The 119,513-nt window shown below is 54.3% G+C and overlaps 1 protein-coding gene and 2 long non-coding RNA genes across 3 annotated transcripts; 2 read left to right on the forward strand and 1 right to left on the reverse strand.

Moving 5' to 3' along the window:
• The first annotated feature begins 434 nt into the window (after positions 1-434).
• Positions 435-100,199, forward strand: DNMT3A (DNA methyltransferase 3 alpha). Its single transcript, XM_023252030.2, has 23 exons — positions 435-569; positions 26,965-27,200; positions 39,410-39,514; positions 55,398-55,668; positions 61,825-61,868; positions 62,323-62,469; positions 85,975-86,190; positions 86,455-86,613; positions 86,984-87,091; positions 87,314-87,470; positions 87,799-87,948; positions 88,056-88,100; positions 88,845-88,924; positions 89,438-89,550; positions 89,701-89,884; positions 90,101-90,185; positions 92,423-92,568; positions 93,312-93,402; positions 93,592-93,740; positions 94,764-94,849; positions 96,658-96,727; positions 97,569-97,687; positions 98,762-100,199. The coding sequence occupies exons 2-23, from the start codon at positions 27,138-27,140 to the stop codon at positions 98,901-98,903; spliced, it is 2,730 nt and encodes a 909-aa protein (XP_023107798.1). The 5' UTR covers positions 435-569; positions 26,965-27,137; the 3' UTR covers positions 98,904-100,199.
• LOC123384584 lies at positions 39,529-43,162 on the forward strand. The gene is made up of 2 exons (XR_006595893.1): positions 39,529-39,971; positions 42,842-43,162. It is a non-coding gene; the product is annotated as an uncharacterized LOC123384584 (long non-coding RNA).
• LOC109498348 lies at positions 68,277-77,142 on the reverse strand. Its single transcript, XR_002155133.3, has 3 exons — positions 75,742-77,142; positions 69,866-69,968; positions 68,277-68,558 (listed from the first exon to the last, which is right to left on the reverse strand). It is a non-coding gene; the product is annotated as an uncharacterized LOC109498348 (long non-coding RNA).
• Positions 100,200-119,513: the final 19,314 nt, after the last annotated feature.

A 119,513-nucleotide genomic window follows, 5' to 3' on the forward strand; every position in this document is an offset into this window, starting at 1 on the left:
CCCCGCGGGGGGAGGGCTGCAGCAAGGCCCCCGGCGGAGTGGCCCGGAGAGCGGCGGAAGCTAGGTGCCCAGGCCCAGCGCAGGGTCGGGGCGCTGCGGGGTCTGGCCCTCCGTCTTGCAGCGTGCGGGGACTCCCGGCGGGGCCGCAGAGGCCGGGAAGTCGGGCCGAGGGCGCTAGGACCGGCCGCGCGCCCAGGCCGCTACCGCCGCGGCGCCCCGGGGCCCCCCAGTCGGCGCTGCCTCCCGGGCCGGCTCCGCAGCGCCGGGGCCGGGGCCAGCGCGGCCGCGGGGGGCGAGCAGCGGGCGGAGGCCTGGGCCCGCGGGCGGCCGGAGGGAGGGAAGGAGGAAGGCGGAGAGAAGGGGTGGGAGGGGGGGGACCCGGCAGAGGAGGCGGAGAGAGGGAGCGCGACAGCGAGAGCGGAGGGAGGGAGCGAGCGAGGCAGGCGGGCCGGGAGGGAGGGAGGGCGCGCGGGCGGCGGCGGCGGCGGCGAGAGCAGAGGACGAGCCGGGACGCGGCGCCGCGGCACCAGGGCGCGCAGCCGGGCCGGCCCGACCCCACCGGCCACACGGTAATGAGCGCCGCTGCTGGCGGCCCGGGAGGCCGGCCCGGAGGCGGGCGGAGAGGAGGGGAGGCCGGGCGGGGGGCACGGCGGCGGGCAGTGCCCGGCTTGGGGCACGCTCCCGGACCCCTGCAACTCGGCGCCGGGCGCTCGCGGGGCCAGGGCTGCGGGCGGGGACGGCGGGCCGGGCTGGCCAGGGCGGCGCGGGGGATTTGAGGGTTTGTTTATGTCCCCGCGGGCTCGGCAGGCGCCCCCTCCCGTCCCGCCCGCTCCCGGCGCGGAGCCCCCTCCCCGCCCCCGCCCGGCTCCGGGCTCAAGTTCAAGTCTATACAATGCCGCGGGGGGCCCCCTCCACCGCCGGCCTCAGCCGCGGTGCCCGGTTCGGCGCTGCCGCAGGGGCCCCGGCCTGGCCGCCCCCGCCTTCCGGGCCCTGCCCCCGCCCCGGGGCCCCGCCTGGGGCCTGCGGCCGGGGCGCTGGAGGGCGCGGACCCCGACCCGGAATGATCGGCTCCCGCCGCGGCCCGCAGGGAGCGGGGGAGGGGGCGGGGGCCGGGCCCCGCGCAGGCTCCGCGGCGGCGGCAGAAAATGGCAGCCTGGCACGACCCGGCCCCCCGCCCCTCCCCCCGGCTCCCGGCCCTCCTCGGCCCGGCGGGGCGGGGGACCCGGGAGGCCCCCGGGGGCGGGCCGAGGGGTGATCCGGGGGCCGGGCCGAGGAGCGCTGCGCTGCGATCCTCCTCCGGCCACCTGTGGCTGGGGGTGCGGGGTGCCAGCGGATCTGGGAGGGGCGGCGGGGGTGGGGAGAGTGCCACTCGGGGGGCACACCTCCCCGCGGAGGGCCAGGCGGCGCGCGGGGGGGACGTCGTGCCTGGCTCCTCCCTGCCCCCGCCGCGGGCCGTGGGAGCCGGGGCGGCGGCGGCGGCGGCGGCGGCGGTGGCGGCGGCGGCGGTGGCGGCGGCGCCGCAGTGTGGGGGCGGGGCGGGGGCGGGCGAAGATCCCGGGCCCGGGCCGCTGGGGCCGGAAAACGCGGGGATGGGAGCTGCGGGCCGAGGCCGGGAGCGGCGCGGGTGGGGGCGCCCAGGGTCGCCCCCTGCAGCAGCACCCCCAGTCGCACACACTCACACGCACGCGGGCACACTCACGCACACGCACCCCCGCTGGGCCGGTGCAGACGTGTCCTTGAAAGCTTCGCATCTGCACAGTGAAGGACGAGGCCTCGCAGAGGCTGCCGAGCGGGGTCTTCGGCCCCGCGCCCCGGGAGACCCCGAGCTTCGGAGCCGCAGGCGGCCGCGGTCCGTGTCCCGCCCTCACCCCGGCTCCCCTCCCCCAGGCCGCCCTGCCCTCCCTCCCCCTCGGCGCGGACCGAGCTGGCGTGGGTCCAGGGCCCGCCCCCGGCCTCCCCCAGCCCCCCATCGCTGGGGCCCGCGGCCCTCGGGCTGCCAAACTGCATTTCGCTTTCCTGGAACCTCCCTTCTTGGGGGCACCCACTTCCCTCACTCCCCCCTCTGTGATTTCCCACTTTTCTCTCCATCCCCAACGTCCTTCCACCTCTCTCTACTGCAAAGCCAGTTGAGTAGGTGTTGCTGCCCTGGAAGGGGGCCGGGGGGGCTCGCTCAGTCTCAGCGGCTTTCTTCCCCCCCGCTCCTGAGGGGAGCCCCCTGTGGCTGCACCTTGACCCAAGATGGCGTCCAGCACCCAGCTGGGCAGCCCCGGCCTGAGGGCGGCGGGGAGGAAGGGCCGGGCCCCAGAGCCACGCCACGCGCCCCCTCCCAAACCAGCAGGGACAGGAGCCTGGGCGAGAAGCGCCCTCTGCCCTGTGACCCAGCTTGCCCCCCTCGCAGCCTTGCCCAGAGACTGCCATCAGCATCCCCGCGGGACTGTTCAGTCTTCATGTTTCACCCTGGGCTTGCCAGCGGCTGAACCGGCCTCCGGCCTCCTGGGCGGGCGGGCGGGCTGCGAAGGGATCCTGGGATCAGGTGCTGCTCTGCTGTGCCTCCTCCCTTCCAGGCAGATGTGACAGCTGCAGCCAGGGAAGCTTTTCTCCTTAGGCGCTGCTGGAGTGTTAGGACTGGCCTGTGGGATTTGGGGAGCCCAGCTGTCAGGCGGAGGGACCCCCTTTGGGCTGTCTTCTCTGCTGGCAGGGGCTATCTTCTGGTGGTTGAGTAAACCCCCGGGGTTTGGAGACTCGGGTTGTCAGGAGGGAGTCCCTGCTAGGTTTCTGGGGTAAGGTGGTCCTGCTCTGCCTCCGCGTCCCGTTGAGCCCCCGGTTGAGCTGTTTGACAGGCAACTGTGTGAAAGTGTGAGTCTGCGTGTGTGTGTGTGTGTGTGTGCATGTGAGTGCATGCGCTGCACCCAGGCAGGGGCCCACAAACTTGTGCGGCGAGTCTGGCACCTGCCCGACTGCCTCCCTTCCCGGGCCCCACTTCTTTGGGCCCTGGCTCCCTCTCTGCACTCTTGACCAGCTGCTTGGTGCTGGTCTTCAGCTACTCCTCAAAGCTCAGGCTGACCGAGGCTCTCCTCGTTTTCCATCCCTGGCGTGGGGTCTGCAATGAGAGGTCGGCCTTAGGAAGGTGAATTCCTAATTCCTTCTAGATTCCCTGAGTGCCGGGTGCACAGTGCAAGGACTGCCCACCCCCACCCCCCCAACCCCAGCACTGGAGAAGACGACCGGACTGTGGCCATCTGTCAGGGTGTCTGCGGACAGGATTCCTCTGTGGGGTGGGGGTTGGACTGGAGCTTGGAGGTCCATTCCAACTTTGAAATTCTATGGCTCTGATTCTAGTGGTGGAATTTCAGACCCAGGAATGGGGGCGGGGTGGTCTGTTTTCACCACATGGCGGTAATCCGGAAAGGCTTCCAAGGAGAGGAGGTCTGAGAGAGCAAGGCCTCCTGGGGGATGGGCCTTTGAAAGGAGAAGGTGGTGTGAGGGGTGGGGGCCCTGCAGGGAGACAGGTTTGTCACAGGTGACTCCACAGAGGCTGTAAAAATGCAGCCTCCAGTTAAACCTTCACACGTGTGTGATTCACGTGTAAATCTGTGTGTGTACATAATTTCTGAGGGTTTTGTTTTGCTCTGAGTCCAATTCACAGTATGCCGACTCCCTTGTGGGTATTTTCCTATCACAGTCACACACATCACTGCTGACGGTCCTCTGAAAAAGGCCACAAGGGAGACAGGACTTACAAAATACTTGCCCAGGGTGACCTGGCCCCTGGGGAACTTACACTGTCCCCCGCTCCAGCTCTCCGGGGCTGCTGCTCTGGGTGACCGTCTCTCCCGTAAGCCTGTGGTCTCCACAGGACAAGGACCTTGACTCGGCTGCCTCTGGGTCCCCCATCAGACATTTAGTGGGGCCTCCATGGGTGTCTGCTGAATGGCGGGGGAGTTTGCTACACATCTGTGTTTTTGGTCCCCGTCCTCTCCCTAGCTGTGGCCAGGCAAGGCTGCGTTTGTTGGAAGCACAGAAGAGCTTCCTCAGATCAGTCTCACTGGCTCCTGAACGAACGGGTCAGTTAAGAAGAGACCACCCACTCCCCATCCTTGGGCCTGAAATGTTACCATTAGAATACGAGCCTTACAATTTCGGGTTGAAAGAGAACTTGAAGCTCTGAGAACACTTAGAGCTGGGTTGGGGGCTGTCTGCGTGCGGGGCCTGGCTGGGCTTGGAAGTGCTACCCGGAGCCTGAGGCCAGAAGAGCCAATGATGGCCTGTCACGTGCTCCTGCTCCTTTGCTTCGTCACTTCCTGCTGCCTGTACGGGCCTGGGGACCCTGACTCGGGTGCCCGGCGCCCTTGGGGATTGTTTCCACTTCCATTTTGGTATCTCACGGTGGAGTCAGTCAGGAGTCTGCCTCCACCTGCCCTTTGGGGCTGGGCATCTCTATGGGCCTGCGCTTGGCCGCTCCTGGGGGCTTTCATGATAAACTAAGGTGCCAGATTCCGTTCCCTGCAAATCTTGAGGGCTTGTTTTTAGTCCTTTCTCTCCTTGACTGTTTTTCCCTAAAACAAAACAAAACAAAATAACAAATCTGAGGCTCACGAAGTGTCACAGATGTGTGTGTGTGTGTGTGTGTGTGTGTGTGTGTGTTCAAGCCTGCCTCCACTTGGCTGAGTGTTCTGGGCAAGACAGGGTGTGGTGCACGTGTGTCTGTGTGTACTTCTGTGTACACGGTGTGCAGCCGCGTGGGGAGGGATATGACTTGCTTAGACATGAGCCTGTTTCGAGGCAGCCGAAGTGAGGCCCCCCGGAGACAGCCGCTTCCCTGCTGTGAGATCTGGGGCAGCTAACTTAATTTCTCTGGGCCTCAGTTTCCTCACCTGTAACGCGGCAATGAGACGAGGCTCTCGTCAGGGTGGTGGTGAGGATTCCAGGAGAGAGTGCACTGCCTTAGCAGAGAGCCAGGGCTCAGTGTTAGGCAGCTGTGACTGTCTTCATCACGTGGGCAGCTTGGGTTGGACCGGCGCTGCAAAGCGCTCTGGGAAGCCTTGTCCACCCTCCTCTTTTGCCTCTTTTGCAAAATCTTGGACAAAGGAGGAACGTGCTGATTCTGATTGGATAATCTTCAGAGGTGGAGGCCCCTCTGTGCCACTTAGCTGTCTGTTCCTGAGTGTAATGGATCCCATTGTCAACAGGTTGTCTTTGTACCCACCTTCGATCCCTCACGCTGCAGTTCCAGGCTTTATTCTCAGCCTGTCTTCAGTGGCCCATGTGTGTTTGCTGAGCGTTTCCCGTGGGCAAGGCCCTGGGCTAGGATTTGAGGAGACACTGAGTTTACGATGAGCCCAACTAATTAATGACCACAGACCGAGGTCACGGGAGAGGGAGAAATAAAGTGCTCAAAGGACGGTGAAGTCACAACCATCTGAGGTCGTCCGGGAAGGCTTCCTGGGGGTGGCGCCTGAGAGGGGCCTCAAAGCACTGAGGTGGGGTTTCCAGGCTGAGGGGAGGAAGCCAGGCTGCTGGGGGCGGGGGGCGGCGGTTGGGGTGGCTGGAGTGTAGAAGAGCCGCTGGGATGTGGGATGGGCCTTGGCTGTGCTGGGAGCCAGGTGGAGACCCCATATCGATTTGAGGAGAGCGGCCCCTGTGCTCTAACGCCTGCGTGGCCTGTGGACAATGGCTTTGAACTACCCTGCTTGTAGTGGCTTTGCAAGGTGGGGTGGGGAGAAGACAGGGACGGAAGGGAGGGCAGGGAAGGGGCCAGCTGATTTCATTTGGTATAGGCTCTTAATGATTTCTTTATATTCCAGAGACTAGCACTTAAGAGCTCAGACTTGGAGGGAAACAGCATATTTAAATCACACTAACCCCAGGGGGGCTGTGGCCATTAAGGGAAACACCAGTTGGGGTAAGGATTACATGCCAGTGACAGCAACCATGGTATGAATGGGGAGGAGGGGGGGGTCCCTTGCTTGGCCTCCCATGGCTTCCCCTAACCCAAGCTGAGGTGCCTTTGCATCCAGAACATTCCTGCAAGGGGCTGTGAGTAGGAAGGGGATGGGGGCAGGAGAGGCTGACTCTGCCCTTCCCTCCAGTCTCCCTCCCCCACACGCAGCAGAACTGAGAGCCCAAAGCCCCCAGCTGGGAATGAGGGTGGGCGTGAGTGGGATATGACCGAGGTGTGGCTGCAGGTGCCTGGCAGCCCCCAGCAAGGACAGCCAGTGCTCAGGGCCCTCCAGGCCACATCTCCCTTGCTGATCACATCAAGCCAGGCCTGTCTGGAGGACAGCGACAGGGGGAGGAGGTGCAGACGTCTGGGGCTTTCCTAACTGAATCCCAGTAGGGAGTGGAATTTTTTTCAACCATAGCTCAGCATTGTCCACTCCCATCCTGCTGTGGTCCCCTCTGACCCCTAAGGCTTCCCAGCCTTATTTACTTTTATAACCAGTTTCCTATTTTCTCTTTCCTGCGGTCATGGCCCTGCTCACTGTCATCCCTATTGATCTTTCCTCTCTGTTTCCGTTTCAAATGTCAAGGTCATTTTTATTCTGAGCCAGTTGTTAGCTGCCCTGTCTGGGTGCACCGAGGGGACGGAGGACCGTCTCTCTCAGCTAGTAAGCGGAAGGTCGGAACTTGGGTGTCCTGACTCCCAGTCTAGTACTCTGCCTGCTGGGCTGTGTGGATGGATCTGGGCTTTGGTGCAGATGTTCCGGACCTAACAGGTCGTCTAGATGCCTGTGTTTCAGTGGTGCTTACTTGAACAGGTGAAAGATGCTCAGAGAGGACATTATGGGACAATGGGGTCAGATCTGTGGTTTACTGAGCCCTGGACTGGACGTGGGCCATGTCACGGTGACTGTTTGGGAATGCTGGGGCTTGGGGCTCTGGAAGTGTGCCCCCGCCTCAGAGGTTCCCCAGAGGACCCTGAGAGGGGCCGGGGAGGGCACCCAGGCCTGTGCCTGGCGAGTGAGATCCTCTAACACTCCAGCAAACGGCACCTGTCGGGCAGGGACTTCTTGAGGGAACGGTCCTGTGTGATTAATTTTAGAAATCCTGGAAAGGTAAATACATTTGTGGATAAAGGGGAATCTAAATAGACCTAAGTCTTTGAAATGAGGTCCTAGCATGTCTACTCTGATGTGTTAAATGTCCATGATACGGTGCTGGGTTACCCGCAAAAGCAGGGTGCAGAGTGTGATCTTGTTTTTGTAAAATCCTTTAAAAGAAATACAAATATACGTGGACAGAAAAAGTTGCTCTGGAAGGACACACAGCAGACCTGTCAACAGAGACTTTGCCTTTTTTACTTTATATGCTTTATACGTTTTTGGTAATCTTTGGAAAAATGTAAACACACGTGTGTTGCTTTCTTAATGACAACAACAAAAATACATAAAAGCACACTTTTGAAAGCTTCTGGAAGAATATGAAAAAAATTGAGTCGTGCCAGGGCTGGAAGAATGGCTTTTTTTTTTTTTTTTTTTTTTTTTTTGGTAATGGATAAGATACGGGCTTGGAGACTGACAGCAAAGGGTAGAGCCACTCAGGTACCTGTCTTTTCCGGAAAGGTTGCAGGAAGAAATATTGCAGACACTCTAGGCAAAGGCCTGGGCTAATAGGGATTGGGTGAGAGTGGAAGATAGGCAGCTGGCTGAACTCTTGGTCCATGCCAGGGCCAGTGGACCGAGTTAGTTTTCTAGGGCGGTGACTAGAACTCTCAGTTCACCCAGGATGGCACACAAGTCATCGAAGATCTTCACAGGAGGCTTCGATCTGGTGGCTGTTGTGGCCCAAATGGTCCTCTGGGAACCGGAGGTATAACCAGGCCCTGGTCCCAGTACGGAGCTCAGGGGATCCAGCCCTGGCATAGCATGGACAGCGTGGGGAGCCGCACACAGGGAGGACAAAATAGGGCTTCAGGAGACCCCCAAGAGGGATGGAGGGGGTTCTGGAGAACTCATCCAGCATGTGCCCAGCTCTGTGATCTGGAGGCCCATGAGTGGGTGGCAGTGACCCCGGTGATGGGGTGGAGAGGTGAGGAACGGCAGGTACAAATTCCTCGGCCTGTTGCTTGGCAACAGCACCCACCTTCCCCTCCCACAGCCTCCTCCTCCGGCCCTACCCCCGCACCCATGGGTGCCCTCTTGGAGTTTGCTTTCCACTCTGAGGCTGCCCCTGTTTAACGTGACTTGGGAAAGGGTATGCGGCCTTGTTTGTCTCTGCCCCACCCCCCGGATTAAGGCAGGAAGATAAATAGGGTAACGTGTGCTGCGAGCAGGCACGGAATGTGTCCCTCTGCCGCACCCCCCGCCCCTCGGCCCCAGGCTGGTAGGGGGACCGATGTGCCGGGCAAAGCAGAGCCCTGGCAGGCAGGGGGCGGGCACACCTTGAGCATCTCAGCCCCGCTACCACTCACTCACCGCGGGCCCTAATGTCTCTGTGCCGCGGGCCCTGCATCTGTGAGACGCAGGGAGAATAGCCTGCCCACCTCCCCGGGGTTGCCCGCGTCGAATGACATACTGTATGAAAACCAGCTGGCGCTGTCCCCGACACGCCGTCGGTGGTGAGGAGGTGTGCGTTCCTTTGTTTTAAGTGGGGTCATGGCAGGGCTGCATGAGGGTGACGGTGGGCACCGGCTGAGATGACCCCCGTGAAGGCCTTGTTGCTCTGTACGACCCTACAGATGTCTGTCGTTCTCGCTGTCGGGGTTTCAGGGCCTCCTGTGGGAAGCCAGGATTCAGCTGGGTGGTCGATCTGTGAGCCCTCTGGCCCTGGCCGCCTGATCTCTGGGCCTTTCATCTGGATGCGCTAACTTCAGTCTTGTCGGAGTCCGTGCCCGCTGGGGACCTCGAAGGGCCCCTAAGCCCCGGGCCTCTCTCTCTCCCTGCCCTCTAGTGTCTTTGGGCCCAGAGCAGGCAGTGACCTCTCTGCCGGGTTCTGGCCCTGCCCCCTGGCCTGGAGGCGTGGGAGGCTCTAGACCACAGCGGGCTGGCAGCTGGGACCCAGCGCTGGTTCCTAATGGTTTCATGTCCAGCAACAATGGTGGTGCCTATTGCCATCCTCTGTCCGGGCCTGGTTCCCCCCCCCCCCACCCCGCCCATCTGCTGGTGGCCTGAGGGCCTGCCTAGTACTGGAGGCTCAGCTGGGAAGCCCAGTGGGGCCGGGCCGTTGCTTCTGTGTTTTTTCTGTCAACACCCTCCACACAGCCTGGACTCCGAGAGAGCCGGGGTTCAGCAGAGTGAGATGCCAGGGCCCCGCCTTGGCAGGTCTGGCAGCTCTCGAGTTTTCTGTCCAGAGGTCCTTTGCTTCAGATCCTCAAGTCACGTTCATCTATTCATTTATTAAAGACCTACTACGTGCCAGATGAGAGAGGCTGAGCCGGTCCCTGTGGGCTGAGCCCACAGTAGGTGAATCTGACCAGGATGATGATTATTATCTGGCAGGGGAGTGGAGGAGTGGAGAGAGCTCCGGATACCACAGGGGCTCAGACGTCTCATTAGAAGGGGAGAGAAAAACAGCAAAGGCTTTTTTTTTTTTTTTTTTAATTTTTTAATTGAAATTTAGTTGACCTATAATATTAGATTAGTTTCAGGTGTACAACATAGCGATTCGACAATTACAGACATTATGAAGTGCTCATCAGGATACTGTTCTAAAGGACGTGATGCTTGAGCTGAGTGTCAAAGGGCAGGGAGCAGTCAGCCAGGGGGTCAAGGGCATTTTCAGACGTCACGGGATGTGAGGAATGGTGGGATGTGGGGTGGAGCTGGACCACGGAAGGCTGGGGTGTTATTCTCTGGCAGATGTCGGGCTTGGAGTAACATGTCCACGTTTATACCCGAGCGGGGGGGTCCAGGGGCCTCGAGGCAGAGAGACTGGACGGAAGGAGGGGGGCAGGGAGCCTAGTCAGAAGGGGAGTGGCAGTGCGGGCATGGAGGTGGGGCTAGAGGCTGGGCAGTGTCACCTGGCCAGCTGTGTGGGGGGAGGCGACAGCCACTGAGAGGGCACCGGTGGGGGGAGCCTGGGGGAGCCCTGCGGAGGCTTCCCATGGGGGACAGGACTGGAGCTGGAGGGAGGGACAGGGCCCAGCATGATGGATTAGAAGGGCCGGCACATTTTCTTCCGTAGCTGGTAGCAACTTCTGTAGACTTTTCGGAGGGAAGTAACCGGGGGCTACTGATGTTTGAGGGCCTGAGCCGGACCTTGCTCTTCTCAGGAGCCCCTTCAGAAGATGAGCCTTAACGCCTAGGCTCTGTCCCCAGGCTCCCTGGCTGCAGGGCCCCGGGGTGAGTCCCTTCACCCTGGAAAATGGTCCGCGAATTGCAGAGTTGGCGTCCACCCTTCCCTTTAAGGCAGGGCTGCCGAGATAGGTGGGGATAAGCCGGGGGCAGCAGTTTGGAGAAGCAAACAAGAAACAAACAAAAACCATTTCTCTAAGATAGAAATGAATCTGCCTGTCGCAGGAAGGGCCATTTCCAAAGACCTTCCAGCAAAATGACGTGAGCTGAGTTAGCACCACTGAGACGAGAGGCAGCGTGGCATCGTGCCAGGGCCAGCAGACCCGGTGCTGGACAGACAGGGGTCTCAGCTTGGCCCTGCCACCTCCTAGCCGCGTGCTTGGGCAGATCACTCCATGCTTCTCAGTCTCAGGTTTGCCATCTGCAAAGTGGAGACAACCTCACAGGCTTGTGTTTGCTTGTTTGAAACGCTGCTTCTTGCGCTAACCCTGGATATTTGATGTCACTCGTCACACATTGTATGTCACTCGTCTTTTAAAAGAATCCTTATGCGGTTGGCCTCACAGGTGTTCGAGAATTAACATTCAGCTGCGCGTGTTCCCTTCTGGTGCTGTGGAGGCACACACGTGTGCACCCCTTCCTTCCCTCTCTCAGCGGCTGGGTTACTTCTTGCGCTTTGCCTCCAGGAGGCCCGTGTCACCTGCCCGCAGTCAGTTTTGAGGAGTTCCCTGTCCTGGGAAGGTCCACGTATCACGTTCCATTGACTCTCCTGTTTCTCGAGCCTGGGTCACCCCACTGTATTTGAAGAGCGTCTAGTGGGCTAAGTGGGAATCAGGGGGGTCGGTTCCTTTTCTCTTTAATAAAGAGGGGGCAGGACTGTCCACGGCCGTGTGGACAAGAGAGGGAGAAGCTCTGCACCGTGCGGGGCCTGGGCAGTGGCTGGCTCAGTGTGCTAGGAGAAGGGGTGTAGGGCCCTGGCGGGGTCTGCAAGGTGAGCTTGGGGTGGCCTTGTCTGGACAGCGAGGCCAGCTGCCTCGTGAGTGGCCACGCCGTGGTGGCCATTGGCTGTATCGTGGCCCCTGTGACATGTAGCCACGGCCACGGGGAGACCTCGGAAGGTCAGCCTTCTGGTGGAGGCTCTGGCGGGAAGATGGCGTCTCGGCCTGGGCTCCCGTGGTGGTGATGTTGGCGGGAAGGCCTGGGCCAGAGTCAGGCTGGCTCTGGCTGGGGCAAGAGGTTGGGGCGGGGACCACGATCGACTTCAGAGTGGAAAGCAATGTTTCTCTGGTTTGTACAGACCTGTGCTTGCACCCTGTCAGAGGGATGGCCCTCTGGAAGCCGGGCGTATATGGACGGAGGGTGTGGTGGTGTAATCAAATGAAACATACAGCATAATTCATCTGGCATGCCCTTAATGGTATGCATAATTGTGCTGCATGGTAATTAGGTGTAAATGGTAAGCAGTTCACATAAATGTTTTTGTAATTGGTATTAATTTTGCAGAGGCAAACTAAGTGTATGCGGTTTCTCTTCTTGCTCGGTTAGTTTTCTAGCACAGGCAATTCCTAGCTCTTGGAGGAATTCTATTGCAAATGTTTGTTTATCGGGCAATGTTTTGTGTTTTCTATCAGAACAATGTTATGAATGGTTATGAGGTTCCCAAGCTGGTTTCCAAATGCCTCTTTGGCCCATACAGTAGGTGAAATGTGTGATGCATGTGCAGGGGGCGCCTGGAGCGTGAGGAGAGAGAGAGAGAGAGAGAGAGAGAGAGAGAGCGAGTGTGTGTGTGTGTGTGTGTGTGTGTACATACGTGTCTGTCTATATATGTGTGTCTCAGCGTGTCAGTGTGTGTCTGTATCCGTCTGTGTGTGTGTGGAGGGGTGAGTGTCTGTGTGTGTCTGTGCACACACGCATCTGTCTGTATCTGTGTGTGCACATGCACGTGTATCTGTGTACCCGTGTCTGTGCACACACGCATGTATATCTGTGTATGTGTGTGCATGCATCTGTCCTTGTATACATGCCCATGTGTGCACACATGCACCTGTCTGTGTGTATCTGTGTGCACACACGTGTGTGTGTGTGTGTGTGTGTGTGTGTGGCCATGATGATGGATTCGGGGCTCTGGTGAAGAGGTTGCCCATACTTGTGGCCAGGGGCCTTGGACTGGGGGATTAGGGGCAGACGAGAGCTTTAAGTGGGAGAGATGACTCTGGGTCAGGCCACCATGAGTGACAGGCACTTGTAGATGTGATCTTAAGCCAGAGTCTAGGTTTTCTAAGGACACTTCACTGGCCTTTTGCCCTGATTAATCACATAATACTTTTTAAAAGACTTAACATTTATTTAGTGCCTACTGTGTCCCAGGCATTGTGCTAAAAGCTTGACTTGGATTCTCTCATATCCTTTTTTGTTTGTTTGTTTATTTTTGAGACAGAGAGTGTGAGCAGGGCAGGGGCAGAGAGAGAAGGAGACACAGAAACTGAAGCAGGCTCCAGGCTCTGAGCTGTCAGCACAGAGCCCGAACCAGGGCTTGAACTCACAAACTGTGAGATCGTGACCTGAGCCAAAGTCAGATGCTTGACCGACTGAGCCACCCAGGCGCCCTGGATTCTCTCATATCTTAAAATAGGGGCTCCTCTTCACTCCACTGCACAGACCAGACACCGAAGCCTGTGTCCCTGACTGGCAGGGCCAGGGTTTGAGGTGGAGTCTGGCTGAGCCTCCCTAGGGCTGAAGTTGGGTGGGTGGGGGGGGGCGGTGAGAGGCCCCAGGGCTGCTGCCAGGGGCTAGTGACTCCGAGAAGCACTGCCCAGAATCTGGAGCTCTACTTCCTCCCCTCGACCCCCTTCACAAAACGTTTGGTTTTGGTTGGGGCAGAGGGTGAGGAGAAAGCAAACCAGGGACAAGTGAGTAGTTCATGTAGCAATGAGTGGAGAGGAGCTGTGCCCCGATAGCAGCTCCCAGGCCCTGAAGACCTTTTCAGGGACATCTTAATTGTGGCCTGGAAGGGGGTCAGCTGGGTGGTCCCTTGATTTCGGAGAAGGGTGAGAAAGCGTGAGTGGGAGAAGCATGTGCGTAGATGGTGGGGAGAGAGTGGCAACAGGCCATGTGGGGACTCAGCCTCCAAGGGCCCGGAGGGGTGTGGGAGGCCATCCCCCCCTTGCTTCCTGTGACTTAGGACCCTCATGACCCCCTTCACCCTGTGCATCTGGGGGCCAGTGGGGCCTGCAGACCCCACAGCAGGTGTATGTTCTGGCCTGGGAAAGGTGGTGCAGGAAGCCAGGAGCTCCCGCAGGGGGCCTTACTGTGGGCAGAGTCCCTTGGGGGGCTCTGCTAAGCGACCCCTGGAATGGGGCTTGTGGGGGGTCACTCGGGGCACCGCAGCACTGTGCTGGGGATGTTGCAGCTGCCTGGGAGTGATTTCACACAGTCCTCTTTGCCTCAAGGGTCACCCGGAACAGGGAGGAGGGGGGAGGCAGCTGTGAGCTGTCTGGGGGGACAGCAAGGTGCAAGACATGAACTCTGACCTCCTCTGTTTGGGAAAGCAGACACACGCATATACACATGAAAAGCTAAATGACCGCGTGACAGACACTGATTAAAGACCACTGGATGGGTGGTCGGGGAGAAGCAGTGGGCGGGCATAGGGGGTGCTGAGGGACGGGGGGGGGGGGGGGAGGGGGGGGGAGGGGACTCCCTCAGAGGAGAGGACGGGGTGAGTGTAATCACAGGTGTGGGAACGGAGGGTGTGAGCTGGGGGACAGTGACCGGCCCTGGAATGATGGGGTCGGCTGGGAAGGTGGGGGGTGAGGCCACGCGGTGGTGAGCCATCCGTGTAGGTCTGGACCAGAGTTCAGATTTTACTGTGCGTGAAAATCATAGGCCCGATGGGGTTTTAAAAAAAATAACGGCTGTATTGAGATATGATTTACGTACCATACAATCCACCCGTTTAACGCGTGCAATGCGATGGTTTTTAGTACATTCACAGAGTTGTGCGACCATCACCACAGGCAATCTCAGAACGTTTTCATCAGGCATCATAGGTTTTGATGGAGGAGGCCACGTGCTGTGGAAAATCTTTGCTGAGAGGCCGGGGCGGGCGGTAGATATATGCAAGAGGCAGGGAGCCCCGTCGTAGAACATCCACCAAGGTCGAGACCTGTGGCACAAAGGGCCCGGAGGGCAGAGGTGGAGGATAGAGGCCCGAGGACAGGATCAGGTGCCGAGTGGACTGAGGAGGAAGGGGGACCTCGGTTCTCTTCAGGGTTTGGGGCTTCGGCGGCCGAGGGGAGGGTGGTGCCACTACCGCGTAGGTAGAGAAGCCAGAGGAAACATGAGGCATCTGGGTCTAGAAGAGTGGGATTTTAGGTGGTTGCAAACCAGCCAGGTGGAGATGTCCAGAAAGTGGGGGTCTGTACTGACCCCGGTGCCTGAGCGTCTCCGCAGAGGGGACCGCGTGCCCCACGGGGGTGCCCGCCGTGCAGTAATAGCTGCCCCCCGAGACAGAGCAAGGGGCCTGAGGGCTGGGAGAGTCAAGGGCGTGGAGCCAGGGGGAGGCATGGGCAGGACTGAGAGCCAGAGAATCGACTGGCTTGGAAGCTTCCAGAAGTAGGGTGTCTTGTGGCTCAGCAGTGGCACTCAGCAAACGGTGGCCGATCGAGTGCTTGAAGCAGGGTAACGGTTAGCTGGCGAGGAGGCTGAATTGAACTCAAGGACCACGAGGATGGAAAATGGTCCTTTGAGGCTGTGGGTGACCGTATCAGAGTCCATTCAGAAGACAGAAAGCACATCGTGATCCGAACAGGAAAAGTTTTACTATCAAGACGTGTTAACTACAACTGGGGTTGGGAGTAGTGAGAGACCGGCCGGTGAGACGTAAACCAAACTACAGAGAATCTAGAAATAGCACGTGTGAGACCAGCCGCTTCCCCGGGGGTCACCATGGAGCGCCCGGGGAAGAGGCCCACGCCGGGGCCGATATCCCGACCTGGATGGAGAGGGCACGGCTGTGGCTCCCTGGATGACAGGGAGCTGACTGTGGAGACACGTTGGAAGACCTTGCTGGAGACTTGCCCCTGGAACTCACCGGAAGCCATCCTTTGGGTCCCAAGGAAAGCTACGCGTGGGTCACACTGCCACCAAACTACCCAAGGGGAATGTCGGGTGGAGCTGTTGGCTGCTGCCGGCTGTTAGGGACTCCCCAGACCAGGCGCTTCAGAAGCCCCCTCGCTGCAGGAGCCCGGGCCTGGGAAGTTGTGTACAGAGCTCCGGGAGAGCACCCCAGGTCTAGGAAAGAAGACTCCCTTTTCTTCAGTGTCCCTCCAGTACCCTCTGGTGGCAGAGTCTAACGCCGTGCCTGCTGGCAGAGGAGAAACACTTCAAGGGCCTGGTTCCATTTTCACCGAGCAGGAAGTGAAGGATGAATAAATCGCTAACTGGCAGTCTATCTACCCCTTTGGCCGCACAACTGCATTTGCACCTTTCGCACCTATTTGGGCTCCCCTACAACTACAATCGAAGCCGTGTTTCTACCTCGCAAGACACGGCAAGCAATTCTTCTCGGCCTTTTCCCCGAAGAGTCCCACTAAGCACTGGATCAGCCACTCACTGTCTACGTGAATAGCTTCTCAAGTTCAGTCACAGTGCCACTGACTATTCTGTTACAAAGACTAAAGTATAGGGGAGGCTGGCTGGCTCAGTCGGTGGAGCATGTGACTCTTGATCACAGGGTTGTGAGTTCGAGCCCCACGTTGGGTGTAGCGATGACTTAAAAATAAAATCTTTTTTTTTTTTCAAAAGACTAAAGTATAAATTTAACTTCCAACAGCTTGTATATGAAATAATGGGAAGAAGGAGGAAAAAGAAGAAAAACGGTTACCATGTACAAATAAACACGTATATGTATCAAGTAAATAGAAAGTACACAAAACTACTACTGTTTTCATTTCTGTGTTTGTTCCCAAGGCCACGTTTGATGTCTGGCTCCTTTCTCCCGTTATCCACCCTAGATTTCCTCTGTGCTCTACTGGAATGTCAGCAGGCCAGGCTTCTTTTACCTGGTGCAGTGGCCCGAACCTTGATTCTCGAAGGATCCGAATCCCTCGTTGGTCTGTCTTTTATGTTGTTGTTATTGTTAGTCTGGTTTTTCCATTAACCCTAACTTTGGGGCTTGGAAGTTCTAAGAGGTGACTGAGAGAATCCTCTGGATTCCGGATGCGGTCTTCCTTGTCTCTGTTACGAACCAGCAACTCGGTGGTGTGGTGACTAGGATCGATCACCCAAGCCAGTGGAGTAACTCCTTTTTTGGGGCTCTTGGTTCAGTGGCGCAGGGGTCCAAAAAAAGCCAAGCTGTGGACTTACTTTCCAGTGGAACCATGGTGGGGTCCCCTTCGGGGATTATGACGTTTCGCACTCCTAGACGGTTGCAGAGACAGGAGGTAGGGGCCGCAGGCAGGGGTCAACAGGGAGTGAGTGAAGAGGTCCCGGAGCTGGCAGGTGTGGACCATGGGCTACCTCCAGGGGAGGACAGGACCGGACCCACGCTCACGGCTGCTCAGACAGCAGGCCCTGCCAGGGCCCACGTGGCTGATTCTCATGTGGACCCTCAGCCTGGCCACCCTGGCTCTCTGATCCAAGGCCCGGGACGCCCATCTGACTGCTCCAGCACCCATGGCTCCCCACAAGTCAGGCATCTCCTGACCTGTCACACTCAGAATTGCATGCTCCTTAACGTACTGGTTCTTTTTAATGCCCAAGGACAACTTCGGCTCCTTACCAGCATCTATTTTGGGTATAAATCTTTTTTTTCCCTCCTTGCTTTCGGGTCTGTGTCATGGTAACCATTAGTATGAGCACAGGAGTCTGATTCAACTCCTCTCTGCCGGTGTTGCCACCATCGTGGCAGCAGGTTTGGTGTGATCATAAATGCTCACACTGGCGGTGCCCTGGCCTCGAGGGTAGTGTGACAACCACAGGTCATCTTGTTGTGACTCCAGAGCCAGACAGATGGGCTTTGAAGTGGCAACAGGGTGGCAGGACTGTTGGCCTGTTGCCAATGGCTTTTGGTATTCTCTGTGCAGCTGGTGGTTTGGATGGGAGGGATGTTTCTGGAAGCCAGAGGAATGGTATGATGATGTGCATCTCACTCACGCTGAGAGGGAATGAGCAGTCCAAAGGAGACCCCCCTCCCGCCCCCCATCCAGCTCAGTCTTGTGACCGAGAGAGGCTGTGGTAGGGGGAAAGTCTTGGCAGATGGACATCTCTGTCTCGGAGGCCCTGATCGCTCCCCTCGGCCTCCTGCCGGCCCCCAGTTTACTAGGCCCGGAGCTTATCGCCACCCTGGCAGATGATTAGGTGGCGAGGGGCACACGATTACTCTCCTGCCTTCGGTCATCCACAAGGTGCATTTGTAGCTCCGCCCAAGCTCCAGTAGGAAATTCAGCTATGACGCTGTTATCTCTGGGCTGGTGCCACACCAGGGGCGTAGACGGATGATGTGCGATGTAGGCTCAGCGTGTTCATCCGTGACCAAGTGCTGCCATGTTTGTAGGGACTCTGGAGTTAGACGGACCTGGCTTCATAATCCTGCCCTGGAACTTTCTACCTGTGCTCCCTTGGAGAGGTACTAAACCTCTCAGCCTCAGGTGTTCCTTCTGTAAGACGGGAATAACAAGAGAACCATTTCATACATTTCACAGGATCGTTGCAAGGATGAAATGGGACCATACGAGTCTCTTAGCAAGTGCCGAGCACATGGTAGGTACCCAGTAAATAGCTGAATGAATGATTGACGCGTTGGGCAGAGCCCGGGCTACTATGATTAGAAAGTTGTTTACCACCACGCCGACTCCTGCCCTCCCCGCAGACAGGCCTCACCAGGAAAGGGAGGCTAACTGGAAACTTTGCTTTCAGACCAATCTGTGCCCAAAGTTAATACGTCTGCAACAGCCACATGTTAATTGTAAGAGGACATGATGAAGTGGAAAACTCTGGACTTCAGGGTGGGACAGACGTGGATGTGAATCCAGCTCCACCACTTAATAATGACCTTGGGCAGCTCTCTTAACCTTTCGATACCGCACGTTTCTCGTCTGGAAAACGGGGAGGGGGGAGGGGAGAGTCCCCACTTCAAAAGGTCGGAGTGAGGCGTGACGATGAACAAGATGTTGCGGTTGTAAAGCTCTATTCACAGGGGCTGGCACGTCGTGGGAGCTTCGTGAGTACAAGCTCCTGTTTGAGTGACGTCCGCTCACGGGCACTCGGGGGATTTCAAGAAAGGAGAGAAAACCGTGGGCTGGATTAGTCAGGGACTAACAGTTGTTTAAATGTACTGAGGATTTTCTTTGTGCCAGGCACCCTTGTAAGCATGTTCAATGAATTTCGTTTGAGTTCTCACAACAACCCTGTGAAGTGGCTCCTATTATTACCCCATTTTACAGCTGAGAAAACTGAGGCCCGCGGGCCATGGTTTTGCCCCAGGTCACACAGCTGATAGAGTAAGCAGGTCAGGATTTGAACCCACGCAGGAAGAAGCCCTTTAGGAGGCTGAGATTAGCATATGAGTCAGGACTGTCAGCCGCACGGCACAGACTCACTCACACCCAAGCAGGGAAAGGCTTCCATTACTGCGAGTTTCAGAGATGCCCTGCCTCCAGGTACAGCTAGATTCTCGGGGGCCTAGACAATGACCTCAGTGTGCCATCCCTCTGTCTTCAGCTCTTTGTTCTCGGGCAAGCCCTCCCCCGCAGGCAGCCGCTCCTGACTCACATCCTACCCTGTAGCCTTTCCATTGCACCACCACGGTCCCCGGAGGCGTCTGGTTGGCCCCGCCTGGTCACATGCTCACTCTGCCTGGGGTGAGTTGTGGGGTCAGGACAAATACGCCCCAAGCCCCCTGGTGGGGAGGGGTAGATAGCTGGAAACAAGCAAAGTCCACAAGGGGAAAAGTAGACTTTAGATGGAGGGGGAGGAAGGGCCTGGTCCAGAGATGGTCTATGTTTTTCAGCGATGCAGATCGAGCACTTGAGATGGAGTGGAAGGGGCTCTTACGGTGATGACATCAAGACTGTGTTGTTTTTTTAATTAAAAAAATTTTTTTTGTTTATCTTTGAGAGAGAGAGCGTGAGCAGGGGAGGGGCAGAGAGAGAAGGAGACACAGAATCCAGAGCAGCTCCAGGCTCTGAGCTGTCAGCACAGAGCCCGACAGGGGGCTTGAACCCACCAACCGTGAGATCGTGACCTGAGCCGAAGTCAGAAGTTCACCCGACTGAGCCACCCAGGCGCCCCGGGATTGTTTTTGATGGAGAAAGGATTTAGGTTTGGGGCAATTCTGGTTTTGTTCCTGGAAGAGAATCGTTCTGCGCAGGCTCTTGTTGAGGTGACATAGCGGGGTGACGGTCTCAGTGCCGGTGGGCGCAAACCTGGAGGGGAGACTTGGGGTGATGAGCTGGGGAGGTGCTGATGGGGTTGGGGTTGGTGAGGAAGGTGGGGACGGTGCCGGGGGCGGTGTGGTGGCAGGCTGGAGGCGGGGGGGGGGCAGGTGACGTGGCAGGGATGGCTCAACTGTGGGTGTTCGGCTGAGGTGGGCTGTTGAATGAGCCGGTGTTGCGGTTAGGGACGTGGGCAGCCATGGCGAGCACAGATGCACTTTGGGAGGAATGGAAGGGACGTGCAGCACCCTGGGCAGGGGCTGTGCTTGGTGGAAGTGATGTATGGGGAGGGATTAGACACGTTCGGTGAGGGGTGGGGTGGGGGAGCAGGGAGGGAGGCACCCCTTTTATAGCTGGTGATGGAACTGTGTGTGGGCGTGAGGCACTGGTCATGGTCATGCTGTGGGAAGTGATGGTTTCACAGAGCAGCAAGGTAGAAGGGCTTAGACGCACTCGTAGAGGAGGATAGAAGCCAACGCCAACCAGTGGTTGAAGTTGGGAGGTAAGCCCTCTTGCCCTTCCCTATTCCCTCTTTAAAATAATTGTGTTAATGTTTATGTATTTTTGAGAGAGACAGAGAGACAGAGACAGACAGAATGCAAGCGGGGGAGGAGCAGAGAGAGAGGGAGACACAGAACCCGAAGCAGGCTCCAGGCTCCGAGCTGGCAGCGCAGAGCCCGACGCGGGGCTTGAACCCCCAAACCGTGAGATCGTGACCTGAGCTGAAGCTGACGCTTAACCGCTTGGTTAACCCAGGCGCCCCATAACATTCCTGTCTTATTTCCTCACAGCAGTACATACGCATCACGTAAGAAGTCAAGACCAACATCACTTCACCAAAGAGACCCTCCCACCCTCTCCTTCTCAGAGGCGACCACTTTTAGCTGTTTCTTCTAGCAATTTTGCATCTCACGTTTCTGAGGCATGTGCATATTTTTGATTCTTCCATTTGAGACATTTCCCATTGATTTCCTATTTAGTAAGTAGGCATGCAGCTCCCTTACACGGCCAGCCTTTCTGCTCCTAAATAGTTCTCGTGGTAGGGCATACTATTAACAGTGCTCTTTCAAAAATGTTTTATGCACATATGAATGCATGCGTGTGTATACGTGTCATAGGCAGGATATTGCCACGTCCCCACCCCCGCCAAGAGGGACGCATCCTAATCCCCTGAACCTGTGGATATGTTACCTTATGTAACAAAAGGGACTTTGCCGGCAGGTCTGATTAAGTTAAAGATCTTGAGATGGGGAGATCATCCTACATTCTCTGGGTGGGTCTAGGGTAATCGACAGGGTCCCTAGAAATGAAAGACAGAGGTGGGAGGCAGAGGAGATGTGATTCTGGAAGCGGAGTCAGAGTAATGCGATAAGAGAGAGCCTGGCCGTTGCTGGCTCTGACGATGGAAGGGACCATGAGCCAAGGAATGTGAGTAGCCTGTAGGAGTTGAAAAAGTCGAGGGAATGGATTCTCCCTAGAGCCTCCAGAGAGGGGAGTGCAGCCCTACCAACATCTTGATTTTCAGTCCAGTGACAAGAACCATTTTGAACTTTTGTCTCCCAGAACTGCAACATGACACATTTGTGTTGTTTTAAGTCATTAATTTTGTGGTGACTTGTAACAGCAGCAACAGGAATATATATATATATATATATATATATATATATATATATATATACACACACGTATACATGTGTGTATATATATACACATATATATATATACGTGTGTATATATATACACATATATATATATACGTGTGTGTATATATATACACATATATATACATATATATATATACGTGTGTGTATATATATATACACACATATGTATATATACCCACATGCATTACATAGGTGTGTATACACACACACATATTTGTTAAATCAACTAACGCGTCTGTATTCACAGCTAAGCCTTACAGTCTACTGCAATCGTTTCCTTTTTTTTTTTTTTTCCACTGAAGTTAACAATGATCTGGTTTCTGCATCTGCCTTATTTTCTTTGTACCTTTTGCTAGTTGCTGCCTCACCTTCTAATAGCTGTTGGTGTGGCTTTCCATAGGGCAGTCACATCAAATATTACATGCTCCAGACCCAGTTTTCCAGTTCTTGCTGGAAAGTTCTTTCCAGTTCTAGCTGTGTGGCACGTTGTGGCTGCCATTCTGTGGCTTCCTTTTGTGGTCCTCCGTGGCATTCCCTCTGCCTTCTTTCGGGTTGAAGTTCCTATTTCCTGGATCTCGCCTTCTTCCTCTTGTCTGGTTTACTCCCCCTTTTTGGAGCACATCGTCCGGGACAGATACCTGTCAATATCCGAATCCGTTCAGTTCCTGAGTTCAGATGGCAGAGTGGGAACAGGGAGTGACACCCGTAGTCTTGTCGGATTAAAAAGACCGTTCGATGGTCAAGGGCATGGCAATGACAGCAGTCAACAGGCCTGAGGCTTAGGTGACGCTGCTTTGATCCGAACAGTGACCCTCGATGGCTTCACCTGGCCTGTTTCCACCTCAATCCCGGAGATCCCCTTCCCTTGTCTCGTGTGTCTTAGAGGACATCTTCCTGTGTTCCTGAGAAAGGAGCGTCTGGAAAATATATTCTCCTATCACACGTAAATGATGACGAGGCTGCGTAAAGAATTCTAACGGGAGAATTATTTTAAGAATTCCAAAGGTATTGGTCCTTTGTCTTCTTGCTTTCCACATTACCGTTGAGCGATCCGAAGCCATTCTGCTTCCTGGACCTTTATGTGTCACTTTTTCTCCTGGTCTACAAGATCCTCTCTTGATGTCAGTGTTCTGAGATTTCACGGTGACGTGCCTTGTGGTGGGTCTTTTCAACCAGGTCACTCATGTCTCGGCTCTGGGAAATTCCCTTGAATTATTTCATTGGTAATTTTCTCCCGTTTTGGTTTTTTTTTGTTGTTGTTGTTTTTTTTTTTCTGTAATGCCTACTTTTCAGATGAAACTTCCGGACCAGTTCTCAAGCTGTCTTTCCCATCCTCTCCTATTTCCATTTTTCTCTTTGGAGTACCTTTGTGTTGAGTTCTGCATCTTGCTAGCATGACTTGTACCTTCGGCAAATCTGTTTCGTTCTCTGAGTGTTCTCTTCAAATCGTGCCACGTTCTTGTCTCGTGAACGCGGCGTCTGATCTGGGCCTGAAGTCTAGGTTTTCCAAGTTGTGGGTTTCTGCGTTCTCGTCTCTGTCTTCCAAGTCAGAGGCTTCCCTCTGACGTCTACTGGTCCATGATGGTCCTTTACAGGATTAAGCACGGGGGACGAACAAGGGGATTAGAAGACCTGTGCATGATGCTGGGGCTTGTTGTGCGGCAGACCCACCTGGTTGACCTAAACAAGCCATTTGGACACCGTTTGGCTTCTGGGGGCAGCATCTATGTCCGCAGGCCTGTCCCCTCGGACTAATGAGATTCTCCAGAGAAGGCGAGGGTCGGGCTGCCAGGGTTCTGGGAGCCCAGTGGGGAAAAGCTGGAGGCACTCGACGTCAGCGTTTAGAATAATCTTCGTCTCCCGGATTTTGATATATTACCTTTGCTCTCAGCTGCACCAGTCAACTCTCTGTGCAGAGACCCCTCTGTTCTGTGCTCTCCAGAGAGTAAACCTTCGGACTCCACGGGGACAGGACCTAGGGCTTTTACTTCTTTCCTTCAGTCTTCTTCATTTTTCCCTTGTCCGTCCCCCTCACCCCTGGTCTGGGAGATATCTGGTGCTACTGTCTCAAGTGTCTTTTGAGGATTCTTGTCATAAAGCAGGTCTGATCTGATTTGATTTGAGGTTGATTTGAAATCAGTTTTGTCTGAAATTTGGCAATCACGAAGCTGCTTTCCAGACCCCAAAATGTCGCGGGGGGGGGGGGTGGGGGTGTCTCCTCTCTGTTCGGCCCCAGCCCGTGACTGTACGTCTTGAGAAACAAAACAAAAAAAACTTTTTACCAACTTGGATTTAGACGGTGGTGAAATTTGGTGTGTGTATTCAAAATCCCTGTCCTTTTTCCACAGCGGGTTTGGAATTGAAGAGTGATAATGGTGACTGTGTAGGTTGTGATACCCAGACATTTTTCTGATGGGATTCCTTAAGCATTTTTTTTTATTTTTATTTTTTTTTTAACGTTTATTTATTTTTGAGACAGAGAGAGACAGAGCATGAACGGGGGAGGGGAAGAGAGAGAGGGAGACACAGAATCGGAAGCAGGCTCCAGGCTCCGAGCCATCAGCCCAGAGCCCGACGCGGGGCTCGAACTCACGGACCGTGAGATCGTGACCCGAGCTGAAGTCGGACGCTTAACCGACTGAGCCGCCCAGGCGCCCCTCCTTAAGCATTTTTTAAAGATGTTGCTATACACATTATTTACGGCCACTGTGGACATTTAGAAGTGTAAAGAAGGAAATAAAAGCTGCTTGTCCTTGGTGGTAGGGTTCCCGGCATGGATTTTTCTTTGGTGGTGGTTTTTGTGGCACAGCCCTTGGCCCCGGTGAGAAGGAGGCTTCGGCGCCAGGAGCAGCAGAGAGCCGTGCTTGGCAAAGGACCGTCGTCGTGGTGGACACACGCCGCTGGGTTGGGACCGGGGGCCCAGGAGCTGGCCGCTCCTCTCAGCGGGGCTGCTTGAGAGAAGGAAGCTTCCAAGGGCAGGTGGGAAGCGCCGTGTCGAGTCCTGGAGCTTGGCCACCGCCGTGGGCCCCCCGGGCTGTGCGGTGCGTGGCCTGCCTGACCATATGCCGGATGGTTTTAGATGATGCTGGGTGATTCTGAGGAGCACTTTCTGACAGATCTGTTCCATTGAGTAACACAAAGGAACCTACAGACTGACCCAGGTCGGCTGAGTTTGCGGTGAGTTTGTGCGTGCCGCTCAGATACCAGGGGGATATGGCGAGGAAGGGGAGGAGGAAAGAGGTTTCCTTTCCTTTCCGGGGTGTCTGCCCTCAGGGTCAATGCCTTGTGATGTTCCGCTTTTCCCTCCTACTTCCTACTCTTTTCAATGGCAACCAGAGGTTCTCTGAAAGTGTTGTTTTTTTTTTTTTTTTTTTTTTTTTTCTTGCAGAAGCTCCCTGGGTGTTTCTGGGCCTCAGGGCAGTGTTGAGACGAACATCTGGTGGAGGGTTATCTGCCTCTTACTTACTTTGTGCCTGGGTCTTCACCGACTCCATTCTGGGGCTCTGGGGCTCCTGAAGTTGTCCCAGCCTTGTCTGCGTCTCCCCTTTGCCCTTGGAGCCTCCAGTAGCTTGGCCGGGAGGGGCTAGAAGACCCCTTGTAGATAACGGAGTCTACCTCGACCATTTCACGGTTGAGGAAACTAAGGGTGAGAAGCCCGAGTCAGGACTAGAACCCACATCTGCTGACTCTGGGTTCAATATTCTTTCCAACCAGATAACTCCCTTATCCTTTTGAAGGTTTTGATGTGGTTGGGGGGGGGGGTGGTGGGAAGGCCATTGGGCATGTTTGTGCTAACAAATGGGGTGTGGGTTTGAGGGGGAATGACTGGCTGATAATGGAGGGAAGCTTTATGGAGCTCTGGGTTGGACCAGTTCTCGAATGGGCTCTCAAGAGTTGTTTCTGTGGGGTGGTATAAGCTGGGGGACACAGCTTCACAGACAGCCCCCCCCCACCGCCTCCGAGCTTTAGTGAGAGAGATCTGGATTCAAGTTTCCGCTTTGACTCTAGAATATGGACAAATCCTAACCTTTTTGAACATTAGGTTCCACTGTAAACGTGGGATAGTAATAGTACTAGAAGCTCCCCGAAGGAAGGAAGGAAGGAAGGAAGGAAGGAAGGAAGGAAGGAAGGAAGGAAGGAAGGCAGGCCAGCATGTCACGTGCTTAGCACCGTGTCTGACACTTAAAGCAATACTCCTCCTGCTGTCTGTGCACTCGTGCATTTGGGCAGCAAACATTCATGGGGCTCAGTACTGTGCCGAGCTTACGTGTCTGCATAGCACCTGGGGTTTCCTTCGGGTTCACCTGTGGGGGCTTGGAGCACCTACAGCCCACTGGGGTCTGAACTTACAGCCCCTCCTGTGCTGGCCCTAAGGAGGCTCCTCCCAGCCCCAGCCTGTCCCAACACACCCTGGACAGAACCCACCTTCCAGCCGCCGCCGTCCCTGGGGGAGGGGCCGCGCCCGTGGGAGACCCAAGCCTGTGCTTTCTCCAGTGCCTGGTTTTCCAGGGAGCCTTGGCTGGAGGGGGATGGGAGAAGGAGCCCGAGAGGGAGGGGAAGCCCGGGAAGCAGAACGGGAACTGGAAGGGGAAGGGTGTGGGTGGGCCCAGATCCAGCTGCCTCCCACTTTCCTTCTCCTGCCAATCCCCTCCCCGCGGGCGGGTGCACTGGAGGCAGGGGCTTGGCCCGGGTTTCCTCCTGGGGGGTGGGGAGCCCAGAACTCAGTGTCTCCGAGCAAAGGGGGTTGAATCCGCAACACCCCCACCCCGAGCAGAGGCCTGCGGCGGGGGCTTTGTGATTTCACTGGCTTGAGGCCCGCACCTGAAGCAGGGAAGATGAAAAAGCCCCTAAAATCAAGCAGGGTGGGTGCGGAGGGCCCCCTGAAGCCCACCAGGTTCCCCGGGCAAATGGTGCCGATTCGTGGGGCTCGAGTGGGGGTGGGGGGGAAGCAGCCTCCCGTCAGCCATCGCCGTGGCCTTGGCTTCGGCCTCTCCCCACCGGGGCGCCCTCCAGACTGCACTGCAAACCTAGGCCTTCAGCCTGGCCGCAGCCCGAGTTCAACCTCAGCTCTCTCTGGGCCCAGGCGCTGGTCCTAAAGTGAGCTGACATTCATTTCACATCCTGTGACTGCAGCTCACTTCCTCCACGTGGTGGGAGCGGTGTGGGGGCGGGGGCGTGAGGGGAGGACAGATTAGAAGGAAAATGTAGCGGGGCTGGGGACCTCTGGGATTTCCCAGGGGGTGGCTGGGTGGGAGGGAGGGTGCGGGAAGCTTTCAAAGGAGAGAACAGACGTGAATGAAGAAAAGGGAGGAGGCAGGAGGCAGTTAGAAGTCCCAGAAGTGGCGCCCACTGCGCCCCAGCAACGCGGAGGCCCCGGGGAGACTGTTGCCGCCTCGCAGGCAGGAGGTGGCCCTGGGGGAAGCCAGGCAGTACCCTGCCAGCTGAGTCGGCCTCGGTTTCCCCTACTCTCTGGGGTGCTAGTTTGGCCGGAGCTGCTGGTGAGCCTGGGAAGAGGAGTGAGGTCGGAGGAACAGGCCCCACAGGCCCTGGGGCTGAGGTGTGTGTGGGGGGGTCAGGTGGGGCCTGGGTTGGGGGTGTCCTGCCCTGCTGACCCCTCTTGTCTTTCCCCCACAGGTGGAGCCACTGGAAGCCCACACCGCAGGCAGCAGGAGTCTCCCTCAGCACCGGGATCTATGTCTAAGTTCTAACTCTTGCTTACAAAGACCACGATAATTCCTTCCCCAAAGCCCAGCAGCCCCCCAGCCCCGCGCAGCCCCAGCCTGCCTCCCACCGCCCAGCTGCCCGCAATGCCCTCCAGCGGCCCCGGGGACACCAGCAGCTCCGCTCCGGAGCGGGAGGAGGACCGCAAGGTGAGCAGCTGGCCCTGCCCAGGACCCCCTGGGACCCCAAACCCAGGGAAGGGGAGGGCCCGTCCCCGAGCAGTGACAGCTCTGGTGTGCTGAGCGCTGGACCGCGCAGCTCAGCCTTCACGCTGGGCGGTGGAGGGGGGTGGTGTCCCCCTTCGGGTGATGGCTGGTAGAGGTTCAGTCCTGGTGGTACGGTGGGAATTTGAACCACGTGATCAGGCTCCAGGACCCAGGCTTTTCACCTTCTTGGTGTCTGAGCAGAGGCTCAAGCCCTGGGTCTGTACAGTGTTGGCAGTCGGCCTTGCAGCGTGTCCCCAAACCCAGATTCCTTTCTGGATTGGCCTCCTACCAGCCCTGTGTCCTCAGGTTGGTCACTTTACCTGTCTTAGCTGCCTCTGCTTCCCCAGGGTATTCGGTAGCTTCTGGGAGGCCAAAGACAAATTCAGGGAGGTTGGTAGATGTGAGGCCGCGTGAGGGCTCCCCCTCCCACACAGGGTGACACCAGTCATCCTGGAGATGGTGATTTCCTGCCCCTCACCCCCACCCCGGGCTCTGAGTGAGTGTCACTTCTGACCATGGAGCTAATGACCTCCTTGTTTTCAGAGCCCCATGAGAGGTGACCTCATCACCCTCTGCTGAACTCCAGGATGAGCCTAAATCAGAGGAGATCCCAGCAGACCAGTAGGGATCCCTGCTGGGTCCCCACAGGCTGCCTTGGAACCTCACCAAGCCGTGTCCACCTGTAGGCAAAGCCACCCTGAACCCCCAACGTTGGGATTCTGTGTTCCCCCTCTGTCAGTGAAATGGTAAACCCCACCACCACCTTTCTGGGGAAGCTGTGCCAGCCACGGGCCTTTCTGGGGTGTCCCATCTGCCGTGCTCTGGTCCCCACAGTTTCCTCTGCCTGCTCCCCTTTTCCTGAGCAAGGAGCGAGGGGTGGTGATGCTTGGTTGGGGGTTATAGTTTGTCCTTCTGGAACTACAGTGGACACCTGGCACCGGGCATGCCCCCCCCCCCCCGGCACTCTGAGGAGTGTCCCCTCTGCTTGGCCACCGTCAGGGGCGGCCCTAAGACCCGCTCACTGCTTGTCCTCCCCCACGCGTGCTCAGCTCCTTCCTGGGTTTGCTCATTCTTAGAGCCTGTTTCGGTTTTCTGAGTGGTTTCCATCCGTGTGGTTCTTGGAAGCAGCCCTTGAAACAGGTGGGGCAAGGGCAGATGGCCCTAGTTTACAGGTGAGGACGCTGAGCCCAGATACTCAGTGGTGGGTCCAGATGAGAGCCTGGTGGGTCAGAACCTTTCCCGCTGCCCCGCCTGCGTCAGTCCTCGTGCGGACACACACGCACAGGTGTGCGCACAAAGCGCCAGCACCTGCCTTCCCAGCCTGGAATCCGGCAGAATGCCCCGGTTGGGGGCGTATACACAGCAAACTGGGGAGAAAGTGCTTGCTGTGGCCCACTGAGCCAGGCTTTCTAGGCGCTACCGGTCCCCTTCTCTCTGACCCCCACAGAAAATAACAGGTAGTCCAGGTTATCCCGTGGGCCTTCTGGGCCACTCCTATCTCGGGTGGCGGTAGACCTATACCCTGCCACCACGGAGTCAGGGCCACCTGCAGCTGGCCACCTGTGCTCTTGAGTGGAGGCTATGGGTAATTCCCTTCCCTCCACCAGCTCTGCTTTGCTCCTCTGTTGGATTAGGTGACCCTGACCTCCCGACGTGGCCTGATGCCCTGACTGGTGCTGACACAGCTCCAGTCCATACACTGGCAGGTGGGGAAGGGCGGGGGGGGGGGGGGGCAGTCAGGCCGGACTCCTCTTGTTACTGAACTGTGCCACCCTGGATAGCAGAGGCCCTGGCTCCCTCGCATGGAAAGTAGCAGATCAGGCTCCCTGTGATGACAGTTCAAGATCGAGAAAGAGCACTGGACAGAGTCAGAAGTCCCCGGGCCCGGGCCTGAGTACGCCACTTCCTGGAGATGTGACTTCAGGCCATCCGGGCTTGCATTTGCTCAGCTGTGAAGTGGGGATCATGACTCTGGCTGTGCCTGTTTTACAGGGTGGTTGTGGAAGTCAGATGAGGTCACGGGCATGGAAATGCCCTGCAAACAGCAAAGTCTGGTCCAATTATGAGGGATTACGATTGCTATTATTATCTACCCATAGTAACTGTTCTGGCTCACGAGGCAACAAACACACACCCAAGCCCCAGATCCTGGTGCTGATAGAGCGGCCGATAGACGGGGGCTGGGGCATGGCGGGCGCTCCTCCCCAGCCGCCCACGCCCACAGCGCGCATGCCGGCTCACCTGGCACACCTCCCTGGCACCTCTGGGCTGGCTCCCACAGCTCCAGGGAGCCACCGGGGAGGGCGGGTAGAGACACAGCCGCCCACGCTGGCCCGAGAAAGCCAGGCCTGGGGCAGAGGTGCCTTGTCTGCAGAGGGGGAAGATGGGCTTGGGCTGCGGCCCAAGGAGCCTGGCAGAGTTGCCTGGGGCACCTGGCACAAAGGAACTGTTTGGTGAGCCAGAGGGAAGGGGTGTGGCCACGCACTGGCCCCTGCTCCACTGGGCCCCACGCCCCTTCCAGCCTCCTTCCCTGCCACGCCTCCACGCACCTTCCACTTGGGTACTTCCTGGAGCTGCCAGGCCTCTGTTTCTGCGGTTTCCTCTGCCCGGTGTGCCTGCTCCCTAATCTTCACTGCTCCTCTCTGATCAAAGCCCTTGCTTCCTTCTGTCGGCCTTGAATTGCAGTTTGTAGTGGACATGCAGTTCTCAAAACGTGACCCCCTAAACCGGCAGCCCCAGTGGCCCCTGGAAAGGTTAGAAATGCAAATCAGAGACTCTGGGGCAGGGGCCCAGCAATCTGCTTTAACTAGCTCTCTAGGGCATCTAGGAAGTACTGGTGTGGATGATATCCAGGGGGAGGGGAGGGCAGGGCCTGACAAGCCTAGAGTAGATGCTCAGGAAATACATAGCGGATAGCAGAGAAAGGGAAATGAGAGGGGTAAGACCCTCCCACAGAACAGCAGCCTGGGGCCTGGGTCAAGCAGGCTGGGTGCAGTGGTGGCTGAGGCCGAGTGCGTATGGCTGGGAGTGCATAGAGGGGTCTGCCCAGCCCCTCTTCTCCCTGTGGCCTCCCCTGCCTTGCCATCCGTATGTTAAGTGGGGAGGCTGGGACAATGCAGATTTGGGGGGGGTTAGAGCTCTGGGGTTCTCTCCAGGGTGGGTCAGCTGGGTAGATGTAGCCACATGGAGGGAGGGGGAGCTGGCCTTATGGGAGATGTGTGTGGGGCGGGGGGCGCGTCCAACAGCAGGGAGGCCCGGAGCCAGGGTCCTGGCTTGCGGAGGAGCATGGAGGTGGGGTGTCAGGCCCTGCATGGAGGGGAGGGGAGGGGCAGAGGGAGCAGGAAGGGGCTGGAAAGGCCTCCTCAGTTCCCCAAATATGAATCAGCGCCTGGCCACGAGTCCAAGCCCCAGGCTGGGCCCCCGATCACGCCGCTCCCCTCTTTCTTTCCTCTGGCCTCAGAAACACAACAGCCAAGATGCACTGAGTGCTATCTGCCAGGTGCTACTTTAAGCTCTGTGCTTTGCATTATCTTATTTCATTCTGACCATTGCTCCATAAGATAGGCTGTATTCTTTTCACCCTCCATCTTATTAACGACTAAATGGGTGCTTGGAGAGGTGCGGTCACTTGCCTAAGGTTACACAGCTCGTCAGTGGCTAGCAAGTGGGCTTGGAACCCAGGCAGGCTGTGCTCTTGGCTGCTGACCACCAGGCTGCCTCCTGCATGAAGAGGTAGAATGAGTGGTGCCTCCAGGGTCCTGCCCATATTGCTTCTGCTGCAGGGGCCAGGATATTTGTCTAGACTGGAAGTCGGGACGGCCAGGGAATGCCTTACTCCTCGCGACAGATCTCTTGCCCCAGGGTGGGTGTTGGGGGCACTTCATCTCCAGTAAGAATTCACACACAAGTCTAGTGGGCACGATTGTGGGTATGTGCGTGCGCACACACACAGACACTCCAGACACACGCTGGTCAATGAAGACAGGGCTGTGGACACCCTCCTTCTTACCATGCCTCCTTCCCTGCCTGTCTGCCTCCCTTCTGCACCCATTCTCTTTCCTTCTCTTCCTCTCTTTTTTTCCAGGTACCTCTCCAGGCACCTAGCACATAGTAGGGCTCCATAAGTCTGTCAGATGAACTAAATAAACATTCCTGTAAAGGAATGGGGATAGGAAGTTACGAGCCGTGCCTACCGTCCAGGGGGGGAGAAGCTGAGTGGAAGAAGCAACAGCAGTGGATGCATATTTGTGCTGGGGGAGCACAGTGAGTGTGCCCGTGTGCGTGTGTGTCCACCGCTGTGGCCGGGGCTCCCTCCTCCAACCCAAAGGCCTGGCCCAAAGGCCTGGCAAGTGCCGACTTCTCTTGGGCACTGACTACTTCCTGCATCCTGGTACACAAACTCAAGGGCACCCTGGGTAGGCTTCCCCTAGCTCCCCTCTCCGTTGTTCTTGCTGGTCCACAGGTCTGTTGCCCACTCTGGGCACGCTCTGCCTTTATCACACTCAGATGCCCACACATCAATGCTTAGGGCCGGCTCTTTGCTTTATAATAGTCACGATAGGGGTTGTTTAAATAGCATCCCTCTTAGTTCATGCAGACGGTAACAGAAAAGGTAGCTTTACCCTTACCTCTTCAAGAACACAGCTACGACTAAGGGCACATCCGTTTGTAGTTCAGTGGAGTCGATTAGATGCTTGGTCACGTAGAGTGGACGTGTGACGTAAACAGTCCACCCCTGAGCCGACTGGGACCCATGTTTTAGGTCCTCTAAAATTCTTTACGTTAGATATGACAGGCGTACCTTGGAGATACTGCACGTTCCTTTCCACATCCGCAGGGCAAAGTGAATACTGCAATAAAGCAAGTCAAATGAACTTATTGATTTCCCAGTGCCTAAAAGTTACGCTTGGGCTATACCGTAGTCTATCAAGAGTGCAATAACGTGTCTAAAAAATGTACAGGCCTTAATTTTGAAACATTGCTAAAAATGCTAACCATCATCTGAGCTTTCAGCAAGTCGTAATCACTGATCACCATAACAAATAGAATGAAAATTTTTGAAAAATTGCAAGAGTTACTAAAACGTGGCACGAAGTGAGCAAATGCTGTCAGAAAAAATGGTGCCGGTAGACGTGCTTGCCACAAACCTTCAATTCATAAAACACGTGCTATCTGTGACGCACCGTAAAAGGAGGTAGGCAGGTCAAGTTTAGGTAACCTGCAGTCACTACAGTCTTGAGAAGGTGTCACTCGGACTCTGGAGACAGACCTGTGTTTGCGTCTGGAATGCGCCGTGTGACTCAGCGGCATGGCCTGAGCGGGGAAAAGAGAGGTTTACATGGTGTGTTTTTAACACAGGAACCTGACGTGTTAAGTTAGTCTTATGACTTATTTTGGATAACTAGCTAGCTTGCTCTCTACCTACCTACCTACCCACCCATGTATTTATCTACCTGCCTATCCGCACACTGGTGGGGTAGGTGCAATGTAGCCCCCAGGATCTCAGGAGCTTGGGGTGACAGGGTGGAAAACGCAGGCAGGGTGTGGTGTGGGTTGAAAGTCCACTGAGAACCTGGCATGTGGAAGGAAGGTTATTCCTGGGTCCTCAAAAACAGGCCTGAGGTCCCTCTTCCCTTCATGCATTGAATAGAAGCGACACTGAGGCAAGAGACAGGGAGCCCCAACTCCTGATGGGAAGGGCTGTGGCTCCCTTCAGAAGCTCAGGTGAGGTTCCCCAGGTCCCTCATGGCTTAAATGGTCAGGCTGGGGATGGAGCTCCTCCCTGCCAAGAAGCACGTCCCACAGGGCCTGGGTGGGAACAGCCGAGCTCGGCTTTGCAGAGGAGAAGGGCAGACTGGAGTGGGTATTCCAGGACGTTCGGGAAATGGGGACGATGCCCTTCCTTTCTGGCACCTGGGCCTGGTCGTGCCCTGCGGGGCAATGAGGGATATTGCTTGTGATCATCCCACTTAATGTCTGCACGCTGTGGTAGGGCGTGTAAAGGAGCTTCCTTGGCTTGGCAATTAACTCAATCCCACAACAACTCAGGGGGCATCTCCTCTCTTCACCCCCGTTTTAGAGAGATGGAATGGAGGCATAGGGAGGCTAAGAAACTTGGCAAAGGGTCACACGGCTATGAAGTAGTTTTAGCCGGATTCTCTCCCTCTATAAATCGAGAAAAATCATGCCCCACGTAGCGTTCTAATGCCTCCGGAAAGGGGGTGCCTGGTGGGGTGGGGATGAGATGGAGCGCTATGTAGAGCTTGGGTGGGCTTGGGGTCCATGGAAGGGACACTGTGCTGAGGTGCTTTTTTATTTATGTGTTGTCTCTCTCTCTAAACTGAGTGCTCTATTTGCTTATCTTTGTATCCAGCACACAATAGGTGCCGGATAAATATTTTTTGAGCACGCCCATTAGCCTGGCCTCGCGTTGGCCTTGAGGCCATGGAGGTTAACCTGCTGGGCTGCAGTGTGTTGGGTATGCTTAGTGGAGTCTCCATTCCAGAAGGCAGTGAGGCCCCATCATGGCACACAGCTTGTCGGGGAGGGCTGCACCCTGGCAGGAGGGCCTGAGAAACCCCAGGCACCACCATTTTGAACCATTTGGGGTTTCCAAATGGCATTTATGGGGCACTGGAGCTGTGGGAACCCCTCGGGGGCATGGCCTTTTGGGAGGGATGGGGCCTTCCTCAGTATGTATAATATGAAGCAGACCGAGGGGGCTGTGAATACTTGTTGAATACTGATGAATAATTGGAACAGAGGACTGACAGTTTGGGAGGTGACTGAGATCGTTAAAAGCAAGGGACTTTGGGGGGTATGTGCAACCATTCCTGGTGCCACCGCGTGGCCACTCACGCTGCAGCCTCGTCCTCCCCACGCGTCCTCCGGCAGCGTGCCCTGCCACCCGCCTGTCTGTGGGCCCAGCCTGGGCGTGTGGCACCTGTGAGCACATGTGCGCAGTGTGGTGTGCAGGGTCCTGTGGCTGTCACTCTGCAGAGCTGGGACTCGGGCCGCCCAGAACGGGGCTGGGCCTGGCGGAGAGGCCAATCGGTTCCATTGAATTCCACGATCACAGACGGCCCCTGGAGGCCAGCCGGCCAGCTGGCCAAGGCTGTACGTGCCTCTTGTCCCAAAGGGTCTGGGCAAGTGGCTGGCTAGATCTGTCAAGTTCATCCCCTCAACTCAAACACCAACTTGAGACATCTGCTCAACGGATGCTGGGTCGGTAGCATCCTCTGTACGCTCTGGAGGGAGCACGTACATCTTGCCGGCGGTCCCTGGGTGGGACGTAGATCTCTTTAGGGGAGGGGTCCTGTGTCTAGGTGTGAGCCTCCTGAGACAGCTGTGTGGATACGCACATGTGAATGCCGGGCTGTGCCTTTACCTTGGATCGCCTGCACGCTCACGGTTTCCCTGTGACACACACGGTGACACACGTCAGCAGCACGTGGCGTCATAGGGTGTAATGGCACGTGGCAGTGGAAAGACCCATGAGCTGGGCGTCGAAAGATTGAAATTTTGGTTCTAAAGACCTTTTTTCCTGGCTCCCTGATCTCTGTAAGTTAGATAACCTCTCTGAGCTTCAGATTTCCCGCCTGTGTAATGGAAAAAAAAAATAATAATAATAATGCCAGCTCTGCTTTCTGTAAAGCAGAAGAATAAAATGAAATAATGTATGTGAAAATGCTCTGTTAATTACCACCTACTGTACGACTGCAAGAGATTATTATCGTCATAGCCCAGCTCATCAGAATGAGAAGTTGTATGTGGCTTAAAATAATCCATCCAGTGAGCTGGGTTAAAATCTAGGTCAAATCATAGCCTCAGAAGTTTAGAAAGGCTGATGGTAACTACCTAACCTGACAGGCCACCAAATGTGAAGGTGCTTTGAGAGCTGTAAAGAGTTACATAAATGTAAAGTGACATGACTCTGTGTAAGCCTAGAAAGTACACGTTAGTCATCCTGTTTCCGGATTTGAAATCATAAAGCTCAGGGCAGCACCGGAGCCTCATGCACAGTTATCTTCACGTAACTGTAGGTTTGTAGATTTGCATGGGTGCCTCTCTCGGTGTGTATGGAGTCACCTACTGAGAGTACCTACTATGTGACAGTCACTCATCAAGTGCTTTTGAGTGCCTGCCTCATGTTAGGCGCATCGGTCTAGGCTTTGGGGATGCCAGGGTGGATAAGACATAATCCCTTCCCCCAAGGCCCTCACAGCCCATCCAGGACAATTGCTGGCCATTGCAGTGCTGGGTATTTGGTGCCTTGGGAGAAAGGACCTATGGACTCCGTCAGAGGAAGGGACCAAGAGGAAGGAAATCCAGGAAATTAGGTGGGAAAAGTAAGGATTTGCTGGTCAACCTGAGGGGGAGGTAGTCAGGGCAGAAGGAATGGTCTGTGCCACGGCGCTGGGGAAGGAAGCAGCCCACTTCTGCAGCTGGTGCAGTCTGTTTACGGTGAGTGGGAGGAAGGCGGTGGGGAGGGGAGACCGAGGCGGCTGGCCAGATCCTGGGGGACTTCCTTCACACGGGCTAAGGAGCTTGGTTGGATCCCGCAGGCCCCTGGGAGCCCCCTCAGCAAGGGCTTAAGCTCTGCAGAGTGACATAATCAGCTTTGCATTTTGGAAAGATCAGAGAGCCGGTGTTCCTGAGTATCCCACTGCAGTGGTACCAGCCAGATGCTGGGCTTGGTCTGTAGCAGTGAGTGATGGCTGCAAATGCAGGGCACTGGGTTCTGCCTGGGGGTGGGGAGGGAGGGGGGAAGGGGAAGAGGGAGGGGTGCACTTTTGTGAATAGCTCTGGTCAGGACGTGTAGAGCGGGAGTTAGTAGTTCTTCAGTGACTCTCACGTGTCAGCTCTTGATATATTACCTCATTCAATTGTCACAGCCTCGCTGTAAGGTAGATGTTATCAGCCTCGTTTCATAGGTGAGCAAAGAGAGACTCAGGTTAGATGGCTTGAAGTTACTAGTGACTCAAGAGCAGGACGGAAAGGCCAGCTCATCCCTGCCCTCTCCAAATCCCACCCAACTAGAATTTCTGTCCCCTTCCTGCCAACCCCCACGGTAGGGATTGACTAATTCAGTCCCCTTAGTCGAGTTGACAGATGAGGAAACCAACCTGGGCTCATGTCTGTTCCTGCTAAATTGGTTACTGTTTTCCAGCTGCTCCAAGTCACTGGGGATCAGATTCTTCCCTTTCTGAGTATTAGTGATGCTGCCTAATCAGGGCTGCTTACAGATTTGATAAGCATATTTTACATTCCTTTGCTCAACCCATCAGCAAAGATATTGAATGAAGCCAGCTCCGTGACAGATGCGAGAATGGACCTCTTGATACGCCTCCTTGAGGGGCACAGCCCTGAGCCATCTGTTCTCCTTCTCTGTGTGTCATCCCCCTGACTGTGTGTGTGGACTCAGGCAGGTCCCGAGCCGGAGGCCTTACCGCCCTTCTCCTTGCCCTGTGACATCACTGCGTCACGGAAGAATGATGTGTTGGCCCCAAATAACATGCTTTTTACAAAGCCGTACTTAAGGGTCTGATGGGAAGGGCGTGGGCCAGTTGTTACGCGGACCTGAGTTCGAGTCCCGACCCGGGCTCTTGGGGAGATTGGGTTTCTTCATGCACAACCCAGGGGTGAGGCCTGAATGCCGGACCGGGCGTATCGCACTTTGCCCTGCACCTGGGCCAAGGTACGGGCTCAGCATGTGGCAGCCTGTCCCGGTGATGTCCACACTCTCAACATGTCAGGACCTGGTCAGGTGATATGGCATTCAGGCATCCCACCCCTTCCTCCGGGGGGTGTATTGCACTGAGCTGAATTCAATGGGGGGAAGATACGTGGAACATCTATGCGTCAGGCATAGCCAGTGTCACTAAGGGGCCAACTTACAGCAGTCTTCGGGCAGCACAGCAGTTGCCTCTCAGGGGCCCCTGAAGGCTTCTGCACGGGCTGCACCGGCCTCACGGGTCCTGAAATGTCAAGTGTCATTGTTTTTAGGTCATCGCAGTGTGGTGATTGTGGTTCCTTAGTGCCGTTCAGGGGCTCTGAATGACTTTCACTTCTCAGGTTAGTTCAGAGTAAAAGTTAGAAAACCAGATGAATCCCTCTGTAAGAAATGCAGTTTGTTAAAGAAATCATTCGTAGCCCAGAATTTCTGGGCGGTAGGAGTCTTTCCAGACCCCGTGGCCACCCAGCCTGACCCTGATCCACATCGGTGCCTCGTTCTTGCCTGTTGCCTTGTGCATTCCAGTCCCATGGGCCTGGCCGTGAGGAGTGGTCAGAGGCTTGGCTAGGTCTGGCCCAGTGCTTTCCAGGCAACTGCAGGGGCTGAGTAGGCCTCCTGCTGCCAGGGATTATGTAAGCCCCTCCTGTGGGGGGCATGCGGAACACTCACTAAGCGCCGGGCCTGTTCTAGGCTCTGAGAACTCAGCAGCGGACAAAACAGACAAGGGGACAAAACATTGGTTCGGTCCTCTGAAAAACCTGAGAAGCAGGCAGGATGGACACCTTCAGAGTCCCCTTTTACGGATGAGCAAAGTGAGGCTCAGAGAAGATGGTACTATAGCTAATGGATAAGCCGGGCTCAGCCCCATTTTGGTTCGTTCTAAGTCCTGCGCCTTTGCATGACTTCACGTTGGCTGTGTTTTGTAAACGCCGGGTTACCTGGTCAGAATGATTAAGATGTTGCCCGGTTAGCAGTGGTGGAGTCAGAACAAAAGCACTGCCTCCGCCTGAAATTCACTGCCATTCTGTAGATTCGACCGAAACCTTCACAGAGACTAAGCCGCATTGGTAATATTTCCTCTGGGATCCAAGGGATCATTTCTTATACGGGGTATCTGCGAGGTCTCACCAAGGACAGCTCAGAGCCGGAGGGCTGGCCTCCCATGGGGCACGTGCCCCGGCCCCCGCACTCAGGCCTCCCAGAGCCCTCGTGGAACCCTCCCCACCATCTGGCGGGCCACCTCTGTGGCCTTTCTGCTCTCACAGCTTCTCTGCCGTGTCTTCCTAAAAAGAGCCTGTCAAGGGTCTCTGGTCCTGGTGCAAACTCTCTCTTTCCACCCTGGACCCTCCCCTCCCGCCCACAGACAGGCAAACCACAAGCTATTTTGAAATCACAGAAAATGAAAGTTGAGTGGGATGTTGAGGGACATCTTGATTAAATCCACAGGGAACCTGTGCACCTTCCCTTTCTCTTCTGTGGCACCAGCGCGGCTCTGGGTTGGCACCCTCCCCAGGGTGGACTGGGAAGCCATCTTTGGCTCCTGACATCACGGAAGGTTTGAAGAGCTGCCTGAGATCCCTCTGCGGGGTCAGGGTCCCTTTCTCCTTCCCCATCATTGTTTCTGTTTGTGATTAGTCATGCTGGAGCCGGCTGAGTCAGAAGAAACCCGTGGGTGGTTTGTGGCCAGGCTGGAGCAGTGAGGCAGGAGGACTTTCTAGGTTTGTGTCTCTGTGCTCCATGAGACGACAGTGCAGGGCCCGGCTCTGTCAGGTGCTGGGGGAGGTGGCTCACAAGACCAAACTTCTGGTCTAGAGCTCCATGAACGCAGGGCATCGAGATGAACCAAGACGGTGTCCCTGAGATGCTCCTGTGGGGTGACAGGCATGCATGGCAGATGCTTCAGGGCAGATACATCACAGTGACTGTGAAAGTCCTCCATTGTTTGCCACAGTCCCCATGCCAAGTGCTGCCCGGATTTCCAGTCGCCAAATTTATTATTTCGTGTCATGTGATTTTATGCTTTACAGGACAGGTGATTCATGAAATACATAGCTAATTTAACTTTTGTACTTGTGTAAGGTTGGTTTCATATAAATAAATTCCTATCCAGAAATACACTTTTTGTCAGAGCATGTGTTGTGACCCTGTGCTTGAGAAAAACGTGACCGCCGGGAAGGAGAGCGGCCCAGCGCTTGGGGCAACAGCGTCTGCCCTCAAGTCTCCCCCAAGGTTTTGCTTAAACGGGACTCTGAGGGGCAGCTTGAGCTTTGCCAGGCAAGAAATGGATGAAGATCATCCCCACCGGGGAGGAACAGCCTGGCACGACCCCGGGAATGTGGCTGTCACGGGTGTGGGTGGGACAGGGGAGGAGGCCTCTTGGATCCAGCCCTGGCTTCACAGGCTGTGTCTGTACCCGCAGGAGGGAGAGGAGCCGGAGGAGGCTCGTGGCAAGGAGGAGCGGCAGGAGCCCAGCACAACCGCACGGAAGGTGGGGCGGCCCGGGCGGAAGCGCAAGCACCCCCTGGTGAGTGTCATGGCATCCCCTCCCCCCCAGCGCGCGCACACACGCACGCGCACGCACGCATTAAACAGCAGTGACGTGTGTCCTGCGGGGACCAGGGGGCGTTAAGACTCGGCAATGCGGTGCACCCCTGCGGGTGCAGAGCTCACTGACATTCCCTGTCCTTTGAACCCTACCGCCACCCTCACGCTTTCCTGTTTTCTACACTGAACTGGAAACCCCTAGAGACCAGAGGATTTGCGTTGCGAGTCGTGGCAGAGCTGGGACTTTTCTGGAAGGGCAGTGGCAGTAAGGGAGCCTGAAAGGTTCCCCAGGCCAGGCCTGTGGCTTTGACAGCAGGACTTGCTGTTCCCTGGCCAGCCCGCACAGGCCCCTCCCTCCCCATCCACCCCCCACCCTGGGCTTCAGCCCCACCTGAGGACCCGGAGGAAGGGAATGCAGGTCTGGACGTCTGATCCAAGTGAGTAGGAGAGCTGCAGGCTGATGGGTCCCTTCAGAAGAAATAAGTAGAGGGGCGCCTGGGTGACTCAGTCGGTTAAGTGTCCAACTTCGGCTCAGGTCATGATCTCGCGGTTTGTGGGTTCGAGCCCTGCATCGGGCTCTGTGCTGACAGCTCAGAGCCTGGAGCCTGTTTCAGATTCTGTGTCTCCCTCTCTCTCTGCCCCTCCCCTGCTCATGCTGTCTCTCTCTGTCTCTCAAAAATAAAATAAACATTAAAAAAAAAAAAAAAGGAAGAAGGAGAACCTGACGCTGTTTAAGTGTGGGCTACAGGGCCAGTCCCAAGCCCAGGCTTCTGGGGGCCATAACCTCTGAGTCTAGGGAGAGTCCCGGGGTTGCCCAGGATGAAGAATGCTCCAGAGGGCATGCCCGGGGGGCTCTAAGAGCTGGCCTGCCTATGCCTTAGACTCAGAGGCAGAGCAATAATTATTTGCCAGCACCGAAGACAGCTGGTTCCTTTCTTTCAGTTCCTTCCAGCTGAGAATGGGAGAGTCAGAGCAAGTAGGCAAGGGAGGGCTGGGAGCTCAGATTTGTAACTCAGCCCATCAAGGAAATGTTCTCAGCAGGGCAGGATTTTCTCCCTTGGGGGAGAGAGTCGGGGTGAATGGTGGCCGTGGTGAAAAGGACAGCAGAGGGAGGGAGGCCTGCACCAGGGGGAGGGGAGGGGAGGTTCCTAGAGCCAGGAGGTTTGGGCACCTGTGGGTACCAAAGCGCACACTGCCAATTCTGTTTGGAGATTGGGGGGGGGGGGCAGAAGTTAAGTCGTTTAATTGGTAAGTAATTTTAAGTATTTTAATATTAAAGCAAACATGGATATTTTATGGCCTGTGATGAAAAATTCACATGAAGTTGAAAGATAAAACAGGGGACTTCAAAGGAATTTCCAGCTTGCAGCAGACTCCAGGCTGTACTCCCAGATTCCCAGGGTGCCCCTCTACTCTCCTTCCCCATGGGCATCTGGGAGAAGGTGGAGGGCCCCAGTGCAGGCTGGAGGGAGGGGGCGGGGAGCCAGGCTGAGTCAGAGCCCACCAGTTATTCCTCACCTGCACATGTGGCCATGATCTGTGGCCGAGAACTTGCCCCCCCCCCCATTCAGGCACACCTGGGACAAGAATTACCACCTATAGCAAATAAAGACCTGGCAGCCCTTTGCTCATCCTTGTGAGTCCCCGGGACCAGAGGGAGGGCATATCACTGAGAGGGGAGGTGAGGCCCCGGGAGAGAAAGTGCAAGGCAGTCAGGGGCAGGTTTGTGGAAATGTGTCCAGAGGTGGACAAATGCGAGGGAGGAGGGGCAGGGCCAAGTGGGTGAAGGGTCAGTGGGTCGTATGCCCTCCCCACCCCTGCCTGGAACAGGGGCCAGTGTGGAAGGAAAGGCACTGTCTTTAGACTATAACAGACCTGGGTTTAAATCCTGGCTCCACCACTGACCACCCGTGTGACCTTGAAGAAGCCACCGCCTGAACCTCGGCTTCCCCCTTGGAAAAATAGAGATAAGGATGCACTCCTCCTAGATGCCTGTGGGAGTTAAATTCGTACAAGCACTGGAGAGCCAGGGCTTAGCAAAGGTCGGTCTTCCCTTGCCCGGCCAAACCTTTCCTCTTTAGGAGGCTACAGCAACCTCAGTTTGATAGAAGAAACAGATTTACTGCTTACCAGCTGTGTGACCTTGAGCAAGTTACTGAACTTCTCTGAACTTCTGCTGCTCCATCGGGAAAACTTAACCGCCAGGAACACTTGTCCTGTCCACCTCCAGGGATGCTTTGCAAACAGCCAAGTGGATCCAAAAGGGCAGGGCAGGCAGTGTAATAAACCTGCTCCTGTGTGGGGATCCGTGGGGCCGGGGTCTACCAGATTTTTCGGGTGGGAGCCAAGCGTTGGCCTCTCGGCAGCCCTGGTGAGAGGTGGTGCAATATTGTGCAGGTCACAGTCTGCATGTGGCCCAGCCCATGCCCTAGTGGACATCTGCAGCCCCCGGACTCTCAAGAGAGACCCCAGGATGGGAGAGAGACCATGGGGACGGCAATGCTGACAGGGGGACAGAGGGCTGAGGCAGCTGTTGTGAAAGGGACCCCTTGTATTCTGGGGCAACAGAGAAGAACTGACCCCAGAATAAGAGCTCACAGGCCTTCCCAGGCAGCAGGCCCCTGGCCCCTGGCCCCCGGAGGGAGCCTGTCGGGGGGAAATCGGGGAAGTTTGTGCTGCCACTAGAGGTCAGCTCCCAGGACGGAGCAGGTGCTTGCCCTCCTCGCCTCCCAGCAGAGGAGCAGAGCCGGAGGGCTTCGTGGGGACCCGGTACAGCGGCAGCCCTGGGGACAGACTGACCAGGGAGCTTTGAAGCAGCCGAGCCTGTGTCATCCAGCTAAGCCTGGAAACAGGAGGGAGCCTGGCTCAGATCCCGACAGGTGGCACGGAGGGGGAAGTGCGGGGAAGCTGAGCGTGAGAGCCAGCTGCAGCCGGGGTCTTAATTTGTGCATGTCCCGTGCTGAACAGGGAGGGGTGAGGTACGGCCACTACTGTCCCCGCTCTCGCCTGGCCCCAAGGCTAAGAAATCATTGTCTGCCTTCCCGTGTTGTCCACAAGGCCTGGATCTCTTCCACTCATTCCTGCTCTGGCATCAGCCTCCTGGCTGCACCCTCACCCAGACCAGACCCCAGCTGCCCCCAGTATACTTTGTAACCCCTCAGTGACAGATGCTTTACACCCACTGAGCACCTACCAGGGTGAGGAGGCCACACTGATAAAGAAGACATACCTTTCAGGCTAGTGTGTTAGAGAGAGGGGGCCCTGTGCAGTTACACTAAATACTGTCCATGGTACTTTTGTGTTCAAGAATCTTCATTTCTTATGGGACAAGGTCTGGAATGCTCCATCTGGCCCCTCTCCGGAACCTGCTCTCGTGCTCAGCGTCCACTGCTTTTGTCATAGAAACCGTCTCCCAGCTGCTCCCTGAGCACACCGGCCACATTTCTCTCACTACCTTGGGGGCTTGGTCCACAGCCTTCCCTTCTCTCTCCCGGCCCCACCGTCATAGCCCATCAAAGCCTGTCCTGCAAGGGAAGCCCGCTTCAGCCATCATGACCCTCTCTTCTGAGCTGTTTGTAAAATTAATCCCAACGAACACAAAGGAATAAAAGACAAGATATTAAGCCCACTGGGGCGCCTGGGTGGTTCAGCTGGTTAAGCATCCGACTTCGGCTCAGGTTATGATCTCATGGTTGGAAATTTTGAGCCCCACATCGGGCTCTGTGCTGTCAGTGCAGAGCCTGTTTCCGATCTTCTGTCCCCCCACCCCTGTCCCTCCCCTGCTCTCTCTCTCCCTCTCTCCCTCTCAAAAAAAAAACAAACCACATTTTAAAAAATATTAAAAATGAGGCGCCTGGGTGGCTCAGTCGGTTAAGCGTCCGACTTCGGCTCAGGTCACGATCTCGCAGTCCGTGGGTTCGAGCCCCGCGTCGGGCTCTGTGCTGACTGCTCAGAGCCTGGAGCCTGTTTCAGATTCTGTGTCTCCCTCTCTCTGACCCTCCTCCGTTCATGCTCTGTCTCTCTCTGTCTCAAAAATGAATAAACGTTAAAAAAAAAAGATATTTAAAAAAAAGATAATAAGCCTACTGATCATGTGCTTGGATGGCACTGGTCTTCAAACTATTACACGTCTTTAGGGAACTTGAGAATAAGTATTTTGAATTTTTGCCGATTCGATACTGTCACCACAGCCACACGCATGAGTTTGTATTTTACAAAAGTATTATTTCTTGCTGGATTGGGAACTGAGAAAACCAAACCAAAAACCTGGCCTTTCCACCCCGCGTAGTTGGAAGAGCACACGGAGAGAGCTCGAGCCTTCCACTAGACTTAACGTTGACTGCCACCCCACATCGCACTGAGCTGAGCCACACTGCACTGTCTACCCACCTCACTGAGGACACAGACCAGGAGCAAAGGCGTAGTTAGGGTCGTGTAGCACTTTATTGCCTACAAGGAAAGGCCTTGTGCAACGGCGACTTACTTACCTGTGTGAGATAGGTGGGGCCTCTGTCATTACGATGCCCACGTTCAGATGAGGAGACTGAGGTTCAGAGAGGATGTTTGGGACTTGGACTCCACACCTCCCGCCCACAGCACTCAATCCTCCTTACCACGCCAGCCACATGCTCTGGAAGCCTGGGTGTTCCCAAAGCCGCCTGAAGTTAAAATGTGAATGCAGGGCTGTTTGAAAGAAGTGGAGACCTGGTCTAAAAAGCATACAGAGAAATGCAAGTCAGATATAATAGGAGGAGGGCGACCAACCCAAGTACCAGGGAGCCTGGGGGTAAATGGGCAAGGCTGCAGCGGCCTTCAGAGCGAGAGGGGGGCCCATTAAAACCGGGCAGCGGGGCTGGTCTGCAGCGCTGGCCTCAGAGCCAGGATGCTTGAGCCGAGCAGGCAACAGGAAACAGGAAGCCCGTGCGGGGCTGGGCGTGGCTTAGGAAGGGAGCTGGCACCTGGGCTCAGGGCCTGCGGGCTGGCCGGTGCCCGTGATGGGGAGGAGGGAGAGCAGTGTGCAGGGCTGATTTCTGCCGGCCGGAGAGTGTGAGCCTGTGCGTGGGTGCGAGCCTCAGGGTGGGAGGAAGAGGCATCTTCCTGTTCACCGACTCCTGAGGACATAACAAGTGGAGGTGTCTGAAGCCGGGTCCTGCCCGGTCACAAGCCCCAGCAGCCCTGCAGGCACCTTTGTCGTTCATGCTGGTTACAACTGGGGGACTAGGAGGGACAGTTTCTGCCCTTGCCCACCAGACCCCGGGGAGTGACCAGCCCTTTAGGGCTCCATACCTTGTGTACTAGCTATATGTATTTATTCATTGAAGATTTATACTCACTGACTTCCTCCAGGGTTATTTTTTGCTCAGTGGGAGCATTCTGAGGTCACCTCTTGCTAAGAATAACCCAGAAAGGGAGGGGGAGGGGGAGGGGGAGGGGGTTGGGAGCAGGGGCCCAGCTCAGCCAGGCCAGCCCAAAGCCAACATTACTCACTCCACGTTGGAGGCTGAGCCTCTGACACAACGCCCAAATGAGTTCAAGAGGGCAAAGCTTCCCCTCTTCGCAGCAGAAGACTTGGGGTATAAACTGGGAAGTTAGGGAGCCATTTCACTGCAGCTCAAGCCAGCTGGGGACAGTTTAACTCAGCTGTTGGGCGTTTGCAGTATTGGCTCATTTTCCAACCTAATACGAACTTTTGATTCGTCTCCAAGTTCAGACAGAGCTCAGATCCCCTCTTTGTGTCCAGGTCAGAATGGTTCCTTCACCGATCTTTGGAACCTTGATTCAGTGACTTGGTGCCCCCTGGGTTTTATGCACAAAACTTCCAGAGAGTATCTCCCAGTCCTGGCTGCCAGCCCCTCGGAGGGCTTCGCTGCCTGTGAGGGTGCCTCGATGCAGTGCTAGCACCCGTCTGTCCGTGGTTTGCGAAGTGTGGGGAGAACAGTTCTGTCGCTCATCTTAGGAGGTTAGAGACCTCTCGTAACTATGCCCTGCAGATTCATCTGCCCATTCCTGCACCTGATGGGTCAAAGCGGCACTTGCCAGTGGCATCCAGGACCGAGAGCCTGGCTGGTAGTCTGGTCTTCAAGTGCCAAAGACATGCTGGGGGGGGGGGGGAAGGGGCTGGACTTGGGCCTGGGAAGGGAGGTAATGTTTAGAAGTCCAGGGAAAAGTGGGAGACTTTCCTACCTAGGACCTTCCTGCACAAAGGTGTGGAGGGAGGAAGGCGCACTGAAGGAGGCACTGAGAGCTAACTGGTGTGGCTGAGTGGCTGAGGGTTTCATTTATGAACACATTAGATAGCGGTTGGAGAGGTAGTTGGCAGGCGGCCCGAGGGGTTTACACTTTATCCTCTCAAAAGTGTGTTTATCTAGGAGATTTTTGAGGGGGTGGGGTGCGTGAAGCAATGGGGGTCATGTTTTGGGCAGCCGGCTCTGGCATCCATGAGCATGGGGGGGTTGAGCACGAGAGACTGCAGGGAGATAGAGGGTGAGGTGGGGCGGTGCCAGAAAACACCCCCAGAGCTTGCCAGGGGAGGCAGCGTGGGACAGCATTGGCGGGGCCCACACTGCTGACCGCTGCGGACCGGGGAGAAGGAGGGGAGAGAGGAGATGCTGCAGGCCCCATGGATGGCATCAGTGTTGTTGTCAGAGATGGAGACGTCTGGAAGAGAGCGGATTTGGCAGGGGCCCTCGCAGAGTCACTCTAGATAGCTGGTCTCAGCGAGCATCTGAGTGAAATCCCAGAATCTCTGTTTTGTTTTTCCAAAATTCCCTGTTTCTTTTCATCCCGCCTTGGTCCCTTCCCCAGAGTCACACATTCCAGGGCCACCTCCAGAGAAAGCCCTGCTTCCCTCCAGGGGTGGCCTCCAGGGGGCTTCCTAGGACCCCGTGGGCCTCTCTGGAACCCGCCCTGCACCTGCACCACTCCTGCGCTCCTGTGGGTGCTCGCCAGCACATGCACCCGGACAGAGTTGTTGACACTGGTTTTCTTTCATCATCTTCACCTAGAGAATTGTGTGCGTTTTGGTCCTGCCACCTCAAGGAAGATATAACCGAACTGGAAAAGTTCCAGAGCAGGGCAGCTAGCTTGATCAAGGGGAAGGCAGGGCTGCCAAGTGAGGACAGACGAGACTGTGGCTCCCCAGTCCGGAGAGACAAAAGGCTAGAGGGGATGCGATTGAAGTTGTGAAATCATGTTGAGGGGTGGGGTGGGGGGGGTTGTGGTGCACCCCAGTGGGGCGGGGGTGGGGAGGTACCCCTTTGAAACTTTAGAAAGGTACAGGAAGCACAGAGAAAGAAAGCCCCATTTTCCATGGTGGATTTCCTTCTTACCAAACCCCAGGCCTGGATGGTAGGGGTTGAAAATAGAAATAACTTCAGAAGAGATTTACCTAAATATGTGGATCTTCTGTACCTGGTGGCTTTTTAACGGGAGCCTCCAGCTCATCCTGAAATCCTTTGAGGTTGACTTCAAAGAGCACAGCCAGGCCCTCTTCCAGGTGGACAGGTGTCCCTGCTGGAGGCAGAACCCCGAGTGGCTTGGCCACCACCAGGCGTGTTCGTTCTTGCACGCACTTGCCATGGCCAGCAGGGGCACAAACCGTGTGACCTCTGAGGCTCTGCTGAGCCCTGAATTTGTCTCCTAGAATCAGTGTCTGTCCGTCTGTGTCTCTTTCACACACACACACACACACACGCACACACACGCACACACACACACACACACACACACACGGTAGAGAGATCTGCTTAGAGTCTGCCTCAATTCACCTCAGGAAGGCAGATCAGGGAGGCTTTGGGGACCTCTTTCGGGAGTTGGCAATGCGAGGACCTCTCTGGCTCTCCCTGCCTCAAGGCCACGTCCGGCCAATCAGATCGAAGGCCGCCAGGAGAAGGGGCTGCAGGAAGGCCTGGGGCAGAGGCGAAGGGGGGAAGTGTGGGGCCCAGCGCCAGTGCTGTGGGACAGGCCGCCCTGCAAGCTGAAGTCAACCTGTAGCTGGAGTCAGCCTGGGAGAATGCAGGGCTTGGTGGGGGCTGACGGGCCCGCGGGTACAAGGAGAGGGGGACTGTTTGTGTGTTTTTGTGGACACCGCTCTGCCGCCTCCCCCGCGCATCTCCCGGGCTGTGCCTCCGGAAGGTGGCGCACCCCTTGTGTGTCTGTGCGTGTGACTGTGTGTCTTCAATCAAGAGGCCAAGGCTGGCGGGATGCCAGGGTTCCCGGCTGGCACAGAGCTGAGTGCTGCCAAGGGCCTTAAAGGCACAACGGCGGTAACACGGGGTGGGAGGGGCCGCCCCACATCTGCCGGCCTCTGGGGTTCCCGCCCCAGCGCTGCGCTGGGGTGCAGGAGAGAAGGCCCCTTTTAGCTGCAGCCCTGGCCTCCAGGGCTGCAAGGGAGAGCCAGTTAGGGGCCCAGAGCCAGCCCGGGAACCTGACTCAGGCCTCCAGGGGCTTCCTGTAAGAGGGGCCGGGCCCTGGGCCGGCCCCCTCCACACCTGGGCCCAGGTGAGCCTGCACGCGGGGCTGCCCTGGACAGCTGGTCCCTGTGCCCTGGCACCCTCAGTGAATGGGTTCCTGTGCCCTCAGATGTCTGGGCCTCGCCTCCTTTGTATTGTTTTCCTCATCTCTTATTTGCCAGGTTTTAATTTTTTGTGTGTAAATATTATTATTATAATAAAGGGCCTCTCGAAAGTCATTTCCTTATTTGGGACCTCAGCACACTGCCCCACCTTGGGAGACGAGGCCTCATCTGGGGGGGGGGGTGGTGTTCTGGGGTCTGGTCCAGACTTCCAGCAGAGGAGGAGGCGGACAGGGGCGGGGGCCTGGACAGGTTCACTGCCGAAGGTTGCTTCTTGATTTGCCTCCGGCTTTTCCCTACTGTGGCTGCTGCCAAGGAAACAGCCGGCAGCCTTTCCCTGGCCCTGCTTAGGCACATCAAAGCCTCCTTTTCCTCCTTGGAACCCTTGGGATTTGAGGTTGGGTTTTTCCAGAGACTCAACCCAAAGAGGGAGCTGGCTTTCAAATGCCTCTCTCGTACCTGGGTCATTCTGGAAGCTTTACCACTTAGAAGGTGTGTGACCAGAGGCCTTGGTGCCTTTTTCCTCGGAAAAGTGAGGGTAACGCTACCCACCAGGACGATTGTGATAATTACATTTATTAATTGCATGTGCATATTTATGCCGCGTGCTCAGTGCTAGGGAGCTGTAGGTGGAGTCGTTGGAAGGGAGGGGAATGAAAAGATACGTAAGGCAAAACTCTTGAGTCTACGAGGGAGACACATGGTGAATAATGAAGTGTAGCAGAGGCGTGCTGTAACGAGTTAGGGTGTGGAAGGCTTGGTAAACAAATGTGCCTGCAGTGGGCCGGGGGTTCGGTGACCTCTGGACTGGATTTTACCCCCCCCCCCACACCTTTACTGCCAGGCTGGGGTGGGGGGCTGGAGGGGCTGACTGTGACCTGGGGACAGGGCCTAGCACAAATACCTGCCTGGCTGGGAGTGTGTGTGTGTGTGTGTGTGTGTGTGTGTGTGTGTGTGTGTGTAAGAGACAGGCAGACTTTAAAATGTTCCTTAGAAGACACAAAGTAGAATAGTGGTTACCAGGGACTGGGGGCACGGGGAGTGGGGAGTTAGTATGTAGTGGGTGCAGTTTCCGTTTGGGATGATGACAAAGTTCTGAAGACGGATGGTGGTGATGGCTGTTCAGTATGAATGCGCTTTAACGCCACTAAATTGTACAGTTGAAAATGGTTAAAATGGTAAAATTTTATGTTAGGTATATTTTGCCACAATACACTTTTTAAAAGATGTTTTAAAAAAGGGTTCTTAGAAAAAGGCAGTCTGCTCAGTGCCCCCCATTCAGCCCAGGGGTTTTCAACAGCAGCACTGTTGATATTTGGGGCCGAATAATTCTTTGTTGTGGTCGCTGCCCTGTTCTTCTATGGTGTTCAGCAGCATCCTTGACCCCTACCCACTAGAAGCCAGCAGTAGCCCCAGCCCAGTGTGACAATCAAAAGTGTCTCAGACACGTTACCAAATGTCCTCTGGAGGGCAAAACTGCCCCCGGTTGTGCACCGCTGCATTTGCCAGCTTGAAATAAGCTGCTCACAGGAGAGCCCGAGGTGGGGGTGGTAGGCAGGGGGGTAGCGGTAGTGGAGGAACCATTGTCCCAGAGTGGAGGGGTCTTGCCTGGAAGGAAGGCAAAGGTCAGCAAATTCTGAGGGACCCCAGGAGGCGGTGGGCAGGGTTTGAAGACCCATAATGGGGCATACAGGCAAGAGTAGGTACATCGTGGGCGGTAGGATCAGGCTTTACCCATAACTGTTGCCCCCTGCCCCCAGGGGGGAGATGTGACGGGGCGCTCGCTGCCGCCATTCCCATTCTGCCAACTCTGCCGCCCCTCCCCCCAGCCCCACAGGTGAGAAGCAGAGGAAGCTGAAGTTGTCACCTTCAGCTGCTGCTGGTGGCTTCTGAAAGGACCAGGGGCTTCTGCTGCTACCCCTCCCCCTCACCTCCATGGGAAAAAATAAGTGTCTCAGGGTGTGCCGCTGTGTCTCCTTTCAAGGCAACTGTGAAATAAAAGCAAACAAAAACCGAATTTTAAAGTTAGCATCTGACCTGCAACTAAGTTGAAACTGCCTCTAAGCAGATGAGCAGGGTGTTCTGAGTTGTAACCTAAGCTTGGCATGCCAGAATCGGTTATGAATACTGAGTGCCCAGCAGGTGCCCTGCTCCTGCTGAGTCGAGCTGGATAAAGCAGACTCCTTGCCTCCAGGAGTGGACAAGCCCAAGGGTGACAGGGGACGGGAGAGGAAGGAGCCGGGAGGAAGGTATGGAGGTGGGGGCAGAAGGGTGCAGTTCTGGCTCTCCCGGTGGCTTCCAGGTGTGGATCAGGCTGTGCTCCTCACCCGAGATGCCCCTTTCAGGGTGTACGCAGCCCCTCCAAGAGATTTGGACGGTCACTTCAGCTCATTTGCCTGCGGACCTCCTTCCTTCCTCTCAGAGGTTTCTTATAGGTGGATTCAACCTGCTCAGTTGCCTGGGCCCCAGAGAGGAAGCCAGTGAGGACGTACTGCTGGCTTGGGGAGGGGAGGGTTCTTTTTTTTTTCAAGATTTTATTTTTAAGTACTCTCTATATCCAACATGGGACTTGAACCTGTAACCTGGAGATCAAGAGTCACATGCTCTACCAACAGAGCCAGCCAGGCATCCCAGCGTTGGGGGGCTGGGGGGGGGGGTCTTGAGTTGGCTCAGGGGCTGGCCTGGGCTGGAGTCAGCAGCTCCCCCGATTCCAGAGCTTTGGCTAATGCAGACTCATCTAGAGCCAGACAGAATGGGCAGTGGAGGGTGGTGCGGTTGGGAAGAGAGGAGGTGAGGACTGTGTGGGATCCAGGGGGGATTTCAGCCCACCGAACTAACCCTGGGGCTGGAGCTGTGCAGAGTGCTTCCCTTCGCCTGATTCGCCCACCTCTGGAGAGGGTGTGGGGTCTGCTGCAGACTGGGGTCCTCCCGGAGCGGGCCTGGGAGGGGTGTGTGAGCAGCGTGGGTGTTAGAACAGGTCCTCCTGGCTCTCTCTGCTGGAGCTGGCGATCAACAGGAAGTGAGTCCCAGGGTGAGAGCAGGCCATGTGGTTCCCAGGCAGGAAGTTAGTGACAGCAGGGTTGTCTCGAGCAGCTTTGGGGGGCTGGGAGCCTGCCCCAACTTGAGGTGTCTGTGGGCAGCAAGTGGCCAGAGGGGAAAAGGACGCGGCCACGGTAAGAGCTTGGCTCTGACCTGAATTTCCCAGCCTGAGTTGGCCAGCGGGACCCCCACCCCGTCTTCCTGGGAGTGCCATGTTTAGGGCTCTGTGGTGCCCGACACAGCTGGGCTTTGGGGGCGCCCTGAGGGTCCGGGTATGCCCTACTCTACCTGGGCTGTCTAGAGGTGAGAGGATTTGTACCAGGGAGGGGCGTGCTAGGCCAGGGAACCCTGTTGGCTTGAGCAGGGAGGTGGGAAGGGCCGTCTGAGTCCTGGACAGAGTGTGTAGGTCCCAACACTCAGAGATGGAGGCTAAGGAGAAAGACGGGGCCTCCTTGCTCACTTGCGTTCCTGTGTTTGGCCTCCTGGCTGTGGCTTGGGAGGCCCTCTGTGCCCAAGGCTAGGTTAACAGGAGGACTTCTTGTTCCTGCCAGAGGCCTCCTCTTTTTCTTGCTACAGCCCCCACCCCACCCCGAGCCTCTGAGGACTGCATACACTTGCAGGTTTCCATGGGAGCTTCCCTTCCTGGAAGCAGGCCTGCCCCAAGCTACCCGGTCCCTTTGCCTCAGGCTGCTCTGTAGGCCTGGCCTGGAGCCTTGTCCAGGGAAGACTCTAGTTTTTATTTTGGTGGATTTATTTTTTTTGTCCCCAAGACCCTTGTCCCTATTTGCCACCCTGGAGGTTCCTCAACAGATGGCAGCAGCGGGCTCAGAGTTGAGGATACAGACCCTTAGAGCAGAAGCGGCCTTGGAGATTGCTGGGGAGGGAGACCAGCGCGCTCTCTCGGGGCCGTCAGGGTACACTTGAGTGGTACAGCTCTCTGGAGGGGATTTGGCCTATTTACTCACACTTAGGCGGGCCCTCTACCAGCCAGCCCACTTGTGGGACTCCAAGCTACAGAAATACACAGGTGCACAGAACTGTGAACTGCTCGGGGTTCACTGTAGGTAAAGTAAATCCCCCCAAAGGCTCACTATTAGGGAACTGCTTGAATAAATTATGGAGCCTCCATTCAATAGAATGTTGAGCAGCTGTGAAATAGGAGACAGATCCATATGTACGGGTATGGAGAGATGCCCACTCTGCTTGTTATGTGAAAAAGCAAGTTATAGAACACAGAGTAGTATGATGCCCTATTAGAAAAAAAAAAAAAATCTGGATCTGGATGTGTGTGCGAATACATATGTATAAACATGTAACTCACACGTGATTGTAGATGCATAGAAAAAAAAAAGTCTAGAAAATATACTCACCAAACTGTTGATCAGGGTTTACCTGTGATTTTGGAAGTAGGGAATTGAAAAATGAGATTTAGGGGCGCCTGGGTGGCTGTCGGTTAAGCGTCTGACTTTGGCTCAGATCATGATCTCGAGGTTCATGGGTTCGGGGTCCGTGTCAGGCTCTGTGCTGACAGCCCGCTTCAGATTCTGGGTCTCCCTCTCTCTCTGCCCCTCCCCCTCTCACACTCTGTCTCTCACTCTCAAAAATAAATAAACATTAAAAAAATTATGAAAAAAAAAAAAGAAAAAGAGTAAGGAGCTTTAGCCTTTTAAGAAGACTCATTTTTGTGTGGCTTGAATTTTTATAATATATGTGTCTGACTTTTAGAAACAGAAAGGAAAAAAAAAAAAGACTTAAAAAGATGGGAAAAACCTCAGGGGACTAGCCTAAGCATCTCACCTTCTAGGTGGGGCACCCGAGGCCCCTTCCTGAGCATCGCCTAACTGGCAGGCCAGCAGCCCTGTCTCCCTTCTCATAGGCGTTCCGTGGATGCGGCTGGTGGGTGCCGAGGGTGGCCTTGTGCCCGTGGGCATGGCAGAGCACTGATCACAGGGGAAGCTAGCTTTTTCTGCCCCAAGAGGACACCTCCCTTCCTTCTGAGATGTCCGGGCCTACTTGCCCCTCGGGGGCCAAGCACAAAGTGCTCCTCAGGCTCTCCTCCCCTCACTCTGTCCTTACAAAGTGTGTGGCCTTGAGCAAGTCACAGAATTCTCTGAGAGCCTCCTCAGGGAGGTTGAGTGGCTCTAAAGGGGTAATGGTGACAAGGAGTCTTGCCCACCATGCAGTGACACTTACAAAGGACAGTCACGATTACCCTTGATGGGATTCTTACTACCTGGAACTGTAGCAGGCTCGGGTCTTAGACTCTTGGGATGGAGCGATACATTTCCTTTCAGAGGGGAATATGAGAACACGCACAGGGAGGGCTTACCGCAGAGGCTGCAAACAGCTTCTGTTGGGGTCGGGGGGTGGTTTCTCTGGGGGCCTGGGTGCTGGGAGAACACGTGGGGTCCAGAGCTGAGGGAAAGAACTGTGCCGGGCTTTGGAGCCCAGCAGAATGTATATTTGAGAGGCTCCCCCTTTGACTCTTCTGCTCCAGGGGGCAACTGGTCACTATTTGGGTCTGGGCCTAAGGAGGCCAGAACAAAAGCCAGAGACATCGGGTGGAAGTCAGATCAGCCCACAGCACTGACGGCAAGGAGCCTGCTTGGGATTCTCTCTCTCCCTTTCTCTCTGCCCCTCCCTCCTCCCTCCCTCTCTCTCAAAATAAATAAATAAACATTTAAAAAAAAAAAAAAGTCAGATCAGCCCAAGGTTAACAGAATCGATTTGGTGACACTAGAATCTTCTGAGGAGGGGTCCTAATTTGCAGTAGGGATAGTGCAAGGGATGTTTGTTGTTTGTGTTTTTGTTTTCTAAAAAACCCTTGATGTTTTCTTTTTCTTTTCTTTTATGTATTTATTTATTTATTTATTTTGTTTTATTATTTATTTTTTTAAATTTACATCCAAATTAGTTGGCATCTAGTGCAACAATGATTTCAGGAGTAGATTCCTTAGTGCCCCTACCTATTTAGCCCATCCTCCCCCACAACCCCTCCCATAACCCTCCGTTTGTTCTCCATATTTATGAGTCTCTTCTGCTTTGTCCCCCTCCCTGTTTTTATATTATTTTTGTTTCCCTTCCCTTATGTTCATCTGTTTTGTCTCTTAAAGTCCTCATATGAGTGAAGTCCTATGGTTTTTGTCTTTCTCTGACTAATTTCACTTAGTGTAATACCCTCCAGTTCCATCCACATAGTTGCAAGTGGCAAGATTTCATTCTTTTTGATTGCCGAGTAATAGTCCATTGTATGTATATGTGTGTGTGTGTGTGTGTGTGTGTGTGTGTATATATATATATATATATATATATATATATATACACTACATCTTCTGTATCCATTCACCATTGATGGACATTTGGGCTCTTTCCATACTGTGGCTATTGTTGATAGTGCTGCTATAAACATGGGGGTGCATGTGTCCCTTCAAAACAGCACACCTGTATCCCGTGGATAAATGCTTAGTGCAATTGCTGGGTCGTAGGGTAGTTCTATTTTCAGTTTTTTGAGGAAACTCCATCCTGTTTTCCAGAGTGGCAGCACCAGCTTGCATTCTCACGTTTATGTATTTATTTTAATTTTTTTTTAACGTTTATTTATTTTTGAGACAGAGAGAGACAGAGCATGAACGCGGGAGGGTCAGAGAGAGAGAGGGAGACACAGAATCTGAAACAGACTCCAGGCTCCGAGCTGTCAGCACAGAGCCAGACGTGGGGCCCGAACTCATGGACCGTGAGATCATGACCTGAGCCGAAGTCGGACGCTTAACCGACTGAGGCACCCAGGCACCCTTTAAGTATTTATTTTAATGAGGCTCTAGGTCCAATGCAAAGCTTGAACTCACAACCCTGAGATCAAGAGTCGCGGGCTCTGCTGACTGAGGCAGCCAGGCGCCCCAGAACATTTGTTTCTAACAGCGGGCCTCAGCATCGGCTTGGAAGCCCTATGTCACCTCAGGGAGCGGGGGTGGTGGCCAGGGTGGCTTGGGCAGTGAAACCAGCCTGGCACACCTACCGGGATTCTTCTTCTGAAGCTGGAGTGCACAAACCCCTTGACCTCAGGGAGTCAGGCCCACGAATCCCTTGACACTGAGAGCAAAATCGTGAGTGTCTCTGCTGGTACGGATGCTTACGTGAACACAGTTTTCTGGACAAAGGGGACATCACTCACCAGAATTTCCAGAGGGGTTAGTGATCTAAGAGAGACAAGACCGCTGGTCTAATCCTCTCCTCCTGTTTCTTCATCTTCCAGGTGGAAAGCAGTGACACGCCGAAGGACTCCGCAGTGACCTCCAAGTCCCCGTCCATGGCCCAGGACTCAGGCCCCTCAGAGCTGTTACCCAATGGGGACTTGGAGAAGCGGAGTGATCCCCAGCCTGAGGAGGGGAGCCCCGCTGGAGGGCAGAAGGGCGGAGCCCCAGCAGAGGGAGAGGGTGCGGCTGAGACCCCGCCCGAAGCCTCCAGAGCTGTGGAGAATGGCTGCTGCACCCCCAAGGATGGCCGAGGAGCCCCCGCAGAAGAGAGTGAGTCTTGGGCACAAGGGGCAGCCTCTCTGGGCTCCGCAGGATTCCCCCGAGGGTTAGAGACTTGGGGCCAGCAGGTCCGGCCCGGGGAGGCATGGGAGCTGAAGGTCGGTGGGCTTGCCAAGGCTGTGCCCTGGAGGCGGCTGGCTGCATGCAGCCTGCATACGTGTTTTATTTGGCCCATGTAGTGTTTTAAACATTAAAAAAAAATTAGTTGCCAGTATTTGAAAATCAAGAAATTTCACATAAAAATCTGGAGTTTTGGCTTCTCGTGAAGGAAAAAAAAAAAAAAAAAAAAAAAGCCAGATCTGGAAGCAGTGGGTTTGCAGAATGCTAACAGTTGCGGGACTGGGGTGATGGCTGTCCCCCCACCCCGCCCCCTGCCCCTTCGTAGGCTGGGTGTGCACCTCAGTTTCCCTCAGCCCTCACCTGGCGCGCAGCTCTCAGGGATGGTTGTGTCTGTAGCCTCTGGGCTCTTCAGAGCAGTGGATGCCCTTGTAGGTGTTAAAAGCCCAGTTAGTCTTCCCCAGCACAGATGTCCTGAACCCACCACAGTTCAGCTGACCCCGCTAAAATGTGGTTGTGACTGAGTGGGGTGGGGGAGGGGCGGATGGGGTGGCCAGGGCGCTGCCCGGCCCAGGCCCCTTTCTCCCTGGACTTTTTGGCCTCTCCCTGGAGTCCTGGAAAGTTGCCTACTTTTCTCTTTCAGGTTAAGCCAGTGATTTCAGGGCCAAGCGAGCTGTAAACATGTTGGTAATGAGGACAACTAGCATTTGTACAGGGTTCACAGTTTACAGAGCGCTTTCTCATATATTATCACATTTGATCCTCCCAGGGCCCTGCCAGGTTGGTTTGCATATGTGCATTTTAAATTCAAAACGTCTTCTTTCCAAGTGTGTATGATGGAATGAGTAAATTGATTAATTGGCATCGCTTATTTTGCATGGATCCAAACCCAATATTCATGCAAGATTGAGCGCATTTCCAGAAAAGAGAGTTCCAAATTTATTAAAAAATATCTTTCATTCATTTATTATTCAACTAATACTTTGATGTTCCCATTACGTGCAGAGCGCTTTCTGGGGCACTCTGTATTCGTTGTTTTAGTCCTCCAAACAGTCTTCCGGAGGTATTATTATCCCCATTTTAAAGCAGGAAAAACTTGCCACTTAGTGAGAGGAAGTGACTTGCTCAGGGACCCTGAGCCTGTAAGTGGTAAATCCAGGATTCATTCCGTCTTGGTCTCTGGCTTCAAAGTCGGTGTGCCCTTCCACTGTCCCCTTTTATTCTGCAATGGGGCTCGGGGTGGGCTGGCCCAGAACTGTCCAGAGCTCCTGCCCTCACCCAAGTGCCTCATGGGATATGTCCCGACACTTGGCAGGATTGTTCAAGGGGCCTGAGTGGGGGGGAACTGAGGAGGAAAGGGAGAAGACACCATCCCTCCCGTTAAAGAGACCAGGTGTTCCAGAGCAGAACCTGGGAGCCCATCAGCCCTGCCCACCAAATGTGCCACTTCCCGTGGGTACGTCTTGGCTGACTCCCAGATTCCTGGGATCTCACCACGACTGGCACCAAGCTGCTGTGCAAGGTCAGGGCAGGTCCTTCCTGCCCAGTGGGGTGGAGCTAGAGCTCTAAAGCCACTCTTAACCCTTAAGGGTTTGCTTTCAGTTTGGGATTTCCCTGTCTCCATTTCTGTTTGTTCTCAGGAGTTCCTCCTTGAGTCGGTCAATAGGCGTTTGTTAAACACCTATTTGGTGTGTGTGTGTGTGTGTGTCAGGATCTGGGGAAACCATCACGAACAAAAACCTGGTTCTTGCCTTCAAGGACCTCACAGTCAGCTGGAGAGACAGACATGAAAGAGAAATTCACACTGAAAAGCTTGTGATTAGGGGCGCCTGGCTGGCTCAGTCAGTAGAGCATGCTGGAGTTCAAGCCCCACGTTGGGCATGGAGCCTACTTAAAATAAAAGTTTTTTTTAAGTTTAAAAAAGAGAAAAGCTTGTGATTATACAGGGAGATGTGTTCTCTAAGAGAAAATAAGCATGGTTCTGTAAGGAACGGTGACCAAGGAACCTCAGCCGGTCTGGCCTGTTACACAGAAGCTGAAGGATGAGTGGGGGCTCACCACGTGAGGGGTGGTGCAGGATGAGGGAAAAAAGGTACACAGGCTCCCAGGTAGGAGGGAGCAGGGCACCCAGAGACCTGATAGAAACCAGCAGGGCTGCAGTGGAGAGAGCAAGGGAGAAGGGTGTGAGAGCAGAGCAGACAGGGCCGGGGCAGGTCTTTGAGGACACCTTAGGGGCTGGGGGGGGGGGGGGGGCAGGTGACACGGTCTGCTTTGTGTTTTGAAAAAAAAAAATCACTTTGCGCTCTGGATCCTGGAATGGAACAGAGGGGTTGGGAAGCAGGGTTAGGACGCTGCTGCAGGCGTTGAGGGCGGGGGAAGGTGGCTGTGACGAGTGAGGTGGCAGCAGAGATGGAGAGAAACAGACAAGCCCCAGAACACCAGGGGAAAGGGGAGAGAGGGTGTCGAGGTGACTCCTGGGTTTGGGATCTTCACACATCAGGCGGACCTTCCTCAGGGTCTTAGTGCTGAGTGTGGCAGGCAAACACTCCGGGCCTCCCCGACCGCCCAGCTACGGCCTCAGAGGGCTCCTGTGTGCTGCAGCTATCCAGGAGGGGGAGATACTGGCCGCGCTCAGAGCTGGTAGGACCCCTGAAGGCCACTGTGCATTGCCCGGATGCTGAGACCCGTGAGGTGCTACCTGGAGGCATGGGCAGCGGTCTGCCAGGCCAGCAGTCGGCCACACAGAACACGTACTCAGCTGCTTAGTTCCAAGGAGGAAGGAGACTAAGGCCCCAGGGGAGGAAGTGAGTTAGCCATGGTCTCCCTTCTATTTCCCTCATTCCAGATCTCTTGGGGGGGGGAGGGGCATCCATCCCCTCTGGAACCCCTTCCGTTAGCTCTTATACAGGAAAGACAGAAGACTTTAGGGCAGCGTTCTTGTGCACATAGGTGCCCCAGATCCTGATAGTACAGCCAGGAGAAAGAAGGAAGAACAGGGGAGATGATGAGTAATCAGGACAAGAGCCACCTGGATAGGCAGGTGGTGGCCTTGGGACTGCTCCTGCATTCCTAGCATTAATGCCGCCATGGTTATAATAGAAACGACGGTAATATGGCTTTCTTTTACTGAGTATTGACTATGTGTTGAGTGTCCTATATCCTCACTACTCAAAGTGGCCCATGGACCAGCTCTGTCACCTCGGAAGTTAGAAATGCAGACTCCTAGGCCCCACCCTAGACCTGTGGGAGCAAAATCTGCATGTCAAAGAGATCCTGATTTCGATGCATATTCAAGTTTAAGAAGCCCTGCTTTTTATGTATTCTCTTGTTTCATCTTTGTGATCACATGAGGAAGACTCTTATTGTCCCCATTTTTCAGCTGGGGAGACTGAGAGTTCAGAAAGGTTAAGTTACTTACCCAAGATTGTACAACTAGTACAGGACCAGATCAGGGTCAGCACAAAGCCCCTCTCTGAACACTCACTATTGGGCTAGTGACTGCCCTCTGAGGCAAGCCTGGCCTTAGCCTTGTCATTGAGATTTGGGTTCCTTTTCAAGGGAATTTGGGGTGGCCTCCAGCTGAGTATAGGCTTAGACCGACAGGTAAGTGTTGGAAACATCCCGGCCTCTCCTGCCCCCAGGACCTAAGATACTCTAGGGTCATGTCTGAGTCTGCCAGGGCCACCCCGGGAGGCATGCAGCCACCTGGCCCGCCTGTGACCCTGGGTCTGGGCCAGGAGCAGATGGACCGCAGAGGGAGTGTTGAGAGAGCAGCTGACCCTCCTTGACTCAGGACAAGTGCGGCATTCTGAGACAGCCCAGTTTGTTGTTTTGCTGGGCCAGGCTGGAAAGTGTGTGTGTGATATCACTCAGTGGGCATGTGCAGAATCTGTCAGGGAGAAAATTCCAGAAAGAAGCCAGTTGGAAACTGCACGAGGAAAAGGAATTCTGTTTGGGGGAGCATGGGGGCCAGGGAATGGGGAAGGGGAGAACCTGAAGGTGGTACAGGGTAAAGTGAGCTGGCTTGGGGTTCAGGAGCCCCGATATCTGATTTCGGCCCTGGCAGTAAGTCACTCCACACCCACCCAGCCACCCACCCCCCAGCCTCAGTTTCCTCATTGGCAAAATCTAGGGACTGGACAGGTGCTCCAGCATCTCTACAGTCCCCTTCAGCCCTGATTTTCTTTCATTCTAATAAACGTATGATCCCCCATAATGAGATGCCATAGAGGGACCCCCCCCCCCCATAGGAAAAGCTTGAAAGGTCCAAGGGACCCTGGGTCGTAGCCTGGTCCGAGGGCAGGCTCCCCCTTCTGGCAGCCCAAAGCCTTGCTGGGAGAACGTGCAGGTCTGAGAGGCGGGGGACCCCCGGGGGCGGGAGGGGCACCCTGCTCCAGGGAGAAAAGTCCGGGAGCTGGCCGTGCTGAGCGGAAGCTCAGAGGAAGAGACAGAAAGCCCCGGGTGAGACACACTTAAAAAGCCTGTCGTGTAAAGCGTTAGCTAGCACCCCCGTTCCCACTGCGCACACCCACGACAGACACTCCTGCTTCCTCCCACGCCCCCTCCCCCACCCAGGCAGCCAGCTCAGCACCGTCCCTGTCGCTTGCCGGCACGTGGTGCGGTGCCCGCAGCCAGGGCCCTTGTGGGCGCTGCCCCTGCCTCCCCTCCCCTGGGCTCTGGGGGCGCTGTAACCCCGGACTGCCCCTGCCCCAGGGGCACACACAAAGAGCCCCGGGTCTTCTCTAGCGAGAGAGAGGGAAAGAAACTTCCTCTCCGGGGGCCGAAGGGGCCTTCAATGCTGCGTCTGGTTTCTGCTTCAGAGCCAGGAGATGAAGTAGGGGCTGTTTTTTCCGTTTTGGGCTCCCCCACCCCAACTACCGTGAACCAGCCTTAGTGACCTTCCTGCTTTGGGCCCAAGCTCAGTACTCTTGGCTTCAGAGAACCGAGTTCAGGGGCCCAGGTGAGAAGGGGCTCACTTGCCCACCCCCACCTGCAGGAAGCTCTGGAAGGCATAATTAACCCAACCCCGCCGCCAGACTGCCAGGTGTGTGCGGGGCCCAGGAAGGGCATCTGGGTGAGGACCCCGAGAGGACCGGGATAGGAGCACAGGATATTCTGGAGGAGTGTGGCTGTCCTCCTGCTTGGGGCCCAGAGAGGGACAGGGAGAGGGTGAGACTCCCCTATAGACAGAACTTCTGGGGCTTCTGCTAGGGGGGTGGGGGGCTTACAGGAAATGGCATCTGGGCCCAGTGAAGGAGCCACAGGGTAGAGGAGCAGGGAAATGCCTTGGGGACAGAGATCCAAATGAATGTTCATTGAACACCTACTATATGCCAAGCCCTGCCCCAGGCACTCAATGTTGCCAATCACCTAAAGATATTAGAACAGTTCTCTATCTTAATGCAGTGAGGAAACAGGCTAGGAGAGGTTACAGAGGTCACACAGAAACAGCTGGAATCCAAGTCTACTAGAATAAAGGCTTAGCTCAGGGACCTGAGAAGGGGGGTGGGGGGGAGAATGGAGTACAGAGGCAGATATCGATAACAGAACCACAATATTGAGAATTGCAGAAGGACCTTAGAAATCATCTCCAGCATCATTATTTTCCAGATGAGGAAACCGAGTCTCAGAGACAAAGTTGCTTCACCAGAGTCTTGCTCCAGTGGCTCTGTACCCACTGCCCCCCAGGGTATCTTTGCCTGACTCCATACAGGGAAGAGAACAGCTCCCTTCCAGGGTAGGGGGAGGCTGTCTGGCCCCTCCTCTGGGGGAGAGAGCTGTTTCTAGACAACCCCTTTTGTGTTGCCCGAGACAGTGTCTGTGGGCCAGAAACAGTGGCCCTGGCTTTTCCATTGTTCCTTCGGATTTGGGCCTCCAACCCCGCACCAGTCCCTTCTCTGCTCTAGGCCCTGCTCTGAGTCCTTGGGGCCAACACCGTGCCTAGCATGCGGTGGGCCAGCAGGTTTGACACACGAACAACTGAACGGCTGGAGGACCCCGTCTCTGTGGCAGGGACCCCAGGCACAAGGTGGGGCCTCTGAGCCACTCCTGTAACTCTGCGACAGTCCCTTTGTTCTTCCCTCTCCACAGGCAAAGAACAGAAGGAGACCAACATCGAATCCATGAAAATGGAGGCAAGTGTTTTCCTCAACCCCCAGGGGCTCTGTGGATCCTGGTTCTAGGAGAAGAAAGCCACCTCTCTGAGCAACTGTGGCCAGTGTGTGTGAGGGGAATCCCGAGGTGGCCCTGCCCCCTTCTTTACCTGTCCCCCATGTTAGGAGGAAAGGAAATGGGTGTGGAGGTTAGCAGTCCCCCAACGAGGCAGCCAGCTGGTCCCGCTCTGAGACCAAGCACCTCCCCTCGTGGTTCACGTCCACATGCCCCGTTACCCCACGGCTCACTCCTCCAGCCCAAACAGGGGCTTGCCCAGCACTTGCAGGGTCGGCATCTCTGGCCAGGAGTCAGAGCTCCTGTGTTGTGTTCGAGGTGAGTGCCTCCTCAGTTTCCCCTTAGGAGGAAGAAACCTTGCAGTGGGACTGTCGGTGCCCATCTTAATGCCAGTCTGTCTCTGTCGTCTCTCTGTCCTAGGGCTCCCGGGGCCGGCTGCGGGGTGGCTTGGGCTGGGAGTCCAGCCTCCGCCAGCGGCCCATGCCGCGGCTCACCTTCCAGGCGGGGGACCCCTACTACATCAGCAAGCGCAAGCGGGACGAGTGGCTGGCACGCTGGAAAAGGGAGGTGAGGTGCCTTCTGGCCTGGGCCCCAGCCCGTCCCCCAGCATTGGAAAACCAGAAGGCTTCAGCCGCCTTCTGGAGCTGTTGTCGGCCCCTGGCTGAGCCTCAGTTTCCCCTTCAGGTTCACCTCTTGCACTTACAGGGAACCGCTCAATTAGTAGGCAGTGACTGGTTTCTTTGTCCGTTCAATACATGTTTCTTGATCGCTTACTGTGTACCAGGTAGCATTCTAGGCTCTGTGCCTATATAATTCTTGGCCTCGTGGAGCTGACATTCTGATGGAGGAGATAGAACAAATAAAGACAGAAACGTAAAGAAGGGGCTGAAGTAGAGGATAACAGAGGCCTGCTTTAGGTGGGGGTGGTCACGGGAGGCTTCTTGGAGGAGGTGGCATTTAAGTTGAGACCTAAAGGAAGAGGAGAGCTGGCTCTCATCGGGTCGCTCCTTGGTCTCTCAGTCTCCACTGCCTCAACGCCTCTTGCTGCTAAATCCCTCTACTAGCTAGCTTCCACCCCTCACCCCACGACCCCCGCGGAAGGTGTCTGGTGAGGAGCGGAGTGGGGTAGTGTTCTAAGAAGAGGAAACACACAAGCAAGGCACTTTGTTTGGCAAAGTGAGAGACCAGTATGCCCAGTGTGAAACAAGCAAGGGAGGAAGTGGGGCTGGACGAGGCTGGGAGGTCGGCAGGGGTCCAACCACATAGAGCTTTGCAGCTCCTGGCCAGAAGCTGGTATAGTTCTGAGGACATTGAAGGTTTCTATGCAGAGGAATGATCTGACGTGGATTAAAGGGGCAGCAGTGGACACATCGGGATGTATTTTGGAGATAGAATCAGTAGGGCTTGCTGATGGAGGGGAGATGTGGGGGAGGGGAGGACATGGGGGGACTCCGGGACAACTCCCAGGGGTCTCACCTGAATACCAGTGATGGTTGGGCCGTGTCCTCACGTGGGGATGGCTAGCGGAGGGGCAGGTTTGAGACCGGCGGGAATTCTGACTTCAGTCTGAGATGTGGAGGTGCCTGGAGCCTGGGGGGCAGGGAGGTCTGGGCTCCAGATGCAAAGGTGAGAGGGCGTTAAGAGCAGACGCTAGTGTTTAAGTCCAGGGAAGCTGATGAGCTCACCCAGGGACAGGGAGAGAGAAGAGACAAAGTCCCAGGATCGCAGCCACAAAACCCCACTATTTATGGGCCGTGTAGAGAGCAGGACTGGCAGGCTGCAGGGACTGACGAGGGGCTTGGGGGGTAGCCGAGGGGGGAAGAGCCGTGACTCAGAAAGGAGAAGGCTTTCCCGAGAGTGTTTGCCTGGCCCTGTGGAAGGTGAATTCACTGAGACATGCCCATTGCATCTGACGCCCTGGAGTTGGCCAGCGACTTTTCTAAGAGCAGCTTCCGTGGGGGGTGGAAGCCAGCCCCTGGAAGGCTGCAGCCGAGAGAGGAGGTGAGGAGACTGCAAGACCAGGGAGGCCCCACGAAGGCTGATTTGTGGGGCTGCTCTCCTTCCTGTCTGATTAGTAGAGAGAAGGCGGTTGACCTCTGGCACCAGGATTGGAGCAGAAATGCCTTGAATTGCCACCATCTGGGACATGGCCTACAAAGAAAGGCCTTATCCCGTTTACATTGTGTGAGAGCTTGCTCTAGAAGAGGTTCAGAACAGGTAGGGGTTTGGCTACTTGATTGTTTCCAGTTCCTTCGGGATCCAGGAAGGCAGAAATTTCTCTCCGGGAAGAGCCTGGAAAAGGGGCAGCCTGTCTGAGGTCTGGGAGAGGAGAGAAGCACTTGACCCTGAGCACGCAGTGTGGTCTTTGGACTGGAAATTTCAGGAACTTGGGCTGTTTTTGCCATCTGGTCAGGTGCCCACCAATCAGTTCCCAGGGGCCGGCAGAGGGGGGCTTTGCTTTTTTCTGCTCTCCCTCAGCCCTGGGGCCAGAAGCTTGGACACGATGACTTTTAGGCCTGGTAAATCTATAAACTCTGTGGTCCTCAAACTGTGCTCCCTGAAGAAGCAGTATGGGGGCCTGCCCTCGGTTGCAATAGAAAAGGGGATCTTTTCTCAACTTGCAGGAAACATTAAGATAATAGGTGTATTTTCTCCTAATTTTAAGTGTTCCACTAAAATTTCAAGACTATCATGGACGTCTTGTAGCATATGCAGAAGCAGAGAGAGTGATGTGCCGAACCCCCATGTACCTATCACCCAGCTTCAACCATCATCAAAAGCTTTTCTAGTAAATCTTAAACCTTTGGCCTCTGCTTCCCCACCCCCAGCCAACAAAGGCAATCAATGAGCATTTACAGATACACGTACAAAGTTGAATGGATTTAAAATGTTTGAGGCATGTGCCCCAAAAGTATATCCGTTGGGCTCCTGGCTGGCTCAGTTAATAGTGTACCTGACTCTTGATCTTGGGGTCTTGGGTTCAAGCTCTACATTGGGCATAGAGCTTAGTTTAAAAAAAAAAAAAAAAGTTAAAAAAAATGTATTTCTTCTGCCAGTAGAACTGTTCCTCATTCATATTCTATAACTAAAGATGTCGTAAAGCCTTCCGTGATTTCCAGTACAGGTGTTAGAACTGCTGATCTCCTCATTCTCAAACTAGGGGGCTGGGGCCGCACTTAAGCGCTGGCTACAAGCTCAGGCCCCCTTCGGGCTTCCTACTGCCCGCTGAGGCCTGGCCACAGCACCACCCCTGCCCCCCTTGGGCTCGGCCAGGGAGCTAGGAGAGAGCTAGCCGCGGGTAATAAGAATGTTGGGGAAACACAGGGAGCCCTCAAGAGTGCCAGGTTCCCTTCAGACTAAAGGGTAGTAACTGTCACCAGCAGGCCTGTCTTCCGAGTTGCTTCCCAGGGGTAAAGAAACCCTTCCTCCTTTTGCGGTCTCATCCTCGTTCTCTGGCGTCCGACCCTTTCTTCCGACACTGCCTCGCTAGGCCTTCCTGACCTTGGCCCTGGGATCCTTCCCCGTTTCCTCCAACGGCATCTGCTTGGCATTCTCCTCTGTCCCTTAACTATGGCATCCCCAGATCTCTGCCTGCCCCGCCTCCTGCCAGTTTTGATCCACTTACCCCTTATGTGCTCTCCTAGATCCTACTAGGTGCCCTCCTAAAACCACAGTTCCAGCTGTTTCCCAGGCAGTGTCACTTGAAGGCCCAGCCGGCTCTTCCTAACCTCAGAAGGTGACACCTGGTCTTTAAAACTTCCCGCAGGGCACCATTTTTGAGCTACCAGAACCCTCCATGTCTCAGCACTGTGTGAGATATTGGGGGTACCAGAAGCCTAGAAGATTCCTAGTTACCCCAAGATAGGACAAGGGTTTAGGGCACCTCGGGAAGAGCATCACCCAAAGGGCTTAGAGAGGTTCTGCCTGGATCATCCATGCATCAGCAAGAGGTGGCTTTTGGCTTCTAAAAAATGGACTAGAATTTAGGGAAGGGGAAAAAGGGCATTACAGAAGGAGGGATACAGCATATGCAGAGGTTCTGAGGCACCAGGCAACATGGCCTTTTCAGGATCAGGAATGGAAGTTGGTGAAGAAACACAGGATGTAGGGCTTGAGGACTGTGTGTCTCGTTTTGGGGCTCCCACCAGACCCCAGTCTGCACCTGCCCCTTCGCTGGTCCACATGCCCCAACCTGTGGGGCCTGCTTCCTTCAAAATACTCCTCTGTCAATCCCGTTACTGACTGAGGTTTACTCTTTCCTTTTCCATCTGAGATGACCTACCTCCCCAGGCTTTCCTCTACCTCCAATTTTTTTTTTTTTTTTTTTAAAGAAGGCTTAGAATATCACAAAATGAAAGAAATTTAAAATAAAGCGGGTGAGGAAAATGAGACATGTGCTCCTTCCCTGAGACTGAGGTGGGAATTCTGGCTGAAGGTGGGAAGCTGTCTGTCATTTTCTGTCTGTCCTATCACATAGTCACTTCCTTACTAATCCTTTCAAGGGTTAAGCTCCGCTTGAATCCTGACCGGGCCCTGCTATACAACCTACAATGGCTCCCCATTGTCTCCCTCATCTGTGCTAGAGATGCTCTGGCTGTTTCTCAAGGCATCATCTCTCACTGGGACCTCACAATCACCCCACCCCGTTTCACTGCCACTCTCTAAGAGGAAGGCCCTCTAAGAAGGACCAGTCCCCCTTTAGATTTTGCTGTGCCCCTTCTTTCTTCCCTTTGTCCCCGCTGTGCTTTCCTTTATATGCTCTGCAGGACTGAGTCCACAAGGCTCTCTAGGATTTCTCCGGTTCACACTGACCTCCTCCCTTCTCTGCACCCCATTGCCCTTACTGCTAATGTTTTTGGATGAAGCACTCAGTTATGTTTTGTAGGGTACTTTTCACTATTTCTCGTGTGTTAATCCTGTCTTCCGCCATCATGCCCAGCCTGATATTGGATAAGAATAGGCTCAATATGTACCTGCTGGTTGGCCAAGCAGTTGAGACATTGGTGAATGTGGGACACCTCAGGGAGCTCAGGCCCTTGGATTTCTGCCTTGAGGCCCCAAGCCCTTGGTTTCCATATGGTTTCTCGGAGGTGCTGACAGGTGTACCTGGAGAACAGCATGGGGCAGGAGGACCCGTGTGATTAGGCTCCCACGGGTAAGGTGGTGCCCTGATTCTTCTGCACTCCGTGCTCCCGCTCTTTCTGCCGGGCCTCCGCTGTGCTGGAGCCGATGAGAACCTTCCCTGCCCTGGCGGAGCTGGCCCAGGCCCTGGCAGCAGGGAGGGCAGAGGTGAGGCATTCCTCCTCCCAGAGGAGGACAAGTCCTAGCTCCTCTTTCTAATGATTAACAGAACGCAGGGACCCAGGGGAGTATGGTGGGTTTAGGAAGGTCTTTCCACATGTGTCACTTCATCGGATGTCACCACCGTGAGGCAGAAGAGATGCAGAGGGCTGCTCAAGCAGCGGGGACGGTCGTCTGGCCAGAGGGGCCGAGGACTCCCACGGTTCCAGTTTGTGTGGTTTAAGGGCTCCCTTGTAGCTGCGTGATGAAGAGTAATCTCTTCACCCCGGCCTGATTCTAAATTATGTCAAGGCAAGGACACCATGTCCTGCTGATCTAGGATCTGGTCTCTTTCCTGGCTCCCATCCTGGAGGGAGGGACTCATGCACCTTTACACTTATTAGATGCTTAATACATATTCAATAGTGATGACAACAAATAATCTGTGGTTCACATAGAGACCTCCCCTCTCCCGCCTATATCAGGCAGTTCCCCATCCCCTCCTCCTGGGCCCCCCAACAGGTGGCAAAGCTTTTATGTTCCTGAAGGGAAGGGTGCCTTTGGAGGGGAGTTCGAATGCCACCTGGCCACTTACGGGATGTGGGACCTTAGGCGTCACTTTTAACCTCACCAGGCTGACAGCCCTTGGTTGTAGCTGGCCTTGGATGTGCCCCGAGCTCCCGGGTGTATCTCGTATGCACGAGAGCGGCTCTTGCCTGGCTTGCTTTCCGCCTCTCCCCAACCCGAGCTGGGTAGATGCAGGCACTCTGGGCACCTCTGTCCCCAGGGGTGGCACTCAGGGGAGACTGGGGAAAAGTTTGCTGAATGAGTCAATAATTCTAATCTCAGAACTGGTGTGGGTTAATAAAATAATCCTTAACATTTAAAGCTCCTAGGGCAGGGCTAGCGTATAACAGGAGCTTGATACTTTTCTAAATGATTTTAAATGACATAAGTATTACACAAATGCATTCTTGTCGCGAAAAACTCATCCCTCCCCCGTGATTCTAATTCCTCCAGCAGAGGTGCTTGGTGTTGTGAGTTTGGTGTATATACGACATGATTTTTTCTATCCATCTCTGTGTGTATAAATATATAATTTTACTTCACAGTTGCTTTTGTTTCTCTTCCTTTTTTACATAAATGGAACCACATTGTAGTTTTGTTTTACAGCTTGGTTTTTCACTTACAATAAGTCTCAACAATCTCGCCACGTAATCGCTGTTCTATCCCAGCATATGGATTGCCACGATTTTACTCAACCGTTCTCTGAGTGGCGGGCATTTGTGTTGCTTATAGTATCTTACTACATACGCGTTGCAGCAGCGAACATCCTTGGTCATGCGTCTTTGTGCATCTGTGTTCCTCTAAGACACCTAGAAAGAGGAATGCTAGGTCAAAGGGAATGTGTGTTTTGCATTTTATCGAACCTGCCAAACTGCCTTCCAAAAAGGGCAGTGCCATTTGTGTGCCCATAAACAGGGTATGAGAAGACTTCCACCTTTGCCAACATCAATATTTTGCTAATCTAATGGGTGGGGAAAAAAAACGGTATCTTGTTATGATTTTAATTGGCATTTCCCAGATAATAAGTGAGGCTGGACTTCTTTTCATATGGTTATTGGCCATTTGTGCTGCTGCTTCTGTGAGCTGAGCAAATGTTGCTTCCTCTTGCTTTATAACCCTGCAGTCTCAACAGACTGTGCTTCCTGTCCGTCCTGGGAAGAAACAGCCTGTGAATGTCGAGAGGGTCATCTCCTGCTGTGCTATATTCCATTTAATAAGCAATCACTAAGCGCCTACTAAGTAGGGGGCCATTGTGCTTGGGGCTTTAGGAATAAGGAGATGAATTAGGTGTGATTCCCCTGGGCTCTAGTGCTGGAGACTTGAGAAATGGCTACGCTAGTAGACCATTAAGGACTAAAATCAAATTATTATCCACTACGTGGATAGCAGTTTTAGGGTATTCTGACCGGCAGGCATCCCTCTCTTATCCACCATTCGTAAATTCATGACAACCTGAACTTTTGCAGGATGGCCTCAAAAATAACATCTCCTTCAAGGAGGTGATGCCATTTGGGGCAAGCATGACAAGTATGTACTTTACCAAAAGGCTGAACAGGTTTTTAAAGGTATTCCTGTGACAGCCTATAATCAGAGTGACTTCCAGGGCTGGCTGTGAAATTGTCATCATAGAGGCTCCCACTGTCTCCTGAGGGGATGGGCTGTTTGCACACCGGAGTGTTCACTTTATCAGGGGCCACAGAGAATAGCTCTTAGAACAACCCTCACTTTTTAGTGATGAGAAAACAAATGGCGGCGGGTGGGGGGGTGGGCGTGGTGGTGGTGGTTGTGGGCGGGGTCTAGCGGCTGGCCGCGGCCGCGGAACTAGGCAAGAGGGGTTGGACTTTACTGAGCACCTACTTTGTACCAGGCACTGTGCCAGGAGCATTCACTTTCACCATAGAACTAAGACGTGGTATGTTCCAGTGGCCCAGCTTACGTCACAAATCCAAGCCTAAGTTTAGGCACTTACGGGAACCACAGGTCAAACTTAACATACACCAATCACAATCGTCCAGCTCAGCTTTCGTTGGCTCACCTTACCCTAGAAAATAGGACCTGCTAGCCTTATAAGGAAATTCCCCACTTCCTAGCCAATCATGCCTTGTTCCCGTGTTACCTCTTCTAAGAGTCTGTCAAAGTCGCTTCCTGCCAGAATCCCTCGGGAAGAGTACTCCATTGCTTGTTAGGCACTGTACTCTCCGATCCTTGGATTCTTCTCCCTGCAATAAACGACATCAAACGCATTACTGAATTGTATTGTTTTTGTCATTTGACACATATATTATCTGCAGTTACTATAAGAACTATCTTTATCCCTATCTTACTCCTAGGAAACTAAGATTCCCCTAGATAAGGAGGTGAGAACCACATGGATATGCTTGTAGAGTGTTCCCAGGGGCAAAACCCATCCCATGCTGCTTCTGTTTTGCGCCCAAATGACTCACCTAGAACAGAATCTTCCTGGTTTGCTGATGGCTTCTCCTTAAAGTATGGGGTTAAAAGAGAGGGATAGTGGGGGCGCCTTAGTGGCTCAGTTGGTTAAAAGTCTGACTTCTGCTCAGGCCATGATCTCAAAGTTTGTGAGTTCCAGCCCTGCGTTGGGCTCTGTGCTGACAGGGCGGAGCCTGCTTGGGATACTCTCTCTCTCCCTCTCTCTCTGCCCCTCTCCCACTTGTTCTGTCTCTCTCTCCCTCTCTCAAAACAATAAGCTTTAAAAAAAAGAAAAAAGGAAAAGAATCATACCACATTTTAAAAAAAGAGAGAGATAGGATAGAGTTGGCCCAGCCCTACCCCCCACCCCCTGCCCCAGCTGCCGCCTCCACTCCCCACCTCCTGGGCTGCCTGAGCCAGGTTTGGGTCCTTTAGGCCCTCGGGACTGCCCCCCGCCCCGCCCCCGCTCCACTGAGCCCCTCCTTGAATCGCTGTTTTCTCTTGAAGGTACCTTTGACATTGTGAGATTGGATTAAAACAATGTTGGAATGAGATTCACGAGGCTTGGGATTCAGGAGGCTTGGTTTCCGGGCTCAGCCTCTGCCCCTGATCTATTTGAGAAGATCTTTCTCCTCTCTGCAATTCAGTTTCCTCATTTGTAATGTGACAGAAATAGACTCAGCTGACCCCAGAGATTCTAAAAGTTTATAATTTGTGGGGAGGAGGGCTCGAGTCATGACCTGTAGCACCTTTGTCTCCTGTACTACCTTGTACATGAATTCTAAATTAAATATCTGAGCGCGTTCTCAGACCTTACATACATGCCTCTTCTAGAAACACATATATAAAGTATCCCGACAAGGATTCTTAATAAAGACTTTTGTAATATTTACGTGTTTGGTGCTAGAACCTAGTTTTCCTTTCCTCTTCACTACTCTTGACTTGGTGCTCATCTTCAGACACTAGGCCCAGGCTAGGGAGAGGCTTGAGTTCGTACAAAAAAGGCCATGTTGCAAAGTACACCCCTCCACCCCCGCCAGGTGACACATCTTCCTAGGGCATTTCCTTAGCTTGGGAATTCACATTCCAGCTTCTGGCTTTGGTGGCCCTCTACCTAGATCTGCCCAAGATTGCTAGTTTTCTTTTCATTAATCACTGATTCATTCATTCATTCATTCATTCATTCATTCATTCATTCGAAGAACCGTCGAACCTTAACTGAGCCTTAAGATAACACCACATGTGTCTGCGGAGCTACTGCATTCCGACATTTTCTAGACACTACGGAAACAAATTGCAAGGAAAGTCAGAATCCCGGCCTGGGATGCCTCCTTCCCCTGGGAGACGTAGGCAGGTAGGTGAGTACCTTGTGCAACCCAGTACGGCCATTTTAGGACTAGGAGCAAACAGGCCATGGGAGCACTAACTAGCCTGAGGACCTCGGGGAAGGCTTGCCAAAGAAGGGACAGCACGCAGCCCTCCCCCTGGAACCAGCAGTCTGCCTGACAGGGATGGCGGGGGGAAGGGCGTTGAGTGGGATCTTAAGGTAGGTGCCGAGAAATCCTCCGGGAGTTTGGGGTCTGGAGCACCTCCAGATGGCTTGCGTATTTAGTCCCAACTTTGAGAAGCGTTCTTATAGCACCTTCTATGAGGCAGACAAAGGAGAAGATATAACAGTGATGTTCTCTCCGCTTTGCTTTAAAGACCAGACCATTTGTCCTGGAGGCCCCAGGGATGTTGAAGCACGGGGTGGCCGGCTGGACTGTGTGACCCTATTAAGGAGCCAATAACTCTAGATGAACGAGTTAATGGACTTGAATTCCAGTACACACACAGCACTGTACTGGTGCTGGAGGAGACGCATGGGCACAGCTCCCGTCCCAGGGACATGTGGCTAGTGGAGAAGGCTGGAGCGTTCACTGTGAACCTCGGTGTCGGGTAGAGCGTGGGGCTTGTTCTGTGCTCCCGGTACCAAGAGTCTGGTGAGCACAGTGGAGGGCAAGGGCACTTTTCCAGGGAATTTCCAGGAAGCTTCCTGGTGGAGGCCTCCTTTGGGAATTCTAGTAGGGATAAACGAGGAAAGAACCACTGAGGGGGCAAAGAGAAGGAGCCGTGAAGCTTCTGGGTTGTTCAGGGAACAGCAAGAGATCTGGTAACTGGGGTGTGAGGGTCGGGGAGGAAGCGTTAGGAGAGAGAAGACTACAAAGGAAGATGGTCAGATCCGCAAAGGCCTTCCTGTCGCGGTCAGGAACCGCTTCATTGTGCAGCAGAGAGCAGGAGTGTGAGAGAGGTGGCCGTGGCTTTTAGGAAGGTAACCCTGGCAGCATGGCAAGGGAGTCCAGAGCAGAGGAGTCGAGAAGCAGGACGAGTCAGGAGGGCGTTCGGCTGGGCTTTGACCGAGGGTCCAGGTAACAAGAGGCAGACACGAGAGACTTGATGGAATTGTCTCCAGTCGGAGGACAGGGAGAAACTGGCCTCGTATTTAGGGGCTGGGGGTGGTGGTCATTATCTGAGCTAGAGAATCCTGGAGGAAGAGCGGGTTTGGGACTGGAAGGTGGTCTGGGCTTTTGATTTTCTTAAGGATGTATTGTGATGAGCAGGAGCTTTTAATTTTAATAAGGTCCGATTTATCCTTTTCTTCCCCCCATTTTATTGGTTAGCATGTGTGTGTATCTCTAAGAATTCTCTGCCCACCCCAAGGTCATGAAAATATGTTCCCTTAGGAGAGGGTGAGTTCGGTGTTGGACAAGCTGGTTTTGAGAAGCCGGCAGGGTGGCTGTGCGCTGGGAGAGGTGTAGCAGGCAGCCCTGAAGGTGGGTCCGGAACCAGACTCTGGAATCACTGCCGTGGAGGGCACGTGCTGCAGAGCTGGGAGGGAAGAGCCGGAAGCAGGGAGAGCAGCCTGTTGGAGACCAGGATAAGGAGGGGCGGGGGCTTGGAGCTTCTGGGAACAGCTGGTGCCCAGGACTACTACGAGGGCTTCGGAATCCGAAGGAGTTCTGGAGCCCATTAGAGAACCAAGAAAGCCCCCTCTTTCACCAGGCTGGGGAGCCCTTTCTAATCTCTGTGAAGCATCTGGCCATCCTGGTCCTCCACCTCTCAGTTTATCCTCTCCCTGACAAACATGTCGTGTGTGTGTGTGTGTGTGTGTGTGTGTGTGTGTGTGTGTGTGTGTGTGATTTTACCAGTTTTCAGATCTGCCATTTCTTAATTACAACTCCTTATAGATGCCTTATGACTCTTCCCCTATTCCTCCTTAGTCTGTAAATGGTGGGCAGTATACATATTTAATTTTTCATTTCCAACTCGGAGGAATTAAACACCAACAGGGATGAAAGTGCTCAGTCTCCTGTATATTTGAATCTAGATGCTGTTTCAAGGGCAACTCTATGGGGCAAACAAAAACCAAAAACTGAGTTGGGCTTGCTTTATACATAACAAAGATGCCGTCAGCATTCAGTGTGTCTTAGAGGGCGGGTTGCTGTGATACTACGTCAGAATCATGTGGGCTGTGCATTCAAAAAAGGCATGTTCCCAGGCCCCATTCAGAACCCAAGGAGGCACAATCTCTAGGGCGGTTCCTGAGAAAGCTGGCTTTCTAGCCAGCTCCCCAGACGATTCTGTGGCTTATGAAAGCTTGCGAACCACCAAGCTTTGGACGATTCCAAGTAAAGCAAATCTGGCACAGAAGAGGTCCCCAAAAGGTGCATTTGTCATTTCACCTACCGCCCTACCAACCGCATGGGGTGGGGGGTGCTCTGTGCACGTTAGGATCACCTGGGAGTCTCGTTTTGTTTTAACCACCACCGCCTGGGCCCCTCCTCTGGATTTATTACATTTGGGATTTAGCGATGGGCCCTGGCCCACATTGCTGCTAACGCTCTCCCAGGTGATTCTAATGTACAGCTGTTGCGTGAGGCTCTCTGATCTTGGAATACTGAACTAGGAAAGAAGTTCGGGCTCTAAGGCAGGCAGAGCTAGGGAACCGTTTCCAAACATGGGTGGGGCGGGGGGAGAAGACCGGAAAGGACTTGGTACAGGAATTCAAATTTTCCCTTTGGGATGGAGATGGTAGGCGTTCCTGCTGTTTCCAGCTGTAGTTTACTGCAATGCCTGTCTGCCGGGCTCCTCCTGGGTCTTCTCTTTGGACTCTGAAACTTGAGAGGGTCTGCATGCCTGAATCTGAATGGTGGTCCCTGAGCCCCTCCCTTTGACCCCCAGAGCCTGGAGAAGGGGTGGGGGAGGGGAGGGGAGGGGAGGGGAGGGGAGAGCAGCCCTGGCTGTTAGGGTTTACCAGGTTCCTTTTGACCCGTCTGTCCCAGGTATAAAATTAACACTTCTCTCTAGGGTCGGGTTTCTAAAGCAAAGTGAACATCGACAAGTCCTCAAGCAAACCTGTCATAGGGTTCTTTCCACCTCTCAAAATGTTGCACCCTCATGACTTCCTTTTTTTTTTTTTTTTTTTTTTTAAGTTTATTTTGAGAGAGAGGGTGTGCGCGAGAGCACGAGCGGGGAAGGGGCAGTGAGAGAAAGAGAAAATCCCAGGCAGGCCCTACAGTGTCAGCACAGTGCCAGATGCGGGGCTTGAACTCATGAACCATGAGATCATGACCTGAGCCGAAACCAAGAGCGGACACTTAACCGACTGAGCCATCCAGGCGCCCCCCTCCTGACTTCCTTCGATCTTACCTGTACTAGTCAGCAGATATTTGTGGTCCTGTCAGACTGATTCGGAAATCAGGGTCCAAAGAGGCTAGGCACTTATTAAAGGTCTTGGCATCAGCTATGATCCCCTGCTCAGTCTGAGACCTCACATCCCGCTCCTTGATGTTGCCGTGGTAAGGTATGGGGACCAGCAGCACTGCCACCCGCACCCCTGCTCCCTGCCCGGACCCGCACTCCACTCACTCACAGGTGGAGCCCTGCACACCCAACAGCTCCGGGCTAGGGGCTGGGGAACTGATTCGCAGCGGGGAGCTGGCTTTGTGGGGGAAGCCTTCCCCTTACGGAGCGGAGCAGACCTGGAGCCGTAGGGAAGGAGAAGGCAGATGGGTGCAGTGAGGAAGGAGGTAGCAGCTGAAGCTCCAGAAGCCTCGGGGCTGCTCTGGCGAGTTGGGGCTCCCAGGCACACAGCATTGGGGGGGGGTGTAGCAGTGACTGCAGAGATTGAGGGGGCTGGGGAGGAGGGGAGGCTGCCTGGGAATGTGGCAGGAAGAGATGAGGTGAGGGGTCGGCCAGGAGGTGCCTCAGGCTCAGAAGAATGCATCTGAGTGCATGGATGGCACGCAGGGGAGGTGGGGGGGGGGGGAGCTGGGACTCCTTCTCCCTCATAGATAGGCAGGCGCCATGCCGGTGCCTCACACCCCTGCCCCTCTATCTGCCGGGGAGTCGATACAACTGCAGACACCCCTAAAGATCTGGCCGCTCCTGTCTGAGAAAGCCGGGAGGCTGTGCCCACTCCTGGCATACCCTCTGTCATCCTCCCGTTGCTGCCTTTACTGATTTCCGTCTCCTCTGACTTCCCTCAGCACATGGAGACAGCATCCCTACCACATAATTTACCAGCTAATTGCATGCTGTCTTGCATGAGGGCTGTGGTTCCATGAGCGGTGGGTCTTGGGCACACAATTAGGCTGAGTAACAGAAGGGCGGAGGCCCGTCTCCCCCACCTCCGCAGTGTCCTCCCCCGGCCCAGCTACTGCAGGTGCTCAGAACTCCCGTGCTCCCGGATTCCGGTGTCTGGGTGTGTTCCAGGCGGGCTCCGAGGTCGGCTCCGGAGTACAGCCCGGCCTCCCTGTGGGTTCTGGGACCGGCGAGGGGGATGGGGCGCCCCTGCCCCTCCGGCATTTGCCTGAATACTGCTGCACCTCTCCTGGGCCCAAGTTTGGGAGGATGGCACAGAGCCCAACCAGGCCAGCGCACTGCAGGTTGCCATGGCGACCCTTTTGGTTTCCTTCCGAAGGAGGATAGTTTCTTTCAGCGCAGATCATCTGCCTGGGCCGCCACCCTTCTGTACACTCTGGGAACCAGACGGCCCAACCCCACCACCTCTGCCTTGTGCCACAGGGGATAGCTTGTCGAGAGAGGCTCGGTCCTAAATCACAATCCAGTATCGGACAATTGCATGTTCTGGCTTGAAGGGGAGGAGAGAAAGGCCCAGGACACACGGCCTCCCTGAGGCCTCCCCTCCGACGCTTGCACTGAGGGAGCTTCCCTCCGTATCTCCTCCCACCTACCCCTCCTGCTCCAGACCGCTTCCTCTCCCATTACTAGCTCTGACCCTTCGGGGGGGCTCAGTTCCTGCAGGTTTCGGTTTCCTCGTTTGTAACAAGGACAGCCAGGGCCTTTAGTGGTTTCCACACCTGGCGAGAATCAGAATTACCCAGGGAGGTTTTAGCAGAGTCCTGGGCCCTGCCCCAAGCCTGCTGATCTCCACAAGAGGGCCCAAGAATCTGTATTTTTAAAAACCTTGGGTGATCCTAATACAATTAAACCCAACCGATTTGGGGATTCTCCTAGCAAGATGATCTGTGGGGCTCTTGTGGGAAGAAAAGGAAGGCCTGCCCTGTGCTGAGGACTGACTGGCCTTTCTGGGTTCCCAGGAGCTTCCGAAGAGCCCCTTGCAGGTTACTCTTGTCAGGAAGCCGGTGTTTCCTGGTCATGCTGGCTAAGCCAAGACCAGGCCCCCACCTTTCCCCCACAGGAGAAGCCCGGGGAGAGAGAATGACAGGAAAGGGGGGGGTGTTGCCATAACAACCAGCTCTAGGCAGAGGCCTCCCTTCCAGGGGCTGGTACTTCACCCCAGTAATGGTGGTTTCCATGGAGATGGGTTACTGAGGGACAGGGGGAGCATTTGCCCCACTTAGAGCATTAGTCAGGAGCTGCCAGGAGGCTGAACATCTCTAGGTGGGAGCCTTGGACCCCTGTCAACTTCAAGCCCCCCCCCCCCCACCTCCCGCAACTATGGCCTCTGCTCTCCAGGTGCTGGTCTGACACTCTCCCTGCTTAGTTGCTCTCTCTGTGACTGGTCTCCCTAGCAACAAGTCCTGCTAACTCCTTGCTGTTGGCTCCGTGGCTATTTTTAGCTTCACTGCCAGCAGCCCAGTCCTGGTCATTTGCTTGCAACCTCCATATGGATTGCAGGGGAACAGGCAAACAAAGATTGCCGGCCTCTGGGTGGGTGGGTGGGGGGGGCAGACCTGGACCTCTTAGCACCTATTAGAATTTTGCTATGGACAGAATCTGTCCCTAACTGGGAACTTCGGCAGTGGATTCTGGATGAGGCTCCTGAGACAATGTTGAATTCAGTTCAGCAAACACGATCTAAATCCTCTTCAATGTGCAAGAAGCTCGAGGCCACACTGCTTCCATACGAAGCTGAATAACGTCCAGTCTCTGCCCTCTAGGAATTTTTAATTTGTGGAGGAGAAAGATGAGTGAGTGCACGATCGCCTTAGTACGGGCAAATATTGGCAGGTGCTAAGAGGATTACAAGGTGCTGTGGGAGTACCTCGGAGTGGGGGCAGGGCAGTTTTTCAGTAGGGAAAGGTAAGGGGGAGGGGCCAGAGTACCACTGTCCAACAGAACTTTATGCAATGATAAAAATGTTCTAAGATCTGTGCTGTCCAATATAATAGCCGCAGCCACAGGTGGCTCTTGCACACTTGGAATGTGACCAATGCAACTGAGGAAAAGAACTTTTATTTTTATTTAATTTTTAATTTATTAAAAACATTGTTTTTGTTTATTTTTGAGAGAGAGAGACAGAGACAGAGGGCGAGCAGGGGAGGGGCAGAGAGAGGCGGAGACACAGAATCCAAAGCAGGTTCCAGGCCCTGAGCTGTCAGCATAGAGCCCGACACAGGGCCCGAACCCATGAACTGTGAGATCATGAGCTGAAGTCGGACGCTCAACTGCCTGAGCCACCGAGGCGCCCCTAATTTTAATTAATTTATATAGCACATGCAGTGAGTGGCTACCCTACTGGACAGTTCAGGTCTAGAGAAACTTTGATGGTGGAGATAACTGATGAACTGGAAGGATAGATAGGATTTGGGCTGGTGGGAGTTGAAGGGGAGGAGCAAGGAACAGCATGAGCAAAGGCACAGAGGCAGGAAAGGGCATATTTCGGGAATAGCAAGTGGGTGGGAGTGGGCTGCGTGACATAAGCGCTATACGGCTTGTGGGGGCCTTGAATGCCACGCAGAGGGTTGACTGTAATCAGCAGGTAGTCAGAGTCTAGTGCGTAGCACTGAGGCTTTTGAGCTACAGGTAGGAGAAGGGCAGGATCGGAGCAGACATCCATTTTGACCTCACGGCCTTTTGTGCGGACCAGGTCTCCTTGGGATGGCTGCGAGTGCTTTTGTGGCAGAGTATATAGAGTGCTTCCTCAATATGTGGCTTTGCAGATGGCTTCACAGGGATCATGGCTTCTCTGGCTTTGAGTAAACGGGCTTGTGGTTAAGTGTCCTGTTTGATGGCAGCAACATGACCTCCCCCTGTCCTGCCGGCACCGGATTTCATGTCCCAGCGTACCGCAGAACACTGAACTTTGAGTTAAAACCAGCCCAGCAGGCCCGGCGTCCCCACCTTGACCCGTGGGAATTACTGCTCTTTACTGGTGGATCGTGGCCCTCGTGCCTCATCTCAGGTCTGTGAGCCGGAGAGTCAGGTTAATGGCACGTCTCGTGATCATGTTCTGCAGAAACACGGGAGAGCGACACATAGCAGAATGCTGAGATTTGTAACAGGACGTGTCCTTGCCACACAGATCCTAGCACTTGTCCTGCTCTTTTCTGGCAACTTACTGGCATCAGAGTCGCTGGAAAATATAATTAAAATGAGGAGTTTGCTCGATGAGTGCAGGATCAGGGCGAAGAGTCAGGTGTCCTTAAGAGGTGTTTCATCAGGCCTGTTGAATCACTGCTTTCTGCCTGTCAAACAGGAAACGGCCCTCTTCTTTCAAGTTACGCTCTCTTTTGGGCCATCCTGGATACTTCCTCTCCAACACTTCTTTTAGGCTCTTGACATCCACTAGATCTTTTCATCCAGCAGTTCCCCCTTTCAACATACTTTCTAACGTTTCCAAAAACCTGGCTTGTTTTATGTGACACTCCTATTTCAGGTTTATGATCTTTATTGCGATCAGAAGACCTATCTCAGGGCTCAGTTGGAAGAGCCTGCAACTGTTGATCTCAGGGTCATGAGTTCGAGCCCCACATTGGGTATAGAGATTACTTAAGTAAATAAACTTAAAAAAAAAAAAGACCGATCTCAGTAACCAGCCTGGGAAGGTTCCTTTGGAAGGTCAAGGACATACATGACCTGAGGATCCTTGAAGGCTGCCCTGTTTTTTTCCTGCTAAAGTCACCTCGTGTCCTAGATTTGAGGCCGCTTCTGTTTTGGGGCCCGTCTCTGCCCACTGAGCACCAAGAACACATGAATCTCTGAGTGACTCATACATACAGAAGGGGGGAAACTTTCCTGTCCGCATAGCTACAAGAGGGGGACGGTGCTCTAGGTTGGTGAGGGGACAACTTTGAGTTGGGTCTTTCTTATGCTTAAGTTGGGAGCTGGGTGGAAGAGGTTAAGAGTTGGGCTTAATTTTAAAGGATGAGAACAAGGAAGTTTGGCAGTTGGAGGGAAAGGCTACTTGATTAAGTGGGCCAAGAGAAAGTGAAACTGATGGTCCTTGTCCGAGGTGACACTTTGAATCCTGGCTGCATGCACCAGGGATCGTTACTTACTGTCTGAAGAAGTCCCAAGGCCACAGAGTGTAGAGTCTAAAGTGTTTAACCTCGTATTAGTGGAAAAGGAGATACCATGGATGAGATCTAGAGTTTTTTTATTTATTTTTATTTATTTTATTTTTTATTTTTTATTTTTTTTAAATGTTTACTTATTTTTGAGACAGAGAGAGACAGAGCACGAAAGGGGGAGGAACAGAGAGAGAGAGGGAGACACAGAATCCGAAGCAGGCTCCAGGCTCTGAGCTGTCAGCACAGAGCCTGACGCGGGGCTCGAACTCACGGACCGCGAGATCACGACCTGAACCGAAGTCGGACGCTTAACCGACTGAGCCTCCCAGGCGCCCCAAGATCTAGAGTTTTTTAAAAAAGAGCTGGCCAAACCAGATCAGAAATTTCATTTTGAGAGGAGGCCTGGGAGGGGAGGTCTAAAGTGGCCTGTTTGCAGGCCCTGGATGCCCAGGAGGCATCAGAGAAGAAGCTCATCCAGAAAGGATTCCAGCAGGCAAGAAGCACAAATTCAGGGCTTCTGGTCTCTGCTTGGGGATCGCCTGAAAAACTGTTCCAGATCCCTCGACTGGGTTGAAAGATGGGTTGGAACAGAACAGCCTGACTCCTTCTCCTTGCTGTATGGATGGATTCTGAGTCTCAGACAGGGTTGGGAGAGCGAAGTGTGAACTCCCCAAGTATTATTTGGAGAAAGCTCTCTGATTTGGAGTCCTCCTCCCTCTTCAGGGCTGGCTTGCTCTGATGGCCCTCAGAAGGGTGCCGAGCCCCAGGAGGGATAGTGGGCCGTCCTTCACAGCACCTCTCTTAACCTCCTTATACCAGCACCTGTTCCAGCTGGTATGTTCCCAGCTGACTGTGGCTGGAAGCCAGGCACCTGGGGCAGTATCTCTTTAAGAGATGCTGGTATTCCAGGGCCTGGGAGGGCAGATGTTATCACTTCTATTTTGCAAATGAGAAAACCAGACTTCTTGGGGTTAAGTGGCTTGTTCAAGGTCATGGTGATGGAACCAGAACCCAAGTCCAGATCTTCTGACAAGTGCTGCTGGCTAAACAGCTCTCTGCTGCTGACAGCATTTACCTTCAGTTCCTCTGCTCCTCCTTCTAATTCATCTTGCAAACGGAAACCAGGCTGATCTTTCCAAAATAACCATTCATCTGGTCTTGTCAGAAACACCTGTGTTATTCTTCACTGCTGTGGGATATATCCATTGACATCTTTCTCTGCACCCTTTAGCCTTAGTTGTCTTGGGAGGTGGAGATGGGCAAGGATTTCCCCCCACCTCAGCCCTACATCTCTTATTTCCTTTCTATCTTACTTCATTCCAAATCTGATTCATCTCTGCTCCACACTGACCTCTTAACCTCATTTATCATTCATACTAGCCATTTTTTTTTGTTGGGCTTTCAAGCCATCCAAGTCCACGGGGCTTGGTATTTGTGGTATAGTTATCTTCACAGATGTTTTTTCAATGACCTTTTCCTATCTCTCCAAGTCTAGTTGAATCTGTCAGCTCCTTGAAGGTAGGGCCAAGAGGGTCTGCTTCTTTATCAGATGTGGGTAGAGAGAGAGTGTGTGTGTATGTGTGTCCCTCCTCCCTGGGATAGGGGCCTCTGCTCTGGAGGAGGGAGGTTGAAATGGTTGAGTCCGCACCTGGAGGCTCCAGAAGAGGAACGTAGTCTTCCTGAGCACCAGATGATTGTGCCTGGGAAAGAGGAATTGCTACACTTTTAAACTAGAGTGTGCCCCCCCTGCCCCCCCCGCAAACGGGAAAATGGGACATCCAAGGCAGATCCTGAGTGACGTAGGGGACCCAGGGACTTGGCCAGGAAGAGGTTTTCAAAGCCTGAACTCAAGCCACGCGTTTTTAAGGGACCCCTGTCTATCCACCTGTAGTATGAAGAGGAGAGCCCTCTCCCCAACAGTTCTTGCCTGGAGCGCTCCCAATTTCTGCAGGCGCCTTCTGTCCATCTCTGTGTGCTTTGAGTTTTCCCTACAGCTTCCTGGGCCTCTACGCTCATCTGTAAGCTTTTTCTTCTTCTTCTTTTTTTTTTTTTTTTTTTTTTTTGGTTGTGCTTCCGAGAGACTGACTTTTACCAACTTTCTCCTGGCTCTCCCAGGCTGTCCGCAAACCTCCTCTCTTCTTTTGCCGGCGCTCCTGGTACTCTCCACGCTCCCAGCTTACCTCCGCCGCTGCAGTGCAGCCCCTTCCCTCCCGGGTCCCCTTCCCAGCCTCCGCGGGCTACCCGCCTCGCCCCGAGGCGTCCCTCGGAGCTCACGCAGAGTTGGGGGTGAAGGGGGCGGGAGGGCCAGCCCGGAGGAGGGGGCGGTGCCGCCTCCAGCCCCGGCCTGGGCGGGGTCCTGGGAACGGGCGGAGGCCCAGCCGCGCCCCCAGGCCCCAGCGGCGGCCCGCGCCCCTCGGACGGGAGGAGAGGGGCTGGCCCATTGCCAGCGTCTGAGAGCCGGCCCCCTCCCCCGGCCCGCTCGCAGCCAACCAGGCACTCCAGCGGGGCCCACGTGACCTGGAGTTCTAGACAAAGAAAATGTTCAAGCCCTCCCCCCCACCTCCCCCCTCCCCCTCTCCCTGGCCCCCTCCGCCCCCAGCCCCATCGCCCCCTTCCCCTCCCCCCAGACGGGCAGCTACTTACAGAGCTTCAGGGCCGGGGCTCACACCTGAGCCGGACCACAGAGGGGCTGCACCTGGCCTTATGGGTAGGTTCCTGGACGGAGCCCTGGGGAGACTGGGGGCGGGGAGGCGGCAGGGGCCGGTGGGAGGATCTCTGGGCCGCTGCAGCCCTCTGGATTTGAGAAGAGTCAAAGTCTGCCTCCCTGGCCCGCAGGAGCTGGCTGCTGTGCCTGGCCCGAGTTCTGGAGATGCTGAGTTAGTGCTGTCCCACCCACTCCCTCTTCAGGAGCCCCCAGCCCCACTTCTCCCTGTGCTCAGGTGGGGACTGGCGGTGCAGGGGCCAGAAGAGCAGCCCCAGCGTGTGTGCCCGGGGCAGCAGTCAGTGAAGCTGGGGGGCAGGCCCTGGCCCACGGGAGCTGGGAGACCAGGAGTTGGGCTGGAAGCAGCCCTTTGGCCGAAGTGGCTGGCTGATGGGTTGTCGGCATTTCCTTGCTGACCCGTGCTCTTGGCTGGCGGACCATGCTGTCCTCGGGCCATGCCAACCTTGCAGCCTCTTGGGAGGGACAGTTTCTTCTCCTGCGTGTCACTGGGAGCCACGGGGCAGGCCAGGCAGAGAGAAATGGTGCTGGGTAGGAGGGAGCAGTGTGGCCCTGACAGGGGCTGTGGCACGTCAGCGGCTGCCGTGGAGGGCAGCCTGACGCCGACCTGGGAAGGCAGAGGTGCCTGGGACAGCCTGGGATCTACTGCACCGGCAGTCCACATGGGCGCCCGGACCTCTGACCTTTGGAACGGAAAGCAGCCTGAGTCGCAGAGGAAGGTGGAGGCGGGACAGCTGCCCAGGAAGATGGGCCTGGACGCGGGGCCCTTGCCTCTACTAGAGCGGAGTTGCCAGTGGCTTTCCAGGCTGGACAAACTCCAGAGAAGTGGCTTCCTTGAGCCACAGTAGTGGGGGGTTGGTGCGGTGTCTCCCGGGCCCTGCCCAATCTCTGGGCCGCTCTGGCGTGGGCTCTTGTGAACTGGGGGTAGGAGCCTTTAGCCCAAATGCCAAAGCCCTGAGTTAACCCTTCTTTCTCCTATTGTTTGCCTGGGGAGGAGGGTGGGAGTGAGCGTGGAAAAAAGGCATTCCCACACTGCCCTAGGCAGACTATTCTAATGAGGCCCCTCCCCCACCCAGCCACCGTCTCTGCCACTTCTTCCCCTTTCCTCTTGCCTCCTGCTGCTAACCCACCCCCATCCTCCTTCCCCCACCCCTGCTGGCCTCGTCCCTATGGAGGCCCCCTTCTTCCTCCTCCTCCTCCGCCTGCCAAAACCCTGCTGGGTGCGCGTTCTCCTGCACCTAGTGGGTTGGGGGTGCTTAACAGCCGTCAGCAGCAGCATCTGACAAGCTGGGGGAAGTTGTGGGGGAAGAATAATGTTCAGGAACTCACAGTGGAGGGGTTGAGAAGAGAGACAAAGGGGCTGTGGGGGAGTGAGGAGGGTGGCATCAGGCACGATTCCCTTCTAGACCTGGGGAGCCCGGCACCCACCCGCTGCTGTTCTCTGTGCCAGTGGCTTCACCTTTCCAAAGAAGGCCCCTCCTGCCCTCTGCCACCCGCAACCTTGTTCTGGCCGAGGGGCCTCGTCACGCCCGAAGCAGGGTCTTTGGGTCTCCCACAGCAGCACGCTGCTGTAGATCCGTGCCTGAATTTCATGGAGGCCTGGTGTTTCTCCGTGAGCGGATCTGGGGCTTCAGCAGTGTTGCCACAGCTGGTCCTGGAAGAGGATGGGGTTGAGCACACACCTAGGCCCACCTTCTTGTGGGGGAGGAGGTGGTAGATAATTGATGGTGGGACGGGGAGGGCAAAGTCCCCGCAGGTGAGCAAGGGGCTTGGGAGGGAAGAAAAGTTGCCCTGCCTTCTTCCACCGCTGGCATCCAGCTCCTTTTCCCAGCTGTTTGTGGGCTGGGGGCAAAGGATGCGGTGTCCCATCTTAGAATTTGTGGAGTCGGGGGGGAGGGGAAAGAACCCGGACTTCATCCTCAGTGTTTCAGGACTGCACCAGAAGCAGGGTTGGTCGGTGGCCTGGAGGCAGACGGGAAGACCGAAGGGAAATGAGTCGACGACACAGTAGGCCTTTGAGCTTAAAACAAAGGTTCTTCACCTGGGACCCTGGCATCTGGGAGTCCGTTGACAAGCTTTGGAGAGAGAGTCCTTGGCAATCTTGATACTTGTGTCCATCAGATTCTTAAACCAGTCAGAAGCAGGTAGTGGAAATCCTTTGGATCAAATGCTTTTTTAGGTTGGGCAACTTGGAAGAGAAAGAAAGGACTGCTTAGAATCGGCCGTTACTGCCAGGCGAAGGCGGGAATGTAGGTGCTCCGACTAGCTTAGAGCTCTTCTACTGCAAGTTGCTTTGTGATATTCTTATGTAGTCTTGAGGACGGGCTTGCGTTTGCAGCTCTAAACTCTCTGGGGAAGCTTCATGTTGAAAGGCAGATTGAAGATGGGCTGTTTTTTTCTCCGAATGTGGTGGAAACAGGTGCAGAGCCTTGAAGTTTGAGATTTCATGTGTCCCTCAGATTCAGTAGCTGGGGTGACACTAGGGGAAATGGTCCTCAGAGCTAAGGATCAAGGATTTTGTTCTCTTCTGTAGGGTGATGACAGTTTGGGAGCAGGTTTTGGGAAGGATGAGCGTGATGAGGCGAACGGATGGAGGCTGGCCACTTGGGAGCGTAATTGGGTTTGGATTGTTAATTGGTCAGTAGGATGGCAGGGAGGATGTGTGGCTTGTAGGGTGTCGGATCTGAGAGGTGCGTGTAGAAAGAAGGGGGGAATCCGGTAACATGCATTTGATAACAATGCTAAGAACTCCAGAATGACGGAGGAGCAGACAAGCTCTTGTGGCTCCTTCTGTGGGGTTTGAGCAGAGAGGGAACACGGAACAGTGATTTCATCCTTGGTAGACATCACGACAAAACTGGATTTGTGGTCTGGAAGCCAAGACCAGGAATAGAAGGGGTTGATTGCCCAGGAAAATTACAAAGAAAAGGACAAGAGGATCCAATTCGCGCTTGGGAAGTAAGATCGAGGGCGGAGCCAAGGTCTGTGCCTAAGCTGAGGCACACAATTACTGTTTGAGTAGAATTAATCTTTCCATGTCAGAGGGTGGGCAACTGGTGATGCTGACCGATGAAGGAAGATTTGTGTGAGAGGCACAAGAGGAGGCTGGAAAGCAGCCAACTGTTTGGAGTTCACCAACCAACTTCAGATCTTCCCGTTTTCCATGGCAAGCCAGTTGAGTTGATGAGCAAAGAACTCAGCTATACTTCTGTCACTCTCTCCAGGCCACAAAGAGATTGAGAAGAGCCCTCCCGTATCAAGCGGCCTTGCTAGTTCCTGGAGAGGTCAAGGTGACTTCTGTTACCTTTGTTTCTCCAGGCTGAGAAGAAAGCCAAGGTGATTGCAGTAATGAACGCTGTGGAAGAAAACCAGGGGTCTGGCGAGTCTCAGAAGGTGGAGGAGGCCAGCCCTCCCGCGGTGCAGCAGCCCACTGACCCCGCGTCCCCCACTGTGGCCACCACGCCTGAGCCTGTGGGAGCCGACGCCGGGGATAAGAACGCCACCAAAGCGGCCGATGATGAGCCAGAGTACGAGGTGAGCGGCTCGCTTCTTCACCTGCCTCGTCCAGCTCTTTCCTGGGTCCTTCCACTGCCAGCTCTTCCCGTCCTGCTCTCCTCTCTCCACCTGACCCCAGGCCTCTTCGTCTCCCCAGTCTTGCTCTGTCTCGGTCCGTTCAGATGGAGCCCCCTCCTGGCTGTCCTGACCCTCAGATGCCCAGGGCTGGGGTTGCCATGGGGGGATCAGGGTGGCAGGGCCTCGTGACCACCACGTAATGACTTCTGCTCCTTGGGGCTCCAGGACGGCCGGGGCTTTGGCATTGGGGAGCTGGTGTGGGGGAAACTTCGGGGCTTCTCCTGGTGGCCAGGCCGCATTGTGTCTTGGTGGATGACGGGCCGGAGCCGAGCAGCTGAAGGCACCCGCTGGGTCATGTGGTTCGGAGACGGCAAGTTCTCGGTGGTAAGTTGTGGGGTTTGGTGGTAGCCTCGGGGAGGGACGGGTCTGGGCCCCAGGGGCTGTCTCGGCTTTTTGGCTGGGGGCGAGGTCCAGAACTGGGGCGGAAGAAGCGGTCTCGGAGAGCTGGTGCGCCTGCCAGGCTCTTGCCTCCCAGGACCCTTTCTCCAGAACTCCTTTCCTGCTTGCATTCAGGTCCTCCCCCACGCTTGGGTTGGACTCCTCCTTTGAGCATCGTGTAATCATTTGTCGATGCATCTGGTCCTCTCAAGGGCAGAGGCCGAGTCCTCACACCCCAGTACCTGCCTGTTGCCGGGCACGCGGTGGGGGCTCGGGTGTGGCCGGAGGAGCAAGGGGGCGTCGCTTGTTCCTCCAGGTGTGTGTTGAGAAGCTGATGCCCCTGAGCTCGTTCTGCAGTGCTTTCCACCAGGCGACCTACAACAAGCAGCCCATGTACCGCAAAGCCATCTACGAGGTCCTGCAGGTGAGTGCCCCTCCGAGGCAGAGGGGGCTTAGGCAGCAGGGACAGACGTTAGGCCCAGGCAGGGGGTCCACCTGTAAGGCCCTTGGGAATCCTCTCTGCGCTCCCCTCCTCCAGTGTTCTCCTGCGGTCCTGCCCTGCCCCTGCTCCCAGCTCTTGCCTCAGGCCACCTTTGCTGTCCTCCAGCCTGTCCTGACGCTCTCCCCAACAAGTGTTGCCCTCCAGGTGGCCAGTAGCCGTGCGGGGAAGCTGTTCCCAGCGTGCCACGACAGCGATGAGAGCGACACTGCCAAGGCCGTGGAGGTGCAGAACAAACAGATGATCGAATGGGCTCTCGGAGGCTTCCAGCCCTCCGGCCCCAAGGGCCTGGAGCCACCCGAAGGTAAATGCAGGTGCTCAGCCCAGCCTTCTGGGACCCCTGCCAGCCAGGTAGCTCCATGCCAGGGCTGGGAAGGCTCTGCCTAGAGGCACCAGGTGCCTCTGTCGAGAGGCCCGGGGGGTGTGTCCCTTTCCCTGGGTTCAGCGTAGGGGCGGTGCTGCTCTGGGACGCAGAATAAGATGCTCCCGTTGGCTTGCTGGCACTGGGGGGCTGGGAGCTAGAACAAGTTGGGGACCAGGCTGCACCCCTTGGTAGGCAGAACAGGAGGGGAGGGAGCTGGCACTGCTTGTCCGTGGTAACCACAGTCTCGTCACCTGCTTTCCTTATCCAGAGGAGAAGAACCCCTACAAAGAAGTTTACACAGACATGTGGGTCGAGCCTGAGGCAGCTGCCTATGCACCACCCCCACCAGCCAAAAAGCCCCGAAAGAGCACAACTGAGAAGCCCAAGGTCAAGGAGATCATTGACGAACGCACAAGAGGTAGTTGGCCTGGCTCTGGAGAGAGTGGTGTGGCGAGGCTGGCGCTCAGAGGTGCGGGCGTGGCCCTTGCGGCCCCCTCTGATGCTGGGCTCTCCTCCCCTCCGCAGAGCGGCTGGTGTACGAGGTGCGGCAGAAGTGCCGGAACATCGAGGGTGAGTCCTCGTGGGCACTGACTCCCTGGGAGGTCCATGGTCTGTGGCTCCCGGCACGGGCAGGAGGGCTTGGCTCCTCGTGTGGTGCCCGGCACAGAGTAGCATAGGTATTTAGAAAGGTTCGAACGTCACAGGATGTCAGTACCCCGTCAAGGCCTCTGTCCTGTATGTCCCACCCCCAGCCTGCTTCACACGCTTTCCTGTCAGTGACATGGGCTGGTCCTTAGGGTTTGGGACACTCCAGTGGGTCAGAGCGAGGTGGCCTCTTGGATTTGCTTCAACCTGTGACCTTTGGGCCTTTTACTTTTCCTCACCTTCTCTCATCCCGTGGTCATTGGAGCATCTCCTGTCTGTTTCCCTTGACCTAGTCTGTCCAGCGTGGGGCCCTCAGGGCTGGGAAAGAGGGGGCAGGAGCACGAGACTTAAAGACAGCCCGGGGACTGGACTGTCCCCAGAGTCACCCAGGGTCAGGGCCTTCTTCTCCTGGGCGGGTTTCTGTCACTGAATTACACCTTTCCTGGGCAGTAGGCGTTGCTGCTCTGAGAGCTAATGAGCTTTAAGATTGGGGCCCTGGTGTCTTCCTGTTCCGTGGGTGCTCTCCCAGACTCCTGTCTGCCTCCTTTGGGGGCTGCGGCTCTAACACGCCCTTTTTTTGTAGCTTTTCTGGAGTGGGCTTTGGCCCAAGGCGGGAAGGGGCCCTTTGGTGACGTTCACTCCGCTTTCTCTGCTGTCCCTGCTTTCTAGACATTTGCATCTCTTGTGGGAGCCTCAACGTCACCCTGGAACACCCTCTCTTCGTTGGAGGAATGTGCCAAAACTGTAAGGTAGGGGCACACCCAGCAGAGACGTGGTTGAGAGTGACTCTGGGGCCCTGGCTCTCTGTGCCGTCTCAACTCTTTGGGCTTATAGTCGCCTGGGGTGGCAGCAACGTTGACCCCACAGCTCACTGTGGACGCGGAGTCGTGATAACAGACCCTGGGCCTTCAGAGCGTTTACTTGCCCTTATTTGTCCTCCCCGGAAAGATTCTTCCCCCTCTAAAGCCCATTCCGCTCCCCGGATGTGGGCTCACAATGTCACAGTCCCTAGTGTGGGGTGAGGGAGAACGGGCTGATGGATGGATGTCCTTGGGGGCCCAGGAGAAAAGTCCAGCACCGCAGCAAGGGACAAGGGGATGCGGTTCCCTCCCTGGCGTTGCTCTCGTGCCTCTTGATTCCACGCACTGCCGTGGGTCGGGAGACCTGCTGTCCCCTGCTCAGACCTGGGTTCAAAGCCCACCTTCGCCGTGGCTGTCCTGGGTGCTGCCTGGTGGTCTCTGACCCTCCGCTCTGCTGTCTAGAACTGCTTTCTGGAGTGCGCCTACCAGTACGATGACGACGGCTATCAGTCCTACTGCACCATCTGTTGTGGGGGACGCGAGGTGCTCATGTGTGGGAACAACAACTGTTGCAGGTGAGGGTCCCTGCCTGGCCCGCAGCCCCCCAGCCGAGCTCCGTCCGGGGCCAAGCGGCCCCCCTGCCCGGCCTCGGCCCCGGCCCCGGCCCCAGCCCCAGCCCCAGCCCCGGCCGCGCTCCAGCCCTGCTCCACTGGGCTTCCTTCCAGGTGCTTTTGTGTGGAGTGTGTGGATCTGTTGGTGGGGCCGGGGGCCGCCCAGGCGGCCATCAAGGAGGACCCCTGGAACTGCTACATGTGCGGGCACAAGGGCACCTACGGGCTGCTGCGGCGGCGGGACGACTGGCCCTCGCGGCTGCAGATGTTCTTTGCCAATAACCACGACCAGGAGTTTGTGAGTGCCGGGCCTGGGGCGCCTCTTTCCACCCCCTCCCTGCCGGACCAGAGGGCAGGCTCGGCCAGAGCCAGAGTGCTTGGGTGGTCGAGGGGCCTGGGCAGGGGTGCGGGTTTGGAGAGCCAGGGCAGCCCTAGTTGGCTGGGGGGAGGCCAGCCCCGGGTGCAGGCCTGCAGAATCCTGGCCATTCACCTGGCCTGTTGTGCTCATGCCTAGGACCCTCCGAAGGTTTACCCACCTGTCCCAGCCGAGAAGAGGAAGCCCATCCGGGTGCTGTCTCTATTCGACGGAATTGCTACAGGTGAGTGTGTGGCACGGACCCCAAGATGTGCCACCGTCCTGGTCCCGGGACGAGGAGGCTGTGCCTGAGGGACCATGTGTGTGTAACTCCGGCAAAACAGAGTGATAGTTAACGTGACAGCTGTTAAAATATTACCTCAGAGAGGAAACGTCTGTGCTCAATGAGAAGCAAAATCAGTGGTAAACCAGCATGTTTCTCAATGGGGGAGGCACTGCAGCAGAGGACAGGGTGGTCGTTAGCCAGAGATCATTGAAGATTTTCGCAAAGCCTCAAAGGACAGACTCGGCGACCAAAACAAAAACACAGGCAGTTCTGTTGTGTGATGACTGTAACTTACAGTAAAAAAAAAAAACACAAAAAACAAAAAAAAAAAACTATCAACAAGGGAGTCTAAAGAATATTTAAATCACCCATAATTCCATAATTAGTGTTTTGGTGTCTGTCCTTTTATATTTTTTTTTCTGCGGGTATATGAATGTGTATTTATATAATCCTGCATAGATAGATAAATAAAACGAAAGGATAGTAAAATGCACACTGTGTTGTAACTTGCCTTTTCATTGATACTATGAGTGCTTTTTCGTGTTAACATGGACCTCCCTTACTGGAAAATGCTTCATAGGATTCCATTGGGTAAAAGTACCATCATGTATTTAACTGGTCTCTGTTGGGTTGTTTACTGTTTTTTCTCTGTTACGAGTAGTCCCTGACAATATCTTTAGACACACATACACACATAGACTGTTCTCTTGTAGGGAAGGCCGGGTCACCGTATGGGAAGTTTTTTTCATGCGGTTCTTGACCTTGCCAGAGTGCCCTCCTGAGAGGTGCTGCTGACCTCTGTCCATCTGCCAAGCCCCTAGGCCGAGGGCTTCTCCCGTTTTTGTTTTTGTTTTTTTTTTAAAGGTTTAATTTTTTTAACGTTTGTTTCTTTTGAGAAAGGGAGAGCACATGTGAGGGGGAGGGACAGACAGAGAGGGAGAGAATCCCAAGCAAGCTTCACCATGCTAGTGCAGGGCTACAACCCAGGAACCAGGAGATCATGACCTCAACCACCCAGGTGCCCTGAGGGCTTTTCAGTTTTGTTTTGTTTTTTTTTAAATGTTTGTTTATTTTTGAGAGAGAGAGAGAGAGAGAGACAGAGTGCTAGTGGGAGAGGGGTAGAGAGAGAGGAAGACCATGAATCTGAAACAGGTTCCAGGCTCTGAGCTGTCAGCCCAGAGCCTGACGCGGGGCTCAAACCCACAAACTGTGAGATCGTGACCTGAGCCGAAATTGGACACCCAACTGACGAAGCCACCCAGGCGCCCCGGCTTCTCAGTTCTTAAGAAAGGAACAACCCTCTTCAGAACTTGTGACCAGAGGGAGAAGGGCTGTCAGAGGGCCAGGGTGGGGTAGCATCCCGGGCCAGATGCTTATGTGCTGTTCTCAGCTCCACGTTGATATTATGTAAACGTGGAGAAGTTAATTTACAGCCTTGGTTTCCCAGGCCAGAACCTTGAGGCCTTCTGGAACCACGTCACACCCCAACAGGCTGTAAATGCTCCTTGGTGGGGAGGCCTGTTGAGCAGTGGAGATGATGCTGTTTCTCCGGAAGCTCTCAGGGTCTGTTTTAATTGTTTCCTTGCCCTCAATTAGCAGGCATTTGTGGAGGGGTCGTGGTAAGAAAGTGAGTGTAGCTCGCTCAGGAGGAAACACAAATGAGACTCCTCCTCTGTCCTGAAGACCATTTGCAACCTAACTGCTGAATTAGAAATACACACCGTTGTAATGAGTTGGGGAGAGACGCAGAATGCTAGGGGCTTCCAGGGGCAGGGAGGTGCTTCCAGGGGGCTGCGGGGTGGCGGGGGGGGGGGGGGTGTTGGCGAAACCTTGTAGAGCAGGTGGCATTTATGTTGAGTCTTGGAGGCTGGGTAGAGTTGCAGCAGGAGGCCATGGGTGAGGGGTGAGGAAGGCTAGTATATGCAGGATGTAGAAACAGCAAAGAAGAGGCCTCCCCAAAAGTCACCTGCTATTCTCTCTGGTCCTGAAAACCATCTGTTGTCTGCTCTTGACTGCCTTTTTGCTCATGCCAAAGTAGGCATGACAGAGGTCCAGAAGGATCCTGCAGCTTACCGGGCAGGGTAGGGTTCAGGCCTGTTGCTGACCCATGTGTCTAGCCAGCCAGAGAGCCCCCTGCGAAGACCAGGGTGCTGGGAAGGAGACCCAGTGACCGTGCCTTTTGCTGGCTGGCACAGGGCTTCTGGTGCTGAAGGACTTGGGCATTCAGGTGGACCGCTACATCGCTTCCGAGGTGTGTGAGGACTCCATCACAGTGGGCATGGTGCGGCACCAGGGGAAGATCATGTACGTCGGGGACGTCCGCAGCGTCACACAGAAGCATGTATGTCAGCGCAGTGGGACCCGTCCCGCCTTCTCTGCGTCCCTTGCGCTTTGCTCCCGGGGGGGGGGGGGGGGGGGGCGGCAGCGCCCCCTTGCATTCTGTTCATTTGCTCTTTTCCTTTGTCCTTTTCCCCAGCCTCTTCTCCTCTTCCGTTTTCCTCCTGTCTGCAGAGGAAGATGGGCAGCCCCCAGCTAGCTTCAGGGCCTTTTTACTAGAGCGCCTTGGTTCCCGTTTTTCTAATACTTTTGGCAACAGCTTTGCCAGCCTCCGTTTCTGCGGGGCTCTGGCAGCGTCTTGCCCAAGTGACCCTTTGTCTTTCCAGTTATCTAGCTCTACCCCTGAAAGTGCAGGCCCTCGGGGATCCCCAAGGGCATTTGGAGGGTGTTCAGATGGCCCAGATACCCTGTCCAAAATGTGCAGAGCACAAAGTACCCTCAGATGCAGCTGCCCAGCCCGGACTGCCTTCCCTCTAAGTGGCTGCTTTTCCTGTCAGGAGCACGCTGTTTCCCTGCTGGCCTCAGAGATTATCCGGTTGAATCAGTGCCCATGGGGCGGTGTGTGTGTGTTTGGGGGAGGGGGGCATATATGTGGTATTAGATACGAACGTATGTAGTGAGCATACCAAGCAGCTGGGTCTCCTCTCTCCCATGCCAAAGTACTTTTTTGCCAAATTCACAGATAATTTCTTCCTTTCTGCCTCTGTCCCCGGACATCAGGCCATCACATTACCTTTATCCTCCCAGATCCAGGAATGGGGCCCGTTCGATCTGGTGATTGGGGGCAGTCCTTGCAATGATCTCTCCATCGTCAACCCTGCCCGTAAAGGACTCTACGGTAGGTGCCGTGCTCACCCCTCCACCTTCTGAGCTGGTGCTTCCGCACGTAGGTTTCCTACTTGGATATTTCTGCCCTGGGACAGCTACTCCCAATGACCCTGTCCTCCCTTGCCCTCCCTGTGCCCGAGCCACACCACTGTCTCATGCAGACAGCCCCAGCTGATGGCTTTCTCTTCCGACCTCTCAGAGGGCACTGGCCGGCTCTTCTTTGAGTTCTACCGCCTCCTGCATGATGCGCGGCCCAAGGAGGGAGATGATCGCCCCTTCTTCTGGCTCTTTGAGAATGTGGTGGCCATGGGCGTTAGTGACAAGAGGGACATCTCGCGATTTCTCGAGGTATAGCCAGCAACCTTGGTTTGGCCAGCTCACTAATGGCTTCTACCTTGGACTGCTGCTTTATCCCTGTCTCATCTGCATTGTGGAGCTGGGGACTGGTGACTTCTGCTTTGCAAGGGGCCTGTTTGGGAAGCTCAGGGCTTCCCATTTAGGGAGGAAACATTGCTAGAAGCCGACCCTGGAAAGAACCTGTGGTCTCACTCTAAGAGGTAGTGTGTGGGTGTGGGCCTCAGGGCTTGAAGGACTGTTCCTAAGTCAGGTGGGGTGCCAGACTCCTAGAGTTGGGGTTCTGTGTGGTGCTTCACTGGGGGAACCTTTGAGATGGCCAGATCAATTTTCCCCAACCAGAATGGCTTGCCCTCACTCCCTGGCACCACGACAGATGCTCTGGGGCATCTGAGAAGGAAAAAACATGGCTTACCGTGGGTCCCAGCTCAGCTCTGAGCCGGCTGGAGCCGTGCACTCAGGATCTCTGTGGCCAGAGGCATTCTTGGGGTGGGCAGTCTGGGAGCTCGAGCCCACGCTCCCGCTCGGTGTTCTTACGTTAAGCGCAAGCGTCTGTTTGGCTCGTAATCTGGACACACAGTGAACACATCCACACTCATTGGAACTTTCTTACTCAGAGCCTCTGGGCGAGCTAGAGGTATGTAGTCCAATAGGGTAGCCATCAGCCACGCGTGGTATTTAAATTGACATTAAAATTCCTCAGTCGCTCTAACCTCATTTCAAGTACTCGTTAGCCACCTGCAGCTACTCCATTGAACAGGGCAGACAGAAAACATTTCCGTCATCACAGGGTGTTCAGTTGGACTGCAGTGGTCTAGAATGTTCTAATGAGAGCATGTGGAATGTGGCTGGGTTCCATTCTGGCTTTTCCTAGAGGCTTCAGGCTGTTCCACTGTGTGGCTTCCTGAGAGAGGAGTAAGCGGCTTTGAGGCTGTAAGGCTCTAAAACTAGCAAAATTTCCTGGCGCACTCTGATTTTCCTCTGTTGCTCATCTTTAATCTTTCTCCTGTTTTGTAGTCCAACCCTGTGATGATTGATGCCAAAGAAGTGTCAGCTGCACACAGGGCCCGCTACTTCTGGGGGAACCTTCCTGGTATGAACAGGTTGGTGAGAGAGCCCGGGTCTGGGGTGGCTGCGGGTCGGTGTCTACAGGCAGCTCAGGCCAAGGAGGAGGAGGTCACTGAGGGGCCCTCTTGGGCAGCCACCCCTGCTGACCGGCTTGCCGCTCTGCCGTGTTTTTCTCTGTTTCCTTCTCCTTGAGGGAGAAGGCGAGTCAGGGCATAGAGAATACTTGCCTGAGGAATCAGAAACTAATGGCCGAAATAGGACCTTTGGAAGTGCACCCTTTACACGAAAGGAGAATCCCCATGCTGCTGAGTGACATAGTTTGCGCTCCCACGTCGGTGATGGATCCAGACTGCGCTTGTCCTTAGTCTTCTAGGTGAAGCCACGGAGGGTGGATGTGGGATGGGAAGGAGTGGTGCCCACACCTGGGCCACATCTGCTCCAGGAGAGGGACCCTCGAAGCAACACTGGGCAGCTTAGAGGGTCCAGCTTCGCTTGTCATCCCCACACTTTGTTAGCTTCAGGTCCTTTGTTGGAAGGATGTTCTTTGTTTAGGTTACACAGGTAGAGAGTTTAATGTCCAGATGTTCACGCAGGCAACTTCATTTCTTCAGTGGAATAAATGCATTCTAAAAAGGCCTATGAGGGGAAAGGAATTCTGGTTGAGAGTCTGTTTAAGAGCAGAGTGAGATCCACCCAATCTAGATATCTGTTATGTAGGGAAATATTTTCCAGGATGTTCTTTTTTTCGTTTCCAGAATGTTCTAAGAGTGGATTATATACCTTGCTATATCTATAAATCAGAAACATCGTCTAACCTGGCCTCAGTCTTCTCCTCTTCCTCTCAGCCATTAGCGTGAAGCTGTAGGAGCATCCCTAGCCTCCTACCCATGTAGCAAAACTGCTTGCTGTCTTTCGTGAGGGCCTATTGACGGGAAGGAGATGGGTCAGGAGGATAGCTGGCCTGAAAACTGTTTCAGTGCCCTCCTAAGCTCCCAAGACGTATGTGTACTGGAAGGGCAGACTGGATTACGCAATCCGGTGTTTCATGGAACCACGAACTCAGTGTCTCCTCACGGATCTTGGTCCTGTGGGATTATTCTCACTTGCTTCTTCCGACTCTAAAATTCTAGAACTCTGACCTTCGAGGAGGACCAGAGGTACCACAAGGGACCAAGTAGAGTGAGTGTGTGCGTGAACAGGGCAGAGGCTGGAGGCGCCCACTCAGGCCGTGGGTCCCTGTGGGTCCCACGCTGAGGTGGTGGACTGCCATGGGAAACCTTCACTAAGTATTCTGAAAGGTCAGAAGAGGTCAGCGCCGAAGGTGATGTTCAGTGATCTGCTCTGCCCTGTGAGAAGTGACACATTGAATGTCACGGAATTTTAGTCTTCTGGGGACTGTGCAAGAACGTAGGCCTTTTTAACTATACGTTTAAGGTGCACACTTCGATGAATTTCATCCAGCATACACACCCATGGAAAGCGTCACCATAGTCAAGATACAGAACCTTTGGTCACCCCCAAAGCCTGACAGATACGTTGAAAGCTCAGTATATTTAAAGATAACTAACAAGAGCGATTGGGTTTTCCTTCTTCGGGGCAGGTGTTACCTGCTTATTCGTGGATTGAGACCGCTGTGGAACTTCCCTTTAAGGATTAATACTTGCTGCACTGTCCTTGGATGGCTGCAGTGTGTGTGCCTGTGTTTGGGGGGGCGTTTGAAGGGGGTCACAACGTGTGTGGGTGACATCAGCCCTCTTTTCCTTCTCCGTGTGAATCATGGCCGCCAGGCGCGTCCCCGATGCTCTCCTGGTCTCTGGCATTACCTTCTCTTTCTGCCTCCTAGGCCGTTGGCATCCACTGTGAATGATAAGCTGGAGCTGCAGGAGTGTCTGGAGCACGGCAGAATAGCCAAGGTTAGCCCCCTGGCACCAAAGCCGTCTGCTGGTGGGGGGGGGGGGGGGCAGGGAGAAGGGCAGAGAGGGCGGGGTGAACCGGAGTGGCCTCTGGGGCCGTGTCCACAGCTAGTGTGGAGAATGCACTTTGGGAGGTGACACGGGGTCATGCAGCCAGTCGGCCAGAGGGGCGGGCCCGGGGGACAGCTTGGAGGGCAAGGAGAGAGATCAGAAGTCCTTCCTAGTCTCCGGCGCATCCGTTGGGCATCGCCTGCTGGTCCTGTGGGAAGCAGACACTCGATAAGACGTCTTTGCCACAGTCCCTGGATCCGCTCGGGCTTTTAAGCTTTTTGGCCAGGGCCTGTTGCACGAGCCTTCGGGACCGCACGTCTCTCCTGTGATGTGGAAGCCGCATCTCTCTCTGGAGAAATCTCCTGGAGTGAGTGTACTAGGCGTCAGGGCCCACGAGAGCAGGCACCGACATTCGCCAACACTCTGCAGGGACCCCAGAGGTGTCCGAGCTCCCGAGTCGTTTGGCTTCCTTTTGCCTGCAAGTTACTTCACGTGTGCAAGAACCAGTTCTCAGAAGACTTAGGAAGTTCAGTCCTGGGCTCGAGCTGCTACTTCTCAAGTCCTTGGCCAGCGGGACTGGACTAAGGATGGCCGGGTGACCTCAAAGTGGGACGAAGAGCAGGGCGGTGGGATCTGCAGAGGCTCACGCCGGAGCCTCACCCTGGCCACCGGAACGGACCGGGCCTGACTTGTCAGTGTCGGACTTGCCTGTCCCGGCAAGGGCCTGGCACATGTGTTAGACGCACAGCCGGCGGATGAGTGCTCATTCTTTTCCTCTCCTTGTTTCTAGTTCAGCAAAGTGAGGACCATTACTACTAGGTCGAACTCCATAAAGCAGGGCAAAGACCAGCATTTCCCCGTCTTCATGAACGAGAAAGAGGACATCTTATGGTGCACTGAAATGGAAAGGTAGTACCGAGGCCGGGTGCTGGTGTCGTGGGGTGTGTGGGGTGAAGCGGTGGCTGTCTGTGAGGGAGGAGGGATCGCTGCCTCCTCCGGCCAGGCTCGTACCTTCCACAGGTACCCTGTGAGCAGTGGGACCTCCTTGGGAGGTCCTCCGTGGGTCCTCCCAAGTGTTTCCTGACAGGGCAGGTTCCTGGGGAGGACTCCTGTGCATCGTGAGGTTGGTCACACAGGGTAAGAGGGGTCTAGGAATCGGTTCGTGGTGCCTTGGCTTGCTCCCAGAGGTCCTTGCTCAAGCTGCTAAACCACAGGATCTTCCTCCACTTGTGCTGTTCTTGTAGGTACTTTGCACACCGGGGCAGCGCGCGACCAAGGTAGGCCTCGCGGCCTCAGCACTCTGATTTGGTGCAAACCAGACTCTGGGGCTAGATTACCTCTTCAGTGTCAGTGTAACTGCAGCTTAGCCAAAGAGACCATTTACGCAAATGAACAGAACAAACAGACACTTGAAGCTTCTGAACTCAGGCCAGAGTCCAGCTCCTTTGTTGAGTCTGCTCTTGTGGAGAAGATACCAGGGGTGGAGGGGGGGGTGTGTATTTATCTATCTAAATGTTTATTTTTTATCATTTTTGAGAGAGAGAGAGAGAGAGCACGCGTGCATGGGGGAAGGGCAGAGATAGAGGGAGACACAGAATCCGAAGCAGGATCCAGGCTCTGAGCTGTCAGCACAGAGCCCGACGCAGGGCTCGAACTCACAGGCTGTGAGATCGCGACCTGAGCCGAAATCGGATGCTTAACTGACTGAGCCGCCCAGGCGTGCCCTAGGGATGTGCATTTAAGTATATAGACTTCCATACCCGCCGTGCCTGTGTCTCCATCTTCTCAGGCGGAGGTGTTTTTCACAAATGCTAACTTTGTTTGTACTGGGAGGCGCCTCTCGGACAGCGATTATCTTACTTTCCTTCAGGTCCACAGAAAGTGGCTGGGTGCCCGAGTCGTGCTTGGTGAAGAAGGGCAGAAGATTTGGCAGACTCGCCCACGCCCACATTGACCCCTGCCCTTTCTGCCTTGTGTCTCTAGGGTGTTTGGCTTCCCTGTCCACTATACCGACGTCTCCAACATGAGCCGCTTGGCGAGGCAGAGACTGCTGGGCCGGTCATGGAGTGTGCCCGTCATCCGCCACCTCTTCGCTCCGCTGAAGGAATATTTTGCTTGTGTGTAAGGGACATGAGGGCAAACCGAGGTAGTGACACAAAGTTAAACAAACAAACAAAAAACACAAAACACAACAAAACACCAACAACATGAGGATGGAGAGAAGTATCAGCACCCAGAAGAGAAAAAGGAATTTAAAACAAAAACCACAGAGGCGGAAATACCGGAGGGCTTTGCCTTTTGCAAAAAGGGTTGGACATCATCTCCTGATTTTTCAATGTTAATCTTCAGTCCTATTTAAAAACAAAACCAAGCTCCCCTCCCCCCCCCCTTTTTTTTTTTGGTCAAACCTTTTGTTTTCTACTCTTTTCAGAGGGGTTTTCTGTTCGTTTGGGTTTTTGTTTCTTGCTGTGACTGAAACAAGAAGGTTTATTGCAGCAAAAATCAGTAACAAGACATAGTAACGATACCTTGCAGAGGAAGGATGGGAGAGAAGGAAGAAAGGAAATTCTATAGAAATCTATATATTGGATTTTTTTTTTTTTTTTTTTTTTTTTTTTTTTTTTTTTTACTATATATCTTTTTTTGTTGTTGTCTCTAGCCTGATCAGACAGGAGCACAAGCAGGGGACAGAAAACAGTGACACTCAGCGGCAGAATTCCCTCCCAGCCACTGAGCTGTCTTGCCAGCACCATTCCTGGTCATGCAAAACAGAACCCAACTAGCAGCAGGGAGACAGAACACACAAGAACCTTTTATACAGTATTTCAGGTGCCTACCACACAGGAAACCTTGAAGAAAATCAGTTTCTAGAAGCCGCTGTTACCTCTTGTTTACAGTTTATATATATATGATAGATATGAGATATATATATAAAAGGTACTGTTAACTACTGTACAACCTGACTTCATAATGGTGCTTTAAAACAGCGAGATGAGTAAAAACATCAGCTTCCACATTGCCTTATGTGCAAAGGGTTTTAACCGAGGATGGAGGAGGGAGGCAGCTTGAAGGTGAATCGTTAACCATGGCGGGCTTTCCCCTTGGTATTTTCACAAGGTGAAGGAGGAGAATTTGGGAACCGCGTTCTCCCGCTCCTCCCTGCCAAAAAGGGGGTGAGAGGAGGTGGTCGGACCGTGGAAAGCTAAGAGTGGGATTCATCCAGGCTCACGCAATAACCTTTTGATTTTTTTTCAAAAAGGAGACTCCCTCGGCAAGGTGGCAGGATAAGGGGTCTTCATTCCCAATTTCTCACATTAGCCGATTCGAGGGCTCCTTGTGGTGGGATCAGAAATAATCCAGAGTGTGGGAAAGTGACAGTCAAAACCCCACCTGGAGCAAATAAAAAAACATACAAAACGTACTGGTGCTTTCCTGTCTAAGTCGCCTTTTGTGTGTTCTTTTATGAGGCCCTCACCATCCACCCTCTGTGCACAAGGCGGCTTCTGGCCCCTGGAATGTGATGTTTTTGGTCATCTCCAAAGGCTGCAGTTTTATACTGGGAGGCTGATGACACCTTTTGTTATAATTATTATTATGGTTCTGGTTATAATTATGTTTGTTTTCAGATTTTCTTTAAGAAAACAAAAACCCAACCCCCCTCCCTTTCGGTTTCAAACCAAGGTGCGGGGAGCAGGGTGCTTCTAAGTTAGTGGTGGCCCTGGTGCCCTGGCTCCCCACCCCTCGGGCCAGGTGGGCCACCGGGCGCAGCAACAGCCGGGCGGCCAGAGGAGTCCCCGAGGCCGGCCTTCCGGGCGCGTCCCTCTTCTCTTCTACTCCCCTCCTCTCGAGTCCCGGGTGTCAGGGCTGGAGGGAGGACCGGGCCATCTCTCTCCTCGTGTGTATGATTGGAGTGGTGTGTATTTCTTTTCTAGTACTTGGTCTGATGATAGCTGTGCTCTTCGTTGGAGCCAGCAGCACCTGGAGCCCCCGAGTGCACTGACACCTCCTACCGAGGCGGGCAGCCTGGCGTTGGCGGTAGGCAGGGACAGCATTGGTGGCTCCAGGGTGAGGGCCCAATGGGCAGATGCTTGCCTGGATAGATGGGGTGTAGATATGTGGCATATAGAGATATATATTTTATAATGGGAGGGGGGATGGCACCTCCTGGGACTGGCAGGGCTGGGAGGTGTGCTGTCAAGCACATGGTCCCGAGTTCGCATCCCTAGAAAGATAGGGCCTACGGTGATAGGCGCTATATAAATACATAGATAGGGTCACGTATAAGAAATATTATGTAGTGGGGAGCGGGGCAGGGGGGCTCAGGATGCTGAGCCTCGGGTCCCACTGCAGACAAGCCCCACGCCAATCAATCAATCCCACACGCATACACAGGAACAGAATTCTACCAATGCAGAATGGACGCGTGCACGCGCGCATGCGTGCACACACACACACACACACACACACACACACACACACACACAGCCAGGGGGCTCCCAGCGCCCTTCTCCCCAGGATTCAGGACTTCGTGGCGTCGGCCCTGCAGCTCTTTACCTCTGTTGCCCTGATTGCAGGTAGACTGTCAATCCCAGAAGTTGCTAGGTGCTGAAGGCAGGAAAAGGAGGAGGTTTTATTTTCGCAGGTGCTCTCCTCTAGCAGGTAGCGTTCTATCTCTTTTGCCCCTGGTGATGTCAAAAGATTCTTCTGTTAGCAACCTGTGATACTGACCTGCAACTCTAGGCACCAGTAAAGTCAGCCCTCGACTCCCCCTACCTATTCTCCCCCAACCAAAATAAAATTGACATCCAGGTCTGTCTCGGCCAAGGGGGCTTCCATTGGAAAAAAAAAAAAAATGGGACAGTGAAACTCATCATTTGAATAAAGCAAATTAATAATTGGTGACAAAACTAAACCAAGGCTTTGAATCCCTTGCTCATTGCTCAGGAGTCCGCGCACAGCTGGTGGCCGTGGTCTCCTGTTCCTTTTAGAGGTGCTTGGTCCTGGGCCTCAAGCCACTATTTCCTTGTCAGATTGGTTTTTAAAATCACAGCCAGTTGCTTCCTGCCGGCTCTGTGACACGGTGGCAGGTGGCGATGGTGGGCCCCCCTGGGGCTGGAGCAGCTAGGAGGGGGGATCCGTCCGCCCCTCCCTCGTTGGAATCCCTGTACTAAATCGTGGTGCTTGCCCGTCCCTTCCTCCAGCCGGGCTCCATCCTCCTGGCCTGGAGTTCACCAGCACCACTCCAGGAGGGCTGTGGGGAGGAGGGCTGCCTCAGGCAGTCCAAGGTGCTCCCTCCCCCACTGGCCAACACTAAGGTCTTCGCAGTCCCCAGCGTCAGGACCGTCTCTTCCGGGCCTTTCTTCTGCAAACAGACTTACCGGCTCTCTCGGCCCTCCTAGGCTTTTCGTCCACTGCTTACGCGAAGGGGTTTGCCTTTCCCGATGGCCCAAGCTCCACCCAGGGGGTCGGTGTGGGGATAGAAACTTGGCAGCCATGGATGTGGCAAAGCCTGAGGGCTTAGTGTGGGCCAGCCAGTTTGCTCGGAGGAGGCCTGGCTTTTGTGGGTGATAACCTAAGAGCACTTGTTCCTCCTGGTCTAGCAACCTGACTAGGCCCCGGAACGGGCCAGATGACAGTTCACAATCACCAGCTTTTCTTCCAGCCCAAGCCGTGGGCTTGGTCCCACAGTAGAATTTGAGAGGGTGTAGGGGACCTTGGGGATGTGCCAACTTGGCCATGCCAGATGCTCTCAGTCTACTTCCAGCCCCAGCAGGGGCGCTTCTGGGGACACGTATCTGGTCGCTTTCTAAAGGAGGGCTGTGCTTTGGCTGAGGCGGGGTCGTGCGAGGATTAAGGTGGGGATCGTGACGCTTGCTGTGGGCGAAGCCAAGGGTAGAGGCACGGAGCGGAGAAACCAGGAGGGCCTAGGGAAAATTCTGGAATATGTCCCCAGTGGGATCTTCTTTGTAACGAAATGTACGCCTGGAAACCGGGGCTTCGAGGGACTGAGGAGGATGCCTCCCTGTTTGTTGCAGGTGCCAAGTAGAAGGTGGTGCCAAAGAGATTGGTGGCTTTTGTCCGGGGGAGGTAGTCGGGGGCCTGTGCCAGGGTCACAGAGCCCTTGGTCGCCTGGCTCAGGAGGAGGTGAGTCTCCAGCAGGCGGCTGCTGAGCCCTGTGGGCCTCAAGCTGGCTGGTGCTAAGCCCCTTCCCTGTGGGCTGACTAGAGATCAGTAGGCTGAGGAAGCAGCAGGTGAGGACCAGGGGGGAGAGGGGTCTCGCGGTCAGTACATGACGACATGAGTGCATCACTATCTGTTTTTCTCTCTAGACCCCAGAACTTTCCTGCTACTGAACATTCTTCTAGAAAGCAAACTTCCCCAAAGAGCATCCAGGACCTCTTAGCTTTTGAGACAGGCCTGGGAGTGGTTGGCTGGTGGAGATGCCCCTGGGAGTCTTGGTGAGTCGCTAGGGTGCGGATTGGGACAGCAGGGAAGGCTGCTGGACCTTGAACTGGGCTAATGAGGCCCGGCTCCCCCCTCCGTCCCTCTTTGCTGGCAGCTCTGGGAGAGCCTACATGGGAACACCCGCCATGTCCGGCTCAGGAAGGTCTGTAGCAGGAGCAAGGGAAGGAAGGTTTCAGTGGAGCCGTCTGGGAAATGTTCTCCAGGCAAACCGCAGTCGGTAGTCTTCCCGTGTTTGGTGATCTAAGTGTAGGTAAAACAGATCTTGGAGGAGGTTTCGAATTCCTGACGCTGTTCTGCTTGGCCAGGGTTGCTGTGGCACTGGGGTCTTTCAGAGGAGTCGTTTTTAGGAAACTTGCAGGATCCCCCTCTGTGGGGTTAGGGCTGTGGGACCTGCCTGGCACTGTGATCTGAGAGAGCTGGCAGTTTCCTTTGGTCAGAGAAACAGCAGACCCAAGATTCTGGCGAGAACAGCATTTCTAGCCAGGCCCCATTTTGATCCCAGGAGGTGAGGAATCTGAATTTGTCTCTCCGCTCGCTCCCAGTGCTTGCGATTAGAGGTGACGCTGGAGTTGTCCTTGGCAGGAAAGGCTTTCCTCCAGCACAGGCTTGGGGGGGGTGGGGGCGAGGGGAGGGGGGGGGGGATTGCCGAGGACTGGCCTGGAGCTAGCATGGCCCTGCCGGCCTTTCCACAAATGTGCGCAGGACCTGGGAGGAAAGAGGAGAGATTAACGGAAAAGATAGACTGCACGGTTCTCACAGAAGCTCTCGAATCTTTACGTTTTGGTAAAGGAAGCCTGGGGGTCTTTGGGAGGCAAGGGCAGCCCCTCTTGTCCCTGGGTGTCCTCAGAGACCTGGCTGAGACGGGCCTTTGCTTGGTGACCTCTGGCTCACCATAGACCCTGGGCGGTAGAGTTTTGGGGGTGGGAGAAACCAGGAGTGAGGACAAGGACGGAAGGGCCCTTTGCTCGTCGTGACTCTGCCCGAACGGAGGCCCACGGACTCCTGGAACTCTGGTAACTGGAAAACTCCCCCGTTCTGCTCTGCCCGAGGGCCGTGGGAGAGCGGCTTTCCCCGACCCCAGTCTGGCCGGCCTCCAGCCCGGCGCCTGAGGAGCTGAGCAGGGATCGAAAGCCTCGCCCCGTAGTCCCATTTCACTTCCCAGACCGATTCGGCTGCACAGCTCTAGAATTCACCAACCAACCAAAATGCCGAAATTTCTTAGAATACGCAGAGGGAGGAGGTGACTCAACAAGGTGCTAAAACATTTTATTAAAAATATATATTGTTAAATTAAGTCTGCTGTCTGGACAATGACTGTTTGTTTTGTTTTCTTGTAGTGGAGTTTAAAAGAGACTATTATTTTACTCTGATATATTATTATTAAAAAGGCATTTTAACTTTGTACTTGAAAACTAAATGGGCGGTTTCATGTGTTTTAGCTGAGGCATTGAAGTAGCGGGTGCTTACTTATTTGTGGGAAATCATGTATTCATACTGAAGAATAAACTCCGTAGCTGATTGGGTGATACCTTTTACTGTTACAGACGATTTCGCTTTGACCCCGGCGGCAGAGCACTTTTATTCCACATTCCACGCAGCTAAATGCAGGACTTCCTCCCCAGCCCCCCCCCCTCCCCTGCCCCTTTTCTCTTCACTTCCTCTTTTCTCCTTTTTTTTTCTTTTTTTTTTTCCTTTGGTTTTGTTTGTTTGTTTGTTTTCCTGGTTCCAGCACCCTTTCACCACTGTATTTTTTTTTTTTTTTTTAGGGTTGCTTCTCTATTTATTGACAATAATAATGTACATTTCACAGTCTGGTTCTGGAACATCCGAGGAGGGGTGCGGGAGAGGGGCCCCCGAGCGGGTCCCCATCCCCGTCCCCCCGGTGTTCCGTTGTATCTCTGTGTAAGTGATGCTCGTGACATAGCTGTTTATGAAATAATTAAAGAGGTCAATGCGTACAGCAGATGTAGAAAGTCTGTCAGTTCCGCCTTCATCACATTTTTTTTGTGCCCAGAAGACTATAATAAAGCTCCTTTCTAATGTACTTGTGCTGGAGAACACTTGAATAAATGGACTGTTTTTGTGCAAAAAGAAAAACGGAAAAAGCACCGTAATAATGTCCTTTTGTCTTGCGTCTCCTTCCCCCTGACATGACTGTTCACAGCCTTCCCAGAGGGGTCAAGTACCCAAGTGGGGAGGGACTAGCTCTGGGTCCAGACAATGCAGTTTCTCCCTTTAAAATATCACCTGTGTGAGCATTAAGTAGGGGCTGTAAACTGGGTGAAAAAAAGGACGGTTTGGTCAACTTGAAGCTCAGACAAGCTACGTAGTGAGACGGGGGGTGGGGGGGGGGGTCTCTGGAAGAGCACGTTCTGTCCTGGGCTGAGGGGTAGAAGTTTCCAGGCTGGAGCCATGAGAGGAGGGCCTCGTGCCAGCGCCCGGGTCAGCCGAGTGGAGGGCCTTTTGCTGATGGGCTCTGTTGCCCTCTCCAGGGGGTTTCTCCAACACACAAAGGTGTTGAGAGGAAGGCAGCTGAGAGGTAGACAATCTGGACTGCACAAGGGACCCCGGGACAAACTGAGGCATTTGGCCTAGGAAGGAGGAGAGATGTTTGCAAACACTGACATGGTAAGCCTGAGGGGCTGGGATTGTTGGGGTAGTTCCACAAGGGAGCAGAAGCGGCGACAGTCGGCAGGAAGTCAGCCCATTTCAGCTCCGCTTAAGATCCTTTGTTTGCCCCTGGCCAGCAGTGCAGTTAAGAGGTCCCGGGCAGCCATCTGGGGATACCACCGGCCTTCCTTGAAACCCCCGAGTCTGGGTCCCTCTCACTGCCCCTCCTCTGAACTGTCTTGCTGGTGGCTTGAAGAGCCCATTCGTATGCAATGTCCCCTTCATCCTTGCCACTCTTCCCCTAAAAGTCACTAGTTCCGGTCTCCCGCCATCTAAAAAAACCAGAATCTAAGCACATACGAGAATTAGGATGTTCCCCTTACGGATCTCAGCTCTAAGACCCTGGCATTCTGTGTGGCGTTTCTATCTCCTAAGTGCCAAGCAAGTTCGGCCAGTGGCTTCCTAAGGGAGGATTATTCAAGGTTTCTTTCCTACATTAGACCTAGGGAGAGGTTTAGGGCTGCACCATTTTGTTGGCTGCTTTGAAAGAAATTCTAAAGGGAACATTTGAGAAAAGGGAGACAATAAGCTTTTTTTTTCATGGGCACTTTTCTTTACAAAATTGTAAATGTACACTTAACTTTTATCCTACCTTTTTTCTCTATTTTTCAGTGTTGATGTAGAATGCTTTTTTTCTAAATGGCTGCATGGCATTTTCTTGTTGGATGTCTGTTTCTATATATATGCATTTTATTTTAGCTATAAATAGAGCTGCAATAAATATCTTGATGTGTTGGTTTTTTTCCCCCCTATATTTTGTATTTTTTCTCCATAAGCTAGATTCCCAGAAATGAGACGTCTTGGGGCCGAACGATGAAGATTTTGGTTGGCTCCTGACACATTGGCCTGATTGCCTCTCAGTGGTCAGCAGATAGTGGATCTTCAGTTCTGAGGCTCTCAGTTCAGAAAAACAAACACAGTCCTTAGTTTGACCATCTCAGAAACGTGTTAATCCCGGTGAGGAAGTGAAGGCTCAAAGCGTTTTTTTTTTTTTTTTTTCCCCCTGAGAAGCTGGAAATCTGTAGCCAGAAGCAAGAGGTGGAAACAACATTGGTCACTCAGTTTGGAAAAAGAACTCACCTGGGAGTACCCACCTGGAGGCAGCCTCGGGAGGATGGAATTCACACTGAATCTTTGAGATGCTGGTTCCAAGGCTGAGGAGAAATGGGAGGGTGTCATGGGTACCCTCTAGCTCTGAAAGCCACGCTGGGACCTCCCAGTGCCACCTGAGCTGGAGGTGGGCGGTCTGGCCAGAGCTTACGGGGAGGGAGCTACCGGGGCCATTTCGTTAGTAAAAACCGTCTTGCGAAGTTCCTGCGTTTAAACCAGGTACCATCCGACGGTGGCGGAGAGGGACAGAGAGGGAAGGGCCAGGGCTGGGCAGGAGTCAGGTCGTTGTGAAGGGACGGAATGCCCAGGTGGGTCTGCCCGGGCTGGGGAGGAGATGTGCCACGCTCCCAGGCTTGCTGGTTCAGGAGCAACTTCCTTGGGTTCAGCAAGGTTGACCTGGTGAATGCAGAGCGGAAGAGAGGAGAGAGGGAGACGAGAGGCTGTCTCAGAGCTGGCTGGTGGGGAGGCTGCCATCCACAGCAAGGCCAGAGGTGGTGGGCACAGGCAGTGGGTGTCCGGTGTGGGGGGGTGTTAGGCGAGGGGCTTCAGCGAGGGGCAGAAAGTGTGTGTCGAAGATGGGGGCACAAGGAAGTCCCATCCGAGGGGGACGGGGCTCCCCTGCAATGGGCTCCTGGCCTCACCCCCCAAAGCTCCCTTTCTCTCTGGTTCTAGTACCCTGTAACAGAACGAGGCCCGCTGGCCTCAGCTGGGAGCCTCTGGGGGAGGCTGCTGGGCCGGGAGGGAAGTGCCTGGGCAGAGTCCTCTGATGGGTGGGCGGCTAGAACAACAGTTTTCAGAGCTGGATTCAAATCTCAGAAAGCGACCCAGCCGACCCCTCATTTTCAACGCTGAAGTCCCAGGTGCCCTGAACTGTATCAGAAGAAAGAGGACAGCATGTAGGACCCTCGGATCTGAATCCTGTGTGACCTCGGGCAGGTTAGCTACCGGTCTTGAGCTCAGTCTTCTTACTTGGAGGCCCGGGTTCCGTCTTCTTGTCCGTCAAGTATGTGGCTTTTGGCTCCCCCTCCCCCCACCCAGGTGTGGCCGTAGCTGTGGGGCCTGGGGAGACACACCCGCCGCCACCGCCACCGGCCCTCGCTGAGCCCAGGGCTTTGGCCCAAGTGGGTGTGCGGTGGCTGAGGGAGGGAACCCAAAGCCTCTCAGAAGCTTTCGCTCTGATGGAAGCGCAAGGCCCCACCTCTCACTGCATGACCATCCCTTGCCTGGCCCTGACTTAGCCCATGTGACAGTGACATGAGCACTGTAGATCACCCGGGGTCTGGGTTCTGCCCGGCCCAGCCTGAGGACTTCCGCAATCTCCCTGCCCCTTCCCGCTCCTCCCCTCCCCTCCTGCCTGGCTCAGGGATCTCCCTCCACAGGGACCGCCCTTGTCTGCTCTGAATCCCACTCTGTCCTCCTGCTTGGCCATGGCTGTCTCTGTCTGGCACCATTGGTCTCTGTTTCTCCCCGAGCATTTCCTAAATGGCACCCATCGATCTTAAACACATGTGCACACTTGACCTTGACCTCCCTCCAGATGCCCTATTTCTCTGCTCCTCTTTACAGCAAAGCACTCCTGGGATCTAACGACTCGGCTTTCTTCCTCCCATTCTCCTCCATCCATCCCAGCGGGGCCCTCACCCCATCACCCTGTCACCTCTCAGGAGCTGGGGCCCGGGTGACTCCTCCTCCCTGAACCACCTTGTTCCCTGGGCTCCTGACATCACACCCCGTGTCTTCCTACCCACCCCCCACTCCCCGACTTCTTTGACTCCTTCCTATTCTCTAAATGCTGGAGGGCTCCAGAGACCCCCTGTCTGCGTTCACCCCGACTTCCCTGAAGCCGAGGTTCTCCTATCCAGCTGCCTGCCTGGCCTCTCTGCTTAGGTGTAAAACAGGCCCCTCAAGTGTGACCTGCCAAAAACAGAACTCTTGGTCTCCTCCCGGCTCTCACACTTCACTACATCTTTGTAACTGGTGCTTAATTGGTGTCAAAACCCTGGGGCTCATCCACCATTCCCCTCTTTCTGTCACAGCCCACTTCTCGGTCACCAGCTCGCACTGACAGACCCCTCTCCACATATACACCCTCATTGGGCCACCTTCACTGTCTTACTTTTGCAGCTTTCCCCAAGTCTTCATCATCTGGCCCCTAACCGGTCTCTGTCCCCATCCCGTGACAATAGATCTCTTTGTTCTGTTCCCGTCCCTTTCGGTTTCGGCCCGTTCAACACGCAGAATGATCTTATTGAAAATCAAACTCTTAAAAAAAAAAAAAAAAAAGCCCATCCGTTGTGTGCACCTGCAGGGAGCGTAAACCCTTCCCGCCCTGGCCTGCAAAGCCCCGCCCTCCTCACGCGCTCCGCCTGGGCCTCCAAGCTCTTTCCCAGCGCAGAGCATTTGCACGCGCGCGGTGCCCTCCACCTGGAAATCTTGCTCCCCTCCCTCCTCGGCCTGTTCGGCCTGTTCGCTCTCATCCAGGCCTCGACTCAGAGAAACGCTAACTGCTGTGTCTCAAGTACTTTTGTGCCCACTGCTTTCTGTCACGTGTATTATCTTCCTAGCCCTCGCCCTCTCCGCTTCTGACTCAGGAGTTTGCTTTCCTGGCTGTTGTCTTTCTTCTCCACTCAAATGAAAGCTCTGCAAGGGCGGGAACTTTCCTTTGTTTCTGCAGTGTGCCCGGGGCCCAGACCGGGTCCTTACATAACGATTGCATAGGAAACCTAATCATTGCTAGAGTTGACATGTCTTGAGTGCTCAGCGTGTACCAGAACTCACTTCTGCATTACTCATTTAACCTGCTCAACCCTGTGTGCTGAGTGCTATTATCCCATTTTACAGATGGGATACATACTGTGCTTGTGGTTGCACATAGGGGCAATGCCCAGATTTCAAACCCTCTCTGCTTGCTGCAAGGCTGCAGGTCACAGTCCGAGTTACCTGCCCCTACTCCATCTCTCACACATCTTGGGCTGGTCCATTAGGGTCTCTGTGGCAGTTTCCGGCTCCCTCCCCAGAGGTCTGGGTGTGCAGCCCCCCACCCCTGCTTCCCTACTTAGACCTGGCTCCTCCTCCAGCCACACCCCCAGGGAGCTAGCTCTTCAAGGTGTGGGGAAAGGAGTTGGAAGACGGGGCATGGGGGCACCTGGGTAGATTTCTTATTTCATAGCTCTTCTGTGCGCAGACATTCCTACTGGTACCAGTTCCTTAAGAGAGGCTCCCCCGGCTCAGATTAGGATCTCCTCTCCCCTAATTTTCTGGTTCAGCCCTTTATTTCCTTTGTAGTTCTTATCATAATTAGAATCGTTTTGTTTACTCATTTGTTGTGTCTCGCTCGCTAAAATGGAAATCCAGGAAGGCAGAAATAGAGTCGTCTTGTCCTTTGGTATACCCCCAGAGGTACATTGCATGTTTGTGGAATGAATGGGTAACCGCAGGCAGCCCCACACCTGTGTGATCTCCAGGATAGCGGCTCTCGAGAAGCCTCTTGCTGGGCTGAGCAGGGTTTCTGGAATTTTTTACAACGTATGGGCCTCAGTTAGTTCCAACTCGGTTGCATAAATGTTGGTTGTGTCCACAGCGCACAAAGGGCAAGGAGAAGGGAAGCAAAGTTCATTACTGAGTGTCCACCAGATACAAGAAATCCTAGCCCGCAGCTGCCAACAGTGACCGACCTTCCCACGGGTCCAGACTTGTGCCAAGTTCTTTACATGCATTAGCTCACTTCCTATGCAAAGACCTCATAATTGTGCCATTTTACAGATGGGAAAATTGAGGCTTATCAAGAGTACCCAACTTGCCAGGTAGAAGCTGGATGGAGGTGTGTTTCTGACATGCCAGCCCAGAGGCTGTTTCCACTCTCCAGGCTTCCTCAGAGGGGGGCTCTGCCCAGGGGAAGGAGACGTCTGTGCTCTCTGCATTGAAGAGAATGGACCACGAGTCTTCAAAAAAGTTGATCTGACTCCCTAGCCTAAAATTATGTTACTCGCACCTTCAAAATAATCAAAAAAGGGATAAGTGAAAAATCAGTCATTATCCCAACCTCCCAAATTTAACTGTTGTTGGAATTCTTTTTCTTTTCCATGAGGCACATAATACAACTTGATTCATTTAAGACTGTATTATTCGTCAATATAGTGTTTTGAAATAATAATTACTTTTTGAGAATTCATTGCATGCTGGATACTACTTTTCTGTTAACATTTTACTGTGAGCATTTTCCCCATCACTATTTTGAAAACATCATTTTCAATGGCTGCGGATTATTCTGTCTCACAGATGTAACATAATTTTATTTAATTCAGTTTTTCCTCTGAGCAGTAGGGAGGGCGGGGGAGGGGGCGGGGGGGCGGGGGTGGTGGGAGGGGACTCCTATCCCTACCACCTGGGAGCTTGGAGGAAGGGTTGGCCTCTGACCCCCACACACATGCCCCCATCCCCCTGGCCTGGCCAGCCTAGCTGTCTTCTCCTCCCCTGGGCCCCCTGGGATTTCCGGGGGGCACTGGCAGGTCCTTCCCTCACCTGTGCGGGCCTTTGCTCAAGGGCCTGGCGCCCTCATCTGCTGTGATGACAGGATACCCTGTGACTGAGACGCACCCTCCCGGCAAGGAGCACAGCCTAGCGGATCGTTTATTCAACCTGGTGTCTGTACGTGATCATTTTCTGGCATAAATGTTTGAAATGTGATTTCAGGTGGAAGGGCTCAGGACCCATATGAGTAAATTGGCCCTGGAAGGATTGTGTTCTCCTGTTGGTGGCAAGTGAGGGCACCCGAGCGCCCCCCCCCCCGCCCCGCCCCTTTGACCGGTGGAACAGCAGGTTGAGAAAGGGCAGGGGCATTAGGGGTTCACCCCTATCTGGGGGGGGGGGGCTTGGGAGTGTCTCCGTGCAGTTTTCAGAGGAAGAGTTCTTGGGTGGCACCGCGTGAGGCAGTGGGTGCAGTTGGATGCTGGGGTGCAGTGGTGGGGTCCCGGATGGTTGGGTTGTAATCTCCCAAACTAGGAAGGTGATTTCACTGCTCTGAGCCTCTGCTTCCTCACTTAGGGAAATGGGGGTGATAATGAGATTATTGTGGAAATTACAAGGATGTTGTGTAAATGGTCAGCACCAAGGGCTGGGCTGGGCTATACAGAAGCACAAAAAAAATGCTGCGTATACGTGTATGTGTGTGTGTGTGTGTGTGTGTGTGTGTGTGTGTTTGGTAGGTCCAGGAATGGACACAGGTTTGAGATGTGTACAAGGTCGCCAGGGCCCACAGCCTCCTGCCTTGGTAGACTGAGGCTGTGAGGTCCCCCTGTTTATGTGCATTTTCCTCCAGGTAAATCCTCCATACCTGGGCTTCTAGGTTAACTGAGCCAGAGGGAGGGCCCTGAGGACTTCTGGGTTTGTAGCCCCAAGGGGCTCAGCTGTGAAGGGATTCCTTCTGGAAGTGGAGAAGAAATGTGTGTGTTGTGGGGGACCAGGGGTGCTGCTCTCTCTGTCCTGGCTTGCCACGGAGGGGAGTTTGGGACAAGGGCAAGAAGTGGGTCCTGCTGGCCGGTGCTCACCCCTTTTGAGTTTGAGTGAGGTGTTTATAGGATCCTGGAAGGAGCAGGATCCAGGAGGTCTGGGCCGGATTCACCATTCACCTCCTGTGGCCAGCGGGAGGGGGCAGCTATGCCTGAACAGGCTGCTGGCCTCATTCCCTGCAGCTCTGAGGAGCCAGGGACCCCCAAAGGCCTAGGAAAGTTTGGTCGGGCTCCCCCCACCTGGTGGTGTGGTCTTTTGCCGAGTATGGCATATGGAAAAGGCATTGGACTGGGGGTCCAAGACTATTCCCTGTTGGTTCTAACTGTACACTTAGTGGGCAGGTTACTTGACCTCTCTGAGCTGCAGTTTATTTGCCTGCAAAATGGGTTAACTTTCTGCTTTAGCAAGGTCCTCAGCGTGACTGTAGGAAGCCACATGAGGTGAGGGTTATTGAAACCCCTGGTCAACCTGGTCTAAGGGGCCAGCCTCTGCTAGAGTGCAAGGTCAGAGACAGGTTCCCCCCACCCTTCAGTACATGCGTTATCCAATTCCTCAAGTCACACTTGTCCCACTGAATTAAAAAAATTAGAAATCAAAGAAAGGCACAAAGGAAAAAATAAAAATATCACAGCGGTTACCTGGGTGTATATTTTTGTCAAAACTGATCGAACTGTACTCTTAAAATAGGTACAGTTTATTGTATGTAAATTATACCTCAATAAAGTTTTTATTTTTAAAACATTTATTTTTAAGATTCCCACCGTCATTGGCATTTTAGTATATTTACTTCTAGATTTTTACTTATATGTAATATATATTCTATTATATATACATATGTAAATGTGTGCTTTTCTGTATACAAATATATGTACACAACTCTAAGCAACTCTCAAACTCTAAATGTATGTATGTGTGTGTGTGTATATATTTATTTGTTTTTTAAATAAAGATGGACCATGACGTGCATGCTGTTTGTGAGCAGAGGCTTTTCCGAAGACGTGGCCACCAGCTGGCACTCTCCACCTTCAGGAGGCCTTACCCCACCTTCATTACGGGACCGGACAGTGCGCACTGGGCCCCCATCCACACCACGTGCTGTCCAAACCAGAGTCACTCAGGGTGGGGAGCCAGCCTGCCCTGCACTTGGCAAGGCCTCTCTCAGGCCCTGAGAACCCTGGGCAGAGGAGGCACGAGGCCTATGGGCAAGCCTGAGGCAGGACACAATGCTGATTGAGTGACTTAGAAGCGAGAATATCTAGATCCTTGGCGATGGCGTAGGTAGAGAGGAAAGCCCACCTGGGTTGGGGTCTGGGGAGGGACAGCAGTGGCATGGGCTAGGTCTCCAGAGGTGTCAGGGGAAACACAGAGTCCTGTCTGGCTGATGGAAGCGGGCTCGGCAGAGCTTGGAATAGGTGTGGAGGGTTGAGGGATGATGCTTGGGTTGATGTGGGGTTTACCAGAGAGAGGGGGTCCCAAGAACTGCCGCTGGGATTTCTGTATGGTCGCAGCCCATAATGGGAAGGTCTGATGGACGCCCTGAGCCTCAGAGTCCGCCTGTGTAGAACATATCATCTACGTCCAAAGGGCGGAGTAGGCAGACAAGGCACTGGGGTGGCACTACAGGGGCTGACTTCGCTTTCCCTCAGGAGTCCGGGACCCTCTGTCTTCTCAGCATGAGGGAAACTTTCTGGTCCGTTCATCCTGCATCCCCTGAGCTCCTTGGAGTGAGTTTTCATGGTGACATATTACAGAACCACACACTTAACAAAAAGGAAACAGACCCGTTCGGAGTTAGGAAGGATATGGGATTGGTCACAGAATTGAGCAGGCGTCAGGGTTGGTGCCTCCGGTGTCTCTCTGTTTTTGTCTCTCTCATTTGCTTTCTCTCTCCTTCTCGATTTTCTGTCTCTCGCATTCTTTCCACTTCTGTCTTTTGTTTGACTCTGCCTGGCTCCCTTCTGTAAACAGACTGATTCCAGATAGGGTAAAGGTGGTCACTGGCCACTCCGAATTCACGTGCTCGTAGCTCACAGCGCCAGGGGAATTCTCCCGATGGCCTTCCATCTCACTCATTACAGGGACGGTCACTGCGTCCAAGGAAACCGGGTACGCTGAGTGGCCACGCCAGAGTGATATGGTTGAAGGGGATGGCATAGAATCTCCTTCCAGAAGGAAATGAGGTTGCCAGGGGCTAGTCAACCAAAACCAATAGCAACCAGATGCCGTCGCACGTGATTTTCAGGATAAAGTTCACAACGAGGTAGGCAGAGGGTCCGTATGGAAGAGCACAGTCTGTTCGAGATGACGGGAACACAACAGAGGGCACTAGAAATTACTAGTGGCTGACTCTCAGCCCTCGATGAGACTGCTTAGCTCTTGGAACAGTCAGAATACAGAACTGATACGCCTATTCTGCAATTGCTTGACTCACATTTCAAGGCTACAGCAGCCGGAGGAATCAAACCTAGAAATATGGGTCTTAATTATGGTAACAGTACAGTGTGGCAAAGCCAGAAAAGCAGACAGACCAGAGAAGGAATACTTGCTCTTTACTAGCTGTGTAACGCCTTCAAACACTCAGTTCCCTCGCCTGTAAAACGGGAACAATTGAAGTCTCCTTCCCCGGGTTGTGATGATAAAGACGCGTACATCGGGTGTTCGATAGAGTATATACACCAGCACCCAGTACCTAAGATCCACAGTATGGTGTTAGTCTTTGACCCATTGCAGCTATCAGTGAAATTGCCGGAATCCCAGCCCCAGCTCCGTCCCTCTGTTCTGGGGGATCCTTGCTTTCCAGAAGGCATCCCAGATGCCTCCCCGGGGCAGAAGTAAGTCCCGGAAGCTACGTGGGACCTCTTTGGATGGAGGAAGATGCCTTGAGGAGTTGCCTTGGGCTGGGCCCATCCTGCCTTCCCTGCGAACTTGTCCCGGGGCAGTAACAAGGGTCAGAAGCCCACCTAAGCTATTTACATCAGGGGGGCTTGGACTAAATGGTCAGAGCATTCAGGCACCCAGCCGCAGGAAGCAGAGCCGGTGTCTCCGCGAGGAAGGACGCCAGGCAGCAGCTTTCTCAGGCATTTCTTCTTCTCCGAGGCATGTGCACTCTGCCTGCTGCCTTCTAGCTTATCTGTCCCTTCCCTTGTCTCTGGATGCCCGTTTATACGTGCCTCTCAAGGCCCTTTTAAAGGCCCCGTGGCCTTGCTTTTCCAGCCTCCCAGTCCAGGCACCAGCCCTGGCTGAGTCCGGTCTCTCCCTCCACACCAGCTTCCTCGGGTAGGTTCTGGCTGCCCACTTGGATGGGGCGGGGTCACCCCAGGCCAGTGAGCTCTGACGGGACGGGAATGGCTCATGGGGGGCTGAAGCCCATCTTTTCTCAGCGAAGGGTGCGGCCAGCTCTCTCAGAGGAACGGGTGGTGGGGAGGTGCGCTCACTGGAGGAGAGGCTCTCAGCAGCCTACGTGTATGTGCTGAATCCCGAGGCTGCTTGGTGTGGTTGACAAACGATACCAAGATCTATGTGGTTCGGGTGAACACTATACAAAATTCCATTCCAGTGTTGCATGAGTTTCCTGGGGCTGCCGTAAGAGAGGCCACAAACTAGGTGGCTTAGAACTACAATTTCTTGCCTCACAGTTCTGGACGTTTGGAAGGCCAAGGCCAAGGCACTGGCAGCGCTGTGCTCCCCCTGATGCCTCAAGGGAGGATCCTCCCTCGCCTCTTCCTGCTTCTGGTGTCCCCAGGATTTCCTTGGCTTGTGCCTTCGTCCCCACATGGCTGCCTTCCCTCCGTGTCCGTGTCTTCATACGGTGTTCTCTCTCTGTATGTGTCCACATTTCCCACTTCTCAGAAGGACACCAGTCATATTGGATTAGGGGACACCCTGAGGACCTCGTCTTGCCTTGATCACCTGCAAAGATCTCATTTCCAACTCAGCTTACACTCACAGGTACTGAGGGTTAGCACTTCAAGCAATCTTCCTGGGGGACGGAATTTAATCCACAACAAATATTGATAACTAAAACCTATTTATTTTTTTAATGTTTATTTTTGAGAGAGAGAGTGCATGCACGCAAGGGAGGGGCAGCGAGAGAGGGGGACAGAAGATCCAAAGCAGGGTCTGCGCTGACAGCAGAGAGGCCGATGTAGGGCTTGAACCCACGAACAGTGAGATCATGACCTGATCTGGTCGGCCGCTTAACCAACTGAGCCACCCAGGTGCCCCGATAAATAAAATTTAGTGGGATCACTGCCATGCTAGCTGTGACAGAGATGCTACACAAACCTTAATTTACTGTCTGGCCCTTCTCAGGAAATATTTGCCATCCCCCGCCTTAAGGGAGCAGGGTAGGGTTCACAGGAGAAGGCAAGGGGCGTCCTGGGCTAAGCAGACAGCAAGGCTAACCACCAAGTCAAGGATCTTCTGGGCAACTGTGATCTCTGAGCTGTCACAAGGCATTTCACGAGGCAGCGTTAAAATACAAAGCGTCGTCTTGGGGCACCTGAGTGGCTCCGTGGGTGAAATGTCTGACTTCAGCTCAGCTCATGATCTTGTGGTTCGTGAGTCCAAGCCCTGCTTTGGATCCTCTGTCTCCCTCTCTCTCTGCCCCTCACCCACTCACTCTCTCTCTTTCTCCCTCTCTGAAAAATAAATACGCATTAAAAAAAAAATTACAAAGCGTCTCAAGTGAAAACCCCTTCAGAAACAGCTCACAGTTTCTCTTCCCTGTGGAGAGGGCAGTGTGGGAACCGGAGCCCTTTTGCACAGCGGTGCAGGGCACATCTGGAAGGGGTCCCCTGGGAAGGAGGCTCTGCGAAGTCTGGGGAGGCACCACCCTGCCCCTGCCCCTGACCTTGGGGGATCCCGCTGGAGGGAAAGCCTCAGTCAGACGACTTTCTCAGGAGCAGCCAGAGGAGGCCCCGTGGGCATTGCTTTATTGGCCCTTTGCTATCAGATCCTGTTTGCGTCCGGCTGCCCCGTGGGAGCCGGTTTTGAGCCTGCCCGTCCAATTCCAGAGTCCAGGCCTCTTTGGCTGCAAACGTTTGGGAAGCCTCATGTCATATCTCCCGCTTGGTGGGGAGATTTCCCTTTTTGGCAGTGGTGGGCTGTGAGTGGTAAGGAGGCCGTGGGAGACACCCGGCCCCCCCACCCCGGGCTCGTCTGGCAAGGATGGTGAGTTGACTGTGCTCAGGGCCTGGCTGATGACCTCACAGTACTCAGCCTCCTGAGTACTGGCCAGGCCTCCCTCTGCTCGTCACCTGCCTTGTCCTGTCCAACCTCTCCTTCTCTGTTCACGGATAACATAACACGGCCACATTAAAGAGAAACGTTAAAGAAAACCTCTCCAAATCCCACCACCTTAACACATTTCTACATATTCAAGTGTTCTTAAAAAAAACAAAAAAAACATCCCTGGGGCACCTGAGTGGCTCAGTTGGTTAAGCGTCCGACTTGGGCTCAGGTCATGATGGCGCGGTTCGGGAGTTTGGGCCCTGCATCAGGCTCCGTGCTGACGGCTTGGAGCCTGGAGCCTGCTTCAAATTCTGTCTGGGGCGCCTAGGTGGGTCAGTCGGTTAAGCAGCCGACTTTGGCTCAGGTCATGATCTCACGGTCCATGAGTTCGAGCCCCACGTCAGGCTCTGTGCTGACAGCTCAGAGCCTGGAGCCTGTTTCAGATTCTGTGTCTCCCTCTCTCTCTGACCCTCCCCACATTCATGCTCTGTCTCTTTCTGTCTCAAAAATAAATAAACGTTAAGAAAAATTAAAAAAAAAAACAAATTCTGTCTGTCTCTCTCTCTGCCCCTCCTTCGTTCGTGCTCTCTCTCTCTCAAAAATAAACATTAAAAAAATAAAAATAACATAAAAAAACATCCCTGTGTGATAAAATTGTATAGAACTGAACACACACGCACACATGACTGTAAAACTGGAGAAATCCGAACGAGGTCAGTGGATTCTCTATCACTGTCAACACGCTCGTTTGGCAAGATGTTACCATGAGGGAAACTGTGTAAAACTGTCTCTCTCTGCATTTTTTTTTTTTAATTTTTAAAATTAATTTTTAATTAATTTTTTAATCTGACAGCTCAGAGCCCGACACGGGGCTCAAGCTCACGAACTCCGAGAACATGACCTGAGCCGAAGCCGGACGCTTAACCGACTGAGCCACCCAGGTGCCCCTCTGTATTATCTCTTACAACTGCATGTGAATCCACGATTATCTGCGTAAAAGGTCAATTAAAAAAAAAAAAAAAAGGAATTTTGAAGGATCTGTGATCCGTGAGTAGGGACCATTTCGTGTCAACCTCTTTTCATGGACATGATGTTATGAAGGTTTCTGCATGTTTCTACAGCACTGGAAATAATCATGGAAAGACGGCCCAGCACTACATCTCGTGGCTGTCAATCTTTACTGAATGAATACTTCTCCCTTCCTAGGTTTTCAACTGTTTCCAAATTTCAAACACTGTCAACAATGTCAGAATGAACATTATTATGCACATAATTATTTCAATAGGATCAACGCCCAAGGAGTGGGGCCACTGGGTGTAAGGTTTTGGAGCTTTATGGCTGTATTAGGTAGGAGTAATTTCATATTATGATAACTTTATTATTGTTCTTCCTTTCTAAGGTACAGATTGGCTTTTTCCCAAGCGAACAATAATCCTCTGCTGTGCCTTTCAGCGTTCAGATTTGTTGGAAAAAAAGACCAGGAACCCCCAGCCTGTTTCCAGCTGCACAATGTCACCTGGCATTGGGGTCGCAGAATGGGGGCCGCAAAGTTCAGCTAGGGGAACCGTCACTGGCGTTACCCTCCCATGGGGGCCTTGGCAGGTGCCCTGGGAACTTACAGACACAGGTGCCCTCCACGACCTGACCTTCTCCCAAGCAAGACAAGACAGCAGAGGCGAGGAGGCGGGGTGCAACCTTCCCGAAAACAGTAGTATTTGCTCACTCTCTGGGGGCTCCTTCCAGAGCTGCA

This window comes from Felis catus, chromosome A3 (genome assembly GCF_018350175.1).
Source record: "Felis catus isolate Fca126 chromosome A3, F.catus_Fca126_mat1.0, whole genome shotgun sequence".
NCBI lineage: Eukaryota > Metazoa > Chordata > Mammalia > Carnivora > Felidae > Felis > Felis catus.

Excerpts from the sequence above, each read along its gene's own strand:
- DNMT3A (XM_023252030.2), top strand. The coding sequence starts at position 27,138 with ATGCCCTCCAGCGGCCCCGGGGACACCAGCAGCTCCGCTCCGGAGCGG. Across the intron at positions 27,201-39,409 it reads AGCGGGAGGAGGACCGCAAG|GAGGGAGAGGAGCCGGAGGA; the intron begins GTGAGCAGCTGG and ends CTGTACCCGCAG. Across the intron at positions 62,470-85,974 it reads TGGCACGCTGGAAAAGGGAG|GCTGAGAAGAAAGCCAAGGT; the intron begins GTGAGGTGCCTT and ends TTGTTTCTCCAG.